General features: G+C 36.2%; 5 protein-coding genes and 1 long non-coding RNA gene across 8 annotated transcripts; 4 read left to right on the top strand and 2 right to left on the bottom strand.

The window, feature by feature from the left end:
- The first annotated feature begins 16,597 nt into the window (after nt 1-16,597).
- LOC121408593 (large neutral amino acids transporter small subunit 4-like) lies at nt 16,598-36,933 on the top strand. The gene is made up of 10 exons (XM_041600111.1): nt 16,598-16,887; nt 21,271-21,707; nt 23,074-23,197; nt 25,709-25,801; nt 26,522-26,966; nt 27,792-28,076; nt 28,622-28,738; nt 29,943-30,132; nt 35,200-35,323; nt 36,527-36,933. The coding sequence occupies exons 2-10, from the start codon at nt 21,319-21,321 to the stop codon at nt 36,698-36,700; spliced, it is 1,941 nt and encodes a 646-aa protein (XP_041456045.1). The 5' UTR covers nt 16,598-16,887; nt 21,271-21,318; the 3' UTR covers nt 36,701-36,933.
- On the top strand, nt 30,345-33,034 carry LOC121408592. Its single transcript, XM_041600110.1, has 2 exons — nt 30,345-31,347; nt 31,495-33,034. Exons 1-2 carry the CDS (start codon nt 30,679-30,681, stop codon nt 32,839-32,841), a joined length of 2,016 nt encoding a protein of 671 aa, XP_041456044.1. The 5' UTR covers nt 30,345-30,678; the 3' UTR covers nt 32,842-33,034.
- A 2,024-nt stretch (nt 36,934-38,957) lies between the features above and the next one.
- LOC121406908 (G-protein coupled receptor 84-like) lies at nt 38,958-40,361 on the bottom strand. The gene has a single exon (XM_041597781.1). The coding sequence runs from the start codon at nt 40,359-40,361 to the stop codon at nt 38,958-38,960; it is 1,404 nt and encodes a 467-aa protein (XP_041453715.1).
- Nucleotides 40,362-45,426: 5,065 nt separating this feature from the next.
- Nucleotides 45,427-67,320, top strand: LOC121408591 (protein C12orf4 homolog). The gene is made up of 13 exons (XM_041600109.1): nt 45,427-45,626; nt 48,649-48,797; nt 52,313-52,494; nt 54,279-54,378; nt 57,541-57,662; nt 58,176-58,273; nt 59,213-59,297; nt 59,911-60,032; nt 60,408-60,539; nt 61,310-61,393; nt 62,036-62,238; nt 63,565-63,690; nt 65,758-67,320. Exons 1-13 carry the CDS (start codon nt 45,470-45,472, stop codon nt 65,863-65,865), a joined length of 1,668 nt encoding a protein of 555 aa, XP_041456043.1. The 5' UTR covers nt 45,427-45,469; the 3' UTR covers nt 65,866-67,320.
- Nucleotides 67,321-74,186: 6,866 nt separating this feature from the next.
- Nucleotides 74,187-96,886, bottom strand: LOC121408590 (double C2-like domain-containing protein beta). Of its 3 annotated transcripts, XM_041600106.1 has the most exons (14): nt 96,762-96,886; nt 96,299-96,385; nt 95,681-95,816; nt 94,132-94,212; nt 93,276-93,494; nt 92,099-92,116; nt 89,686-90,084; nt 87,645-87,799; nt 86,596-86,705; nt 76,989-77,115; nt 76,296-76,450; nt 75,793-75,874; nt 75,036-75,132; nt 74,187-74,473 (listed from the first exon to the last, which is right to left on the bottom strand). In XM_041600106.1, exons 1-14 carry the CDS (start codon nt 96,864-96,866, stop codon nt 74,346-74,348), a joined length of 1,899 nt encoding a protein of 632 aa, XP_041456040.1. In that variant the 5' UTR covers nt 96,867-96,886; the 3' UTR covers nt 74,187-74,345. The 3 variants fall into 3 exon arrangements, with proteins under 3 accessions (XP_041456040.1, XP_041456042.1, XP_041456041.1); XM_041600108.1 differs by lacking the exon at nt 89,686-90,084; XM_041600107.1 differs by lacking the exon at nt 92,099-92,116.
- Nucleotides 96,887-105,623: 8,737 nt separating this feature from the next.
- On the top strand, nt 105,624-110,324 carry LOC121408589. Its single transcript, XR_005969061.1, has 4 exons — nt 105,624-105,914; nt 107,289-107,466; nt 108,114-108,270; nt 109,991-110,324. It is a non-coding gene; the product is annotated as an uncharacterized LOC121408589 (long non-coding RNA).
- Nucleotides 110,325-137,589: the final 27,265 nt, after the last annotated feature.

Raw genomic sequence — 137,589 nt, 5'->3', positions numbered from 1 at the left:
GCCCATTTTGGCCATTGTCTGAAGCGGATGAAAACGGATAAAACCACCCCTAAACTTTGCTTGTCCGCTGTATCCGTTATGAATCATTTTGTGTCCGTCAGCCAGTGGGACTTGGCCTTAAGCTTCATTTCTTATCAATACTCTCATCTAAATAACTTATGGGAAATCAATTAATTTGAGTACTTAATATGCCGAAATAAAGAAAGGAAGCACGAGGATAACATGTACATGTTACAGCTATCAAAAGAGCGGATATAATGATTGACTACCTATGGGGAAGAGATAGAAAGTATCTCGTATCTATCCCGTCTAGCTGCAAGAAATCGTACCCGAGTTGTAAAATGACAAACGCACTATCAAATACTATTCTGTTTCATCGAAAAGATAAAAAACAAAAGATAATTAAACCATTCTAATCATGCAGGTTCTCTGTCTGTGGTGTCTGCTCAAGTTGAATGCTACGATTGCAATTATGATTATAATGATGGCGAGACAGAGAGTGATCCAAACGACTGCAAAACGCCGTCATCCTCAACGATGAACGCGACATGTGGAGCGACTATGAAATGCTACGTAAGTCACCAAATCAATTCTCTCATCATCCTGATAAGAAATGACATAATTTTCAAAATAAATAATTTTAGGCTTAAACTGAAATGTACTCAAATAAGATCACGAGCTGCTTACAGGGGCGTTATCGGGATACTTTTGTTTTTTCTTGGATAGGGGGGGTGTCGAGCTACGGGTGACATCATATTTTTCGGTTGAATTACCATCGAATATCCAGACCCAGATCTGTAATTTCGATTCTATTCTTTTATCCTTTATTTCCCTTTTCCTTATCCCTTTTCTGATTTTTTTCTGCTCTCTTTTCACTCCTTGAAAACTGATGGGGGTGATTGCCTTTCCGCCATGCCCCCTCCTCCTCCACGTAGCGCAGGTCCTATACCACTTGTAACCTGTATTATCGAGTGAGACTGAAATTCCAAGTTTTTCTGTTCCAGAGACCCTCAAATTTGTGGTTCCTCGTTTCAGTGCGCGCCAAGCATTTCTGATGCGGTCAGTTCCAGAGCATTGCTATTTTAGCAATCGTTGATCCTAGAGCTGTTTTGGATACCCCTATTTTAATACCAAGATTTAGTTCCAGAGCCCCATATTTTCGACATTGGTGTGGCACATAGGTATCGTGTTATAATTCGAGTAGCCCCCCCCCCCCCTCAGGATAGAAGTGTTTCCAGAAGTCTGAACTAGCACATCTCAATGGCACAGGGAGTACGCTCATCACATGCCACGAAAATTTGTATTTTGTTTAATTTGTAATTTTTATTTTTACTTTAAAGGCAAATGACAAGGCCATTGCTATATTATTTCAAGGCCCGTCTCGAGGATCATAACATTACAAATTATTCTCCATAAAATGCAGTTATTGAATATAGCTATTTTCTATTGACCCCTATTGACCTTCTAAAATCAAACATTGGGCGTAAAACATGATTCAATCAATAATACAAATACGCGCACCCAGGGCATCGGCGGATCCAGGGGGTGGCGCAGGGGGCGCCCCCTGGCGCCGCTCAAAAATAAAAAAGAAAAGTAAAGTAAAAGAAAGAAAAGGCGCCGCTTGAAAAAATAAAAATAAAGGAAAGAAAAGAAAAAGGCGCTGCTTAAAAAAAATATACACTGATATAACATTAGTAATACATGTAGTTAAAGAAAAGACTATCCCCTGCAAAGCACAATCATATCATCTTCCTTATCTTTTCTTTTAACTACCCTTTTCCCAACAAATTCGCCGCTAGCAGTGCGCTGCCTGCATCTCACTGGCGCCAATCAAGAATAATCAGCACCACCTTAATCCAAATCGGCGCCGGACAAGAATAATCAGCGCTATTTTGTTATAAATCGGCGAATCTTAAAAACAATCGGACTGCCAGAGTCATATATATATAAATATATACATATATATATATATATATATATATATATATATATATATATATATATATATATATAGTTTTAAAAAATGTATCTCAATTAATATACAAAAAATAATGGCCTCATCGCAATAAAAGGGTAAGTACACGAGATTTTGAAATCACACATAACATACATAATTTGTGTTTTCGTTTTGCTTATTTTTTTCTTTAGTAAGTTTTTCAATCTCTCTCTCTCTATATGTTTTAGAAAGATTATATGTTTAAATTGATGTATATTTTCTGTTATAATGAGATATGTTTAAGTGGACCTCAGGGAATTGTTGTACACATCAAGGGGGAAGGGGGAGGCAAATTCCTGATCAGCTGTTGTGAAAACACATTTTTACCTTAACATTTCATGAAAACTATTAAAAATGTGCAAATGTGAGATGTGCACCAAATACTTTATAGCTCGGTCCGTTTACTCTATCCTTTTTTTCAAAAATATCTTCGAGTCTTGCCCCCCCCCCCGGAAATATTATCCTACATTTTGAAAAGAGTATTTGACAGGGTCAGACTTTACCCCTTTTTAAACATTTTCTTTTATGGCGCCGGTGAAGTGCAATAATATGTGCGCCGCTCGGCAATGCGCCCCCCCCCCTTTCGCCAAAAGCTGGATCCGCCTAGTATGCAGGGCTAAGTCAGTAGCAAAAAAGTTACAATCATTCATTATGATTAGGTCTCTAAACTAGTATGTTACACTTTCCCCTAAAATCGTTTGTATCTCTCTCTAAACAGGTGCAAAGTGTGATAAATCCAAGTTCAGGTTTGTTTGGCGGAGGTCGTATCAGATACTCTCGTGGATGCATGGAAGATGACGCTTGCCAAGCAAACGACTGTCGGAAAACCCCTAGAGATTGCATTAGTTGCTGCGATGGTGACTTTTGCAACACTGCCTCTTTAAATACCCACCTTGTAGATAATATGCTAACCCGACCTTGTTACCGTTGCCAATATTCGGACATACGAGGGACCCGGAGTGATGCTCGTTGCGGACCAAGTGACTTTGATGCATCTGCCTCGGACTCGCAAGTGTACAGTGTTGACTGTCCTGGTCTATGCTACGTGAGTATAGGAAGTTGCTTTTTAAAATGATATTTTTAAAGATCTAATTGAAGAGGAAAACACACAAAAGAGATATTAGATTACACAATGGAGTCCGTGTTGGTATCAGCTCAGAGGATGCACAATATGCAGTCGTTTCCTCCGATATATAGCTTGACGTTCTAACAGTTTTTGTTGTAGAATGCACACCTCATAGTATCAGTTGATACAGCTGATCAGTAACACGGATTCGTGATTGTGACGTCAGTGTGTGTAACATAAATGTTGACGGATATGCCAAATACACTACTTGCTAGCCAACAAATTACCTTCCAGATACTTTCCCAAGGCACCTAGCTCTTCTTTATCATGTTGCCGATATGATGGTCATGGAATACCAAACTGCCAATAGTTACAGCTTGCAAGTCGTGACCAATCACCACTTGCGATCAAGGAACATTACCAACGTGTCAACACGGGGGGGGGGGGGCTTTTAATGGGGAGTACATGACAATAACGTCTGTTGATTTCGTAATTAAGAGACTTTTTGTTCCTCTGGAAAGTCTTTGTTTTGCATTGAATATGCACTTAAAAGTGTCGTTTCAGCATAGTAAGAAAACAGTGCTCTAAATGTCGAGTTATATACTTATCAACTGCTGTTGAACATATAAACATATCACTTCGTGTAAAACTGTTCGAAGCATTCTCACCAATGATTTCTAGCAGACGACGCTCAGTCATAGCAACGACAATGTAGAAGTGTAGTCGCGTAATACTGAGGGTCAAATGAAGAAAAGTTCTTTTTTTGTTTCAAAAGAAAGAGTGGGTTCTCCTGAAAAGATTGATACCTTGTATTCGATACATAATCTGACTAAATGTGTTAAAAGAAAAGAAAACGTCTAATATATAGACGCCCCTAATAGACGCCCCTCATTCTAATGTGAAAATATAGTGTTCAATTCACATATTTTGTTCGCTTCCTATGGTATTGCGGCTACAAGTTCTACTTGTTTGACTTCCATCAATGGCTAAAATATATATTGTGTGGCGTTATAGTACTTCTTGTCAAGATGTTTAATTTTGTTCGAAGTGATTTATTACCTTTGAATTCGCATAAGATTAAACAAAGTAAATAAAAGAAAATTGATAACAAACAAAGAGTGTATCATTTCTTGCGATCATATCGCCTCTCATCCTCATTATAACTCACAAGTTGCAGGGGGAGGCGCTATAGATATATACCCCCACCAACCCCGTCCTGCTTACATGCCTACTAGGAGGATGGGATATGTACCCCGACTCAGCCCCCCTCCCCCCGTAGCTTTCAACGAAGTAAATAGTATTCAAATGCGCAAAGAATAGACATCTGACTCAGACAAGTTAATGTATTTTTTATTATTTTGTTCATCTTTCTTTTTCGGTGCTCTAAACATGGAAAAGGAATCGTTGATGACATTCCTTGTGGAAAAAAATATCCCGATTTCGAGAGTTGTTTGTGTTCATCTTGTCTAATGAATATGTATTGCTGTTGTTTTCTTTCTTTTCCTTTATTCATTTCAAAGATTGCAAGAGCCAAATACGAGCATGCGGTTGAAATAATTCGAGGTTGCCAGTACCATGGGAGATATTGTACCCATGACAGACAAGCAGTCGACGGCGTACCTGGGAATGAATTCATTGATTATCATACCCAACGTCAATACGAGTTCTCATGTTGTGTTGACGACAATTGTAATACTGCTACTGCCCTCTCCGTTGGATTAATGACACTCCTTTTCTCAGCTACCCTCGGCTTGTTTGTCATCTAAATCAAGTCGCCGTCGTCGGATGAATAAGCAAGTCCTTGGAGGGTGGGGTATCCGGGGGGGGGGGTCTCGTACAATGAGATATTCATCAGCGTAGATTAGTAAACTTGATTTCGAGAGGATGTCACTTTTTGTTAATTCCTCTTACATTTTCATAGCTTGCAAATAATGTTCGACTCAATATAATTCACCCGTACATTAACTTTGTGTGTCTCAGTGCCTCTTACGATTTTGGAAAAAAATCGCTTTTTTCCTATTTTCAGAAAATGTGAATTAAAAGTATCTTTTAATTTGAGGTTCAAATTATTTTGTATGATTATAAGCCTTTGTTTGGGACCAAAGGCCAAATTGGTTTCAAATCATAGCTAATCGAACGATTGCAACGATGTTATTATACGACTTAGATATTCAATTTGCTCTTATTATAATAATGATGGCAGCATAGTCAAATATTTGAACACAAGTGTTCGTTCGATGATTTAAAATAATACACAGTAAGATGTTCTATATCTCTATATATTTGCATCAAATAAGACTACGTTTTACTCTTGAATCGAGTTGCTGACCAGTCGTAAAATGTGAGGTGGCATTACGTTTGTCGGACAACTTCCCTGTTAAATTGACTTGAAATCGATAATTTTTATTTACCGACGTAACGGCGTACTGTATAAGGGCCGCATGACAGAGGACACCTCTCAAATCTTTATCGTAAATTGAAGAACTGGGGTAAATGAGATTTAAAAAGAAAAAGGTGAATACACCTTAAAAGAGTATTCTACGAAAAGGGGCAATTCAAATTATGAATCAAAATCTTGGAAAACAATATCTTTGTGATCCGGCTTATTTTAGAATCCACTTGTAAATTGACTAGTGGGAAAAGTGCTAATAGGGAATTTAATCACGAACGATCGAGTTGCTGACAAAATAAATTAGTGTTTTACAATTATTCAAATTTTGATTTCACAGCCCGAGTAGGCTTGCATAGACCTTCAAATTTTTCTCCTGTATGATGACCGAAAATCCTTGCTGGAAAATAATGTGTCACCCAGTGTTTCCCACGATGTGTTCACAGTGAAGAAAACAATGTGAACTCACCTTCATACTAATTCACCGTGTGAACACACTGCTAAGACTTACACTGTATGATGTGTGCACATGCAATGTGGTTCACATCTTCACATCTTTAAAGGACAAGTCCACCCCAACAAAAAGTTGATTTAAATAAAAAGAGAAAAGATCCAACAAGCATAACAACGAAAATTTCATAGAAATCGGATGTAAAATAAGAAAGTCATGACGTTTCATAGTCATTCACTCACTGTTTCTTTTGTATTTTATTATGTGAAATATGAAATATTCTAATTTTCTCCTCATTGTCAAGTGATACAACGATTAATGCCTCCCTGAACATGTGAAATTAGCATTGTTTAATACTATATGACTCAGTCAAGTTGGTCCTTATTGCCAAATCAGTTTGTATAATTCAAACAATAAAAACAAAGGAAATAGTGAGTGATGGACATCATCGACTGACTCACCAAGTTGTGCATATCTCTGTTTTGTGAAAAATAGGCGAAACTTTAAAATGTCATAAGTTTCTTATTTTACATCCGATTTTGATGAAGTTTTCAGCATTATGCTTGTCTGACTTTTCTCTATTGATTAAAATCAACATTTTGCTGAGGTGGACTTGACCTTTAAACAGTGTAATTCCAGCACGGATGACTTTTCTGAAGTAAAATGCAAATTCTAAATATATGAAAATATCAAATCGAACTTGATAAGAAATTACGTAAAATGTCTGTTCTTGTGAATTTTTTGGAATTTATTTCAACTTTCTTGGCTAACATATCGGTCGAACTTGGATATGATTCTTAAACAATACATCTAATCGTATAGAATTGACAGGTCTCTTAAGTTTCATGTTTTGTATAGATTTTAGTTGACATGCATGGCTCAGTCTGGTGATATTCTTATGTGTGTGTATTTAAAAAGGCATCAAATAGACATCTGTGTTGTAATCTATACTCTTGATATATATATATATATATATCCATTTTGATAGAAAATATTGAAATGTATTCTTAACTTCGATATGAACTACAGTGACCATTTTGATCTTCATAAAAAAATGACAATACAAACGACCAAAATAGTGGGCTGTACTCCACATATCGTCTCTTAGCAAAACAGTTATGTAATGGAAAACATAGTGAAGTCGAGGAGTTGACGTAATCGATAAAAATGTTCAAGGTACACTGTAAAAACTGTGGTGTTAAAAACTGACACCAATTGGTATTAATAGAGGACCACACCCTGAGGTGTTAAAATTACACCCTAAAGATTGAACATAACACCAAAGAGTGTAAATGTAACAACCAAAGGTGTTGTAATAACACCTATATGTGTAAAACTAACACCATCAATTTAACACCGGTGTAAAATAACTGGTGTGGTCCTCTATGTACATCGGTTAACACCACAATTTTTGCTGTGTATCAGAACACGCTCAAACATTTCAAAAATCACATTATAATAAAATGTGATTTAACGTGACTGATAAAATATTTATGATTGGACGTTCATATCCAAAAACAATACTTGTCTCGATACTTGCACATTTTGCATAAAAATAATTCAGCCTTCTTTTGTCTATGTTGTTATCGCGACCCTAAATTATAATTATGTTAAGGACGATGTAAATCGGCCAAAACATCAGTGTTTCATTTACGAAAGATTTGCAGTGTTACAACGTGTGCTTAGTATATAAATTCTTTCTTTCTTTACTGGTACGATTAAAAACAAGGAAGAGAAAAAAAAGCTAAAAGAGGGAAGAATAAAAATAAAAAAAGAAAAGAGAAGAGTGTGAAAAGTAGAAATATTAAATTCCCTGTGTATACCAACTACAATACACTCTAGGAATAAAGAAGGTTTACCCAATATTGGGTAAAATACTTTTTATTTGGGTAAAATCTTACGTAATGTCGAGTTGAAATAGCCGAATATGAGGTGAAAAAAATATTGGATAAAATTTTACTCAGAGTGTATAGCTCTGTTATTCAAGCGAGTTTCTACTTCCCGATTATTCAATCGATGAAAAAAATTACGGTAATTTTAGTTTGTCTTGCCCCGATGAAAAATATCCCGGCGCCGCCTTTAACCAAGACGCATACAGTGTACATGTGCTTGAATAATTAAAAGATGGTATTTACTATATAACTTCATTCATGTAAATTAAAAAATTCTGGCATATGTAAATATAAATGATTTTAGGAAGGAATATTTTTGTTTACCATTTATCATGCATTTTGAAATTTGTCTGAGTAGAATCAAAGTTTTCGACAAAATAGATCTGACTTTTGTTCGGTCACATACATCCTCCGGGTCATTTTTATCCTGAACAGGGCCCTGAGCTTTTTTTTAACTCGTTGAAACTGTCCAATTTCCGGTTAATCTGAGATTCCGGTCAACCTGACCGGGTTTTTTTTCCAGGATACCGTAGACAAAAATGACGAAATCCAAGATATTTTTTTGAAAACTAAAAGTCAATGATTTCAAAGTTATTTTTTTCAGATTTAAATAGAATGTTTTAGATTGTTTTATGCTTGTTCAGTGTTTGATTCACATAATGTAAATGACGTTTACATTAAAATCATGTAATAATCTTTGCGTGATTGTACTATCTTTTCGTCGTACGCACCACGAACCGTCCTCTGCGCACTTCGATGCGAAAGTTAATTTGCAGAAAACGCATATTTAAAGAAAAGCTTTTTTAAAACCAGCAATAAGTGCACCTACAAGGAGAGCAAATTGTTTACCGGTGTCTTCGTTCGATAGTTCAGGTTCCAAAGTTTCATCCCGTATCTTTATATTTTCTTAAAGTGAATTATTTACGCCACAGTGGGCATCGTAAGAGAGAGGACGGTTCGTGGTGAAATCGCGAGGCGCGATAGCGCTCTGTATCTACTCGAACCGTCCTCGATCTCTCTTACGATGCCCACTGTGGCGTAAATAATTAACTTCAAGAAAATATAAAGATACGGGATGAAACTTTGGAACCTGAACTATCGAAAGAAGACACCGGTAAACAATTTGCTCTCCTTGTGGGTGCACTTATTGCTTGTTTTAAAAAAAGCTTTTCTTTAAATGCGTTTTCTGCAAAATTAACTTTCGCATCGAAGTGCACAGAGAGGACGGTTCGTGGTTACAATTTATTGTTTTTATTTCTTTTTACATCAATTGTGTTCATCAAATGCTATGTCCTGGTGAAATATAGGTTTAAGGCTGTTTGTCTACCTATAGTATTTTACTAATTGTACACAGAGCCTGATAAAAAGGCAAATGATTTTTTTCCTTCTTATAATGTGCATTTTGTGTGACTATTTCTATTGATGTAATGCGTCAGTATGACTTATAATGTGTTAATGAAATTAAATAATTCAGACACATTTTGACCCATTAGTATTTGAATGTATCATTCATTTGTGATAAAATGGCGTTAGGGAAAGGGAGGTTATTTTGAAAGTAACCGTGGTTCTTCTTCTGTTTGACGGCGATGTACCATTGAAAACGATGTGACATCATTAACAAAATGAAGTGCTATAATTTACAACTTACTATTCGGCACTCCGAAGTGCAGTAATACAAGCACCCTTGGTGCAAAATTAACACTTCATGTCTTCAGTGATAATTTTCACATAATTAAAAGAAATGATAATAAAATAATGAAAAAATAATGTATCAGAAAGAAAAAAGGGGTAGAGAGAGAGAGAAGGGATCGAAAAAAGACAGTTTGTTCAATTGTAAAAAAAAGGAATAAAATACATTACTCCTTTTCGGGCCATCTTGCCCCCGCCTCTATCCTATGAATCCGCGACCCTGCCAATGTTCATTTTTTTTCGATTGTATGTAAGGATGCTGCCAAAAAGACTGTATTGAGGGAAAGATCTATACAAGAGTTAGAGAGAATGGAGCTGAGGAAGTGAGACGGAGAGAGATAGAAATGAAGAGAAAGTGAAAAAGAGAGGGAGAGAGAAAGACGAGGGAGGGATAGGGAGAACGAGAGCGAAATAAAGAAAGAGAAAAAATGGGAAAAAGGTTGGGAAAGACATGATGAGGAGAAGAGGAAATGGTAGAGAGAGAGAGGCAGAGAGATGGGGGGGGGGTAAGTAACGGGAATCATAATTATCAATACGTCACAGTTAATGATTTCATATTCTTCGAAGTTGATAGTTTTTCATTCATCCATTTGTTATTTTCTGAAACAAAAACACCTTCGAATTCTGTGATTTTTTTATGGATGTTTTATTATAATTCTCTCAAATCAAAATACACAATCACATTCTATAAGCAATTTGTACAAACTATTTAAAACATAATTTTAAATTATATAATGAATCCATTAAAATATAATTATACAAATTGTACATCAAACTTCAAAAATACTAGAAATTAATACTAATGCGTTTCAGCAATTACAAAATGAAATATTAACAAAATATATGACATGATAAGAGAGAAAAAATGATTGAGCTGTCAATCGATTAAAAAACAAATGAGCGTTTCCTCCTTGATTCCAATGTTTGCCAGTTGAGTTTTAGTAATCTGTCATGATATGACATTTCTTGCCTTCTTTGTTTAAGTATTATGCGGGTGGCTCGTCTCTGAACATTTTCGACCTTTTGGGATAGATATTTCGTATGCAAGTGCCAAGCTGGTTGACCGTACTCAAGAATAGGAAGAAAAATTGTTTTGAACAATGACAATGTGGAAGATGCTGTCAAGGACTTAGAGACTGACAATACAAACCCGAGCATACGATTTGCTTTCTTAACAATGTGTTCAACGTGGGTATTCCATTGTAACTTATTATTAAGCATTATTCCTAGATACTTGTACTGCTGAACTGATTCTAGAACAATATTGTCATTAGTATAGTAAGGTCCTCCAGGGTTCTTTGCCCATGTTATCCGTAGAACTTTAGATTTGGATGAATTAATGCGCATTCTATTGTTCATACACCATGAATGAATATTATCGATATCGTTTTGCAACTGACAACTATCAGAGGGTGTAAATATTGGTCTATATAATAACGTATCGTCAGCAAAAAGTGCACATGGTGATATGGTTTGGGAGAGAAGGTCATTCATAAACAAGTTAAAGAGACACGGCCCTAAAACACTGCCTTGCGGTACACCAGAAGTTATGGGCAACCAGCAAGAGGTCGAACCCCTATAAATTACTCTTTGTTCCCTACCATGAAGGAAGGAAAAAATCCAATTCCAGACACTGCCAGTAATGAAGAATTGTGAAGAGAGCTTTTTCATCAACACGTCATGTGGCATTATATCGAAAGCTTTTGCGAAGTCGAAAAAGATAACGTCAAGTTTTGGTGTGGGAGAGGTATCAAGAACATTCAACCATTTGTTTGTAATATTCATTAACTGAGTCACACAAGAGCGGCCTTTCACAAAACCATGTTGGTTAGGGTTAAGTAGACAATAGTCATTGATATGTGTTTGAATACGATTTGTTATGATACGTTCCAGTACTTTACATACAACCGAAGTAAGGGCAATAGGTCTGTAGTTTTGTACCAGAGCCTCATCCCCGGATTTGAACACAGGGGATATATTGGCACGTTTCCAAGACATTATAGGCAATCTACCATGAGAGAGCGAGAGGTGAAATATCTTACATAATACAGGTGTAATAGTAGTAGAACCCAATTTCAACATCATTGGAGTGATTTTGTCTGGACCTGGAGATTTTTCCTTCTTCAAACCCTTTACCACATTAAGCACATCTATTTCTTTGATTTCAATAGTATGTAAGTATGTAGCAAGTGGATTTTCCTCTAATTGGGGGGTTTCTATTGGTGCATCAGAATAGGGTGTGAAAACAGAATTGAAATATCGACCAAACAACTCCGCGATCTTATCAGACTCATACAATATTATGTTATTATCATTGATTGTTAGAGGATCTTGACTCTTTTTCTGGGCCCTAACGAATGAGAAAAATCTCTTCCTATTATCAGATTCATCAGAAAATAAGCGATTTATATAGGAATGGTATAATCTACTGGTAATTTTAATGCGATTCCGTAGTTGTCTATACAGTTCCCAATGAGTGTCTAAGCCTGATTTCTTTGCTTTTTTGAAAGCTTTACTTTTTTCAGAGGCCAACTTCCGAACTTCGACCGTAATCCATGGGCTACGTTGTTTGGCACGACCCACTTTCCTTGGAATGCAATCACGTGATATAGCATCAAACAAATCATGAAACCCTTCCCATGTCTTATCTATATCGGTTTCGTCGAAAAACAATTCCCAAGGGGCGTAAGTAATTAGATTATTGTAATGTTCAACATCAGTTTTATCATACCGTAGGAATTCCCTAATAATATTTTTAGGAGATCGAAGCTTCTTAAACTTTATTTCGAAGGAAACTGCGTCATGATCACTTGAAACTGGGTTAGACATGGTTTGAACATTATCAATATAATAGGGAGAAGTTGTGAAAAGTAAATCGATGATAGTTCCTCTAGAAGGGTCTTGGGACGAACGACGAGTGATATCTTCCACTAGCTGGGTAAGATCCATCGATGACATGATGGAGTCTAGCTGATGAACTATGGGGAGCTCCTGATCGGCCCAGTTGGTGTTAAAGTCTCCAGTAAGAATGATCCCTTGATAGTTAGCAGAGATAGACTGAATGTCGTCGACTGCTTGTTGTAGGTGATCCCAGAACTCAACAGTTGCTGATGGCGGGCGATACAGTACGCAGATAAGCCATTTGATGTTGGGTTTACAGGCAAAATCGACACACACCATCTCAATATTGGCGTTTTCCAATTGCGGGAGGCGTTTTGGTATCAAGTTAGGTTTGACAGCGAGCAGTACACCTCCACCCCTGGTTCCTGATCGGTCTCGACGGAGCGTTACGTGATCGGGAAAATGGACATCAACCGTTGTGTCCATATCTGAGAACCAGGTTTCGGTTATTCCTATAATATCTGGGGATGACGTCTCATAAAATGAATTGAATTCATTCATCTTATTCCTTAAACTTCGAGCGTTAAATATAACAGAGGAGATTTGGGTAATTGGACGATTTGTTGATGTACCCTGTTGTGAGTCAGATTGGGTGGGTTATTGGAGTGGGAACGAGGACCTGGGTTTTTCTCGACATCGCCATGGCAAAGTATGCATATGTTGAACGTTGAACATGAATTATATGTACTGTAATACGATACCGGACATTTCAGATATTTTATTTTCCGAATGTTCGTTTGTTCAGAGTTTTTTACATCATAATCGGAATCATAGGTGGTATTAGTAAGAAGCAACACAGACCCGGTAAGTAGCAACAGGGTCACTATGGAGACCAACCCGAACTGTCCGTGACAATACATCGTGAATATTTATGACTGTTACGTAATCAACATGCGATTTGTCAGTGCGGTTCACATCCACATATCGTTTCACAACATGAAGCTCTAGCTATGTGTGAATGTATGTAATACAAGTCCGTTGAGAAATGACGATAGTGCGTAATGATGTACAAAATTTAAAAGGTAATATACACGAAAAGTTCAACACAAACTCACATAATTCTGCTCCGAGGTGTATCCGTAAATCCAAAGTATGCTATGTTCCAAAAATTGTGCAGGAAAGACTTACGAATCACTAATAAACAAGACCAAATGGTACAGGAAAATGAGGTGCGACCCACTCCAATCCCCCCCCCCCCCAAAAAAAAAAAAAAAAACGTTGACCTCCATTATTTACTAATTCCAGAAACATGTTACATCTGACATTAATGTGGGCCTAGTGAACATTGACCATGTGCATGCATACACATACAGAATGGAAGGAAACAAATCTCTTTTTTTTTAATTGGAAAAACATGTAAGTCTTTTCCCTCTTATCTGAGATGTTCCATTTGTTTTCTTTTATGACCCCCGAAGAGAATCTACAAATTCACATGTAAATTCACGTGTATTGCGATAAATGTCTTCTTGTCATATACCTATAAAATGCATTGTATTTGGTGATGTGTAATCTTCTATTGGGACTTTTATATTGCTTTAACACAACTATTTGCATCTCTAATAAAAAAATAAAAACGGATGCTTGGCAATCTTCATAACATGAATCAGAATAAAGAAAAAGCTGAAATATTTCTTTCACGTTCTACAAGGTGTCGATCCTTGAGCTGAACCGGATACTTTCGCCTCGAGGTACATATATCAATAAACATTATTTTACTAACTGACAGACATTTATTTTGATAAATATCAATTTATATCAAGCTCAGCGGTGGAGGAATGCCCTCATGGGCACGAATGTCTCCCCTGTGATAAGAACGAGATCCCGCCTTAAACAATAAAGCAGCATTTTCTGATCGACACTTCAGAAGAAAAAGGAAATATAGAAAAAAAAAATTATGAGAGAGGAGGGGGAGATAAAGAGAAAGATGAGGGAGCATGATAGAGGTATGTCGTCAGTAATCAACCAGGAGCCCGTTGCAGAAAGAGTTGCGCTTAAACGCAAGTCAAAAAATCAAACGCAAGTCAAAAAATCAAGTCCAAAATGCGCGCTGTTGATTGGCTGAAAATTAAGTTGAGCATGATTTTTAGAGTTGCGTTTGATGGCAACTCTTTTCTGCAACGGGCCACAGGATCACAAAACACAACAAAACGAGACAATATTTTTTTTTCTTCAAATACTTGTCAGTGATAACCGTGTCCTCGTAAAACAAGAAGGTAAACTCAATCACAAAAGGATATGACATCCCAATGACATCTTCGACTAACTGATTGTAAACGGCTCAACTTTGCATTCTTTCATGATTAGTCCTTAGGTCGATGTTCAAGTTTAACTGCGCCGCTGGTTCTTGCAATACTTTGAACACGTTTCGTCAGACTAGGCCCATACTTACAAATATAGCGAGCAACATGTGAATATTTTCATTGATATCCGTAAACCTAAAGCCCCTTTTACACCTTCACGGAAGCAACACGGATCATCCCGGATTGTCAATCCGGGGTCATCCGTGTACAGTCCGGGACTACCGCGTACACTCCGGCTACTCATCCGGCGCCATCCTTGATGTACCGGCATGTCCGGGAGAAAAATTGAACATGTTCAATTTTTCATCCCGGAGTACACGGACTGATAATCATCCGTGTTCATCCTTGTAGCCTCCTTGTACATCCGTGTAGCTACCGAATGCATCCGGGAGGCTCTTTGTAAGAACCGGGTGATCCTTGTTGATACCGGCTTTATCCGGGGTCAAATGTTTGTATTGTTTGCGTACATGAACAATAGTCCATATTCATAACCAAGCACGAGCATGCTCCAGATGCTGCAAAAAGGGACGAAACTTCATTCTAGCAAGATGCCGGCGACAAGAAGTGGTAAGGTCCGTGTAAAGACCCAGTAACATCCGTGATCATCCGGGTATTCCGTGTTGGCTCCGGGAGCATATCAAACAGGATCCCTATTGCTACCCTGCCTATCCTTGTAGACTCCTTGTAGACTTGCATCCGTGAAGGTGTAAAAGGGGCTTTAAGGGTGTCTTTTTTGGCCACGATTCTCGCTGATGCTGTCCAGTCAAATATTCAGTGGCAGAACCCCCCCCCCCCCTTCAGGCATGCCAGGGCTACAAGGTTCAGGCAACAACCTTTCCGGATAGGTCAATGCCATTGAAGAATGGACAGCATCTGCCAGAATTTTCCTGATAAAAGTAACCTATATACGAGGTCAGGATTGAAAAGCAGGCCACTAGAATACACTAAACGCTGATTTTTGTGCAGACGTCCCCTGAGATGTCCAGGTTTTTTGTGCAGATGTGCCAGATGAGCAAATTACGTACCCCATTCACGTTTTAGGTAATTAAGGGGATGTTGTTCTCGGATTTGTTCTCATTTTAGGCGTTTTTGCACTCTATTCGCGGTCTAGCTGCGCATTCCGCGCCAAAACCAGGAGGAAAACACCCCCTATTCCGCGTTTTAATGTGGTATACTGTTGCATGTCTATCAAAGCAATGAAGAGTAAAGAGCAAACATTGGAACTGGGAAATGGATATTGTGGGTACTTTTCATCAGTATTTATACACCTTTCTAGTTTTGACTTTTTAGACATCATTATGAGGACGCAGTCTTCGAGATCCAATGATCAAAGGCGGCGATCTTAGGGAGCCGGCTGGGGGTACAGTGCCCACAACAATTTTTGAAGCACTGAAAAGTGCCCTCTTTATGCAACTAAAGTGCCCCTCTCGAACGTGTTCTGTGCCCCTTTTTGCCTGAGAAGGACCAGACTTATGTGTAAGAAAGTGCACCCTTGCCTTTTTTAAGTTCCCTTTTTCGAATCAGTGCCCCAATTACTTAAGAAAAGTGCCCATCACGAACGTGTTCTGTGCCCCTTTCATACATAAGAAGGACCCGTTTGATGCCGTTAGCAAGAGCCCCTTTGCATTCATAGGTACCCTTTCCCGTACCCTTACTTCGCTCCGCCGCCCCTGCCAATGATCCACTAAAACTAAACATATTTAGCATGTTTAGTGTCTTTGCGTGCAGGGGGATTAGGGATCTTCCGAGAGAAATACCCACTACCACCCCTCCCCCACATTCCTATATCCACCCTCTCACAAGCAGTTCTTTATGTTTGTCGTGTTACGTGATAATTTGCACAAAATGTGGACTTTAGTCGTTTATTAAATAGCCTAGCAATCAAGTTTAGTTTGTATAACCAAGATCTTTGTAACATGCCTGAATCATAACCTGACCTATAAATGCACAGAGAAGAGGATAACACAATGTCTGAACTACATGTAAGATTAATTCGTCTCACCGGTAATAAAGATTGCGCTTTCCCTCATGTGAGAGGAAAAAGGTATTGAAGAGTAAAATTCAACTCTTTTACGAAGATTATGATTGGATACTTGAACATTGGCGAGTTGTGAGAAAAAAACCTACTTCATCTGGTTGAATGACGAGTATAATCGGCGATTATACGAGACCGAGGATCTGAAGGAGGTTTTACGACACACGGGTAACATACATAAACTTAATGTATTTTCGTCTTATGAAAAAAAATGTGTTAATTTTCCATGTATGCTCTTAACATTAGTCAGTCGACTGGATTGTTAAAAAGATACACTGTTAGAAAAATTATCCTTAAAATAAAAGAAGTTCCTGCAGCATGAGTCTCGAGAACATCTGTAATCTTACATAAATTGGTATTTGGTGTATGGAATCTTACAAATTTCCTTGAATAAAACACCCTTTTCTCCCTTTTGAACAGACCTGTTCTGTTAAATTGCAGAAAAATTCTTGTTATTCTAATTTACAGAATGATTCTGTTATTGCTTTCTGCAAAATCTTTTCTTTTTTTCTGTAAAATCACGGTTTTTTTTTAACAGTGTAGACTAATATCGCATAGTTGATACTATAGTGAAATCTGCATGCTGTTCCTCTGATAAAGAGATTAAAAAAATAATAATTAATCATATATTAAACACGAATAACTAATGAGATTACACAAATCAACCGAGTCATACAATCATACAATATTCAACCTTGTTCTGTATATTTTTAAAAGAAATTATCACAATTTACATTTTCCTTAATGTCTATATCAATCCCTAAAGGATTGGGCTCACTAAATAAGATAGTTGTATTAATGATATTGTTCTGCCTCTTCCTGATAATTACCAAATATGAATTTCGGTTTCTGTATCTGTTTTGGACTCAAATATACAGCAATAATCATATCGGTAGAATTCGTTAAAAAAAATGGTTCCATATTTTGATGCATTTACCCTACAGTGCGTATAAAAAAAAGTTTACACTTAGAAAAAATCCTGTAAAATTATATATTTGTAATATCCTGAAGATTTTTCCACATTTTAGCATTGGTACAGATCCAATTATGCATATGACGATATAGCTGTCGAAAAATATTTCCGCTTGAGTGAGCACCACTTACTTTTGAAAAGTTCGTGAAAAATCATTTGCGCAGAACTTTGAAATAGTTATGCGAATAAAAGTAGACCTTAATCTTGAAGAACACGTGGGATTTAGCTAACAAAATTGATTTGAAGATATCTTTTACCCTTTTTAATTTGCTTCCTTGCCCAAAACATTTCGAAGAGTGCATTGCGCCCCACCCCACTCCCCTACACACCGAGGCCATCTCGACGATATTTGCTTCACACTGAGCTGTCATTTACATGAAATTGCTTAGGCTTGATTTTCATTTTGTTAATCATTGTCATGCTTGGAAAAACTGTGGAGAAACAAGTATTAAAGGAAAAAATGAAGTGTAAACACACTTTAAATGATAAGAACTTAGTGAAACAATGCTGGAGATGTCTGATATAAACCTTTATTCAGATTTAGTTATGTCCTCGCAAAAAGGGTAAAGGTTGTGCTTACTAAGTGTTGAAATTTCAATTTGGGTGGCAAAATTGTTACAAAATGCTTGAATGTATCCATTTTATTTATATTGACTGAAAGTGCAAGGGAAATGTATGACAAAGGTTTGGCAAAAACAAGCATTTCTACGCAAACAGATTTCTGCGAGTTTTACAAAAATGGACGGTGCTCACTCAAGTGTAACATCCTGTCAAACCTTTTACTTTTATTGGAAAAAATTACCCACATCTTGTACATTTTTTTAATTTCTAGGGCTTTTTCAAAGTGTAAACTGTTTTAATACACACTGTATATTCTCTCTTTAAAGATCTGTACTACATTACAAGGAGAATATACTATCAGATAATACTATCAGATAATTCAGGAACTATGTGAATCTTATTGAGGTTTATAACTTATTATATCTTTCCAATACTTGTTACCCACGAGTCAAAACCTACACCATTGCGACACTGTAAAGAGAGTAAATATATCCGACATTAGGTCTGATATAGTATTCAAAATTTTCCAAAACTAATACCTTGGTCACATTTGCTCTACGGCGGCCGTACGGCGAGTCGAAAACAGCCATTTTAACATTTTTTTGTACAACTAAATGATAGGTGGTTTGAATCGAAAGTAATACTCGCCGTACGGCCGCCGTAGATCAAATGTTGACCAAGTTATAAGCAACAGCTTCACTCACTTAACTTCCCTTGGCTATTATCATGGGCTATAAGTACGTGTCATTAGTATTCAGACAATGTCCCCGGTGACTCTCTGAATTTTCAACGAAGGTAACTTGACAATCTATCAGTCTTTGAGAGAAGTATTGCGCTTTTCCTTAGAAATAGAAATTCGGACAATCATTGATATACCATGTACTTGAAAATAGTTTTCATCTATCAGGTTCCATCCATTTTTTTGCTGGAGCGAACAAGAGTGACAAATCTTCTTCATTGTTTTACCTGATCAGGGTATCAGCACTCATCGCCCCACTTTTGCCGTTTTTTTTATTTGATATAGCTTCCCTAACATGATTTTCAAATATTAATAGTTTTCTTCATCCCCTCTACCTTCGGTTTTATTGTATAGACTTCCTTGCACGTTTCCCCAATCTCGCATAAGCACCGTTTGTGAATGTTTATGGACAGTGCAAGTACACAACGTTTCCTCAGTGGAAGTGATAATACAACTGAATACATCCTTATCACAGACTTCCGAAATGTTATCTTAATTGGTTTCGTACTAATTTAATTCCAAGCTCTACCCCGTGTTGATACTTTGCCACACATCAAAAACTGTGGTGTTAACCGGTGTACATAGAGGACCGCATCAGTTATTTTACACCGGTGTTAAATTGGTGGTGTAAGTTTTACACCTATGGTTGTTACATTTACACTCTTTGGTCTTATGTTCAACCTCTAGGGTGTTACTGTAACACCTCAGGGTGTGGTCCTCTATTAACACCAATTGGTGTCAGTTTTAACACCACAGAACAGTGCAGTAGCGTACTTTAGCATCCACTTCGTACACGCTTTCTGCAACGTTTATAATCTATTGAAAATGCCCGTCAAATCAAACGGACAGATTAGAGGTCATTGTCGAAAGTTTGTGGACCAGGTCCGCACATCGCCTTAGTAATTGTCAGATAAAACAGTACTTGTCGGATAAAATGTCTGACAAGTCCTTTCATGAAACCCTCTCCAGGACGACACTACTGGTTTGATTCACCGATTTTCGACAAAGGTTGTTTTGTTTATGAAGGATTCTTGACATAAGATTCCCTGCGTTATAGAAAGCGTCTGCCAATCATATTCGGTGTCAAGGCAAATGAGGGCCTGACCTGGCTGCGAATATGTATGTTGCCCAAGATCGGGAAACAGATTCTCGGTGTCGCTCCCTATCTTTATGTCCGTTTAACTCCATGGCTCTTTTTGCTTGTCGAAAATTGTCAGGTCAAAATCACGTCTCTTTAAAATGTAACCGAACAATATAAAAAAAAAAATATGATTAATACAAAGACCAGCACATGATAGAAATACATGTATGACTTGTGACTGCGTGTCGTGTGGTCGATGAGCTCTTACTGCACAACCAATAAGGAAACCGTGAGGGGGGAGAGTTAACATAAAACAAACAAAAATCACTGCAAATACTTTTCGAAGAAAGGGTTTGGCAAATTATTTCAGAATTATATGCCTCCGTGCATATTCATGGAGAGTAAGACAGCGTATATAGCTCAGTCGATTAGAGCGTCTGTTTCGGATAAGATCGTAGATCTCAACGTGAGGGGTTCGAGTCGCGCTCACGCCGAAACAGTGCAGGTGTGAATGCAGTTCGAAAACTCTCCGTCCATTGGAAAGGACGCAAATATTGGTCCCGAGTATAAGATAAGATCACAACCTATGTACGTTAAAACCAATGCACTATTCGTAAAAGAGTAGGGTGTTCAAGTCAATCTAGACGTTCAATTGTCATAATAATCGATATAATGATTGTGGGCATTAACGGAAAGTCAAAACAGATTTTTTAAAACCCACACATTTCTGCTGCTTGAATGCTGATACCAAGATTAATTTCAATGCCCCGACTTACGTTCCTTTTGTTCATTTCGTTAAATTTGTTCATTTTGTTGCATATTTATTTTCAGGTTCCGCATCGATCCTCTACACCGTGCACACATTACAAACCACTTAATTCTATTATAATCATGACTATGTCATATGTTTATTACTATTGATTTCAATGATTGATTGTCGTACCAAAGGGCAAAACATGCTCAATGAATGCAAAATTCACTCTAGTAAGTGTACCAAACGATTTACATAGATTCTCAATTCAAATATGAATCGTTTGACACCACAAAAGGGCGCAAATTGAATACACATAACCCATGTTTGCCAAATTATTCAGCGACATCAGTAAATAATAGGGCTGGGAGAACTGAGAAATTCTTAGATTCATTTCGAAGTACAAAATTTTTATTTCTAAATTTTCCGTAATTTGTATATTGCAGTCAAGCCTATCCATCCTTGTCGTCGAGTAACCAGTGTGAACAACGACGATGGCGTTCATTACGACGAAGACGGTGGTGCTATCTTTCGCCGTCCTCGAGAATTTCTTTCACTCCGCGATCATCTTCGGATGGCCGTCACTCGTCTACGTGCTCAAAGACCTCGGTTATTATAGCAACCTATGCCCACCTTCAGAAAACAATACAACGACCACCATGTCGGGGTCGCCATCGATGTCACCCATCACAATTATTTCGACATCGATGACGACTGAGCGTCGTGATGATTCGGTGGATGAAGGCGTGGTCGAATGCGATGCACAGGATGCTAGGCTGTTACTAATCTACACCATATCATCAAGTATACTACCTTGCAGTATGCTGTTTTCGGGCATTCTATTCGAGAAAGGAGGGACACTCATCATCCGCCTCATATTTAGGTTGGTATATGGGCCTAGTCATCATTTTTACATGACTATATATTTTTTTATCATTATTAAAGTTTGATGCCACATAAATATGCATCATCAATATTTCGCCCATAGGGATTCTCAGGATGATGATATGATACAGAGCTATATATTAGATAGCCAAGGCAGATATAGCCATGCGCGATTGGTCCATAGCGCGTCACGTGATATGATTGAAATCAACGTATTTTCCCAGCCGGTCCACATTCGATGTATACAGTGCGTCCCAGAAAAAACGAAACCGAGATTTAGCGATCATTTATCATTACTTAATCATAAACAAAATAGACAAATGACCTACCAATTTAAAGCTTAGAATCTCCTCTTTCATCTGATATCACTTACATTATTTCTCATTCACGCATGAGTGAGCAAATACAATTTGAAGAAAGGATATCAAAAACTCATTTGGCGGGGGTATCTGGGTTTCAAAAAGAAAACCACATTTTTTAAAAGTTCAATATCTCCTCTTTAATTTGATACCTAAATTACAGAAAATGGTCAAGAAATAACAAAGTTCTGGTCATTTGAAATGAGGCTTGATTTTCAATAATTTCATAAAATGAAGAGGTTCTCCAGGCTGGCTTTCAAACTCACTCATCACTCCGTTTTGTTGACGATCAGCCATGCATTAAATCTTTTGTTCACCATGCGAAAGCTTCTGTGGGAAACCGGTGAAAACACGTTTATCTCATGAAATTATGGAAATACAAGCCTTATTTCAAATGACCAGAACTTTTTTATTTCTTGACCATTTTCTGTAATTGAGGTACCAAATTAAAGAGCAGATATTGAACTTTTCATAAATGTGGTTTTCTTTTTGAAACCCAGATACCCCTCGCCAAATGAGTTTTTGGTATCCTTTCTTCAAATTGTTTTTGCTCACTCATGCGTGAATAAAAAATAAGCTAAGTAATATCAGATGAAAGAGGAGATTCTAAGCTTTAAATTGGTAGGTCATTTGTCTATTTTATTTATGATTAAGTAATGATAAATGATCGCTAAATCTCGGTTTCGTTTATTCTGGGACGCACTGTATATTGACCGACCGGCATTTTCCCTCGTGATCATATTTTCCCTCGGGAAAATATAAATCCAGAGGTCCAAAGAATGTTTATATCCCACACCCTATCAGTCAATATCTGTATAATATCCCAATCTCATTTTTTTGTGGTCATGTCGTCATGGTCTTCATCTCCTCACGGGTTCCTAAAACAAAAACATTGGTTCACTGAATTGCCAAGGGTATTTCAGTCATACTGTTTAGATTCTACACTATCATTTAACATTGCTTAAATAATTATCCTTTTTGTTACTATTTTGACGTCTGTTGTAGTGTATCGCTCTTCGTAGCATACCTGTGTGTAGCGGCCAGCTCCCCGTCTGTTCCTGATCTTCTGTTCCCAGGAACCATCATCATGGCAGTGACTGGAATCTTTATAACCATCTCTACGTTTGAGGTATGCTACAATGGATGGTATTCTGTTTAATAAGCCTGTATACAGTTGTAAACTGCGCACGAGCAGAAAAGGTCATTTTAGATAAACCATGAAGGTGGCTTTCAAATTCACTGACATAGGCATTTGTGATTTGATGATTATTCATGTATTCCTTTCAAAATATTCATTTTATCACATCCAAGCTGAAGAGTAATAAGTATAGCCTTCATAATCACTAGTATTTGACAGTAGCCTAAACAATAGTCAAATTTGCCAAAGGCAGACAATAATACAGATTTCCAAACATTATCCCTGATGAACTATTCTAGTCACCTGGTCTATACAATGCCTTTTGTTCTTAGAATTTGAATACTCTACCGGTAAAGCTTACGCAACATCTACATTTGAAAATGATAGTGCTCATCCTAATGAAAAATCACAAAGGTCATTTGAGAAAAGTTGATCGTGAGCTAACCATGAACTGGCTTAATAACCTACTTTTAAGCCTGGTCTAAACTAGAATTATTTAACCAGACTTCTATGGAATGCCTGGCTTCACAATCGTCCATATTAATGACAATTATTAATCAATTAAAATTCACAATATTTTTGTATTTGTCTATTCTACCTTTTTCACAAGTCAATTATTATTTTTGTTTGCAGTAGGATAAGAATAATGTTTACTTGGTGAATGAGTTGACAACTGGCTCTCCATGAAAGTGTAGTCTAACCCGGATTTAATTAAATAAAACCATTAGGTTTACGGTTTGTATCCATTTGGTCTACACAATAAAAACGCTGTTTAAAAAAATTATACAACGCTGTTTACTATATGAACCTTACATTAATTGTTTAAACAGTTTAAACAAGTGTTTAAATCTTATACAACAAAGTTTAATTTTCAATATCTAATCTTCAATAAATTAGACATGATTGTTTAAACTGTTAAACAACTAGTGTAAGGTTCATATAGTAAACAGCGTTGTATAAAATCTTAAACAGCGTTTTACTGTGTACAAGCAGAATGGTCTAATCGACTGACAGCATCACCCCATGGTCTATAATCAATTAATTTTGATCTAAATTATTTTCTATTTTGGTTCAACCGTCACTTGGTCTGATGCTTGATTTGACTGTTATTTAGTCTAAACTTATTTCGTCCGCCTGTCATTTCTCACTTTTTTTTACAAATGTAAATTTCGGTTCATAAGCAGATCATCTATACTCCAAATTCATTTCATTTCCTTTATCATGTTTATTGGCTTTTTGCGACATTTTTCATAACAAAAATGTCAAGGATTTCAAATAAATCCAGATCGGTCGTGAATAGTGACCATCCAAATATTAGATTAAGATAGTAGTAGTAGTAGTAGTAGAAGTAGTAGTAGTAGTAGTAGTAGTAGTATAGTAGTAGTAGTAGTAGTAGTAGAAGTAGTAGTAGTAGTAGTAGTAGTAGTAGTAGTAGTAGTAGTAGTAGCAGTAGTAGTAGTAGTAGTAGTAGTAGTAGTAGTAGTAGTAGTAGTAGTAGTAGTAGCAGTAGTAGTAGTAGTAGTAGTAGTAGTAGTAGTAGTAGTAGTAGTAGTAGTAGTAGTAGTAGTAGTAGTAGTAGTAGTAGTAGTAGTAGTAGTATCACACTGTTAAAAAACCTGTGTTTACATTTGAAAAAAGAAGATTTTGCAGAAAGTAATAACAGAATCATTATGTAGGTTCATAAAACAGGATTTTTCAGCAATTTAACATAACAGGTCTTTTTCAAAAGGGTTAAAGGGTATTTTATTTAAGGAAATTTGTAAGATTCCGTACACCAAATACCAATTTCCTGTAAGATTAAGCAATCTGGTAAAATTACAGGTGTTCTCGATACTCTGCTGCAGAAACTTCTTTTATTTTAATGATACATTTTCTAACAGTTTAGTAGTAGTAGTAGTAGTAGTAGTAGTAGTAGTAGTAGTAGTAGTAGTAGTAACAAAAAATGTTGTTTTTTTATAGTTTGATGAAGATGATGATGATGTTAATGATGATGATATGATGATGATGATGATGATGATATGATGATGATGATGATGATGATGTTGATGATGATGATGATGACATGATGATGATGATGTTGATGATGATGATGATGATGATGTTAATGATGATGATGATATGATGATATGATGATGATGATGATGATGATGATGATGATGATGTGATGATGATGATGATGATGATGATGTTGATGATGATGATGATGATGATGATGATGACATGATGATGATGATGACGATGATGAACGAAGACATGGTCGAATCTTAATAATCTACACAAGATGTGAAGTTTTCAAATTTCAGAACAATTCTTATCTAAGTTTGATTAAATCATATATAGTCGTTTGATTCTTATCATTTTATTCGCATAAGTTTGTTCTCGGATAATTTCTAAAGATCGTCAAATTTGTTGCATATTGATTTCAAAGGAGAAATATCTTTGTTTCATGAAATTGCCATAGAACCATTTTCATCAGTATTTACTGGTATTTCTTCCTCTTAGATATCGAATCTATTTACCAAATACAAGTCGACAGTGATTGGTCTCATCGTCGGGTCATGTGATTCTAGCGCATGCGTGTTACTCTTTATCAAGGTAAATGTGTGATTTTTAGATCATTTTCACTGATGAAACAATCATATAGCAATTTTACTATTTTCTTTAAAGGTCTTTTTAGGATATTGATCTTTCCGATTTGGGCAATTCACTATAGTCGCCTGCAAGCAAATTAATGTGCACACTAATCGCCCTTCGTTACCTCGAACTGTCACGTAGTATTTAGACCTGCGTGTATGACTCCTTCAGGAAATGTGGGTCTTATCATTACCAACTCCTTGCCCCAAAGATCTGTTATTAGTGCTTCACCCATCGTTGACAAACTGGCAATGGTAATTTCACTTATCAAATTAATTTTCCCGAAAAGATAACTTCAAATTCCTGCAATTCAAGAAAAAAAATCCCGAAGTATTCAGAAGAGCTACAATAATATACATTAGTCAATATTTTGTATAATATACAGTAAATGCAACGAAACGTTTTAGAACAATATCAATAATTATGTTAATATATGCTTAAAATATGTCCTGCCTCTGCCGTAATGAACTAGGACTTAGACTAGTTTTACTTCCTATGTTACGTTTGTAAATTACTATGTACATGTTTTACCTTATGTGTCCTCTGACCCTTTATTGAAAATTTAAATAAAGTGATAAAAATCAAAACAATCCTTATACCCATTTAGAAAACAAGTTTAACAAACCCCAAATACTTGATATCACAAATTCCAGTTGTTGGTTTCGTTTATTTCTTGTGTAGGTGTTATACGATGCCGGTGTATCGCTGAGGGCGTCCTTCATCGCTTTAGCTATCTCAACCCTCTTCTTCACGATTAACACTCTCCTCCTCCCCCGCGACCACATCCCTTGGCCACTCCCTGAGGACTACCAACTTGGAAGCGGATGCTGCTACAAGAACAAGGACAGAAACCCAGAGTTGCCCTTCCAAAACTCAGATCATCACAAAGATGAGTTGAAGTCGGCAACAGAGCTGACGGAAAACAATAATAAACACGTGACTGTTGACGGTGATGAAATGTCACCGGAATGTTATTCTAATTTAAATGAGAACAATATCTATTCTTCAGATGATCAACACGAAAGGAAAGAAGGCGGGAAAGCAAGTTTAGCGAAGGAAAGTGATGTTTATGAGAAGCACGATGGCATGGTTATATGGCATGATAATGCAGGATATGAACATGAAGGTAGAACATACTTTCACAATGATTATGATCAGTTCGATTATTGTATTCAAATTCGTCAACTTTTTCAAAGAAAGTTTTATGGAAAGCCATTAAGATTTAAACGGTAATTGTGATGAGTCGAGAGGATGAAATTATGTAGCAATCATGAATATTAGACCGGAGAGATAATAATGAAAGTATGGAATTCAAAAAAGTTGTCCTAAGACGAGTATTTGTATAATTAAACTTGAAGTTAATTAAAACAGAAATGATGATGAAGGTTTGACTAAAACCAATAACAATAAGAAAGTTTTTATTATGAGAGTTTTAATGACGTCATACAATAACATGGTCAGCAGACGATGATGACTGGAAGCATTTATCTTGATAATTATAGGAGTGTTTATGAGTCTGATGAAATTGTAAGTGAATGTTAAATTATTCATATCACCTGGCATCGATGGCGCCATGCAGGTAAATTTGATAGGAGGGTAGGACTGCTTTCAACAATTACTAATTGAGGTATAATGTTTAACATGGCCCAACACCCGTCTTATTTTGTTTCTCCATTCTCCCTTTTCTTCCTACTTTGTTATGTTTTTGCTACTCAAACCCTCTCGTTTTCACTAGTGTACTTCAAAAAATTTTAGGAATGGCCGCCCCCCCCCCCCCCCCCGTGGCCGTTGATGTCGAGAGCTGCTTGTCTTTGTTATATTTCAAACCTTCAATAATATGCTCCTCTGGCCAGTGTTGTCCTCTTCCTAGTGTTGATTATGTAGAATCACAATATTCGCAAAATAACCATTAATCTACTCCTTTGTCCTTGTTTCGTATATAAAACTTAAGATGGGTACGTCACCCAAATTCCCGAAACAGATAACAAAGTCTCTGTTCAGGGCCTCAGCAATGGGACCAGCGTCGACCTTTCCAAGGCGGCTCGGCGAGCGACCAGGGACAAGCTAACCGAAGACCAGCGACTCGAAGATTACCCAACTACCTGGTCGATCCTGAAGTCGCCCATGTTTCTCCTGATGACGTTCTGGACGATCGTGGTCCAGGGCGAGATCTTCTTCGTCATCGGGATCATGAACCCGTGGTTGACATTCCTCGCTGATGGCGATACTGAAACAGGTTTGTGTCACTCAAAAGGCCTGTATTTGTCATAGTTTTCTTGTAGCCCTTTCCAACGAATGCAGATGCGTGATACAGCGTACTGGAAGCGATGACATCACAAGCATTGTTTTCTATTATGTTTTCATTTTGCGTTGCATTTAGTCAACATGAACATATTGGTGTCAAATTTGGTAAGGAGAGATGTTCATTGATTAATGCTTAAATGCACACAAAAGAATAGCCTATTTTAAGCATAACAAAAATATAACCAATAAGCAATTTAGATTCACAGAGCACAGAAACTATTCACTAAAGTATATAATTTAATGCGCTATACATGTATATGATTCCCAGAAGTCTTTATACTATAGAATTAAAATCCATTTTAAAGTTATCGAGATCGTCAAGAAGATATCACGTTAGAAGAGAGTTTGTTTATTCTTCCTGTATGCATAAGATTGAAGGTAATTTCTTGACGATACCCTTTTTAACCATCAAGAATTTAGAATATGTACTGTACATATATAATCATAACATTATTTGCTCTTCTCATTTCACCCTAGTAAGTTTTTATACAAACATCTTAGCTATAACCACCATAGGAAGTCTGATTGGATCGCCTATTATGGGATACGTCTTTGACAGACGAAAGGAACTTTCTGAAAAATCACCGAAGAAAGGTAAAAATAATGTTTAAATAATATATTGCAATAATTTCGTTTAAACTGGAGGCTAAATGATTATCAATACTAGTTGAGATCCTGGAAGTGTAGTTACTCCAATAAACATTTTACACCTTTAGTTTTGGGTTTTTTTTTGTAACTATATGCCTATAGAGCCAACTGTAAGTCCAGAGTATATACCCAAAGTATACAAAATCATATGGAATGATTTGAATGTTTATTCTGCAGAAGTACCACCCCATCGCTACCTAGAGCTTTAATCATATTAATGTATTTCACTGGTCACAGCCATTTTGGTACCCCTTTTCGGCTAGAACATGGACATCGATCCACCCCTCCCCCCCCCCCACACACACGCCTTCATTCACTGAAAATTTAGTACTGCCATTGCTATAGTGAACCTTGGAATAGGTTTATAAAAGAAGCCGATGTAACACTTTAAGAGAATTACTCGGTTTGGTACACTTTTGCAACATGTGAGCAATAAGCCTCTATGTATTAAATGAAATTCTAAATCCTAGAATACCAATATTCAAAGAGATTACCATGAAAAAGAAACTTTAGATTCGACACCAATTTATATTCCAAATAACTGATACCAATGTCTTAAGTAGCATAAAAAACAAGTCAAGATATCTGCCACTGTAATGATCATTTATCTCGACAAAAACTGCAATACCATGAAAACAAATTTTAACAAGTCAAATTACTTATGCATTTGATACTTGGGTTTTTACCTGATATTTTAAAGCTTTAAATAATTCACGCAATATACCTAATCAGCAAAATATGCGTTGAATGTGTAGACCTGATATTTCGAAAACATCAAAATCAGTAGTCTTTTAAGGTGGAAAAGGCTATATCAGACTAGTTGATATAACATAAAGACTAAAATAAACATGGCTTTTCTTTATAATAAGACGAACATATATATATCTTAATGATTGATACTGTCAATGAAATACTCCTGAATGAACATGTTATCTTCAAAGTATTTAACGGTCTTACATTACTTCATTTTTATAACTTTTTGTCGATCCATGCTATGAATTTAAAAAATAAACTTATGTCAAGATTAAATTCACAGTAGCCCGCTTGACAGTTTTATATTTCAAACAATTTGCATTTTTCATTTCACTACTAAACAGAAGAATATTCTTAAATCACGTTAGACATTATTTTGTATGCCTTCTTGATACAGATGATACCAAGGGACCTTACGCTGATCTGCGAGATAGCTGGTTACCGGTGGCATTATCTTCCGTAACAGCTATAGCCATGTCTGGTTTAATGATGGTGCCAATCCTCCCTGTACAATTTGGTACTTTCCTCTTACTCACAGCGGTCAGGGCTATGTTTTACTCTGCCTCTGCTGCTATCGTGCCTATAACGTAAGTTTCATGGCTATTTGAAATTTAAATGAAGATTTAATTATGTGAATTTTATTGGATTGTTCTTCCAAAATTCAACCATAAAGGAGTCATTTTCTTCTGTAATCATACCACTTTCTAGTCATTAATTTTTCGTGAAGATTTTTTTTCTTCAGCTCATTCTTTTCAGTACCCAGGGAATGTTAAATAATAGAGAAAACACGCTGCGCCATTATGTTTATAATTATGGTTTGTTGTTGTAAATGTTGTTAATCGATTATGACTGTTATCGATATTCCTGTTCGATTAGCGATCGGCCTCTTGGCCGCTAGCGTTTTATTAAACACACATCTCGTTCCTTTACTCGCCTGGTATTACCTGTTTTTATTAAACTTTGTCGTGGTGGCAGCTCGTGGTTCGGACTGAGGGCCTGATATAGTTTTCTTACCACCCAGGCTACAGGTAATCAAGCCTATATTCTGAGGGCCAGGCGTTCCGTTGTACTTACGGTGACTGGTTTAGGTCGGGTTTTGTCTCTCTTTGCATATTGATGACTGTGTTGTAATAATGCCTGTGGCCAAGGGCACCGCTTCGCAAGAGGGCGATGCGGTTAGTTTTGCCGGGGAGCCGCTCCCGTGCTCCCGTTCATCAGTTTCTGACTCGAGAGTGCAGTCAGCCTCTAGTGTTGTTAAAACTGGTAAGAAATCACCTCCTTACTTCTATGCTAATCTTGATCATGATGATGAAAGGAAAATAAGAGTAGAATTGAAGAGTGGGAGTGAAATTAACATGATTGGTGAGAACATAATTGATGAATTAGGATTGGAGATTGCTATTGGTGAACAAGCAATGTATGATGTGTACGAGATGGATAGAGTTAATATCAAGTATGATGTTGTGGGTTATTCATACTTTAGTCTGGTCAGTAGTGGTGTCAAAATGGAATATCTTGGAATAGTTGTTGGTGAAGATGTTGGTATTGTGGCTGGGTCACCATTCATGGAGGACAATGATATCATGGTAAGACCTTCAAGGCATCAGATTATTTTCAGTAACAATGCAATCTTTGAATACGATGAAAATGAACAATGTTCTGTGGTGCATGAATCTAGACTGGTACCCGTTACTAGGGTTACCGAGCAAAACCTTCCTGTTGAGAGTTTGGATGCATTGTATGATGAGCCCTGCTCATCTGGTAGAAAGCCCATCCTTAGTGATTCTCCTGAGTCTGAAGAGGTTAAACCTTCTCATATCCATTCTGGTTCCGTTGGCAATTCGCGTTGCCATGGCAATACTCATCTCACTTCAGGGAATAGTGTTGAGAGTAGTGCTATTAGTTTTAGGGCTACTCATACAGGTTCGTGTGACGATTTGTCTGAAGAGGTTAAACCTTCTCATATCCATTCTGGTTCCGCTGGCAATTCGCGTTGCCATGGCGATAATCATCTCACTTCAGGGAATAGTGTTGAGAGTAGTTCTATTAGTTTTAGGGCTACTCATACAGGTTCGTGTGACGATTTGTCGGGGCAAAATAACATCTGCCCCACTCTCGGTAACAATGATGAAAGTGATCCCCTCACATCTGATCCTTGCACAACTTCATGCAACAATACAGCGCTTGAAAACGTAAACATCTCAGTCTCGGTTAACAATTTGCGCATGACGGATTCACATGAGTCAAATGTAACACGCTCGATCATTCCACGTAACGACTCGCACGTTCTGTGTACCGAAATGTGCTCGCCCGTCCCGCGTGACGAAATGCGTTTGCTAGTTTCATGTGATAATCTACAGATCGATGTCGGCAGTGTAAACGCTACCACACAGCAGCAACTATCTCACACAGTGACACACACAACCTCAGGCATCAATCAATCACAGGCTACCACTTCACTTACCACTAGTCACACAGAGCCCAATAGCTACCCTGGGCTGGAGCACCAACACACTCTAACTCAGTCCCACTTACATGCCATCAACATAGCAGATAGTCACACATCTGCCCATCATCAACTAGCTACCTTCAATGTTTGTGACAATGACATAAACACTCACCAACCACCATCAGATATAGATGCCAATACCAACTACCAAGATGTCCCACCTCTCACAGATGTAGATGCTCATACCAACTACCTAGATGTCCCACCTTTCACAGATGTAGATGCTTATACCAACTACCTAGATGTCCCACCTCCCACAGATGTAGTCGCCCTTCGCTACCAACCACCAGCAGATGTAGATGCCCCCACCAATTACTTAGATTTTTCATTTTGCTCAGATGTTGATGCTTCACCGGACCCCCAGCCGCCTGTCGATGGCAGCGTCCCATCCAACAAGTTCCCATCTACTATAGATGTCCCTATCCCTTTGTTGACGAGAGCCCCTGATACCCATGACCCTTTCTGTCCATATGTAGTATCCCCCATATCCCATGCTACTCTCGGTAGGTCCAATCTTAGTTATCATGTGATAGTTTCCTACAGTACCATTGCTAATGACGTACTTGCCTTCCAGCCTCTGGGCCCCCGTGGTGCAGCAACGTATCCAACTACCCTTGGACCCAACTTCCCATCATGGAGCGATGCCTTTTGGATCTGGTCTGGCTCTTTCAGTACAGCTGACAACCATCCTCCAGAGTCGTGTACCCTGAACTCTAGCCCCCATTCGTGGCCTCATTCTCCCCTAATGCATGCCTTGCTGTCCCATCTATCTTTTAAACCCCCCTAATGCCTCCTCATCCAGTGGACTCTGTTTACAGTGTATAATCGCATTTTCTTGTACTTGTTTTATTTTCCCCTTGTTGATTTTATTACGCATTACAGGATTTTAATTACAGTGCTGGAGATTTCATGATTTATTGATATTTGTATTACATGTATTATAGAGTGCCATTTATGAAGGTTTATGACAGTTATTTATGTATTGGTGATACATACTTGGTTGGTTGATTATAATGCTTTGTTTTGATACACAGTTACACACAGTTGTTTGTTTTTTTGATGTGTGTGGTTGGTTTTGAAAGTGTACCTGCCCCCTTTTCTTGGGTGTGAATGGATGTGGTTGTTTGAATGTGCTGTGATTGAGAAGTTCAATGTGCCCCCACTTGGTTTGCAGGTTTTGGTTATCATTTCATTTTTATTACTTTTGGGGGGGTCTTTTCACTATCGTACGAATTTTTTAGCTGTTTATTTCCTTTTTACCTGTTACACAGATCAGGGAGATGCAGGAATTAATGCTTTACACTACTGGAGACACGTTTGTACTACATTTTGAGATGACATCTTAACTTTGTTTGATTGATAATTTTTGCCTTTTTTATATTATGTGTTTCTTCTATTGATGATAATTAAGGTTAACAATTTTACTGATATAGTATGTCCTTTTCATGTGTATATTCATTTTCATGTCGTTATACTTTTATATTTTGTTACAACGCCTATGTCTTGTGTATCTGATCAAAGAGTAACACATTATCTTGGATTTGGCGTCAAGACCGATATCATATTGCATGACTACATAGTTTTGTTTTAGTCGTAAAGTGTGTTGTCATTTATTTAAGGAGCTAGCCTTGACTTGGATTGTGATCACTCTTGCATTTCTTTGCCGTCGTATTGATGGTATTTTGACAGAGTCTACGAATGCCTTCATTTTATTTGTTTTTATGATTTATCATTTACAGTTTTTTTTTTGAAGGAGAAAGAAACAATGCCGATATAAGTGTATGTATTAGAATAACAGGACTTTATCATGAAGTTGTTTAATTGTAGATTATGTCAAAAAGGGTGAGACTTTTTACATAATTTACTGTGCTTATTTCACGTTTATATTTAATGATGTATTTAGCAGATATGCGTTTGTTCAGTTACATGTAATTGATTGATGAAGATATTGATAGTTGATATGTGCTTTTGCATGAATACCATGTTTATTGCACCAATACCATAACAACCATATGTAACCGATAACAGTGTATTGAAATGTATTAAGTATAGAAGGGTTAGTTACTGTTAATACTATTGTAATTGTGATTATGATCTAACAGCTTTTGCAAAGGAAAAGAAGAGGAAATACACATGAAATTGATGCATAGAGAGTGTACTGGTAATATAATTTGGTTTTGTTTAGTGGGTCTATTGTAATACATGTTTATGGATTTAATCCTTAATGTTGGTGATGAATTATATGTGTCAAGCATGTACTTCTACATTGTTTTATAATCAGTTTATTGAATTGATTTTATGCATATATGTTGTTAAATGTACAAGACCTGTTAGACATGTTAGAAAGGTTAGACTGTTTATTTAAGTGGCTTTAACCAAGAAAAGATTTGAGAAAGATTGCTGTATTCAACCATTAGTGTTTTGGGATTGTATATAGGAAAACATATATCGTGTCAGTTTTGATGTTTGTTTCTAAAGTACGTTTTAAATGGTCTTTCTACTAGTATTGTGATTTCATGGGGAAAAGAAACAAAAGGAAATTAGCCACGCCATTATGTTTATAATTATGGTTTGTTGTTGTAAATGTTGTTAATCGATTATGACTGTTATCGATATTCCTGTTCGATTAGCGATCGGCCTCTTGGCCGCTAGCGTTTTATTAAACACACATCTCGTTCCTTTACTCGCCTGGTATTACCTGTTTTTATTAAACTTTGTCGTTGGAATAACTTAGATCGTGTCAGAGAGCTCATTTTAATACCCTGACAATCCCATTTTATCACATGCCCTGATAATACTAGAGAAGTTATATATATTATATTAGATTTTCTGAAGCATCTTTCACCCAAACCTGTGTTTAATTATATGTTTGTACACTAGTATATTTTATTTGACAGTGAATTCTATCTCTGAAAATGAACAACCTTCCATTTCTTTTCATAATGAAATTCTGTCAGGGATCACTTTGAATAAACCGTTATTTCATTGTTTTGTTTGTAATCCGATATATTTGTATTATATTTCTTTTTCAAAGTGGGTAATAAATTAAATTGGATTTCTTTTGTTTAGTTAGTCAGAATCTATGAAATAATATTGCAATATCTATGATTGTTATTAAAACTGCTGTTTTTCGTTGTTTCTTCAGTTTTCCAATGCAATTTTATCCGACCGTGTTTGGGACTGCAAATTTCATCGCTGGTTTGATGTCTCTCACCCAGTATCCACTCTTCATCGTCATCCAGGAATCGCTGAACGGGGATCCTAGATGGGTAAGATGGTACTTTGGTCATTGACAGGGAACTTCGTACTGACATAAGTTTGATTTTATGCAAGAGAAAATAGTTAAACCCATCAATAATAACATTTTGAACATCCATTGAAATAAAGTGGTGTTTTTATTGATTTCATTCATTTAAAATATATTCAACCGAGGGACAGGAGGAAGCTGTTTTGTCTTTATTTCATTATCAATGGGGCCATAGTTATGTGCATAAAACACTATGTGCAGTATAACATAATATACGAATTATGCATGCTATTTCCTTTTTATAATTTAAATTCTAATATGCGCTATAAACACTAAATGAAGTATTCATATACAACAAGCATGACAAGTAAGAAAGATGCAGATTATCACAAAGTCAGCCATGAAAGTACCTTTTGTTCGATGAAGGGGCATTTCATATGCTGTACAAAAGTCAATGTTTAATGAAATGAATCTATATTTAAAATACAAACAACTGCAACCTCTCTTCTGTAAAATTATCAAGAGATCTTACAAATTGCAACCAACATTATTTCAAGCTATATCACAGACCACTTTTCTCAAACAACATGCACAATCCGCATTTGATGAAATTAATAGTTTCATTTTCATTTACATGCCTTTAGACAAAACTATATATAAACACTATGATTTAATTGTAAAAGATTTTGCAAATAAATCGATAATTCATTAAACGAATTATTTATTGGATCAATCCAATTACTTACAACCGCAATTATTTACAATTTACTTCTTAGATATGTATGTCAATTCTGTGCATATATCATAATTAATACCAGCTCTGTGATTTTTCAGGAGGGTTTTATTGTTTTTCGCCCCCATTATATTCTTTCAAACTTTAAAATGTTTCATTATCACACAAGACGCTCACTTCATTCGTGTAGTGACAGTTTTTAACATGGAACAACAAATGTTGCGGGAACATTCACGTATGACTTGCATAATAAAAGTACCACATATCACTGATGACCTGTTTTTTAATTGACTTTGAAGAAAATTATAACAAAACATAAAATCTGAAAAGAAAAGAAACACATTCTTACTGTCTATGCAGATTCCATATTGACACCTAAAAAAATATACAGAATTTCTTTAGAAAATTAATATTACAATCGCGAACTTTGCACCTTTACGTATATGATTCATTTTTATATACATTTTAATCATCTCTGAATTTTCAAAACAGGTAGTCTTTGGGATGATGCTTGCCAACGTCGTGGCTTTGATATATCCTCTTTACATCTATATCTACGGTAAAAACCACGAGAAGCAATACTTTGAGACAAGACGAGAAATTCCAAATTCAAACGGCTTTGGTGCTTGTCACAAAAAAGAAGAAGAATTTGATGACATGCCTTAATTCCACTGCTGTCAGGGATCTAATTCAGAAGTGGAAAATGTAGCATTTAAAGATGAAAGATTAAATTTCGGACAAACAAACTTTAAATACTAAGTTAAAACCTCTTTGTAAGTTTGAAAGCAAAGCCAATCCCCAATCGATATAGCAATATTATGATCGGATATACATGATTTGGTGCGTGTCTGTAAAAACTTGAAATCAATGACAATGTTGATTACATTATTATTTTATTGGTTATCAAATTAAGACTTGATAATCAAGACAAGATTAACGTAAAATCATGTTAGTGTGACAATATGTTTACATATATTTTTGCCATTGATTGATTCATCACGAGTGACAAAGTGACACTATAGTTTAAGAATGGGCGGCGCCATCTATTCCCTGCATGACATTTTTTGAGAAATTAAAAAAATGAAAGTTTGCAATCAAACTTAAAACAAAGATAAATCATCGCACTCGTGTTTAAAAAGTAAATATGGAACCATTCAGTGCCAATTTGTACTTAAATTACTTTTGTTCCTTTAAAACATTTCTCACTTATTGTTAGTTGTTACTTGTCGCAGCATTAATACTCCATGGTTGCAGTAATCCCGAAATGCAGCTCAGAAGCTAGACCGGGATGTAAGTAATGTGGTGTGTAATTGGAGGTTGCGTAGTTTAGGGTAATTGGTTGATCCAACCTATGTTAAACCATGCAAGGAAAATGAGCATGTAACGGTGCAAATAAACACATGCATAAATTCATTTACTTACATCATTGCAGATAGATAGATAGTGCAACCTTTCTGAGTATATTCGTTGACGAAAATCACATGTCCTGGCAATCAACATTGTTTGATAAATATTTCCAAATTCAATTCTATTTAATATTATCTCGTCTATTGTTTTGGAGAGGCTGAGTAAATTGAGTTTGTTTGTATTTAGTTAGATATATCTAACTATATTTAGTTCCATAAAGCAAGTTAGCGTTAAAATACCAAGATGTTGTTCTTTATGTACAAATTTTGTGCATTATCAAATCATAAAAAATAACAATTTATATATATTTATTAACTGCATGGATGCCTAATAAAATTTTAGAATATGCAATACGATGTAGGCTCGTAAGAAAATCATGTTGCACTCTGTTTCAGACATTAATATGGTTGTAAAATAATGATGATGATAATAGTGATGATAATGACCATGGTGATGATGACAACGTTGATGGTACAGTTGTTGTGGCTGTGGTGGTTGTGTGGTGAAAGTGTTCTGGTGGGTGGTGGTCGATGATGATGATGATGAAAAAGATGAATCAAAGAAACCAGAAGAAGAATGGTGACTGATATTTTCCAGTTCTGATATTTTGATTTCGTCTTTAGTCGGCTGGTGGAGCAGTGATAATTCAAACCATTCAAAGTTGAAAAAGAAGGAAAGAAAAGACGGTTAAAACGGGAATCGGGGAGAGAATACAGAGTATGCGGAGTGGAAAGGGACAGAGAGGGGGGAGGGGAGGGAAAGAAAGTGATTGAAATAAAATGTTGAGTGGTAAGTATTTTTACATATTCATCTTTTTTTCCTTTCTAATCATAAATATTTTTTTCTAAATAATTTTAAGAATATTAACCGATTACACATCTTTGGTGAAAACTGAACAAAAAAAAACTTTGAAGTGGCCCCGCGTGCTCAATGACCATTAACTGACATTGCAAGAGAAAGCACGCTTAGATGCTAAGTGTAATCTAGCAGGCTGCATGATAGCATTGTTTAACGTAACATTTTCTACGTACAAATATCAATTATATAGAATGAAAAAATATTAATTTTAAAGAAAGATGAGGGAAAACAATGGAAATCCAGTTGAGAATGCACGCCATGATAAATTGCGTGTGGGTCCTAAGTCGGAGAAACCATGTTCATAAGATGTAAACGTAGGTTTTCCATCACTGTTTCGTCCTGCTCATAGAATCAATTGCATTTTGTCTGAAGATAGTGTCACCATTTGTGATAGGTACATGGTGTCACGAATAACAATAAGATGGAGTGCGGTAGCTTCCGCTTTTCCACAGAAATGTTAAAGTGGGCTTGCATTTTAATCCGACTTACACCAGTCATGATGCGCCAGCTCCATTCTTACTGTTTTGAAATGTTTCATTTTCAATTAATAATTTTTTTTTAAATGTACGCAAAAGGCAATTCTAATATCCAAAAACTTGGCATGGATAAAATTATAGCGCCCATCTTTACAAAACTTAAAAAAAAACATCGAATCTCGCTATCCATCATGACTACGGCAAAACCGAACAAAATCTACATGATCAGGAATGCTATGAAACCTGCAACGTACTATAGATATCATCACCTTCCTAAATATCGGCATGGTTCCTGCATAGATAAAAGGGTTGATGCAGCTATTGACCATAAAGAGGAGATGTCCCCATGGAACCACAGGATCACTGGTAGGTACGATCAAGCAGATCCCGAACGGTAGGAAACAAATAAAGAAACAAATCACCAACGAGGACAGACGTTTTGTGACGTTGATGTGGTGGCGCGAAATCTTCGGTGAACTTCTCGAATCAACAGCAGAAGCAGGGGTTTTTGTAGGATTGGATGCTGAAATTTCTCGATTAATCTCGCTTAATTCGTTCCCTGGTGCTCGATTCTCAACCTGGGATGTCACCATCGACCATTCTCTGTTACCAAGTAGGTCTCCACTAAGCCTGATGGGAAGTTGCAATTCCATTTGTCTTTTGGCAACATTTCTTTCTGCTAGCTCGTGGTCCACTGAAATGTCCTGGTTAGTTGCTTCTCCTACATTGCTGATAGGCATAGTCCGAAGTGTAGAGCGAGTGGTATCTCCAGCTGTGACCGAGTTCACTGAAGTTGATCTTGGTCCAGACAGGTCTACGCTCTTCTGGTGACCCTGAGAGTCTGTCCAACTGCTGTCCACACCCATACAGGAAGTCCTAACGTCTCTCGAGTCGTCAGTCAACATTCTCCCCAATGCTTTATTATGGCGCGAAACGAATTGGTAGACAAGTATGTAGATAATTACGATAGCAACAGCTGCTGGGATGATACAGCCTACCAAACCTATAATGCTGTAAAAAATGGAGTTTGACAAGGTGGTGTCCTGAAGGCATGTCTTGTAGTTTTCTGAATATCCCCATTTCGCGAGCCCTGCCATTGATGGAATTATGACAAGCAACAATGGGTACATCCAAGAAACTATCGCCATGCCAATGAGGTTACGACTGGAATAGATACGGTAAAATGTATGTCTAGGCTTTGTGAGGAGAGTCCACCTGTTGTGAGCGATGAGGACAAGGCTTATGATGCTAGCTCCAAGACAGGTCAACGTCACGACTCCAGTCATTGCGCAGATCCATTCTGCGAACGGCCATCCGTCTTTGCTCACCATCGCTACAACATTGAACGGGAGGAATAGGCAGGTTAGGAGGTCAGCCATGCCGAGATTGACAATTAGCCAATTAGTGGATGACCTCAGCTTTCGACAGAGCAGGACAGCGAGTATGACGTGGATGTTCCCTACGATGCCGACGACTGTAATGAGACAAAGAATGAATGCGATGACGACCCGCTGCGGGTAACTTTCGAACATGAAATCATTGTTACCACTTGTCGTATTAGTGGCTCCCGACTTGAGTTCATCCATGATTTCAAGCTTGAAGCTTCTGACTTCTTATACAAGTCATGTACGTGACAATTAAGGTTTCAGCGAGTCTCCGGCGACTGGTATACCTTCTTGTAAAATCGCCAAGCTTATCATAGGTTAAAATAACAATTTAGATACGTTTTCCTTTAAAGCTTCTAATTTCATAATTTTTTTGAAACAGTATGCACTAGTCGACAAGATTGATGGATGTCAGCAGGTAGCAATGATTCTATTTTCTTCAATGATCTTCCGTGTGTAAAATCATCGGTTTTTAAGGCCGATGGCGCATTATTTTGTAGCACCCCGTGAGCAGGCTGTTTGTCTGTCTGATCACCATGGATGGAATTAATTATGACTAAGAGTACCGAGACAAGAGGCTGGCTAAAATTCCTCGAATATACTTATTAGTATTAATGTACAATTCTTTATGCAAATGAATCGGGCCCAGGCCATTTTCAATGTTGCGAAGAGTCCAGTCTAGAGGCAGACCTCAACTGAGGGCCTCAACCCCCTTATCCTAAATGGCGTGAATGAAGAAAGCTGAATTGTTGATGCTTTCTAAATTAATCTATTACGATCAGAAGATTGATATAGACAGAAAGCGAGACTGATGAGCAAAGTCAAATTCTTGTCACGATTGAAATGTTTGTATGAGTAGATTATTAACTTCTTGTTTGAAGTAATTGTGATACTTGATGTATATTAATTGGTAATCAAAACGGCAATTTGATAATGTGGATAAGACTTGAATTGACAATTATGGTGAAAATTTATATCTCAAGTCCTTTCTTGTACGATAATACAATTCAATCGTTACTGCTGCTAGATATGTAGATTCTGTCAGTAATCGTTGGAATGATTTATCCTTTAATTCATTTCCTTGTTGGCTATACTGAAGGCTATCAATACGACGAATGAGAGGTAATTAGTTAAACATGCTGGTAAAAAAATATAAATATAATCCTTTAAGTACAATAACATAATCCGTACTAGCTCATGCCCATGTGGATTCTGTCAGTAAGAATTAACGTCATCATCTTCATCATAATCGTCATCCGTCATCATCAGCATCGTCGTCGCCGTAATCATTATTGTCATCAAAATTAGTCATCCCTATAAACGCCACTATCAGTTTCATTATCATCACCATTATCACCATTAATTATAATCATAATTTTCTTTTCTTTATCACCCTCAGCATCATTACAGTCAACATTTTAGCAATCACTTCGCATGCGCTTTCTATAACGCTGATGATATTTTGTCAAAAGCCCTTCATACACTGCAAAAACTCTGGTGTTGATTTAACACCAGCCCGGAATCTATATAGGCCTATATCCACACCAGAGAAGTGTTAAATAACACCAGTTTCGTCTTGGCCTCAGACCAGATAGCATCGGGTTGATTCCAAACTGGTGTTGTTTCAATACTTCTCTGGTGTGGACATATATAATACATTCTGGGCTGGTGTTAAATCAACACCGGAGTTTTTGCAGTGTAATAACATGAATAAAGCAGCCAAAATCGGTGAATCAAAACTGCAGTGTCGTAATAACTTCTGCACAATTCAAACGGCATATTTGCAATTTTCCGTCCTGTCTGAAACGATGTGCTGTCCCGGTCCACCAACTTTCAACATTGACCTCTGATCTGCCCGTTGTGATTCCACGGGCATTTTCAATAGGTAATCAACGTTCCAAAAAGTGTCTGCGGAGTGGATTCTAAAATACGCTAGAACTATCTTTATTGATTTGATTTGATGTTATTTCTGCATTCAAGATAAATATGCAACATAACATCTAGGTGATACATTTAAGTTTTTTTCAAAACGATAAAGCAATAGTCATAATAAAGCAATGAAAAATAAATATCAACAAAAAGCAATATTTAATTAAAAGAAAATAACAGTTTAAACGAATGCAGGAGACCGCCATCGTGAGCTGTCAATCTTGAAAATGATGGCGGCCTCATAAAATGGTTCATAGATTTCTTTCTTCATTGATCAAGTGGGTGCAATGATTTATCGTGATGATCGTCGTCATTCAATCTTATAGGGATGGCACACAAAATTGATATAGAAGCCTGAAAATATATAGCATGAAAATAAGTTGACTGGGACAGATTTAATTCTTAGGACTCATAAGTGGCATTATCATTATACCACCACCATTGGGTGCACAATATGTATCATAATATGTAAATTGTTATTATTACCTGTCGACCAATAGGAACTTTTCGCAAGTGTAATGGGGGTAGGATAATAACACTATAAACATGATAAATGCATTGAAAATACCCGTCAAAGAAGATTGAAACAGCTGGGTGGTCTTTGGTGAACAAGAACAGCAGTTTGGTCGTGAGTTGAGCTGACGAATAATTGCAAATATGCCGTTTGTTCAGAGTCACGGACGAAACTGCACAGCAAAAACTGTGATGCTAACCGGTGTACATAGGAGACCACACCAGTTATTTTACACCGGTGTTAAATTGGTGGTGTTAGTTTTACACCTATAGATGTTATTACAACACCTTTGGTTGATACATTTACATTTTTGGTGCTATGTTCAATCTCTAGGGTGTTATTTTAACACCTCAGGGTGTGGTCCTCTATCAACACCAATTGGTGTCAGTTTTAACACCACAGTTTTTACAGTGTGCTGCTATGTCTCTGATTAAATAACTCTCGAACAACAACATTTTTTTATGAAGGGCACTTGACAATAGATCACAACCATGCAGTCGCGTATCCATGGGGCCGAGGCATTGCCAATAACGCCCCTCTACACACACACACACAAAGAAAATGGACAGGGATAGACAGGGGAAAAGAGAAAGAAATAGGATGAAAAGAAAGTAATGAAGAAGGGTAGAAAAAAAGATAAAGGGAAAGAGAGAGAGAACAAAGGGGAGAATGGAAAGTGAGAGAAGAAAAACAGAAATAAAAGAATGAAGAGGGGGGAGCAATTGGAAAGAGAATAAGGGGGAATAAAAGAAATTGGAAAAAATGAAGAGACATGTGTCTGATCATGAGCATAGGTCAATGTAAACGAAAGAGCTATATCTGAGCTCTCTGCCGGGGTAAGGGGCAAGAGTCTTTCCATTCATCACCCCACCCCCCCACACACAAACACAAGTCATGCACAAAATGGAAAGAAAGAAGGAAATGGTTTGAAGGGGAAAGGAAAAGGAAAGGGAGAGATGAAAATGTGGTTCAAGAGAAAATCAAGAGAAGATTGAAATAAACAGGCCGCCGTGCAAAAACGGCCCTGCATCCAGGCTATCGAAAATAGTGAAGGAGTTCGGGGCCGAAACAGCCTCGTCGTCACGATGCTAGCTTATATGCGCTCAACACAGGGTATAATGAAAAGTATAATAAAACAAAGGAAATGGACAAGGAAAATGAAAGAAAGGGAAAAAAAAGGCGCAAAGGAAAAGGGAAAAATTAATTTATTTTATCAACAAGATCGCAAACTTAGCAGACAAATGAGTCTTCAAAATTTCACGTCTTTCATGTCAGTATTTCTATTTCGGCTTGTTTCGGCTCCGCATATTATACGCACCCTAGCTGGTCGTGATTATACAATTTCCTAAAATGTGCAATTTTTTAGGGTCTAATAAAGACTAAACTTTTACCTCGGGCTGCTCGCTCGCATTCTGATTATCATGGGTGTCGATCGATCGGTTGTCCTGGTTGGGAAGGGGAATGATCGACACAATTATTGATTTCTGTGAGGGATATTTTCGTTCACTTAATTGGTTAAAATTGGTTTGACTTTTTAAAAATCTGAGCTAGAACACTCTTGACACCTGTGTCTGTGATATGTTACAAAAATGAATCCCAGAAAAATTGCGTTCGAAAATAATTATTTAGTGCTTCAAAAATTGAAATATAAAGTGACCGGAAACACCATCCTAATTTCATCCCATACTCTTTGGTACTATTTAGGCATCTATAAGACGCCTATTTACAAAATCGGGGTTTGCCTTGTATTTTTAGCTTTTCATTCTCAATAATGGTTGTTTTCAGGGTATATTAGTTCCAATACATGCACTTGTACACATGTTTAATCTTGGTTTGAAAATTTTTTAAACCTCGGCCGCTCACAAAGTTAAACAATATACCTTTAAGGGGGAGGGGAGGTCGGTGGCTTTACGAGTCAAACTTGTAGGGGGTCCGGCAGGCGCGGATCCAGAGATGAAAACTTTACATTTTTAATCAAGCGATAGGTTTTACATTATATTTTGAATATTTTCCACTTATTTTACATCATGAACCTCAATAAAAGAAACTTACAGAAGTGAAGTGATATAGGACATATTCAAAAGCCTTTTGATTATCACTTCATTTCTGTTAGGGGCACACGAATAGCTCTTTGCTGGCGGGGAGGCCGGGTATTCAAAACCATGTCATAATATATCCAATTATCCATGGGCGGAAATCCCGAGGGGGCACTGGGGACGCGTCCACCCCCGCCCCCATCCAAAATAGTAGCGAGACACCATATCAAATATCCTCCCTGCTATTTTGGGTCTTTTATGATGGAAAGAAATAAAGCATTCAAAATCAAAATAAAACATGTATTTTGGACGAGATGACCTTACATTGTTGGTGATAACTTTTTTTATTTATTATTTATATTTTTTATTGCTTGTCCCCAAAAAATCCAAATGGTCCCTACTATTTTTAGTATTTTATGATGGAAAGAAATACAGCATTCAAAATCGAAATAAAACATGCATTTTGGACGAGATGATGACCTCACATTTGAGCCATTTGAGGTGATAACCTTTTTTGACAACCAGCTAGCCCCGGCCTATACTTTTGGGAGAGATTTCCGCCCTTGAAGTTGATATAAACATGAACAAGATTCTATTTCATCATGGATTTTGTTCTTCTTCATCCATCTGTTTGTAACAATTCCGAAAGAATGTTTTCATTCAATATAGCAATAGACATACGAAAAACAATTATGAGAAAAACAATATCAATGGTCATGATCATGGTCAGCGCTGCTAGGCTAGCGCTATTCGCGTAGCTAGCTAGCTCTAGGTCTCTCGACGACGACACGCCCACAATTTTGATTGATCCAGAGCGAGCGCGAGGAAGAATGGACTCTGTGCAGAAAGAATTTACGTTTTCCTTCAAAACAAAGGAATATTTGACAAAATTAGCTGTACCAATTACTATACCTTTAAAAATTTCAGCTGAAGAATTCGTTGGACGGTTGACGTGTGCACACAATCTCCCATGTTTCGTGGAAAAGGGTAAGCTTCATAAATAAACCTGTCTCGGTCATATCTTGTTCAAACTTCAGTCCCATTCACTTGTTTTTGCGTTTTCTGTCAATCTGATCGTGGTAGACGTAGGCCTTGTTTACAACCGATCGGATAATGTCGCAGCGACGCATAATCATGATAATGTGCGTTGACTGACATGCGTTGGATGATTTTTGCATAATGTCACAGAGACAGAGCTACCAACTCAAGCATTATGGACTCTTGTTCATCCCCTCAAATCTGTCTCATGCAACTATCACAGCCTATCCCCATATACATTGTACACAAAGTCACAATGTCTGTGATATCACTCAGATTCACAGAAAACCTCACGCATAGCACCACTCACACATTGTACGAGGTTAGTATGTACTAACCTCGTACAATAGACCGTGTTTGACCCTGGATTTCGAAGTAGTCGGCAAACATCGCTTCATTGCTGAAGTAATATTCGAAGGGTGTCTGGAGAAAAAAATTATTTTTCTTATTTCAAGAAAATATCACATTTTCTTTGTGAATTTGAAGAGAAATGACCTTCAGACTTACAGAAATGTAACATTTTTGAAAAAAATCCAATTATTGGCTGCAAAAAAGAAGAATGAAATTAGGTCAATTTTCAGCATTTTTCTGCCATAGACTGTGTAGTTAAGAAATGGACACACACAAATCCAAATTTTTAGCTTCCGAGAGCTGTTATAAATTTAGTATTAATGCCAAAAACTTGTCCATAAAGAGTCAAATAGGATTTTTTATGCTCTTTCTGATGGTATGATTTTTATAAAGATTTGGAAACCAGATCACAATGAAAAATTGCGACAAAGTGAAAAAATTATGCAAAACAGAAATTTCATTTTCCCATAGAAAACGCATGGGGAAATGGCAATCTCAACACGCACAAAAATAAGGGTTTGCAATTTATCTCTAAATCCTCATTTAGAATGGTCATATAAACTTGTCCTTACTGTCAAAAGAAGCCCCTGAATTTTCTCTTTCCATACATGCCAAACACAAGTTAATAATCAATTCAGATCACATTTTTCTAGTAGCCTGAACATCCCGAAAAATATGTGCCATATTTTCCCCTAAATCAGCCTGTTTTATGCTGACACTTTTCAGTGTGGCTTCAGACACCCTAACATTTGCCGAAGCTCCTTCTCGCTACGCACCGGGGCTCTTGCCGGTAAGTAGCAAGAGTTTGTTGAATATAAAAATAATAATAAAATAATAATCCGATAAAAAAAGCACATTTTGCTTACCTCGGCCTCGAAAGTGACTTCGCTTGTCTCTTCCACGGAAATACAAGGAAGCCCGTTGGTGGCGCTAATAATTTCACAACCTTGATTCAGCTCCTCGGTAATTTTATAACTGTATCTAAATTCTTTGAATGCGCAATCCTCATGATTAATTTACTAATTATGGGCACCAATTAATGAAATGCCTTCAAAAAACATAATTAATGATTATTATTGGTGATGATAACACTCATTTGCATTAATTTAAAAAGATGACTGATAAAAAAAAATGAAAATAATATACGTGCCTGGAAAGAAACCAGCAGTACAAGCTTTGACGAACGTCAATAATACGTATACGGTATACCAAAGTCTATACAATGAAAAGATTGGACACTTTACGGACTTTGCGTAATGCCTTGCGTCGATATGCGTGTAAAATAGTGTAGGTGCCTATTCTTTCCCTTGTCGTGTCTTTGATATGAATATAAATCGCGCGCCCTCTTCAGGAGAAAATTGATATCAACGCTGACTGATTTCTATCTGCGTAAAATCTTCACTAAAGATCAAGAAAATATACATATTTTTAGAAAGAAACTTCAAGGAGAAGTCACGGAAGGATCTAAATGATTCGGTAAGTGTCATAGCAGGATGTGGAATATTTATTTATACATAATATTTTATGTGGGCAAAAGCCCACTGTATTTTCGAAGTGTAGTGGTGTGTCGCGTGCGTATGACTGATAATCCTTCGCTCGCGAGACGATATGAACCCATGGGTGGCATAGTACTAGGTCTTTGAACTTGACATCTCTGCAGTCAATGCATATTGTTGTAGGTTAAATTACTACTAATGCATAATGTAGCGAGTCTTATCTCATAAACATGATCATTCATGATGATAAATGTCACCTGGCGGTATTTTATTCAGGAATCGAGTTGCAGATAACTCTGTTTTCACTCAGACTCTCACTAAATAATTCATTCAAGCTCTGTCATCTGAAAGTTTTTGAAAGTGTGTTTGGTGGGACAGGCGCGAATGCAGGGGGGCAGTATTGAATTATGATGAAGAGTGGTCACTTTTTTAAGAATTTAATATTTTATCGTTGTTCACGACATTTCAAGTGGCCCTTTCTGTGAATTCCGTCCGTTTTCCGTGATCACGGAAAATCACTGTCGCTAATTGTTCTTTTAAGGGCAATATATTTTGTTCCCTGAAAGAAGAGTGAGCCAATATTTTTATTATCATCCAAAGCAAAAATCATGAATATGGTGATATTTCTTTCAAAGATATGGTTCTACTGTGTCATGTTTATACCAAGTGCCAGGCTCTGTACTTTACCATTACAACGTCCTTGTTATTATAAGATCACATTCCTAGGGACGCATATCCAGCACATGGATCCAGTGTTGTCATTATTATGATGTATATTGTTGCTGTGTGGATCATTATGAAGCGTATCTCTTTCTACTCATCCTCAAATGCCCGGATGTGAGACCAGGGAAACTACCGGTATATTTTGCATCGACTCTGCATGCAAAGTCAATACGCGCATACAAACAATATACCTATCTCTTCTTAATATTCAGATATCTAGAGCAATATGGTTCTGCAAATTACCAGCTCAGATGTCTGATTTGGGTGATAATGCTGATTATCGGATCAAATATTGAAAATTATGTTACCGATGTTTGTTCCTTGGTTTTAAAAATTGATCTTTAACTCCTGGCATTAACTATTCCCTAAAGACAAGTTGGCAACTATCTTTTAAATTTCAGAATTAACACAAGAACTGGACAAATTCATTGCCAAGGAAACGGAAGCATTCCACGATGCTAATGGTGGGGAAGCTATCAAAGTATTGCAGTCCAGTGGTGACGAGGAGATAGGAAATATTGCAGATAGATGGGCAAGAGCATTTACACAGGTAAATTTCTTTATGGAAATCTTTTTGTTAAAGCCCCAGTCACATATAGAGCCCGGACCACCCCGGATCTGATCCGGGGTGGTCCGGGGAGAGATCCGTGTTGGCTCCTTGGGCATCCTTGGAGGTCCGGGGTGGTCCGTGTTGGTCCTTGAACGTCTGGGAGGCCAACACGGCAGTTTTTGACTGTCAAAAACATCCGGCGTCATCCGTGGACTGCCGGGTTGGCAAAGCCATCCGGGATGGTCCGTGTGGCTGCCGTGTAGGTCCGTGTGGCTGCCTGGAGTATCCTTGGCAGTCCGTGTTCTTTTTTTCCATCAAATCATTCCAACGCTATTTACTTTATGAACTTTTCAGTAGTTGTTAAACAGTTGACACAAACATGCTTAATTTTAAGCCTGAGTCATATCGATTTTTTTGAAAACCGGTGTTCGACAGCTCTAATTCGATCGAACATCGATGCATCGAATATTGAAGGCGGGGAAATTTTGTCTTTTGTTTTTGCGTCGATGCGATGCGCTTTGCATATGCACTACGCACTGACGGTATGCGCTAGCGCTGGCGTTGGCCGGGTGAGCGTTGCACAAGCAGATGACAGAGCAAAGTTCGTTTGTATTTTCCATGATCACAAAAAAGGCCGGGGACCAAAGCAGAATTCTTCCCAAAATATCTTCAACAATGATATTTGCAGATGACAACATATAAGTTTAAAATGAAACGATAATAAAGACATGAATCACGCAGAGTCGATCCGAATGATTTTCGGTCAACTAGCATTCGCAGTCCATTCACTAGCCCCGTCCGCAGCTCCGTACACTCACTCTCCCGAAACGACAGGCGTGCTTGACGTCAGCGCCAGCAAACAATTGCAATCAACGGAGAGCGCTGTAACTTGCTTGAGATTGTGTAGTTGGATCCAAAATGAGCTCCAAATAAATTTATGGGAATAAATACGTAATTTTCTCTGGATGGTCATTTGAATTGCTATTCAATGCTGATATAACGATTGTGAGGAAAGATTGTGGAATATGAGTTATGACGATGTTCGATAATTAATCCTGATAATGACAATCCAGTTTTTTAGACGCAATTGAGCATGCGATCAAAATGAATACGAATGTGTCGAATCGAGCCCTAAATTCATCTAAATTATTACGATTTAACAAGATTTTATGGTCATACTAAGAATATTGACGATGTCAGCAAAGTATGTTATGTTCATATGGAAGAAATAATACTGGGATTATTTCTATTGTTCCATCTCTGGACGTCTCCTCCAAGCTCCGAGAAAATAAGCACAATGCGCATGCGTGTTTGATGACGTATGACATATTTTCCCATTCATGAAATCAGAGCCCAAAGTTGGGCACAAACTAGCTTCAAATTGATGGGAAAAAATATCAAACGCAATTTTCTCTGTTTTGTCATGTAAAATGATATTATATGGTGATATTACGAACTTGAACAGAGTTTTTGCATGTAGACAATGTTCGAGAATCAATCCTGACGTGATGATTATTTTTTTTAGACAAGTGCACTAGCTCGACTCAAGAAGTCAAGTCGATCGTCATGAGATGTCCGCCATTGAAAATTGAAACGAAATACAAACGTTTCACATCAAGCTCTAAATTCATATTAATGATTATCATATGCAAATTATTGTTAAATATTACGATTAAATAATGTTCTATGGTCATGATTTTAATATTGTTCATGAAAGCAAGATTTATTTTACGTTGATCGCGTCAATTTCCGGCCATTTTCTGGTTTGATTAAAGAACAGTACTGCGCATGCACGATCGATGGCCACTTCCATTCATGAATTCATCGTGCATAAATTATCTCGGCACGAGCAGACGAGTAAGACTCGAACTATGATCGAAATAAACTTCAAATTAATGGTGAATAGCATCATAATTACTCATTCGGTTTCATTTTGGGGGCAATAGAAATCAAGTAAGTAGTAGTAAAGTTGGACATTACTGATATTTTGATGATTGATTGTGTAAACCAAACGAATCGGCCGGCCGACGTATTTTTTTTTTTTTTCGATGCACCGATTTTGCAAAATCTGCACCGGTGTTCGATGACATCGATCGAACACCGATTTTAAAATCGATTCGACTCAGGCTTACTTAATTTATTTAAATGGATGATTAAATGATTCAGGATATTTTCTTACGCTTTGGAGATTGGCCCCAACCTAATATTTGTAAACTTAGTGCATGTATGAATATTTTTTTCTCTTTTTTTTTCTAATATTTACTCCCAACTTTGTTATTTCACATTTCATTTTTTTTTTTCATTTTATATGTATATGTTATGTACCTGTTACATCGAAATTGTACATTAAGTTTTATACTACTGCCCTGCATCGACAGTTATGCGTCATGACCTGTGCCTATCTTAATTGTTATTATGTTTTCTATAGACTTTGTAAATTTCTTTCCTTTATTGTGATTTCAATGAAGTGATATCAAATCAAATCGAAATTACATTTGTCGTTCAAGATTTAACAACTACTGTTAAAACAGTAAACTGTGTTGTATAAAAAACAGCGTTTTTACTGGTTAAAGAAGTTTTGATATCTTTTTTAAACACAACATAATGTTGCGACAAGGATGAGAAAAACATGAACAAGTAGATAAATAAATAAATAATTAAATAAATATCAGCTCATTGTTATGAACAGATTTTCATTTGCGGTGCTGGTCAATATAGCTGCCGTGTTGGTCCTTGAGCTGACGTGTTGGTCCGTGTAGCTGACGTGTTGGTCCGTGTAGCTGACGTGTTGCTGACGTGTTGGTCCGTGTAGCTGACGTGTTGGTCCGTGTAGCTGACGTGTTAGTCCGTGTTGGTCCTTGTAGCTGACGTGTTGGTCCGTGTTGCTGACGTGTTGGTCCGTGTAGCTGACGTGTAGGTCCGTGTTGCTGACGTGTCGGTCCGTGTTGACGACATGCTCTGCCGGCATGGTCCGTGTAGATCCGTGTGAAGCTGCCGTGTTGATGCCGTGTTTACAGTCATCCGGGGCAAAACTATCCCGGACCTCCCCGGATCATGCCGGTATTGCCGTGTTGATCCGTGAGGATCCGTGTTTATATGTGACTGGGGCTTTAGGAATTTTATATGCAAAGTTTGCTCTAAGCTCAATGTAGTGACTTGGCAAGACAAAGCATCCAACACCAAACATAAGTATGAAGGAGAGATTCCATAAACCTCCCTGCAATAGAAACCATAATATTTAAAGCTCCAAATACAATGCACTAACATGAAGTTCAGTGTATTGTGTATTACACAACTGTTTCTTATGTTTGTATTCTACAAGGAATGTGTAAGCCAAACACTAAACCCATTATTATGCTGAAGCCGTGTTTGGAGACGAAGAGAGGTTCCATATGCAATAATATCCTCTCCCTGCATAAGAAAAGTTCTATCTTCATATTACACCGAAGTTCATGTCTATGAACATCAGTGCATTGTGTATTAAAGAGGTGTTTCTTGTGCTTGTATTCTACCAGGAATGCGTAAGCCATGCACCAAACACCAAACCCAAGGATGAAGCGGTGTTTGGAGAGATGTTCCATACCCTGATACACTCTCCTGCTTTAGAGACAATCTTCAAGTTAGAACACACCTATTCCATGGCTGTTGAAGATATTGTGAAACAAAGGGATACTGCACTACGTAAACTACAAGACAAGTAAGTTCACTTCCTGCTGTTTCTGATTTTCTCTCTTTAGCTCTCTGTGTGATATTTTTTTAGTTTATTTAAAGGACAAGTTCACCCCAGCAAAAAGCTGACTTGAATAAAAAGAGAAAAATCCAACAAACAAAACACTGAAAGTTTCATCAAAATCGGATGTAAAATAAGAAAGTTATGACATTTCCAATTTTCGCTTAATTTCACAAAATAGTTATATGCACATCCTGGTCGGTATGCAAATGAGGAGACTGATGACGTCATCCACCCACTGTTTCTTTTGTATTTTATTATGCGAAATATGAAATTTTCTAATTTTCTCCCCATTGTCAAGTGAAACAAAGATAATTCCTCCCTGAACATGTGGAATTAGCATTGTTTGATATTATATGGTTCAGTCAAGTTGATCCTTACTGTCAAATCTGCAAAAAAATGAAATATTGTTTAATTAAAACAATAAAAATCAAAAGAAATAGTGAGTGAGGGAAATCATCGACTGTCTCATTTTCATGTCACTGAGTTGTGCATATCACTGTTTTGTGAAAAATAAACGAAACTTTAAAATGTGATAACTTTCTTATTTTACATCCGGTTTTGATGAAATTTTCAGTGTTATTCTAGATTGATTTTTTTTCTTTTATTCAAATCAACTTTTTGCTGGGGCGGACTTGACCTTTAACAAATAAATTTGCAGTATTCAGTTAACAAAAAGAAGCTACCAAACATGCAGGATTTCACAGCAGCCTTACAAATTTCCCATCGATTTGTCAATAAATGGTATCATGAATACTGAAATAGCAGTGTGACTGAAATTAGCTCAGATTTTGTTAAGGTGCACTTGACAGAGAAAGTGATACGATAGAAGAATTATATATTTTAAAAGTCATATGCCATGGAAGAAACAAGTAGATTGAATCTGTGATGGATGCGATGTTTTTTTCTGTCCATGATGTGACTATGCAGTTTAGAGGGTGTTAGTGGCAGGCCCAATGGAGCATGTTCAAGATGAGGCACTAGATGCAAGTAATTGTGCACATTGTCATAAATATCACAAACTTAAACTTGCTCATTATTATTATTTTTCAATGGGCCAGCATAGAGAAAAATCTATGAAAAAATCATGAAAACCTATTAGATTAGTTTATGAGTGATGTCAAGAGAAGACTAAAGAGCAAAGAATGAAACTACTTGAAGTAGGAGAGAACATGTGATCATGATCACATGGTGGCATACTATAATTTCATCCCATCATTCATTGTGATTGAAAAAAAGAAAGGAATAGTTTCATTATAGAACTGCATCCTGAATTCCTGATTGCCTTATACTCTATAATATATGTGTAATATGGTAATGATTACTATTATTTGTTTTGCATCACCTGTGCCTGGGAGGTGAAACGCAAACTGAATCACTGTGACCTGCAGGTCTTTCCTCCCGATATAACTGATGAGGAATTGCAGGTGGACCACTACACCGGGGTTTCCCCCTACTCTTATACGAATAGTGCTGTGGGTTCTTAACATGCAAAATGGTGACTCTCCTCTACATGGGGGCTCCATTTAACATCCTGTCTGAGAGACAGAGTGTCTTCCACTGTAACATAGCTTGCATCTATGCAACAGGGGAGAGACGTTTACACACAATGCAAGCTTCAGTCATCTGCCCATGGTTGATATGTAAATAAATCACAAGAAGAGTGAAAAAATGGTGCTTGAACTAGAGAGATGATGAATATATATTCCTATTTTTCCCAGTAATGTTGAAAGTAATTTTATCCATTACAGGCAAGCGAATGAGATGGAAAGAGCTGTTAAGAATCTTGATATAACCCATGATGATCTACATGTCAACCGTCTTGCTGCTATTCACTTTGAAAACACTCAGGTAAATTTGCAATGTGTAATGACTTTCTAGTTTCCTTTCAAAGTTTATGTTTTTTTATATTGACTGTGAAGCAATAATTATATAATACTGATTAGCTATGAGCCTTGAGGGAGATTCCATATATATTTCCCAAAGTAGTCTCGTATTGCCTTGAGTGTTAACAAGGGCATTGTGGGTCTACTAAGGGAAATATTATACAGATATTGCCTACTTAGAGTTTGAATATAACATTAATTTTCCTCTCCCCAACGGAGTTATATTTTTCCCAAGGGATTATATTTTGCCCGAAGACACAGCTGAATGAAAATATTCTCCTGGGGGGAAATATACCTTCAGAGGGGAGTTGAAATCTTATTTATCAAAAAGATAGACCAGGCAATATCTGCTATATTATATAGTCTGTGTGGATTTGCCATCAGAGATTGCATTCATCATTCTCGCTCTCTTTAATCAGAAATTCTTGCTGCAGCTCTGATCCATCTACGTCATGATAAAATAATTTTGTAAAATACCTCAAACATGTTCTTCATGCAGTCGACGCATTAACACTAGCGCGCACATCAAATAAACTACCTGGTTACGTAATTTGAAGGCTGAGAGTGACGTCACCTTAGTGAATATAGTGCCGCAATTGACAATGCAAAGCCGTCATATTCACTGAGGTGACGTAAAAATCTAGAATATAACAAATGCGATCATCGCAGTTATGGCCACGTGATGGCGTATTGACCTATCACTGATTTGAATCTACATGACCTGTAATATAATGTGGTATCTCCTGAAAATTAAGCCAGACAGTAGTATTATTATTACCTATTGCATGTAGCTGTATGATATGTAATTGAAACTATTATTTGCAGCAATTTATGTTCGTTTGCCTTTTGGTTCCTCTGATTTCAGGTTTTTATTTTTTAACTTGATGATGTAATTCTGGCTAAAGTAATTGTGACATAAAGTGTGTACAGTGCTCTTGCATGGTGCCCTTGCACATACACTTAATGCATTCACAAGACTTGGGTTTGGGGAATAGAAATAGGGATATAGACTTGTTGCGGTACATTATTTTTTGTATCCTTTGTGTCAATATGGCTCAAGGATCAATCCAGGCACAGTGCAGTTTACCACATTAGGTTGAATGTGGAAAATGTACAAGATAGATCAGTGTCTTTAATAAGGACATGAGTTTTGCCATGAGATTCATGCCCCAAATCTTACCAATTATGATATACACTCAGCAAGAAAAAGTTTGTGGACACTTATAAAAGTTTAAATATTCCATATAGATATTTGATTAAAGGCAAATTATTGTATGTCAACATGGCCAGACAATATTCCTCTTCCAGTGTGACATGACATTTCATGACAAAAGTCATGCATGGGTGGTTAAATGCTTTAAACAATTGCAATGTCAGTAAAAGAAAATTGCAAGAAATGGCTAATGATCATGGCCATCCTGTAGGCATACATTCAACAATTTCAGCAGGTGGTTATCATTTGAATTGAATGCTTAGGGATGCATCATGGGATGCATAATGAAATGGATCATTTAGACACTCAATTTCAAGATGAAGCTTTCCAATCAAGAGCGTGCAAGAGCAATAGGAATGTTGCAGTCTGGGCAGACAAGTGGCTCGATATTTCAAATTTCACCAACAACAATTTCAAATTTGAACCAGCAGGTATTTGGCTACTGATGAAGCTAGAGACCGCCCTAGGAGTGGTCAACCTAGGGCCACCACCCCTGCAGAAGATAGGAGGATAAGGATTATTTTCTTTTGCTTATGCCAAGATACTGAAATTTGACACTTTTTTCATTGACTAACTTTGACTTAAAATTCCAGTGGAATAGTGATGCATCCAAGGTGGATAACTCTCTTTCCACTTTTAGAGTGGTATTTGACTTTAAGTTTGCTTTTATCGTTTAATGGATATTTATGCCACACAAACTTTTACAACTGAAAGAATGACTGATTGTTTTTCTTGCAATTTTCTTTTACTGACATTGCTATTGTTTAATGCCTGTAACCAGCCATGCACTGACTGATCCATTTCTTTTACTGACATTGCTATTTTTTAAAGCATTTAACCACCCATGCATGACTATTCACATGAAAATGTCATGTCATACTGGAAGAGGAATATTGTCTGGTCATGTTGACATACAATAATTTGCCCTTTGTCCAAGAACTTTTTTTGCCGAGTGTAGTTTAAGGCCTCATTTACAAGACAAGGGTATCTCTATATAATCTAATGGGTATGTAACAGGCTCACTTGCATTTACTCCTAATGTGATACATGTACAGTAATTGGATTTTAAAATTCAGGGGGTGTTTCACAAAGATTTAAGTATGACTTAAAGTCACACTTAAATGCCGTTGCGTGCACGATATGAAACGCACAATCGTATTGATCAATACGCAGTAGCGATTCCTCTTGGCAAGATCTGAGCAATGAGGTCATGCCTTTTATACCGCATGCACCCAAGCATTTAAGGGCAATACTAAGTCACACTTAACTCTTCGTGAATCACCCCCCAGGTCTCGTGCATGTTTCACTTTCTATTTATTGATTATCAGTATTTAGAATGTTTTCTTTAAAGGTAAATGCTAGTTTTGGTAACAATATCAAAATGAGTTCGTTCAGAATCCAATGAAATGACCACCAAAGTGTCTGTTTGTATAAATAAAATGCATGTGCCAAAGGATTCTGGAAGAAATTGTGTAATTGCTGAGGAATCAGCAAATAAGCACAGGATTCGGGTAGAGCGTCGGGACCGACGCTCTAAGCAATAATTATACATTGTCCCACGTGTGCTTATCTGTGTTGGGGATCTTCGGTGTGAACATTTTTCAGCGTAGATTTCAAGATTCACAAAGTTCAGTTTATGTAACTGTACCAGATCTAGATCCTCGATGATATACTGACAATTAAGCCTTGTTTTACAGACTTTGTCATGAAATCAGTGTTTACTGCAACTACTGGAATTTCTCTTTAAGCTTCTTACACTGATTATGATCTATTAGGCTGATGTGACTTACGGAGAGTTGCACAATGGGGCAGTCAGTTCAGGGGTACAATAAAGTGTATTATCTTTCAATCATCAATTTGTCTATAAGTGATAATAATTTGGTTGTCTTATTTTCTTTGGTTGACGCATTGCAGAGAGAGGAGGCGAAATGGGGCAATGAGTTGCGCAATCTTCAGGATTCTCAGCGGGAGGAGTTTCATGAATGGATCAAGAACCTACATGAAGATATGGGGAATGGTATAGAAGGCCCTGTTAGGTAAGTGATTGAACCCTTTGAAGACCGAGTCTGCATATATGTGGGCTTAGGTCTATGGAAAGCCATAAGAATCTTGAGATTTGCGACAGTTTTTTTACACAGTTATTTTGCAATTTAGTATTGTTCTATTCTCGCCCAAAACAGCTACTCCTTTTCCTGCCAATTATCGTAAGTTTGTCTTAGAAACAGCGTCGTAAATCTAAAGCTGCCTGATATGGATAAGCAGACACTATAAAAGAAATTGGAAATAAATTTCTACACGAAGAGTATCAGAAGTTTCAATATCAGCTTTATGTTATTAGGAACATTGTTCTGTGATACTGTTTGAGCAATTTGGCAACATGTATTTTGTGGCCGAAGGAACTAGGTGGCAATTCTGGTGTTGGAATATAATCCAATATAATCCAAAGATTGTAGCTAAATTTTGACAAGCGATCGTTGCTATGGCAATACTGATATTTTTTCATTAAATTTTAATGGGCTGTGTTTTGTTGTTTGGTGTTTTTTCAACAGTCGCAGGATCAGAGCGTTGTCAGAGTCTATGCCTGTTGAACCTGAAGAAATCATTCCTGATCAACCAAAAATGGAGGAAAGTTTTACTATTCATCTAGGTAAAGGAAAATTGTCATAATTTATTGTGATTTTGTGGAAATCCTCTTTTCCAAAAATTAATAAAAATGTCATATTTCATTTGACAAAATAAAAAGAAATAGTGAGTCTGTGACATCAGCATCTCCCTCATTTGCATACTGACGAGGATGTGCATGACAATGATACTGTTTTATGAAATAAGTAAAAGTGCCGCAACTTTCTTATGATCCAATTTTGATAGAAAAAAGTTAGTTCTATACTTGTCTAATTTTGCTATAATTGTTCATATCAACTTGTTAAACCATTTTTGTGTTTGAGGCCACTTTAAAAGACATTACATATAGCAAGCATTTCTGTCATAGAGCTAATTCAGGCTGGAAACAATGATTTTAACAGATAAAAATATATGAGGCAAACAAAACAGTTCAAATTTTATCAGAAATGGGCAATGAATTATGGCATGTTTGGTTATAGCATTTTGGAGATTCAAATTATTTTGGTGAAATATATCTTTGCATGTTTTCATGAATATTCAGTGAGCAAACTGATGATGCCCCCCCCCCCCCCCCCACTTGTTCTTTTGTATTTTATTACATAAGATTATTTTGATACAATTTTTTTCTCCCAAGAACTAAAAATTGGATTGACAAATGATATTCTTTGCTGTAACTTATTTTATTATAAGGAAGACAAGTGATTCATACATGCCCTAAAAATGAAATTGTAATTTCATGTACGTACATAAGAAAAAAGGAAAGTAGGAATAAGACGTCATCAGCCCACCTAATGAATATTAATGACGACGTGCATATAACAGTTTTCACAAAATATTGCTAAATTTAAAAATTCAATAACTGGTTATTGGATTTCAGATCTTGATTAAATTTTCAGTGTTTTGCTCAGTGAAATTTACTCTTTAGATATACTCATTTTTTGCTATTTATTTTTTACTCTCTCAGGTGCTCAGATGAAGACAATGCATAACCTAAGGCTAATGAGTATAAATGTCTTAGATCTGTGCAGGCATAAACCCAATAGAGAAGGGTAAGATGCAAACAAATTATTTAGTTAAATCTGAGCCCATAATGAGTGCCATTGCATATAGAAATCTAAGTAGAACCAGAAGAGGGTCTATCGAGCTGATTTTAACAAAGTCCCTGAATGCACGGACAACGAATCTAGTGATTTGTAAGTGCACAGGAAATCATCCCTCCCCCTTCCCCCCCCCCCCCCTCCTTGCCACTGCCATATTCAGATCTTAATATTTAACAAATTTCTAGGAATGACTCACCATTTTTTATTGAACTGGTAACTCTTTAATAATGTTTTACTTATTCTGTCATGCACACATTTGTAGAAATAATGCTCCATTGCTATCAATACTTTCTTTTTTAATTTGTATGGATAATTTACTTGACAGCATGTGAAACATTTACATTCTCTGAATATGAAATTTCATGTAAAGCACTTTCAACAAAGGTATGATTTAGGCCCATACTGAATTTTGTTGGCATACCGGTACTTTACGGAGTGAAATAATTTATTTATGCCCTCACATCCTTATCAGCTTTTGTTATTTCAAGATAGATCATATTTTATGCTATGCTTAATAACAAAAACTGAAAATGATAAAACAGTCATTGTTTTGTTTTCTCAGGGGAATCTTAATACCTCAACCACAACGACTGCAGACTGCTCTTTCATTGTATTCAACCAATCTCTCTGGTGTGGTGCTTATGGTAGATGATAGGATCAGCTCTTATACTGGCATTAAAAGAGGTGAGATACTAGTAGATAGATAGATATGTTAAAATATATAAGTGATAGATAGAAAGATGTAGAAAGTTAAACAACTCAACTGATCAATATACAGTTTATAGATCAACAAAGAGGTTTATTAATTGATAGATTAATAAGTAAAACGAGAGACATGTAGATATGTAGAGAAAGGGATTGATGTACAATATAAATGAACTGATAATCAATCAATAAATCAGAACCAAAACTTTTTTGAATGTTTGGAAAGATAGACATCTATGTGCATTATTTCACTCTCGGAAGTGTTGGAATAACATAGAGGTAAATATTACTTTCAAATCAGCATTGATACAAAAATTGTACTATGCAATTTTTTCATTTTCTTTTGTGGTCTAGATTTTGCGACAGTGTGTCAGCAATCAACAGACTTTCACTTCCCAGACCTAGAGACACAGTTGAGGGTGATTCATCAGGGCGCCCTCAGGGTCAACGCGAGAAGAAAGGAACAGAAGAGATTGAGTGGAGGAGGTAAATGATATCCCATGCTCCCTCCACCCTGTATTTTTCTGTGATGCAATTTATGCATATTGGAATGACAATGGCCGGATAAGAATTTCGGGTCATAATTTCAAAGTCAAAGGTCACAGAGGTTGTTATAAAAGTACCCCATTCATGCTTTATTGAATTGAAAAAAACATTTTGGGGATCAACTTCAAACTTGATACACAAATGCATACTGTAGTAGAGATGGTCTGGTTTCATTTTAATTCAAACATAAATGTGTTACTTGAATGCTGGGTTATTTCAACGCATAGATATTGCTGATCAATTGTCATTATCTTGTAACTAGATTTTCCCAGTCGTGTTGTACACATAGTTTAGATATAAATTGTCGTGTTGTCCACATAGTTTAGATATAAATTGTTGTGTTGTACACATTGTTTAGATATAAATTGTTGTGTGTTGTGTTGTACACATAGTTAAAATATAAATTGTCGTGTTGTATACATAGTTTAGATATAAATTGTCGTGTTGTACACATAGTTTAGATATAATTTGTCGTGTTGTACACATAGTTTAGATATAAAATGTCGTGTTGTACACATAGTTTAGATATAAATTGTTGTGTTGTACACATAGTTTAGATATAAATTGTTGCGTTGTACACATAGTTTAGATATAAATTGTCGCGTTGTACACATAGTTTAGATATAAAAAGTGCATGCAACCCTGACTCTGTATGTACAAATCTCAGAGAAGATTTTTTTTTTTATTGTGTTTTAATATTGTGTATACAGACAGTAGTTCAAGCAGTGGATCTGAAGGAAGCAGGCCAACGTCATTACATGAAGATGGTGAACTCACAACAAACCTTAAAACAGGTGAGAAATCAACCCTGCATGCCCAATACCCAAGATTACTTTATTTCCCATAACTGTCCATATGCCATTTTCACCTCGTTCGGCTGTTTCATAAAACTTTTTTGTAATTCATGTTCAACTTTACATCAACCTAGAACATATTCTGGGGTACTTGACAGGTTTCTTACTCATTTTGGTTTCTATTAATCAAAGTTGAAATAGGATAGTTGTAGAGTGAACAAACTTCTTGCTGTTAATTAAACTCCGAATGTAAAGATTGTCATATGGCAAATGTAAAAGAGGGAATTTATTCACTCTTTGTTTAAAATGCAAGGAAAATTTATGGTATTTCATGTAGCATGAGAACAGGTCACTAGGGTTATTGTGATCGATGTTAACAAGTTATATATTATTTTAAAGCTTAGGATCTGCTTTTTCAAGACCAATGGAAACTTCAGAATTAATTTATGGCGATTTGTTGTTAGTTTTAGGGGTTGATAGTCACATATATAGAAGAGTATTAAAAACGTTTGTTCTAAATGGTGGTGTCTCTTAATTCCTTTGTTAGGACATTGAATTTGTAATGCTGTTCTTGGTTTTATCTATTTGTTATGAGAATCACGGAACATTGTATTGAAGAGACTATTCTCTCTCGCCATTCAGGTGACTTCTACGTAACAAGACATTCCAATCTGGCCGAGTGTCATATCATCTTTCATCTGGTATCTGACGACAGCTTACGATCCAGCGACATCAACTCGAGACATCGGTGTATCCTAGCGCTGAGGAATATCTTGAAGTATGCTGTCCAGTTTGATATCCTCTCTATCACCCTTCCATTATTCCTCATGTATGAGATGTATGAGGTGAGTTGAGTCAGATCTTTGTTTCATAGAACTACAAATCATGACGTAGCCAATATAAAGTTAAAAGTGAATCAAAACCTGGGGCCATTTCATAAAGCTGTGTGTAAGTTAAGAGTGACTTTAAGAGCGACTGGTGATCCTTTCTTTTGTACTAAACCATCACCAGTGAATATTTTTTGTGTTTACCATTTACCACAAAAAGAATCCCAGTCATTGTTAAAGTGGCTCTTACCTTACAAACAGCTTTGTGAAACTCCCATCAGCACTTGCAACTTCCTGTCCTTAAAACATCACAAGTTAGTTTGGTTTCCCAGGAATTGAATTTCGCATAAAAAAAGATGTTTGTATTACAGGAACCTTTCCTTGTCCATAAAGACCATATTTTCCTGTCGCCCTTTGCATGGTATTTATATTCAGGTTTCACTGTGCGTTAAACAGGATGGCTCAGTTAGTAGAGCTGTCTGTAAAACCAAACGGATTATCATGAAATTGATAAGAAATATTTAATCTATCCTAGAACGCATAGTAAAATATCTGTCCCTTAGATTTAGATATAGATACAGGAACTGAACATTTGAGTTCAATGGCATTGTATTTTACATATCATCTAAATACCTTTTGAAAGAATTTTAACCACTTTCAATTGTTTAAGATATCTATTTTCTTTAATCCAATCAAGAGTGGTTACTCTGCTGAACAGGCACGCATCATTTTTAATTCACTCAATTCAAACCAAACATCATGAAGGTTTAGTGGTCAACGATAGGCTTATTTATAGGATTGATAGCAATGATTATTTTGTATGATCATTCTAAAAATCAACCCCACGGTCAATCACTTAGCTTAAAGCCCGTCTCACACTGTGCGATCCAATACAACATTTTTTTTAATCACATTTTGCATTAAATATTAAAGTCCCAAAAAGAAAAAACTTTATTTGAAGTTTGGCATAATCTTAGGAATATTGAAATCATAATTTTGCTTTGCGGCAAGCCCTGTTGTCTGAGTAAAGTCCAAATCAGCATCATGTTGCAGCCGATGATGACGTCATTACGATTTGGAATTGAATTTGCTTTTATTCCTATATTGAGGCTCAAACCACATTGAATTTTTATTTTTTTAATTAGTCCTACAACTATTCTGACCTCGGATAGCTAAGTTTTTATTGGTTGGAATGTTCATGTCAAATGTTGCTGTCTTTGAAAATCAGATCGCAACGAATCGTATAGTGTGAGCCGGTCCTTTTGTTACAGGCCCAGATATCTATCATACTCGTGTCTTCTTGTGCTTTTCAATTATCTCTGATATATTTAATCCCGGCTGCAGGAAATGACAATACCATGGTGTATCAAGCGAGCTGAGTTAGTCTTGAAATGTGTGAAAGGTTTTATGATGGAGATGGCCACCTGGGGAGGCAATGAGTCAAGAACCATTCAGTTTGTTGTACCTAAGGTAAGTCATAGGCCCGTATTCTAAAGTCGGGTTTAACATAAACTCAGGTTTAAAGTTGTGGTTTAAGCATGGACAGCCAATTGTTACATAATCACTAACAGTAGAGATATCATACTTTGGCTCATTCGGCTCTCAAATCATTCATAATTGTGTAGGAAGAATAAATAGATGATTGTCTTCACCATCGATGAATTAGGAAAGAGCACACTAAATATAAGAAACATACAACTTAATAAAAATTTTGATACTTTTGGCTTCCCATACTTAAACCACAACTTTAAAAAACCTGAGTATAAGTTAAACCATAGGGTTTATATTTCTCTTTGTCTTCAAGCAGTTGGTCTGCATTTCAAATAGGCTACATGGTCTAACCATTTGGTCTAAGTATCAATTGGGTCTAACTGCCCGTGGTCCACTCTTCACTACACTCGACCCAATACCAACTTAGTCTATTGTCCAATTTGTGTCATTTTAACTTTGTCTATCATTTTTTACTTTGTCAAATTACAAATTTGGCCCATAACAGTTTTTCTAACCATGTAGACTAAGTGATGTTAGACTGGGTAGGTGTAAGAAGCAAAATAGATAAAGCCTTGAAATTAGACATTTACAGTAAATGGGCTCAGTGGTAATAAGAGCAAGTAGAAAGTAGACGTACTGGTTTTAATAATAACAATAATGGTGGCTACTTATATAGCGCACAGGTCCATCTTTCGATGCTCATGGCGCTTTAAAAAGGCAGTGCTGTTATCATTACCCCGGCTAAGCTAGGCAACCGATTAAGGCGCACACAGCTTTTTTTTTAGGAACTACTTCCTGCCGGTACCCATTTACATCACCTGGTTCGAGTGCAGCACACAGAGGTTGAATGTCTTGCTGAAGGAAATTACGCCATGGCTGGGATTTGAACCCACGACCCTCTGTTTCAGGGTCCAGAGACAAATCCTCTGGGCCACAAAGCTCCTTTAAGCAAACTAGGATTAGACCATGTGAGATGGAATGGAAACAGATACAGAATGAATATAGACCTATCAGCAGTTTACCAATCATAGGACATGATGCTCATCTTTTGCAAGCAAGCCAGGAGGGGCCAGGTAATATTTTGAATAATTGTCTTAGGGGTTTCGTGGTCGAGTGGTTCTGACTCTCGCCTTCCAAACAGAGGGTCATGAGTTCAAATCCTAGCCATGGTGTGTTTTCCTTCAGCAAGAATTTATCCACACTGTGCTGCACTCAACCCAGGTGAGGTAAATGGGTACCGGCAAGAAGTAATTCCTCAAAAAGCTGTGCGCACCAGAATCAGTAGACTAGCTTAGCCGGGGTAATGTAGGAGCGCCTTGAGCACCTGGCAAGGTGGATACATGCACTATACAAATCCTGTATTGTTTTAACGGCTGTCAGTAATAGGGGAATCTTAAAGTAATCATTTCACTTTGTTCTGATTTAAAAAATTCTCATTTTGGTTCTTGAAAATGGGCTAAACATTAGGTTTATAGTGTAAAAATACCATCCCAAAAGTTTCAAAGTATTATATCTACAGGATCAATTTGAAAACCTTGGAGATGTAAACCAAAGTTTGAAAATAATTGGGAGTTGGTTTCAATGACTATGTGTATAGAGCGAATCTGTGCAACACAACACATTAACTCTAGAACACAGCATGGCCTACATACAGTGTGTACAAGGTATACACTGAATGTACAGTGCAGCTAATAATAGCGTGTGTATAGGAGATACACATAGCAGAAGGCAGTCAACATAGCCAACAGACTTTTTGAATTGGAGAAAACTGGTCATAAGCTGGAACCCATCTACTAGACGGTTCTAAATATCAAGCTAATAAATTGCTACTTGTATTTAAATTAAAGTTTTTCATCCTATATTGTGGTCTGTTTCAGGGTTTTTGAGGACAAATACAGGCACTCATACACATGTTTCGTCTCAGTTTGAGAATTTTTTAAATTAGCTGCTCACAAAGTTAAACGATCCCTTTAAGGGCAACAAGGCTGTTGTGGTTGGTGTCTGAATGAGTTAGAAGTGTGTCTCTTCACATTTTAATTTATGCAGGGTATATCGGATGATCTGTTCTCTCAGCTGAGTTCAATGCTTCCTCAGATCTTCAGAATGTCAAGGACAGTAGACCTTACTCATACTACCACAGCAAAGAGAAAGTGATTCAAGAGCAGTCCTTCAACTCTGTCATCAAAACTTCTTCCCCTGTTTGTAAATGTATCTAGATCGTACTTCTATCACAACAGCCAAGAGAAAGTGATTTAAACGCTTATATTGAACTCTTTCATTGAAACTTATGTATGAAATGCAGCAACCAAGAGAAAGTAATTCAGGGTTCCCAGCCCATCAGGGAAAATTATTTTACTTTTGTCCAGTCAAGGAAAATCGGAAATTTGATCAGCAAAAAAGTCGAAAGCATGGTAGTCAGTCCGACTCTTATATTTCGTTGTATATCAAGCTCTTTCAGTATAAGGTGAGGAAAAGATGGCTTTATGGGGAGAAGGGAGGCCATTACATGCCTGTGTAATAGTACTTACTTAGTTTTACATTGTTTTATACTGAAAATACATGTGATTCACTGCATTAACTTAAAAGCATGCAAAACTGGGGATGGGTTTAAATAATTACCAGGGAATGTTTAAACTTCATCAGGGAATTTTGTTTTCTCGAAAAGCTGGGAACCCTGTAATTCGATCCTTCAAATTTTCCTTTGAGTATAATGTAGGCAAACATAGTCAAGAGAGTGATTCAAATTTTAGCTTGAACGTGTTTACTGAATCTTCCCTGTATGCCAGTATACTTGTATCTAGATCTCAAATATACCCCTACAGCCAAGAGAAAGTAATTTGAATGCTTGGTTCCAACTCTGCTTGAAAATTCCCCTTGAGTATGTCAATATATCTATCACAACCAAAAGAAAATGATAAAAGGAAAACCATTGTGACATGCATGCTTGGTCAGGCATAGTTAAAAGCATTTTCAGTTTAATAAAGTCTTTGGGGATGTTGCCAAAAACTCAATCTTAAGTCTGTTTTTCCCACTGAATTATCATTACTCTTGTAATTATCAATTTCAAATTTTCAAGTGATTGATGGTCTGAATCTTGCATTCAGAATTACCTATCATAAAATTTGCAATGCATTGCAAACCTTCATTTCACAAGGGCTCGGGTAATAAAGTGAGGAAAATGACATGACAGACTAGAAGATGCATTAAATTCTTTGTAATTCTTGCCAAATTCAAAAACAAGAAGCCTTCTTGTACTTATGTATGTCGTATTTTGTTCTTTATGTACTCTTTATATTATTTTAAAGCAGCCTCAGATTCATGTTACAGATTTTTTCGGTATTAAGATTTAAAAGCCATCCATTAATTAATCAATGAATGGTTCATTAAAATCAAGGAAATTAATATGTTAATAGTAATATTAGAAAAAGAAAATGATCGTGATTTCTTTTTTCAACTAGAGCTTTAGTATTTATTAAAAAGACAATACTTGAGGGCAATTAAAACTTGTATCTTTGAGGTTAAAGTGTGTGAATTCATGTACAAGCACTTGCTACACTGTAGATAAAGAGAATATATGATTGCAGATGTAAATAAATGTAGAATATAAAGTATCCATGGTAAAAGGTTTGCATATAGATTGTTTATTTACACTGAAGTCTCTGGATGATTGCCAATTGCCAAAAATAAGTCTTTATAATGACACCATCCACACCTTTATCGTTTGGTAGTTCATCCACTTTCCTTCTAAAGATATGAAAAGGTGTTTTGCAGCATTTTTACGCGCTACAGGGGCTCAAACCAAGACTATGTGCAAACTTGGTTGCAGTCACAGTGCTCACATGGTTTCTTGGGCAACTAATTAAGGTCCCATAAAATCCAGCATTGACATATTAATGCTCTCCCATGGAACTGAACAGATCCAGTAGTAATAAATCCCTCATTGTGCCCATATGAAAAAATTGTTCAGATATGCACCGTTGATTTTATATGAATATTTTTCCAACCATAACATTTTAGGTATGGGTCTAAAGGGGATTCCTGAAATTGCCGGATCCTATTAGTTGTGTGCGTCCAGAAAGTGTCATGGCTTGGCATGGGGTTCATTTGCTCACTGAGGGCATCTGATTGGGTTCAACAGGTGGACACTTCCTAAACTTTGAAATGTGAGGCATTTTAGTTGGCATCAAAACTGCTACTATTAACATGAACACAACATTATTTGTGAAACATCAAAACTTTGTGGGAGGGGGGTTGTCATAGTGGCTTGAGTGTGCCATATTGCAAGGGTTAAAATGCACTGTGCTAATTGAGAACCCATGGTCTACTCATACAATAAAATGAATCACCAAACAAGCTTTTGAAACAATTATAGACATTAAAAGCCATTTGAACTCTTTTATCCGAAAACTGCTGGTATTCAGATCTTCATCCCCTATATTTTTCATGCCTGTGCTTAGTTTAACCAAACACACATGTAACATGAAAAACTTGCGCTGCAGTATTCCATGACATTTTCCTGTGAAGTCTTGCAAATATTTAAGACAAATTGGTATCACACAAGTATGCAGTTTTGAAGATACACAATGTTTTGTGAGAGCATTTCAGGCCCTAAATTGCTCAAAATTGTGATTTCCAGTCCAAGTCCAATGCAAATTTTGTTTCTAGTCAATGTCATAAATCATTATGTCTACCTTAACTGAAACACATCAACAATTGAATGTTGTCTATGATCAGAATAGATTCACCCAAAAATTTCCAAAAATATTAGATATACATTTATCAAGAAAGCTATCTGAAATTCAAATGTGTCAATCATTTTTTTTGGTACAATTTTTATATTTACTCTTTCCCCTCCCCTCTTTCTCTCTTTATTTTCTTCCTCTCTTGCCTCTTGTGCATTTGCATTCCTCACAACCTACATGTAATAGTTATCAATATTTTCTAAAATTAACCATGATTTTGTTTTAATGTATTCTGAACTCCTAAAAAAAAGTTTGGAAATCTGAGTTTAGCCATTAATTTCTCCCAACTATTTTCTTCCTAAACTCTTCAAAAAAAGTTTGGAAATCTGAGTTTAGCCAATAATTTCTCCCAACTCCCAACTTTTGAATTTTGACCTTGCCCCACATTTCAAGGTACTGCACCTCCCATGTGAACCATAATCATATCATGTGGGTATCATTTTAAAAAGAATTAAATGATCTATTCATTGTTATCAATCACACATTAGCATTCACTATAGCCGAGGGGGGATTATCAATCAACGTCAGATTTCCAAACTTTTTTTGAGAAGTTTATTATCTCTAGTCTTCACAACTTAAAACACTCGCCAAAAAAAATCATTCAAACACTGGGGGAAAAATAGATCTTAGTCCAGAAGTTTTTTTTTATTATAAATATTGGAGCACAAAATTGCCAACAATAGCACAGCTATAGATGTTTCCATAATTTCTAACTATAAATTCTACCATATAGAGTTATGTTATACATATATCATAAACAAGTTTTCTTTTTTTAATAGAATATAATGTCGTGCACCAAAGATACATTATGTAATATGACAACATTTAGAAGGATGTCTAGTGTTTGTACAGCATTTCAAGGCACATAAAAATGATTATGAACATCCACATTTAATATACCATATTACTATATGATACATGTACATAACTAATGCACGATAGGTACTATACACACTGATACTTTCAAAACTAGTAGAACTTTTTGGAATATATTTAGTAATTTTCAAGAAATAGAACAATCTGTCTTCAACAAGTACGATATCATCTACATGTGTTATTACAGGCCAGGACATTTACAGAAATACATGGTAGCATACATGTGCAAGTAGCAATATACATTTGACTACTTATCCGTGGAATGTAATCAGTATACATGTCCAATTGTTTGTTATTAGAACATGAAAAATAACTTTATACATATTTGGCAAGTCATATGAATTAATATCATCCTACACATATGTGAAGTGCTGGGTGATTTTTTGAATAAATATCCATGGAAATGTGGAGAATGTAGAGTATAAAAGGAAAAAAAACAAGTCTATGATACCTTAGACAGCATGAAGTCTAAGCATTAATGTTCATCTGCATTAAATGTATCATGATAAGATCAATTTATCTACAGCTGAGAATTGAAACTACATACAGCATTTACCTCCATAACAATCTAGTTTCTACTCCTATCAACATCCTACTGCAACTTTCAATAAATCATTCTATCCATTAGAGTTTTTCTGGAAATGGAATGCCTATGTGCACAGAGAAATCCTGCAAAAGCCTGACCGGAAGGACAGCCTTCACGCCTTTTTTCCGCCAACAACAACACAGAACAAAAACAAGACGTTATCTGGATGAATCACTTCTGTTTTCAGCCATGATTAATTATTGGAATAATTGAATAATGAATAATTCAATTTCCATATTAAAGGTTGGTACACAGACCACACAGATCCAAAGGAAACGGGTTACGCCACACTTTGGCGAAGTGATAGTGTATGTATGTCTGTACTTACAATCACTCTGAACTGCCACAATGTCAGATCACACTAGGCCATAATGCTTGCAATCTGATTCCTGTTGCTGCAGTGATGTCTAAAAGCATGACTAAATCTACATTTTACCACTCTCCACCCAGGTGTTGGCATGAATATTCATTCTGAGACAACTTGCCGATTGTTTCATGCACTATGGAAAAATTCAATATTTACATGTGTATGTATATTTTTACATTGTGATCTGTGTTTAAGAATAATATGCTTTGGCAATTTATGTAATCTATGACCTCATACTTATGAATCTAAGATATATATTTACAATATGTACATTTCATTAAAAGGTCAAATCAACCATATTTATAACTATTAACAAAGCCATTCATTTTCTACAGCAAAATTACATCTACAGCTGTAATTGCACATTTCGTTAAGACCCCTATGTTTCCCCTCGACAACAAAACTATGACATTCTACATATACTTGTACTATCTATAACTCTCCGTGTTTTGGTTACAAACTTTAAAATCAATAAAAATTCATAAAATGCCTCCTGGGTTTCCAACAGCTTTATATGCATACTGGTTGACCTTTTACATTCACATTATTATATATTCCAGGGTAAAGGTTTTAGCACTGTATAACTTATTGTTTTAGCTTGAAATGTTACTTATACTGCTACTTAATGAAATTAATGTTATTAATAAGTTATGGGTCTTGACCTTTCTTAGTTTTGTGAATCTGATTTTGTATTCATGACAGCTTATTATTGATAAAGTACACATAATATGAAATAAATAAAATTATCCACATAAAAAAGATATTTCACTATTAAATGAAAAATGAAAGTCTACAGATAGTAAATTCCCTTCAATTCCCAATTTCACAAGAAATTTATCTCAATAAGCCAGTTCATAGTTCCTTTCTGCGCATGATCAAAAGATTCTAGGCATGATCAGAAGCAGGTCATTTGTACTAAAGTGACATGGTGCTTTAAAATCTAATGAGATAAGCATCAACTTTGATGTCTTGATTATTCATAAATTCTTTTGAATTGTCATTTTCATTTACATCCACAAAAAACAACAATGCTTCCACGAACGACTGGTATTTCACAGTTTGCAAAGTACATTGTGCAACACGCTAAGAAATGCATTTAAAGTAGGAATGCAACAAATGCATTCATTAAGTGTTCATTTGAGTGCTATTCTAGTCACCTGGTCTATTCAATTTCTTCATCATGCTATGTAAGGCAAGCTTACGTAATATCTTGCTTTGAAATCTTGAAATCATGAAATCATGATGAAAGAAATGAAAGGTCATTTGACCAAAATTGTCCATGAAGTAACTACGAACTGGTCTATAGCATCAGTGCCATTAACTCAAGAAGATTATTTTTGCTTCTACTTTTATTTCTATTCTACATTCAAACCTATAGGGTTGTCATTAGGAATTTCAGTTGTGGAAATTTCATTATCAAAGACATTGACATGTTCAGGCGATAAAAAAAATTGAAGCCTCAAACATTTATAGTAGAATTTTCTAATCTAATAATCATCAAATGCACACTCCATTCTCATCTCTTCCCCTTTTTTTCATGCAGTGTGAACACCCTTTCTAAGCCATGTGATCTTCAAATCGATACATTCCATTGTTGACTATGATTAAAGTAACAAGATAAGCTCCCTGCAAATCTAAAGTTGTTGCACCTATTAGCAGAAGAAACCTCAAAAGGTTGACAAGGCTTCTCCCACAGATTAAAAGCAAAACAATCACTCTGCTGCTTTTGTCCCTATTTCAGTAAAAGAAATATGTATGGAAATCAAAGTAATAAAAAATAAATATGACCCAAATTGATTGCAAATGCAATTGTAAGCATTGCCTAACAAAACCAATTATTCTATTTCATTGCATCTGATAAGGTACCATTTCTATTAGTAAGAAATATGCATTTTTGTTGTCTATCCTCACATTCCTCAGGCAAACACAGGATTCCTACTTGAAGACACGTCAGCTGTGATTTTTTTTTATTAAGGTGTCATATGCCATATGTACCAGAAGTACAGTATGGTAAAAAAAAATATGACAAGTAATTGAAAACTTATAGTTGAAAACCCCTTCAATCTATCCAACATCAATTCACTGAAAAATAACCTGTCCAAAGAAATCCCTTCCATAAACATTGCCTTTTCACATCTTTATAAAGACATTCAGAAATATTTCTTCACAAAGTTCTTCTAAATACTGATAAATGAATCCACTACTTGACTTTATATTAGAACTCAATTGCAATAAATGAACATCAAAACAAGTCATGGAAATTGAATTTTTAAGATTGAATTTTAAAAAGCCAACACTTCACTATGAGGTAAAAGAATACTGCAATACAAAACCTGAATCATTTTTTAAGTAAAATACTACATGTATTAAGATCCAATTTGTTAAAATATTTGGAATATAAACATAACTTTCACAATCTTAAAAAAAATCTAATATGAAAGAATGGCAAGCAATAAATTTTTGAAAATCAAAAAGTAGAATCAGTTAAAAATGCAAAGTGAATGAGGATGCTGCAAATGATCTATTTCAGGAAAACCGGGGCGGTATTCTGAACATTGTCTTTTCTCCATATTTTATCTTATCTCAGAGATATGACAAAATCGGTATTCTGGTGGATGTCATAACTTTTGTCACAAAAATTGTCATAAATTTTGTCTCTTCTCTTTAGCGCGCAGCAAAAATACGCGGCTTTAAATGCGCGTAATCCTTTTATACAAGCAAAAGATATGACAAAAGTTATGACAGGGGGTAGCAGTCATAAATTTTGTCATATCTTTTAGTACCAAATATCCCGATACCCTGTCGACTGAATGTCAAGCAAATAATTATATTATTTAGATTAGATTATGGTATTAGTTTCACTCATCTTCCATGACAATTTTCACAATTATTTCTTCATGCTACAATTACTTAGGCCCTACATATTTATTCCTCCTTTTTTCTCTGTTTTTCTTACTTTTCTACCTCTCCTCTAAAATTCTTCACAGCTCCCTGTCTCTCTTTGTAATTAAGCGCATCAATATACGCGTAGTTGCGCGATGCCAGCAACTGGTTTGGGGATACGCCCTACCTGCCACGGGGCTTTCCTATTGGCTAGAAGGGCTCCAACTGGGAACTAACGATGATTTTGATTGGTTTGCTTCCGAATAGATGGGTGGGAACTTTGAGAGATATGACAGGGAAAAGACAATGTTCAGAATACCGATTTGTGACAATCATAGCGGTGTCACATCTCGGAGAGAAATGACAAAATTTATGACAAAAGTTATGACAAAGTTACAGAATACCACCCCAGCATACTGGACATGTGTTTTGAATCATGCCGCTTTCAATTTCTGACTCTTGCACAAGCGTTGATACTTTGCACTTTCAGGAGACTAAAGTTCAAAAGTTTATCAATTCCGTTTCTATTTTGCAACCTACAATGCAGTCTCCCATTGGTGCCTGGGGCACATGCCACATTAGATATGCCTGCATGTGTTGCCATCAACAGCCTTTTTGCACCCACCTAGCAACTTACTTCTATCACTCATACCTTACTAATAACTTAAAAAACTTTAAAAAATAGAAAGAGACTTTAAGAAATCAATCAAAATGTAGAATTACTCTTGTCAAATGAACTTATGAATGGAAGTGATCCTATAATCCAATCCAGTTGGCAAGATTAATTCTGATTAAATTTAATTGTCTATATTCCTGTGTGAATGGAGATTTATATAAGTTTAGACTCAAATAAAATAATCTTGATAAGTACCAAATATATCCACAGAGAAAAAAATATATTGCATAAAGTCTACCAAAGACTTTACCAAGAAAAAAAACAAAATGCATGCTTTGAAAAAAATCTTTGGGAACAGATTTTTATCTGAATAATGAGAATGTACATTTGTTTGGAAATGTTCACTTTTGTGTGCATGATTCATCTACACATCAGCAACTCATGACTATCATTTCACCTGTACTATACTACATCAACATCTACTGTAGATCGCTGTTTTATCTCAAAATACATCTACATACTTCATTACAAACATACATTTATCTACTAAATAATTCAGATATCTTATTCCTCTCCGAAGATCTCATCAGAAAGAGTGTGCCATCTCTCGTATTTCTTGTCGATTCCTTTAAGAGTCTCAAACCAATGCCGTAGACGCTCACCCTTACTGTTGATTCCAAGCTGTACGCCACCTGCAAGGAGGGGGGGGGGGTAAAAGAACCCTCACTTCTTTATCAATTTTCTTTAGCATTCACATTATTCCCATTTCAGTTTCACATTTTAAAGTCGATGTTAAGTCATTACAAAAATGAATTTATTAACTTGAAGGTTTGGGACAAAATATTTTATCAAATACCTTTTATGGTCAAAAGTCAGTTCAATGAAATCATGCAACACCAAGCTTCACCAATTGATATATTCATAATAAATGAAGAGAAAAGTATATAAGAAAAATACTGTCATCGTAAGTAACATTACAGGGTTTGTGTTTCAGTACTATTCAGATCTTTATTTATAATAATGGTAAAATATGTCCTTTCATCATTTTCTGACCGTTCTGTGATAACATTTTAGATGTGTAAAATAAAATAAGATTTTACTCTTTGTGCAGATGAGTGGTTCAATTAATGCATTTCTGTGTAGAATTTGAAACCTGTCAGCATATTTTCTGTATTTTATTTTCAAGGACAATAAGAGAACTACATAGAACTAGTCATGCAACATATATGGTAAAAGATATTTTGGTCAACTTACCTATGTAATCATTAGCCTTGGCAATGTCTTTATCCCACACAGTGATCTCTAGTGTCTTCTTAGCTAACTCATTGTGCTTCACTTCATAGTAAAATTCCTTCCAAATCAGAAACAAAGAGAGAATAAATGCAATCAATGGAAAATATTCACATGTCAATTTGATTAACAATAAGTGAATGCCATGGATATTCCTTAATGAACACGTATATCTCCATCTGACACAAGAAACATTATCTTCACCAATGATATATTAAAAATATCAAGTTTAGGCATTTTTTTTTCCTATATGGCTATGTGTATGGCATTTGTTTTCTTTAAGCAAACTTTAAATTTGCTTTAAATTTGCTATTTCATGGGGAAACGACGGGAAGGAGGAAAAAGTTAACCATGTAATAAAAAAATTTGAAAAGTTCAAAATTATAAAAAAAAAATTAAATGCATGACTAGATTTAAAAAAGCAATGAAATAAATGATAATTGGTTCTTTATATTTTGCTTTTAAAATATCATCTTGATTATAGATACTGACGTAATTTCTCAGACATGTAACACACACTTTAACAACTCCTCACGTGGTTGATTGAAATGATGGCGCTCAATGATCGATGCGATTGATTGTAAAAACTAAGACCTACAATCAATCATTCTGCATTACTAATCCTAGAAGCAACAGATCCTGTTCATATTTGGAAGGGGTGAAAAGCTTCCATGCATTTCTATGTTTTTGTTTTGTTTGGTTGGTTGGGGTCAATTTTTACCTCATTGAATTCAGGATTGAGTGTCCTCTTCTTGACTGCTGTCTTGTGTTTTGTTCTTTTTCCTGCATCTGGTTTTAGGTATCTGTGGCATGCAAAAATACAAGAAATGTGCGTAGTAATCAAATATACTAAGTCAGTCGATGGTATTTGGAAAATTTTTTGTGTTCCCGAACAAATTTGTAAAAAAAAATCTCTAAAAGTCAGCGAATTCATAGTCATTACTATTAAAGAACCAAGAATTTTTGTTGGCTGGAAAAAAAATACACACTTGCAAAATTACTAAAGGTAGGAACTAAAAAGTTATACTAAATAATGAGATGTCATAAAACACATAATACTCAAAATAGATAACTTTAGTATAACACAATTAAATTTTTTTTATTATGAACATGAACATATATAAGGAATACATGTAACTTTTCAAGGTCAATCACAATTAAACATTACAGTTATTCAGAAATCAACTTTTTTTCTATTTGATTTAAACATAAAGTAAAACTCACACTTTGACATAAGGATCTGAGTAACCATTTGAGTCCATGGCTGCTAGCCCCGCCCCTCTGATAATGCTGACTACAAGAGTCTGTCTAGTGCTGACGTATTTCAGACCAACCATCAGCTTACCACGCTCTCCAGCTAATTCATCATCCTTCTCCAACTATATTTTAATAAAATGGAGATCATTATCATATTCGTCATCATTACCATCACAATAACCTTCATCATCAACAACATCATCATCATCATCATCACCATCATCATGATCGCCATCATCATCATCATCACCATCATAATCATCACCCCCCCACCATTGCTATTATCATCATCAACATCATCATCATCACCACCATCATCATCACATCACCTTCATCTTCTTCTTCACCATCATCATCATCATCACCATCATCATCATCGCCATCATCATCACCTTCATCTTCTTCATCAACATCGTCGTTATCGTCATCATCATCATCATCATCATGCATCATAATTAGCAATACATTTTTATCATCATCAGTTTAGCGTCTTGATCATCATGATCACAGTCAGTATTATCTTAAATTACAAGTTTCAAGTGCGGAATATTTTAAGGAAATTTAATATTTTCATTTGGTGATGAAAACACAAACTTTTTACACTATACATGTAATACATGCATTGAGATTTTCAGTGTTGTCAAGGAAACGTTTACTTACTGGAAGAGGTTTTTCAAGATAAACGCTGAGTGACTTGGTTTGGTATGGTGTGAGCTTTCTAAGTGGTAGCCTGTATTCTCCGATAAAATCATTGTGGCCAAATCTATCTTCGTCCAATACTGATAACCTGGCAATGATAAATACATATTTCCTTTAAATAACCTTCATTTCAATCAAACTTTTATATCAATAACTCTTAATTAGAATGAATATATTTCTATAGTTAGTATATTATCATATCATTATTTCACTTTGAATGGTCAGGGGGTGTTTCACAAAGATTTAAGTATGACCTATGGTTGCACTTAAATGTCTAGTTGCATGAGGTATCAAAGGCATGGCCGCACCGGTCGGATCATGCCAAGAGGACACGCACTTCTGCATATTGATCAATAAGATTGCGTGTTGCATATTGTAACGATCCCGCAACAAGGATCGTGACGTAAACAATCAGCCCTGCGCATGACTATTGTTTACTCATTATTCATAGCTGTCGCGAGAACTCATTCAGCCGTGAGTATTATGTCTTTCGGTTATTATTAGAAATTACTTGAGATTTCATATTCCAAATCAGAAAATGATTAATGTATTAGCTAGTTTGTAAATGAGGCCTGAGTTTTTAATGAAGAAATGTTAGGAGATAAGTTGATTTGCAGTTTTTATGATCGAATTGGTGTAGATATAGATTGAATAATTCATCGCTGGCTGTGTTTATGAACGTACATAATTTGCATAAGAGCACAGCCGGCGTATTTGCATAAGTGCGGATGAGCGTTTGGAATGCACAGTACGTCCGATCGCAGCGCTGGTCGATTTTGATAGATTTTTGACTAATTCATATCTTTTTGAGTATTGATATGAACGGTTCTGTATATATTTCAGTGCAAAAAGATATATCCTTTTGGAAACGTATCGACTTATTGAATGTTTTGAAGTAATAAACGAGAAATTGTGAATAAACTGGCTTCGATAAAGCACAGTTCGAGTTCTCTGTACATTATACGCTGCGCGTAGACGTGTGTGTGCTATCCAAACCCGCTCGGCGCACCGTTTTCACCTACGTCCGCAATTTGTCCATATAAATAAGATACGTTTAGTCGCCGGGGCTGGCACAAACAACGGAAATCTGACTGCGGAAGGCTTGCCACGGGGAAGACTTGGAAAACTTGGAAAGGTAAACAGACGCAGGAAACAAGCCTATAGCCAAGGCATATAGACGCTGGAAACCTCGATATGAATTGAATTAAGTCCCTATATTGACCCGTATGTTTGAATATGAGAATTCCCCAATAGAGGTCCAGATTAATAAAAGTATAGATCTTGCTATGATATAAATTTTCTTAATAATTATTTTGGGCGAGCGACCTGAAGTAAATAGTCTAGGAATCAATCTCTTCGTATATATCGACGCCGGAATTAACAGACGTGGAAACGATCGAATGTCGAGACTGGGAAGCTGGAAATAGATGTTTTTCTCTTAAGCTAGACGCCGGTTATAGATTTGGAAAATTCTTATACTTGGATGCCCAAAATAAAAGTTTAATAATTAGCCCTTATTTCTCTGATAACAAAAATATCTTAGAGCTTATCTAAATATTAGACATTGTTTACCTGTAACAGTGGCGAGTAAAGTACATGTATATATATATATATTTGTGCAATTTGAATAATAAAGTGCACCATTTTTCTTTTTGCCATTGAAACTAAAATCTGAGTCACAAACCCCTGTGTCTTAATTTCTTTGCTGTGTACCCCCATAGTCATATATTTTGACGAAACGACCCTTAATTGCAAATAAACTATAGCGAGCCGCTCAAGCATTTTCTTCCACTCTTATTATAATTATCTTGGAAACTGCATGCTCGGAAAATATTGAGATAGACAAAAAATGGAAATAGAGAAAAGCTCAGGTGATCCACCACAGACTGAACACCATCCTGACGTAGAGGTCGGAATGGAAGAAATAAGCGAGAGCGGCGGCCGCTACAAAATTGGTGTCAGAAGTGGGATAAACATGGCGGGGGTACCGCACAGAGAGAGGGAAATAGATGAGCTAAGTTGTTCCTCTGAAGAAATAATGTCTAATGCAATAAGCTCAAAGATAGATAATAGAACAGAGAAGACACAGAGTCGCATTATGAAGCAATTATCAAACTTAATGGCCCAAATGATGAATCTGAGTAAGAAGACAAAAAGAAGGAGAAGACGTGCAGGTCCAGACTCTACCACAGAGGAAATGTCAGACTCCTTGGACGATAGTGAAGTGGAATTCGTTTTTAAACCAACTAGACGACCGGAAAACGTCCAAGAACTAGATACTAAACACGAGGAAGGAAAATCAGATGTCGGGAAAATGCCGGAACTGGAAGAAGCTAACAAACCACAGGCAAATAATAAATCTAGCTTCAACGAGAAGAAAGCTCAGGAAAATAACACCCGTCCACTAATCATGCCGGACAAGTATGATGGGAGTACGGACTGGGAAGATTACAGCTCTCATTTCGAATCTTGTTGTGGAATTAACAACTGGAATGATGAAGAATCAGCTAAGTACCTTGCCGCAAGCTTAAGAGGACCAGCCCTGAGACTTTTAGGAGAACAGAGGGGGAAAAAGTGGAACTTTGAAGAAATAAAGGATGTATTATCATTCAGGTTCTCTTCTGCAAAGCAAGCAGAAAGCTATTTGATGGAACTCAGGAATCGTAAGAGACGTCATGGAGAATCACTCCAAGAATTAGGTCGTCACATTAGAGAACTAACTGCTAAAGCATACCCAAACTTCGACAGTCAGGGAATTGATAGGTTGGCTAGAATTCATTTTACGGATGCTATTCGCAGTAGTGAGATTCGCATGGGGATATTTCATGCTAAGGCAACTAGCCTAGATGAAATGATTCGAGCAGCAATTACAAGTGAAACATTTCTACAGACGGAAGCTGAGCGAAATGGGTGGAAGAAGCCTGCCTATAATAGAGGGATTGTCTCTGATATTGATCTGGAAAAGATAATCAAAGATGAAGTTGCCAAAGCCATAGGACAAGCTATGGAAAACCGACCCGAGAATGAGAGAGTAGTGGAAGATGTCAGGAAAGTTAGAACCAAACAGATACCAAACCAACCAACGCGTGATGAGAAGATACTGAGATGCTTCTATTGTGATCAACCTGGCCACTTTGCGAGGGAATGTCGCAAGAAACAACGGGATGTACAAAGACAAAACTTAAACCAAGTTGACACGCCTTGGCCAAAACAAACCAGAGCTAATCGTCATTACCAGTCAAACGACCAGTGGTCGTCCCAACGGGTCATGGGTCGGCCAGAAGCCCAGAATTAGACAAGACCCAAAGAAATCAGAAGACAAGTTTCGTACCAAGTATAAATCATAACGTTGATGGTCTCTATGTTCCAATACATATTCAGGATAAAGAATACAAGTTTTTAATTGATACTGGTGCGTCAGACTCTTACATTTCAAGACGAGTCTATGAACAATTAGATGAAAGGCAAAGGCCTCCACTGCAAAATCGAGATGTAGTTGCATTTTTAGCAGATGGTTCGCCATTAGCCATATTTGGAGCAATAACTCATGAGATGACGATAGGCCCTAACAAAGGACTAATAACTGTACTGGTAGCAGATGTTAGTAGCGATGGAATACTCGGTTTGGATAACCTCACTAAGATGGGAGCCAGTATTGATCTTAATAATTTCCAACTAACTACCAAATGGGGAAAAGTCGACTGCAGTAATGAAACTGGCAAGAAGTTATTCTGTCGTATAGTTGCGTCAGAAACCACTACTATCCCAGCGGGTAACGAAGCTGTGATCCTTGGAACAACTAAAGAAAGAATCAAACCAAACACATTGGGCTTAATAGAGGCTGGAAACGCCCAACACCAACTTATGAAGAAAGGTATCATTACTGCAAGGGCATTAATCACAATGGGCGAGGATTTGGTGCCTGTTAGAGTATTTAACCCTTCTTCATCAAACAAAGTCATAATGAAGAATACACCTATCGCTACCATGACAGAAATAGATAGGAATGAGATCCAAGAAGTTCCCAAGTACACCACTGTTAGTGATGGAATGGTACAAGACCACTTAAGAGACCTACTAAACAGAAGTAAAGAAGGAGTGCCAATTGAGTATCATCACGAAATAGAAAAGTTATTGACAGAATTTCAAGATATCTTTTCCAAGGGAGATGACGACATTGGAAGAACAAATCTGGTTCAACACAAGATTGATACTGGAACTCAGAGACCTATCAGACAACGCCCACGCAAACACCCATTTGGACAAAGAGAAGAAATCAAGAAGCAAGTAGATGATCTACTTGCAAAGGAACTTATCGAACCAACTGACAGTCCTTGGGCTTCAAACATTGTGCTCGTCAAGAAGAAGGATGGATCCCAGCGATTCTGCGTAGATTATCGACAGCTGAATGCTGCCACAATCAAAGACGCATATCCCTTACCTAGGATAGACGAAACTTTGGACGCTCTGTCAGGAGCAAAGTGGTTCTCAACCCTGGACTTGGCAAGTGGGTATTGGCAAGTAGCCTTAGATAAAGATGCAAAGGCAAAGTCCGCTTTCCTGGCTGATGGAGGACTCTACTCATGGAATGTGATGCCTTTTGGTCTTTGTAATGCCCCAGCAACATTCGAGAGGTTAATGGACAAAGTTCTAACGGGACTCCACTGGCAGACGTTACTTGTATATTTGGATGACTTGATCATATTTGGAAAGTCCGTAGAAGAAGAACTATGCCGACTACGAGAAGTATTTCACCGACTACGACAAGCCAACTTGAAGTTAAAACCGAAGAAATGCCATCTGTTCAAACGGAAAGTCGACTACCTAGGACATGTAGTCTCAGATGAAGGTGTTTCAACACAAGACGAGAAGATTGATGCTGTGCGATCATGGCCTACACCTCGGAATGTGAAAGAAGTTCGAAGTTTCTTAGGACTTGCATCCTATTATAGACGATTTGTTGAGGGTTTTGCAACCATTGCTAAACCGCTTCATCAATTGACAGAGAAGGGTCGTGCCGGACAGTTCATATGGAGTTCTGTCTGCCAGGCCGCTTTTGATGAACTCAAGCAAAGACTGATCTCAGCACCAATCTTAGCATATCCAAGTACCGAAGGAGAGTTCATACTGGATACTGACGCAAGCAAGGAGGGAATAGGCGGGGTGCTGTCACAAGTACAAGACGGGAAGGAGAGAGTGATCGCTTATGGGAGCAAAGTTCTTAGCAAGGCGGAACGCAATTATTGTGTCACCCGTAGAGAACTTTTGGCGGTTGTTACATACTTGAAGCATTTCAAGCAATATCTGTATGGTAGACATGTCAAAGTAAGGACAGATCACGGAGCATTAAGATGGCTAACCAACTTTAAGCAACCAGAGGGACAGTTAGCCAGATGGCTAGAGGTTATAGCCGCTTATGACACTGAAATAATTCATAGAGCTGGAAGAAGTCATGGCAATGCTGATGCGCTTTCAAGGCGTCCGTGCAGACAGTGTGGAAGAGAGAATGATTGCGGAATTGAGCATTCAGACACTAACTGCAGACGCACTTGTGTTATTCAGATGACCGACGTAACAGGTAATAACAGAGCTGAGATGAGGAAGGCTCAGCTTGAAGATACAGGTATTAAGCCGGTGATAGAAGCATTGGAACAAGTCAGGAAACCTACCAAGGAAGAGATGTCTTCTTTGCCTTTCAGAGCGAAGGTATTACTTGGGCACTGGGGACAGCTTGAGATGGTAGATGGGGTACTTTATCGGAACTGGGAGTCGGAAGATGGAAAAACTTCTAGACGGAGACTTGTGTTGCCAAAGCAAAGAGTACAAGAAGTACTGGAAGAGATTCACGGTGGCAGGCTAGGTGGACATTTAGGGTCCATGAAAACTTTGAGGAGTGCCCAGATTCGCTATTACTGGGTGGGCATGAAGGCAGATGTGAGGTCTTTCATTCGACAATGTTTGATGTGTGGGAAAAGGAAGTCTCATGGAAGAAAGAAAAGAGCACCGCTACAACAGAGACGATCTGGTGGTCCATTGGAGAGGATTGCACTTGATATAATGGGACCCTTACCAACTACCGAAAATGAGAACAAGTACATATTAGTTGTGGCAGACTATTACACAAAGTTTGTGGAAGCATACGCCATCCGCAATGAACAAGCACATACTGTGGCAAATAAGCTAGTTGAGGAATTCATCTGTCGTTATGGGGTGCCAAAGGAAATACATTCAGATCAAGGTCGCAATTTTGAGTCTAAGTTATTCAAGGAAGTCTGCCAAATTCTTGGTATAAAGAAGACGAGAACCACCGCTTATAACCCGAAGTCTGATGGGATGGTGGAAAGATTCAATAGGACCTTGCTAGGGATGCTCGGAACGATGATAGATCCTGACAAGCATCAGAAAGATTGGGACAGATATGTTCCCTTTGCGACAGCCGCTTATAGAAGTGCGGTACATGAAACCACTCAAGAGACGCCAAATATGATGATGTTTGGGCGAGAGGTTACTCACCCAATGGACTTGTATGTTGATCAACACAAGGAAAATGAACTTGAAACTGACTACGCAGCCAATCTTCGAGACAGAATGGAGGAAATGTATTCTTCTGTGATGAAGGACGGGGACGCCAACTTGAGAAGACAGAAAAGGAACTATGATGCAACTATGTTTGGTGAAACCTTCAACGTTGGGCAATATGTTTGGCTACGGAACGATGTAAGGAAGAAGGGAGTGAGCCCTAAACTCGCAAACAAATGGGAAGGTCCATATCGTGTGATGAGGAAGATGTCGGAGGTCACGTTTCGCATCCAGAAGAATCCTAGATGTCGTGCAAAGGTGGTCCACTTCGACAGGCTAAAGGGGTATGAAGGAACCGAACTATGTAACTGGAACCAGGTCACCGACCAGACCAATGATGAGGAAACCACAGACCAGAGTACAGAACGAGACGAGGGAAATGACGAAGAACCAACTGGAAGTGAGGAAGGATCTGGTCGCTATCCAAGACGAAGTCGCCGCCCTCCTAATTATTTTTATTGATTGTGTAATATATATGTATTTTCGCATTTTATATTATCATATATTTCTCTTCCATCTTTCATCTATTCCTACTGTCCTTTCTCATTCTCCTACTTCCACTACTTTCCCAATCTCTTCATCTTTACTCTATTCTTCCTTTTCTGTATGAAAAATGAATTTGCAAATATGTTCACTTTTGTAACGCCACTGAGTAGAGTAATTAATAAACTTATATTAGGAATTGGATACCAATGATTTCTTCCAAGTTCTAAAATTAATGCAGAAAAATTCACCACTGGAATGAGTGGAGTGAAATTGGTTTTATTTGGCAGAGTCAGACGCTGCTTCTTGAACTATAAGTATATGTGCTGAAAATTTAAAGTAATGTTTGATTGATCGGATGATGATGGTGATTGTATGGTGATGCCTATTTTAGTACAAAAGATTGAGAGAAGAGGTGAGCTATCAGAGTATTAAGAGTTAAGAAGCAATTGCTGACAATCTTCCAAATACCAACTTTTCTTTTGTTTGAATCTTTGTGACTATTCCTGTTAATGAATAAATTTGGCTGATGTAATGCTTAATATTTTACTTGGAAAAAGGACTTGGTTATCCATGTAGGTTTTGAAAATGCGAGGACGCATTTCGTAGAGAGGAGGGCTGTGTAACGATCCCGCAACAAGGATCGTGACGTAAACAATCAGCCCTGCGCATGACTATTGTTTACTCATTATTCATAGCTGTCGCGAGAACTCATTCAGCCGTGAGTATTATGTCTTTCGGTTATTATTAGAAATTACTTGAGATTTCATATTCCAAATCAGAAAATGATTAATGTATTAGCTAGTTTGTAAATGAGGCCTGAGTTTTTAATGAAGAAATGTTAGGAGATAAGTTGATTTGCAGTTTTTATGATCGAATTGGTGTAGATATAGATTGAATAATTCATCGCTGGCTGTGTTTATGAACGTACATAATTTGCATAAGAGCACAGCCGGCGTATTTGCATAAGTGCGGATGAGCGTTTGGAATGCACAGTACGTCCGATCGCAGCGCTGGTCGATTTTGATAGATTTTTGACTAATTCATATCTTTTTGAGTATTGATATGAACGGTTCTGTATATATTTCAGTGCAAAAAGATATATCCTTTTGGAAACGTATCGACTTATTGAATGTTTTGAAGTAATAAACGAGAAATTGTGAATAAACTGGCTTCGATAAAGCACAGTTCGAGTTCTCTGTACATTATACGCTGCGCGTAGACGTGCTATCCAAACCCGCTCGGCGCACCGTTTTCACCTACGTCCGCAATTTGTCCATATAAATAAGATACGTTTAGTCGCCGGGGCTGGCACAAACAACGGAAATCTGACTGCGGAAGGCTTGCCACGGGGAAGACTTGGAAAACTTGGAAAGGTAAACAGACGCAGGAAACAAGCCTATAGCCAAGGCATATAGACGCTGGAAACCTCGATATGAATTGAATTAAGTCCCTATATTGACCCGTATGTTTGAATATGAGAATTCCCCAATAGAGGTCCAGATTAATAAAAGTATAGATCTTGCTATGATATAAATTTTCTTAATAATTATTTTGGGCGAGCGACCTGAAGTAAATAGTCTAGGAATCAATCTCTTCGTATATATCGACGCCGGAATTAACAGACGTGGAAACGATCGAATGTCGAGACTGGGAAGCTGGAAATAGATGTTTTTCTCTTAAGCTAGACGCCGGTTATAGATTTGGAAAATTCTTATACTTGGATGCCCAAAATAAAAGTTTAATAATTAGCCCTTATTTCTCTGATAACAAAAATATCTTAGAGCTTATCTAAATATTAGACATTGTTTACCTGTAACAGTGGCGAGTAAAGTACATGTATATATATATATTTGTGCAATTTGAATAATAAAGTGCACCATTTTTCTTTTTGCCATTGAAACTAAAATCTGAGTCACAAACCCCTGTGTCTTAATTTCTTTGCTGTGTACCCCCATAGTCATATATTTTGACGAAACGACCCTTAATTGCAAATAAACTATAGCGAGCCGCTCAAGCATTTTCTTCCACTCTTATTATAATTATCTTGGAAACTGCATGCTCGGAAAATATTGAGATAGACAAAAAATGGAAATAGAGAAAAGCTCAGGTGATCCACCACAGACTGAACACCATCCTGACGTAGAGGTCGGAATGGAAGAAATAAGCGAGAGCGGCGGCCGCTACAATATCATGTATGCGCCAGCATTAAAGTGCATCTACAAGTCATGCTTAAATCTTTTTGACCCCCCCCCCCCCCCCCGATCATTTACTTCCTATAAGCTCTTCAATATTCATCTCTTTAACCTACTACAATACAGCCTTCATGATCATAAAATGAATAATATATCCCACATTTGATTCAAAATAATATCCAATCTGCTCCCAAAACAACATGTCCCAGACATAAAATGTAATAATTTTCATATACCATATACTGTAAAATAGTAATATGTGATACAAATATTTGTATTACATGATTAGATCTATTGGAAACTATAATTACCTAAGGATTTTTCTTGAGAGGTCATCCTCGGTGACCCCGTAGTAGGTCAGTGTCTCGTTGAAGTCTGGATTCAGGGTTTTGGCAACAGTCTTCGTACGTAGCTTTGTAGACTAGAGAAGGGCAGAAGATATAGGGAATAACTAGCATGGAATATATTATTCCATGTTGGATGGTTGTTCCTACTTATCATATTAAAGATGTGGTAATAATAATTAATGCATGTCAGAATAGATCATCTCTAGAAAGAACACACAGTACACTATATAAATGCCTATTATTATTATCATTATTATTGTTGTTATCATTATCATTATTATCATTATTATTAGTATCATTATTATTATTATTATTATCATTATTATCATTATTATTATTATTATTAGTAGTAGTAGTAGTAGTAATAGTAGTAGTAGTAGTAGTAGTAGTAGTAGTAGTGATAGTAATAGTAGTAGTAGTAGTAGTAGTAGTAGTAGTAGTAGTAGTAGTAGTAGTAGTAGTAGTAGTAGTAGTATTAGTAGTAGTAGTAGTGGTGGTAGTAGTAGTAGTAGTAGTAGTAGTAGTAGTAGTAGTAGTAGTAGTAGTAGTAGTAGTAGTAGTAGTAGTAGTAGTAGTAGTAGTAGTAGTAGTAGTAGTAGTAGTAGTAGTAGTAGTAGTAGTAGTATCAGTATTGTTATTGTTAAATCAAACAAATCTGCATTCTGAATGCAGACTGGTGATATAGTTCTCAGAACTTGTCGAAACATAACTTTATCAAAAGCCTGCAAACAAAGCTTTCTTCAAAAATAAATGATGGTGCTTTATGTTATTAGTCTGAATGTTTTCATTTTACAATAAGTTGATACATTTAGAAATGCTAGAAATTCTTGGATTCTGGAAGAACGTAGGACTATTAGTATGAAATAACAGTAGGATGGGTGCATATCACACCAGTGATTGTGTTAATTACATACATGTTAATGAAGTCAGTGTGATTGCAACAAAGCAATTTCATCGTACTGCATTTTACTTTCCCTTGCACTTTCCTAGACCGATTTCTTCCCATTTATTACCTTGGTTGCCCCAGGCAACAAATGTAACTTGACGTAGGGATCTGATAGGCCATTAGAATCCATGGCTTTGAGACCACGAGCCTTGGTGACGGTGCAATGGAGTGCATTGTTAATTCCATCATAAAGAACAGAGAACTCAAGGGTCCCGAGTGAACCTGGGGTTAGACAGGAAAATGAGGATGTAGAGAGCAAGAGAGAGAGTAATAGAGACAGACAGAGATGCAGATGAGGCAAAGAGCAGCAAATATAAAGGAGTGTAGAAACAGAGGGGAATAGATAAGGAAAGAGAGTTAGATGGAGACAAGGGAGAGAGTCAGACAGATGGACAAAGACAATGAAACAGTCGGAAAGACACAAAGAGAAAGGTGAGAAATAAGTAGGCATACAGAAAGATAGGGAGAGAGGAGGAGAAAGGCAGACAGACAAAGCAAATAAATACAGACATACATGTATATTACATAAAGGAAGAGACAATGGACATGAAAGGAAAAAAAAAGAGGGAGAGAAAGACAAGAATGAGTCAGACAAAGAGAATGAGAGTTACAGAAAGACACCGACAGGAAGAGACAGGTAGAGATGTATAGGGATGAAGAGAGATTGAAGGGGAAAGAGAGAAACAGAAATGGAGATCCAGATAAACAGATGTGCGATAAAGAAAGGAAGTGATAAGTATTAATGATGAAATTAGTGATTAGTTGATACATCAGAACTATGCCTTCTCCCAAAAAGCACAAAAATATTATGCCTCTAATACCCCTTTCATAAACCCAATTATGCGGCTAATAGCAGCATAATTTGGTCATAAAATCGGAGGAGGACCAGAGTTATCCACATTATTTTTATGCTGCTATTATCCACATAATAGCAGCATCGAGACCAGATTTTGACCTATTGAACGCATTTTGAAAGTAATGCGGATAATTGCCATGGTGCAGTCACGAGGTCACCCTTTTCCAACACAACCGCATCGGAGGGGGTGTGTGCGGTTGCCATGACGATTATCCGCCTTTTTCAGGACGGGCGCTCGTAAAAATAGTGCGGATTATTTTCGGAGTTTGTGAATGCAATTTTTATTGAATTATCCGCATTACTCTTAGGCGGCTAATTGGAGGATGGGTTTATGAAAGGGGTATAAGACTTCCTTTTACAATGCATGTATACATTTATATTTTCATTTATCTTGAAACAACAGAGATATCACAAATATAGCAGATAGTTTTGCCAAATTCAGAAAGGCTTAACTAATTCCACTATGGTTTGCATTCATTTTAGTTACAGTTTTGTCTGAAAATCCATAATTCAAAGCAAGTAGAATAAGAACCACATTCTCCGCAGGATGATCCCAAAACCAAGCAAAGCTATTTAATGTACAGTATGCACAAAACTTCAGGAAATGCTTCATAATGATTGCAAATTTGCTGGGTATACATGCTTTGATGGATTTTACTAGGATAAGGATTTTGTTTTTAAATAAGAAATGAACGCATTAATGTTAGTATGATTGGTTGAGAGTGCATATGTAATGACAGGGTAAACTTGATGAAGTAATAGGTGTTATAATTTTTGAGGTTAGATGTATCACCCAGCCAACACAAGCATTGGTGTCCTCTTGTACCCAATCATGTCTTAACCAAAGCCTTAAAAATCATACTACATGGAAATCTATCAGACTATAAAAAAAATCTCCATGAAGTGTGTGCACTTTCATTGCATAAGGGGCAGTTTAAAAGATCGGTTTAAAGGAAAATAATCATACAAATCCTCAAATTGGCAACATGATGGAAATATAACAAATCTCTGTCTTTTCATGCAAATTGACAAACTTCTAACTTGGAAATACATGTATATTCCACCTTACTTTTTAATACATTTAACTCCATGTAGATAAACCTTTTGTATAAAAATGCAGAAAAAATCTTCTTTCTGTTCTAATAAATTTGATGAGTAAAATCTTAACAAATAAGGCTTCATATTAACCTCAAAATCTACATAATTTTTCAATAAAAATTTGTCATTTTCTGGAAGGGAATCCAATACATACTTCCTTCATCAGGCGAGCTATCCATAGCATCCCCGACATACTCCTGAGGGTCGTAACCGTTCCCCTCGCTGCCGCTACCACCACCACCACCACCGCTCATCATAATGCCACCAGCCACCTGCAAGCCCCCCTTACCACCGTTACCATACCCTCCACCGCCAGAGCCCCCATAGTGACCGGCATACTGTCCCCCTGCACCTCCACCGCCGGTATAACCATTGTCCCCATCACCGGCTGCCACCCCTCCATACTGGCTAAAGGCGCGGTCCATGTCATCGTCGGCGTCACCGAGGGAGTGCCTTGGGTTGCTGTCGTACCTGGAGCCTCGGGAGGTGGAGGTCTGGTAGGGGGTGGAGGAGCCTCCACCGGTGGAGCGGGTGGAGCTGGTACGAGAAAGCTCTGAAGGATACCCAATGGACCATGAAAGAAATGAAAGAGAAAAGAGATGGAATGGAATGAGATGAAAACCGTGTTAATGGGGTTGGTACATGTAATTAGTGATTCTCGATAGAAATGACATGATGATAGATGATGCAATATCCATGTACAACAACATATCAAAGAATTGCAATGAATAAACATTAAACAGTAAGACAAAATTTGAATCACAATTATTGTATTACCTAAATGAACCTAAATGAATTTAAATGGTTCAGTACATACACCTATTATGTATTATATTGTGTGATGATATTGGTAGGCATTGTATTAAATTAAATCTACTTTTAAACATCTAAAACATCATGAAAAGCATTACAAAATTAAATCTATTTTTATCAAATATGTGGTAAAATGAATACATGTACATGTATATACGTCTACCTATGTTTACCTTGCAACACTTTGGGCTTACCACACAAAGATGTCTGTGTAAAACCGAAATACTGGCAAAATTTTCCTTCCAAAATTTTTCATTAAATCAAACTATTATTTTTATTAGTGTGTTTAATCCTTACAAGATGGACTGTCATATTAATATTTGGGTTAGGTAATAAAATGATAAAATATTCATGAATAGATGAGAAAACATTTGCATGTTTTCTACGTTTGACAGCAATACACACTTCTAATTATATATCTAGGGTTCCAATTTTGAATTCAAAATATCAATGCATATATAATTCAATCTTAAGTAGCAAACTCCTTGTATGTTGAAAAATAAAATGGCATGTATTCCTTTTAAAGTAACGTATAAGCTATTCAAGCTCTGACCAACAAGTTAATATCTAACATAGATCAATTGAGTATTCAAATTGGATGACAATTGTAAATAAGGAGGTAACTAGTGAATTTACTCTTAAAAGTGTAACAGATTATCTTTGTAACATTCTTCAAAAGACTATTTCTTTGTCATTCAATCAAATCAGCCATATGCAGCAGTTGAGGGTTTTCCATTGTTCATAAGCCCTTGACCAACTTGACCAACAGTTGTCAAGTATAAACACAATTCTCTTTAATTAATTGAAATAAAAAAGTAAATTTTTAAAAAATTGCATTAAAATTAGAAATAAAAAAAAGATTATGAATCAGTAGGTGAAAGGAAACTCAGTTATTTCTTGGTATATTATTCTTCATTATTTGATATTTTCCTTCCTTTGGAAGAATCTCTGAGTTCCTATAAAACAGAGGTACTCTCAAACACAAGAACAAATGAAAGAGTTAAAGAAAGGACAAAATTTGAAGGACCCTCTTTACACAGACAAATCAAAATATGTAAAGTGAAATATACAGAAATGCACAGAAAAAACAATTGAGGTCTGTTTCCATGGTCATAAATTTGGTTGTAGTTGAAAACAATGCTGTGCACAACCCATAACCGATGCTTTTCAGTGGCAATGCATAAAACATTGTTGTACGTGGTGGTATGATTTGGTCATCAATAAATGGCCACAAAGCACATGGCACAGGCGTGGGAATGCTGTTTAAATGCTCTTTCAGACGTAGCATGACAAAGCTTAGCAATATTTTTGTTTGACGTGTCAAAATTGTTGAAAAGGGGATCATGAAATCATGACATCATAGCATCACAATGAATTTATCATGTCATGAATTCGTCCATACAACTTTAAAAAATCTTTCCAGTCTTGAAGCGTATAATGGGCATTTTATAAATGCGCGAGGGGCCATTGGTCTCTCCACAAGTGTCTGAAAATTATGAAAAATGTTACTCAGCCTTGTCTTACCACATCTGAATGGGCCTTTACTGTGCAAGCTGATATTAGTTGGCATAAACATGGCGTAATGGCAGGAAATAGTTAAGTTTGGTGCTAGAAAATTACATAATGGCAATGGTACATGGTACAGCTGCGGTGAGAATATAAAAGTGTATCAGCCGAACTGGTGACAAAATAGGGTGAAAAAGAACAGAAATACATCAAAGTGCACCAGTGAAAATAAACTGGTCTAAACTTACTGTCCTTTCCAAGAGTAGCTGTTGATAAGAAAAATTGTATTTATATATTTGATGACCATGAAACTTGAAAAGACAAACTAGCATATGACTTTGAAAATATTTCTAATTTAACATTTAAATAAACCCATGACAAATTCATCATACATGTGTTGGGTAATGTTAGGGAACGATTTTGATACATAAATTGTGATGATCATTACTCTTTATTGTTCATTACTATTTTTAGTACAATTATCCCTCTCATTACTGTGAGATACTTGTTGATATTATAATTACTATTAATCATTATTTTCATTAGATTTGCGTAATATTCTCAAAATTATTATTACCACTTGAATTAATCATTTATCATTTCAAGCAAAGCACTGTTATTATTTGCCTATAGAATATTGGCTTTATCAGTTGTATATAATTTCATTAACCATTACTATTTTGTCCAGTATAAATATCATTATCATGTTCAGATTCTTTAAGTTTTTTTAGATGATGTTTTTATAAGTTATCATTAATTATCAATAAGTGAGTACAACAATATGCAAGAAATATGCATTACATTATGTTGACACATATGACGTAAGGTTAGTATGAATTTGCTGATCCAACCTTTCATTGATTTTCAATACATGTATGTAATAACTTCTACGATACAAAATGGACAATTTACACATAATCAGGGTTCCCACAGAAATTTGAAAACAGAATTCCTTGACTTTTCCATGACTAAATTGCTGCTTTCCATGACTTCCCGTGACGTCCCGGGAGTAATGTAGAATTTGGGTGTCACGAAACTGGGATAAATGGAAATCATGAACACCAATTATAATAGCGGAGTTTAATCACATAGTATGAGAGTTGTGAGACAAGACAAACAGGCATTCTGCCATAGCCAAGAGGTAAATGCAATTCCATGAATTTTCCAAGACTTCACAAACTTTTCAATTTTCCTGAATTTTCCTTGACTTTCCATGACCGCAAATTTTTCCAGGATTTTCCATGACTGTTGGAACCCTGATAATGTAGACATAATTGAAGTATATCATGAATAACATTATTATGCTATCTTCAATTTTTTATTTAGTTTTTATGTATATGAATCTGTAAATGTTCTATTATACTATTTTTTGTCATATTTGACATATTAACATGATAATAATGTTATACTACAAGATTTACTAACCTCCAGGAGTACTTCTCTCACTGTCTGAATCATCATGTCCGCCGTCACCCACGCTGCTATCATTTGCACTTCCATACCATCCCCCACTGCCGATACTCGTCCTGCTACCAGCCATGTGATTGGATGAATAGATGGTACCAGGGTAATCACTCTTCGATCCCCCTCCTAGAAGGTTTGCGCTGCTCAGTCCGCTACTGGATATGCTTGTGTCGTCTTGATCTAAAAACAGGATTGAGATGCATATAATATGATCAAAATCAAAGGTAGTTATGTGTACATGTATATTCCACTCCCATATCATAACATTTTACTGCAGCCAATATAACACATTTTTAATTCATCAGTTATGATTTTCATTTGAACAGTACAATACATCTGTAAATAGATTTATAAACTAGCAGAACAAATACAAAGTATATGAGAAACCTTTCTTAATGAGAAAACATTGCAAATGTATAGGACACTGTGTCAATGAAATTGATAATGATCATTAATGCTGAAATGAAAACTCAAAATAGACTTTATCTGGCTTTCATGATGATTGCTTGAATATTGGGGGAAAAGGGAAGAACTTGGATAGATAATAACCATATATATCCTCACAATACACATGTAAGAAAATGTAATAAAAATGTTATTATAAGATGAAATATTCAAAATCATTTCATCCCATAATTACATTTTTATTGGCCTCCTATAGAGTCAAAGTAATGTCCATGTAATCAAATACACTTGTTTTCAAATATTCTCTCCTGCATCACAAAAACTACATACATGTACATCATTATCATGAGGAAAAAAGAGAGGAACACCAGGCATTCTCTTCAGGTCCTGAGAGATTAATTGGATAACTAACCTCCATCTCGTTTGGTTCTCCTCTTACGGCCTAGACTGACGTCATCATCAGAACTAGAAGCGTCTGAGCTCTCGCTGTCAGCTGAAAAAAGCCAAACAAACAAGCCATTTATAGAGCGTATCGGACATGTGATACAGACTACAGAAATACTCATCACCCACTAGGAAATCACATGAAGTTTCACCACCCAACCATCCCCCTTCTCAAAAAAAGGGAGAGGACAAGCTTATTCCCTTTTAGTCAGCACCTGTATTTGAAGTACATCACAACGTTATATGCTGAAATTGTCACATTAGCTTTAATTATGCTAATTTTAATTTCACAATATAGCTGAATAAGTATGGGTTCTTCTCCCTATGGCTTTTATTTAAAGGGATGCTCTGAGCCAATGCTATTTACATCTATATAAAATAGAGTAAAATTCACAGAGCAAAATGCTAAAATTTTCATTAAAATCAGACAACAAATAAATAAAGTTAATGAATTTCAAAGCTTTATAGCAATATTTTTTCTTGATATGTTATTGCATGAAATCATACTCGTTTCATTTTGTCATACATGTGTAAATGATGTGTCTCCATTATGATGAAATGCATTGCAGCAATAAATAATTAATGCACTTAATTACTTGTCAATCAAACTGTTTATTAGCTCTTGGTAGAAAATTTTAGACTAAACTTAATTTCATATGATAAAATACCAAAGAACAAGAGGGGATATGACATCATCAGCCCACTGAGTGAACATTCATGAAGACATGCCTAGAACTGTTTCAACAGAATAATGCATATCTTTTAATAAAATTCAATAACTTAGTTATTTGTTATCCAATTTTGATCATATTTTCAACATTTTGCTCCATGTGAATTTTATTCTATCTATTGAAATATAAATGTCTTCAGCCTGGAGCATCCCTTTGAAATAAGGTATTTCAAAAAATGAATAAAAGTAAATAAATTTATTGGCTACAAGTGTGTAGTACAGTACAGTTTGAAAGAGGTTCCTCAAATAAAACATGGATGTTACTTATATATATATTTCAACATTCCATTTGGACCTTTGCTGACACAAATTGCAATAATAACATTTTGCTTGCATAATGATTCCTCAGTTTTAACGACAACCTATACCACCTTGCAAAACTCAAACACCTTCGCTCCCAACTGGCCCAACCTTTATCTGTGATGGCCTTATTTCTTTTAAAGGCAAATTTGATTTGAATGTCTCTCCTTAACTGGCTCATATCCCCCTCAGACTGACCCCTACATACTCCACCTTGCCTTCTCTTGATGGGGGTTGCTTTATATTTTCTAAAGCAAGCATTCCTTTACCACCCTCACAATCTGACCTACACACATCAAAAGAATCCCCGCTTCTCATAATGGACATGGTCTCATTTCGTCTAGAGCACACTTCCCCCTAACATAGTCATCTAACCTCACGTTCCCATGATGGAGAGGTCTCATTCTTCTTGATCACACATCCCATATTCCATTCCTTGCTCCCCCCTCCCTCCCCTCTCAAGCTGACCCACACACACTCAACTAACCTCGCCTTCTCCTGATGGGCGTGGCTTCGTTTCTTCTAAAGCTACCAGGGTATCTATGATGCATGTCAGATTTCTTCTCAGGGACTGTGTACTTTGGTAGAGCTTTGAAGAACCAAGCTCCCGATCGCTTCCATAACTAGAAAAGGGATGATGAAGAGAATCGTCAAAATAAGGTTTGATAAAACGTGGTGCATCAAATCCCCTATACAGATTCCCCCCATGTTCCTAAAATGACAGAATAATAATTGTGGCATGCCAGCAGCCTCCGCCCAATCTGACAGATATTAGCACTTTACAAATTAACAGGTTGACTTTACTCTTCTAGCACATCACAAGACAAAGACATCTGACAAAAATCAAGTTACATAAACCATTGTGTCATTTATATTCTTTTCTCAGAACCAACCTTTTCTTCATAGGGCAATAAAAAGCAGAACTATACCAATGTACAGATAAGTTCAAACAATTATTCCGGAAAACACTTCATGAACACAAAATCAGCCAATGTCACCAACTAAAAAATTGTTATAAGCTAATGAAATCATCGCATCTGACTCAGAACAAATTTGTAAGTGACAATGCTCCAGTATATGTACTTTTGACAAATTGATTTCTTACCTCTCTTGTCTCGCTACAAATTTTGCAAAGCATGATGGGTTGTTTAATGCTGTTGGTTGTGTCTACACCACATTTGGAACATACAGCCTAAAAACAACAAATGATTGAGAAACACCATACAAAAAATAATTTGAATACAAAGTCTGTAAGAAAAAAATAACAGAGAGTAAATGTTGAATAAAAATGAATAGATGATATTTTATATCATGACTTATTCTTTCAAAGATTTGAAACCAATAGCTTAATTTACCAGGTCAGATTCTGTAGGTGATATGTAACCTCAAGGTATTCATTTAATGTCAAAGGTCATTTTCATGGCATTTTCATGGAAATCTTGCTGTACATACAGTATACAGTTACATTTATTCGACTTTACTATACCCTGTATAACATACACCAATAAAATTTCATAAATTCATTGCTAACTTCACCAGACTTAAGAGAGGTCAAAGGTTAAGGTTACCTTGTAACAATCGTAGCAGGTCATAGGTGAAGCTCCTAAGAGACCAAACTCATCCCCACAGAGGATACATTGAGTCGTCCCATTACCAAGGGAGTTTTTCTTCATATTGTCTAGCTTATCCACCAGTCGCCTGCAAAAATAAGAAAACAAAAAACAGAATTCAGAATCAATTTGAAAAGACAATGATTGAGAGCCTTGATCTGGATGTTGATTTGAAAATATATTACCAATCTCAAAAACACATAAAACAAGTTTAAAATGACGACATAAATCTATCAAAGGATTTTGCTGTAATCTGATTAGATAATAAAAATCAATCTCAAATCAAAATATGCAATTCTGAAGTAAAAAAAAATGGATTCTGCAGTTATGACTAAGTCTAGAAAACTAGTAGGAATTATCCATTGGTTTTATTTTTTTTAATAATAAACAGTTCTATATTACTGCTGTGTAAATTTATAAGGCCACATGGAAACTTTCATTTGGTAATATTTCATTCTGTTTTATATTACAGGAAATAAATAATCAAAGTAAAGCTACTTGCACATCATCATAATAATTCCATAACATTCAATACAGACAAATGCAATTGCACATGCACACATACACACCACACCCATACACACCCTCCCACTTGAGTAAGTACCCCCATGAAGGCAAAATAACACATCATTCTCACAGGAGAGTATTTTTCACATGGTGACAAATTCAATCATATTGCAGACCAGTTCAATAGTAAATTGACTAGACACTTTCATTCTGAAATCAAATTAATTTCAGAATAAGAAAAATTTCATATCTTACTCTCATACAGCAAAAATGAATGAATTAGCTTTCTGTCTTAGAGAGGAAGTTAGTTTCCATACACTGATAGTTCCATAATGAATTAAATTTCATTTGGAAAGAGACAAATTTAAATCTCACTGATATACTGTTAAGAGACTGAATGGATTATTTTTTTATGGGGAATTACTTTCTATAAAAGAGGATTCAGAAATTGTACTAACATTGGTTTAAAAGTGAGTTATAGTATTCTTTTTTTTTCAATTTTGTGATGTCACATGTGAGTGGCTCCCATATCATAATATGTTATAAAATTCAATTCCTTGCCATTTTTTTAAAAATCATGTGACTGGACAGATTTTCTTTTGTGTGTAAGTATTTATGAAATATTGTGCCCATTTTATCCATGAAATGAACTGAATTGAATTGATTAAACATTGTTTATAGCATTCATATGTTTTTTCCATAATGATTTCATTGTTGTTGTTTTTTTTTTACTTCTGTTCATTCTAAATTATCTTTTGTATTCATTTTTATCCAATGGTTTTCTATGGAGACTACTAATAACATTTCAGGAGCTCCCTTTAACTCTAACAATATTTTTCACTATAACAGTCATGTGAGAACATATTTGTGTTCTCACCAGCAAAGTTTTTAGGATGATGAATTGGATTTAGTCTTTTACCACTCGGTCAATCAAGAGTTTCAATTATTCACCAGTGAAAGCTTTTTCATATGCAGGGACATGAGGGTGACCAAGACAACTAATGCACTTCATTTTAATTCATACCATTCAAATGTAAATTTGTATGTTCATGAGTGAAGGGCACACCATTAAATCAAGGACAGCACAGACGAAAACATCGTCTGCATGAGGGCTTTTTTCCAATGTCAGTACATTCAACATTTCTACGAAAACATCGTCTGCATGAGGGCTTTTTTCCAATGTCAGTACATACAACATTTCTAAAGGAACCAAAAGCAATTTACAAGGGGCTCTCCTCCAATTTATGAGGAACATTTTGGGGGGGGGGGTGGTCCCTAGTCTCATATATTTGGCTGCCTATAAAAATAACTTAAAACATTCAATCAGTATTCAAGTTTAATTCTCTACATGTTTCCATCATATATTTCAAGAGGAAAATTATTATTTATCGTATTTTAAAATTTCATCATTAATGGCCTCTCAAAGCCTTGAACAAGATAATCCTTTGTACATCAAAATTAAACATGAAAGTGGAAATAAGAAGTCAAGGAAACAGAGGTACAAAAAGGTATGGCATTTAAAGGTTGAAGGAATGAATAATACAACAATATCCCGACACAGACATCAGCCTAGGTATCAAGGAAGTCATTCCCGTCATGTGCACCGCTCACACTGCCAATCCTCGAGGGGTGCCGGGAGGAATGTCATCAATTATGATAAATTTGATAAATTAGATCTTGCCACCGAGGTGAAAACGTGTCCCCTAGGTGTACCGGTTATACTACCTCAGTGAGGGAGGGCCTAAAGAGAGAGAGGAGGCACTAGTTTGTGTACAAGGGTAATGAGCATTTATGATCTAGGTCTATGAACATTGTATAGGAGTTTCATCTGTCAGGGTATGATGATACTGCACATTGATTGTAAACTAACATGCTTGAATGGAGTATCCGTCTAGGAAGACAGAAAGAGTGTGAGAAGATAAAGAGAAAGATATTACAAATTATACAAACAGCAGGAAGAGAGAGAGACAAAAGATGCATTAACCCATTGAAGGCTCAGTCCACGTATATGCATTCTGGGGTCTATGGGAAACATGTGTTACCGGTATATCAAAATCATTCTGTCTCCAAAATAGTAATAGAGAGAAAGAACATTTGTAGCAAAATTATGAAGAAAAAAAAGTTAAAATGTAATAAACAAATAAATGAAATATAAAAATATAAAACATATCTTTATTTGTTATATGACATCAATAATGATGCAACGCATCTATATTTGATAAAAATTAGACAAATACATGTAGTTCAGAAACATAAATATTAAATGACATTGAAAAGACTTTTTTTCAGTATTTGCAACTAATCAAGATCATTCCCATCATTTTATTTTTTAAATTCTGTCCAATTTATTTGGCTGCATAGGAGATTGTCAATCGAAATTGTTCACAAAATTTCAGCCCTATTACAGGGATACCATTCATTACGCAATATCAATCAGATAAGAAATTAGATTGTGAATAACTAAACAGCTGAACCTAATGCTTTCTTCAAGACAAAAGTTTATTTTACTCAGCCATTCAATCGAGAAGCAAACACCGAATTTACATTAGAACCTATCGTAATTAATTTTCCATAAGGGTTGGCAACTCTGCCATTGCTGCACAATCCTACTAGAAGCTTGGAAAGAGGCTAGACCATTCCCTTCTAGATATTATTGAATTATGGTAGAATGCAACTGGAACTTCATTGAATTAGGTCACATATTGTTGGTATAAATGTAGAACAATTTGAATCAGGTGTGTAGACCGATACAGCATTATGCACTTTGATGTCCCTTGCATGGCTAATGTTAATTTGGTCTAATGCCAATTCTTCCAATTAGCAACTTGTTTACCAGAGCTACCAAGTCTCACGCATTGTGCGTGAGACTCACGCATCCAGGGTCCGTCTCACGAACCCACACATGGCACCCATTTTTCTCACGCATCGGAACCCGACAGAAAAAAAGAGAGAAAAAAGTAGCATTATTCGCTAGATTATACGCACTGGCCGACCGCCTTTGCACGCCGTCGCGTCTTCCCCGGCACGTAAGACGAATCGAGAGTGCAGTCAGCGCACAGCTAGTACGTGATACGATGCATCGCATGGTTTTGTAGTATGGATCGATATCATGATGAAGCCTATATCTCGTGCGCGCCTTTTCAAGACGTACAAGTGTAAGTACTGACTGCATACGCGCAGAGACGCCGAGTCTTGAAAGTCTCACGCATAACATTTTTTGGAACTTGGCATCTTTAGGTTTTATCATTTGGTCTACCATCAGTTCATCCACTATCCACATGGTCTCATTGCCATTCCACCCACTCAACATTTTGTCTATTACCGGTAACCAGTTGGTTGCATAGCTATTTTATAGTCTATACATGTATACCATTTAGTCTAATTGGATGAAGTACTTATTTGGGCAAAATGACTGAAAATATAACCTATCAAATGACAATCTTATTTGAAAATGATGAAGGGGCTAAAATATAGTGTTTTGAATGCAGACACTAAAATATCGTGACAATAAAAACATGATCTACAGTAGATATGAAAATGTTATTCTCTGAAATGTTTTGACATAAAGTCCTCCTGACATAACATTTGATGAGCCTATGATTTAAATCTATAATAAGGCTATATGCACTAATGCAGGTATTAAAAGCAAAATGTTTTGAGAAAATATAAATATTCCCTTGATCTACAGAAGATATAGAGATGTTATAAATAAAGGCCCTTACCACAGACCTGATGAAAATCTGCAAAGATTTTAGAATTTGAAATGAGCTTAGCTAAACATTTTGACAATCAAAATTATTCTTTAACACAATCTACAGTAGATATGAAAATGTTATTGTTGGCAAACAGCCAAAGTACACTGTAGTTCAATCTCACATAGCACATGAATTACCGGTAGTATACTAATTTGTGCATCAAATGGCCATTAGCAAAAATGACAGATATGAACAATAAAATTATGGCATAATCTACAGCAGATAGAAAAGTTAAGGTAAAATACTTGTTTAAGGCCCTCCTGACATAATATGGAAAAGAGCCTCAAATGTGAAAAAGCTCTTTGAAATTAAATAAATCATCCAACATGACTTGTATCCATGAATTATGTCCTTCTCACATAGCATTTGATCATAATCTAAGAAAATCAGCTGCGATTTCTGCTTTCTTATACCGGTACCGGTAAATGACTTAAATTGTATGCACTATCATAGATCTGAATGGGTCTTTTCATGAAAAGCTTGCATAAGGTCCTCTCACATAGCACATGGTTGAAATAGCTCAGTATGCACCTTTTTTCCTTCATGCTTAAAATGCCACAGAATTGCAGCTTTATAGGTGTAAGTGTGTGTGTGTAATGTGGAGCGAACATTGACATTGGAACGCTAGGTATTGCTCTCTACATGTATGCCAGGTTTAGTAATTGGAGCTCTATGGGATAAATTCATACCTGTATTGTGACACCAGCTGGTGACTTTGCAAATGCTTGAAGTAAAATAAAAGCCATGTGAATGTTTCACAGGTGAAGTAAAAACTGTATAAATTATGCATCAACGGATATCAGTGTGTGCATTTAAGTTCTTATACAAGGGAAAGAATAGAATACAAATCCACAGGTATTGTAGTGGATAAAATATATCTGTACTGAGCAAGTCACAAATAAATGCACACCTCCAAGATCATCAGAAATAGGAAGTGCTTGTCATGAATACAGAACTACTAAATTATGTCTTGAGAGTGCATCATCTCCAAAATGATTTGATACCATTTTTACCTGGTATCTGTTAATACTTGGATAATCAGGGGGTATTCTTTGCAGTGATGTAAAATTTCATTTGCACCAAAGTAAGGCATGAATGCAATGAATGAATCCATACAATATGAAGCCATAATACTACAAGGTTAGCTGCTGCAGTAAATATGGTAAAATTGATAGCAGACGAGATTTTCTGAAGGTTAGCATCTTACATGTAATTAGTTTAACAACTAATGAACACCTTTAAGTATGACCCAATTCTTTGACACTTCATTTGGTGATCAAATGTGTTGTATTATCACTGAAGAAGACTGAAATGTGCAGTTGAATATTTGGAGGTAAATAATTTTTTACAGAATTTCAATTTTGCAATTGGATCAAAAGTTTAAAATGCTTGGACCTTTTAATCGGGGGGGGGGGGTATTCACAAAGTAAGGCATGCAGGGATGTGCCGCTAAAATATGGGTCACTTTTTTTGAAGAAATCCCTAAACATTGGGTATGATTTTATGCTGGAAAATCCCTTACATGGCTCCAATTTTTAGATACTGGCATTAACCATGAGTATATATTCTCCTCCAATTTTGGGTGATAACTTTTTTTTTCTTGTCAAATTTTAATAAATCCTTAATAATGGGTACATTTTTAGCCAAAATGACCTGTACATATGGGTATGGGTTTTAACTTTCAGCCGCACACCCCCGTTCAAACAAAATGTAAGTACCCCCCCCCCCCCCTCGGCTTTTAGTCTCTATTCCAATAAATGAAAATGTATTTTGCAGTGACATTTATTGTAACTCATCTAGGATCATGACTTCATGGACATCTGGATTCATTCAGAATAAAACGAAGTAAATAGTCTAAATCAGAATACAGAATTCCAAAAAGTAATATTGAACAGAACCTGGTAGTTTTGTATTACTGTGGGGGTGACACTCTATGTATTTTTAGACTTTATTTACAGAAAATGGCTCATTTCCTTCAAGTGGAACTGACCTCGTTTTGGAAACAACACTTCTAGCTTCAGGGAAAAAATCTATTTCGATGCAAATGCTTGAATTTTAACAGGATTTTTTCCAGCCACAAAACAATCTTGTTTAATACAACCTGTGGTCTCAAAATAAGTGTCATCATACATTTCTGTATGAGATAACAGGCTAAAGAGTGCAATTATGGAATTTTTGTATGTCATTATAGTTTTATATGAAAACATGCATCTATTACTGCCTAATACAAAACATTCTCTCTTGCAGTTATCTAAATGTTATGTTTAGCCAAAATAAATGATTCTCTATTTGTTTGATAAGGGCTTGATTCTCAAGCAGGGGAGAATGACTGTATGACGTAGGTATACACATGTCCATGTCTGTGCATCCACATGCGTCATAATTGAAGGACAGTTTCAAGATGGTGCGTATGTAGGGTCATACAAATGCATACTCTGAGCTGCAGGTCATGTGGACTCTAAGCAGGATGAAACATTGTGAACTCTCCTCTATATTGATTGAGAATTTTGATGCTCTGAAATGGTGGGCATACATGTAATATCCCAAACTTGGAGATGCTCCATGAAGAGGGTGACGCCATGTCAGATGGTCTTCTTTCTTTCTCTCTCTCTCTTTCTTTCTCTATTTTAGCCTTTGTCTCTCTCATATCTAGACACATAAACCTCAATTCATTAATATAAGGACATTATTGACTGTACACGATTAAGGCCTAATTTATTTTTATATTATATTGAATATGAATGCGGCTCTCAATGGTATCCATAGGACCTCTTGAAACATACCTATTCATAATAATTACAGGAAAGGGTCAGTTTGTTCACCCATAATTCAATAATTCTGTTTCATTTTCTTGTCCCGTTGATTATTACACTGTCACCACTAATACCAGTGGTACTGTACTATAAACTCTGAAAAACGAAGAGCTAATTTAGCTCTTAAAGAGCGTGTAGAGTGACTGCACTTCAAAGTGTTGATGCGTCTAGTTCAAATTTAATGAAAAAAAATCAGCACTTTGAAGTTTAGTTTGGTTTATTTATAGTGTAAGCTGCAAAATCAAGAACAAAAACGATTTTTGTATTTCATGAAATTTTATGAAATTTTCTAGACTTTTTATGCTTCTTTCACATTTCTTTATTAAATAGTAGATTTCCCTTCTTATTTTGGTACACATGTACTGCACACTTTGATATCTCAATGAAAATGAAGGTGTTATAAAGAAGTCAATGAACCACAGACAATCGTATGTTTCATATAGGAGTTTAAACTTGAATTGCCATATATATAAGAAAAGTCTACTGTTTTTCTATATTTTAGCCACAAAAAAAAACCTATTGACATCAGAAAAGGGTATTTATATCACAGGCAAAGGAAAGGTTAAATCTATGCATGGAGGTAGAAAGGTTAAATCTATGTAAAGACGTGCAAAACCTATTATTAATGGTGGTTATAATCCATAAGGGGATCTAAACATGTTTTTATCCCCAATTCAGCCGAGTATTCTTTAATACCCCGACTGGCCGTCTCCATATCCAGATGATTTCCCTCGAGACACGATGAGGGAGACGGTAACCATGGAAACCGATAATGCAAGCTATCACCTCCTCATAAAAGTCGATGTTGGCCAGAATTAAGAGGGTAAACACGCTTAGACAATATCCGTATTGATCCAGGAATAGACCAACCAAACAGCGATAAGTCAGCAGACGTTCTGAAGCTGACACAAATATCACCAGGTAAAATTTCAAAATTAAAATAAGCTTCAAAATTGATTGCTGCTACATGAATTAAATTTTTGACAAATAACCGTAAAGAGCAGAAATAAAATTGTAAAATAAATCCAGAATTAAACTTTGGAAAAGTATTTATAATTATACCAAGGTGCTTCTAAAGCTCTTAAACAGTGGCATAAGTTTAGATTTATATTCATTTTTTTTAAAGATCTGAAAATAAGAACGAGATATCTTTAAATGTTTGATGTATTGTATATGGAAAATGAATCTGAATTTGCCTGCAGAAGTGGGACAAATAAATGAGCAAAAATATATCAGAGACATCAGAAGAAATTAATTTCCTTCAAACTTTATATTCTTAAAAATTTGTAAGGATTGAAAGCAATTTTATTTTAAATGTTCAGGTGAAAACAAAGAGAATCATCTTCCCACTCACACACACAAAATGAGGATGCAAATTAAGTTCATTTGTTTTTCTGTTTCTAAAGGCCTTAAGGGTGAATATTTTCCTATAGATGGTTGTCACTACAATTTATCTCAAGGGGATTTTCAATAAAATACTAACTAAAATGTTCATTCACTTTAAGGAAATATAAAGCATCCTTGGAACGGGGGCTGTATCGAGCATTTAATTGATTGCACGTCTCACAAAGAATTGAAAAACATCCCCAGGCTCAAGGCAATTATCCCATTATGAAAATGCATATATGTATGGCTGCATTCACATGCTTGTACTTTTCATCAAAGTCCATCCTACACAGTAAAAACGCTGTACAAAATATCGCTGTATAAGAGGTGCTGTATAATTTTTTGAACAGCAAATGTTTAAGCTTTGATAAATATCGGTATAAAACACGGCGAATTGACCTGTTTAAGGTCCGTAGACAGAAGGCTTGAACAGGGGGTTGTACAAGATACCGGCACATGTAAAGCGCATGCGTACGCGTGCGCAGTGCTATGCTAGTGGTCGGAAGATGGCGTTGAGTATGTTCGACTCGGAGACTGCTGCAGTGCACTGGAAAAATCGTGTTTAATCTCCGTTTTAGAAAATGAAAGATTTGGGGTGACAAACCTGCTTCAGGAGTGGGACTTCCCACATTTAGTTCCAATCTTTAGAGGTAAATTCAGTGCTTGATTTCGAGTGAATGTTCATGAATAATCTCAAAAGTCAATGCATTGTTACCGTTGTTGCAGTGCTTTTATTGTGTGTGCATGTACGTGTGTAACTCTATATGATGGTCGCCAAGTTAAAGTCGCCATTTTGAGATTGAAAAAAAAATGGTCCCCCAGTCTGCGCACCCATTCACTTTTGCACGTGATTTGGAGATTTTGATGAGAAAGGCTGCATTTTGAGGCTGTCATAAGAAATACCCAAATTTCATTATTTTTCCACCTTTGTGAGTCGGATTTTGCAATAAATATCTGTCTATGCATTAGATGTGTAAAGTTTGCATTACGTATCTTATAGATTCTACTAGAATTGCGCAGATACGCATGTGCGCAGACTATGGTACCTTGAGCGAAGTTCGTGCAGGATCCACTCCACTTAATTACCACTAGGGCCTACACCATGCTCCACTTACACGAACTTCGAGACCATGAACTCGATCTGGGGACCGTTTCATCAACATTTTTGTCTGACAAGTTGTCAGATCTGACATCTTTCCGTGATTCTGATTGGCTGAGAGGCACTGTTTCTATAGTAACTGTCGGATAAAATGGGACTTGTCAGATAAAACGTCCGACAAGTCCTTTCATGAAACGCTCCCCTGATATTCTGAGTGACAAAAGGTGGGATTTTATGGGGGTGAAATATGAAATTCATGCAACATCACGATCTTTACACAAAGTTTCACTTCTTTCCATGCTTCTATTAGTATTAGTCTCAAAATTGGTGATTTGAATTATAGCCTACATGAACTGTGATGAAGATCCTCACACATAAATAATTCACTGCCGATGATCGCATGCGGATGCGATATGCGCGAGGTACCGGGTCCGGTACAAGCTCGGACCGGGCCGTCCTCAAGCACATAGCCTACGTGTAATGTAGGCCTGGCTAGATCTATTTCTAGTCAATTTTATTCAATTTTGTACGTCTACATATGTGTATGTTAAACCCCATTAAAATCTAGGTCTATACTATAGGTCCAAACCTAGATCTAAATCCTGGCCTAGCTTGGCCAATAGTCCCTTATTATTGGCCAGCCTAGCGAGGACAGGCCTACATGCAAAGAGCAACAGATCTAAATGTTACATTGTAATTGCAGATGTATGTACAGTTTGTGAATGATCAGAAACTAATTTTGAATCTGAGATACAGGAATTACATTTAGGTTGACTTCATGTAAATTCCCCACTGTGCATAGGGGAATTTTTTATTGAGAATTTCTACAATTTATCCACTTATTCCATCCGTTCTCTATAGAATAGTCAGATAACTTGTGTAATAATTAATGTTACTATTGATCTTTGATTCATGTTTATCACAGTTAAATGTTGCAGAAGATGAGCACGAAGAAGACACCTACTGGATGCAATATTACTCATCACCTGACAACATTGTTGTTAATGTGACGAACCTCGGTACCGAGATATGAGTTGACTAGAGGAAACCCGCGACCAAGCACAGCAGAAATTCTTGACAAATATCTACAGCTTTTGGGAATGGTAAAATAACTTGATTACTTAGTGCAGTGGATTCGCATTATGAAAAAAAAAAAATTAATTTAATTGTTCGAAGTTGAACGAAGCATTTTTGGTTATGAATTTCCAAAATTATTCTCTTTCTTGCTTGAGAATATAGTGCAAGATCATAGGATCACTTACTCTGCCTCAGTGTTAAAAATTCAGTTGCATCTTAGTTGTCATAATTCTATGATTAGTGGAAAAGTTGTTCTGAAATCCGATTGGAAAGATTAAGTTATGTCTTCTTCCCATGAATGTCAATCTCTGGCGAGGGGGGGGGGATATTGATTTCCCCACCTAACTCCCCCCCCTCATTTTGCAAATACTAAGTATTTTTCTCCAGTGGTTAATTACTCCAATAGTGATCAATATTTTAAAAAAATGTGATAAATGGTTAGAAATAGAAAGGTCAATGTCAAAGCTCACTAGACTTTACTTGATTTGTGCAGTGTGTGCATGTGACCTAGGGTTTTTGTTACAAACATTGATAAGTTTTATTTTTTTATTAAATGAGCAATATTTAGCATGACTTTAATTACAATGTACCGGTAATGTATGAAAACATGGTATTGCTGGTAATTGTATTATGTGTTATACAGCTTATATATAAATACTTATTTCATTTTCAGATTGATCAAGACTTTGATTTAACAATTGATGCAGCTCCTGGTGCCCTTTTCACAATGTGGCCAAAGTTGTCCAGGCAGACTTTGAAATTTGCGGAGAAGATTAATCTAGGGTATAGAAAGATCCTAGGGGCTGGAGTGGACCAGAAAATGACGCAGAGTAAGTTTCAGTCTTATAGTTATACTCAATTCAAACTTACAGTAGCAGTGCGAAGACTTTTACAAAGCTGCATCAATTAGCATTTAAACTGCAAAAGAGGATATTTCCTCTCCAGGTGTGTAAGAATAACAATGCTTACAATTTAAAGTGAAATCAGTGTTCTTATGTACACCGAATCCTGTCCAACATAATTAGTATAGTTAATGGACCTCATCGATACAAGCAAGTGATGTTCTACAGTAACATACACCAATTCAGAGTAATAATTTCTAAAGAGGAAGTAACACAGACCCTTTTTTTACTATCGTGTTGCACAAGCCATTAAAGAGAGATAATTGACTCTCAACATAATACCAGCTGAACACTGCGCACAGCATTATCAGCATTATTCACCATTATTGCATTATTGTGTAGGGGGGGGGGCACTCAGTATATAATGCATAGTGGGTATGTGCAGCGGAGGGGACCCCCATTTTTACACTAAAATTTCCATTCCAAGACATAGCATTTTTAGCCTATTAAGAAAAAGAACGAAGAAAGCCACTTCAAGGCATATTATTTTCTTCTCGTGAAAAAGGAATCCGCTCCAAAGCTTCGCATATTTTCTGTTATGCCGTTCCGATCGATCTGCTACAATGAGTCGTAATTTTGAAAAAGCAGCCGCTGCAATGAACGCTGTCTGACCATTGCCTCTGTGCTAGCGCACCCGCCGCCCATGCTGCCGGTCTAGCTGCATGCACGTATGCCCGTTCCATAGGGATGCATGAAGGCACTCACATGCAGGCGACTCGTTCCAAGGACCCCGATTTCACAAACATTTGTAGTTCTGAAGCCCGTTCCGAGGACCCTCCTTTTTACAATTAGCCCACTCCAAGGCCCCCGTTTTTTGTCTCGCCCGCGGCACACCCCCACCAATTTTTGGGTCGAGTGCCCCCCCCCCCGGATTGTGTAGCAGTAATGCATTGCAGGAATTTCAAATGGGAACACTGACAAAACTTGAATAACTTTGTACTCAAGGCTTTTAATCAAACTTGGAGAGAAGCATGGTTATATGCAAATTTATTTCAATTTTACCAAACATGAGGGTCACCTCATGGGTCAGGCTGATGATGAGCATGGGTCAAAGTTAAGCCTATTAGGGCAAGTTTTGTATTACAGCTCATAACGTTTGATCCATGTACAGTGTATGCCCATTTTTTTACCAAACTTGGATGGTAGATGTCCCGGGGAGTGGGTTGAAGGTCACCTCCAGGTCAAATGTTACAGCAGGGGTTGAAGAACTTTTGGAGCTCATTGTTAGGATTTTGGTTTGTTTGTTTGTTTGTTTAAATTTCTATCATCACTCATAAATTGTTACCAATCTAAGAGAGATGATGTTCTTCAGAGATTTGAAGGTCACCTCCAGTTCCAAGGTCACAGGCAGGGGTCAACAAGCCTTTTGAATATAAAATGATTTTGTTGTATATTAATGGGTGATACACATTTTGGCTGAAATCACCATGGTGAATCCCTTTATTATCTTCAATCCTTATCTCAATTATATACTTGTACCCATTCCACTTGTAAGATTGAATCTCACTTGCAGGCAAACACATTTAGTTTGAAAATGCTGATATCTCCTTACCTTCATCTTTCCTATTTTCTTTGCTCCCATTCTTATTTTGTTTTCCCTTCCTTCACCGGTCACTTCTTTGCTCAAACCGTATTTTCATTTATACAGGTCAACAATGAAGAAAATTTGGCTTTCAGTACTTCCTGGGATTTTGATCGGCAGAACGAAAGGGGAATGAGGCAAATTAAATGTGCCGTACTTCAAAGTCTTGAATCTTTCATCAATCTCCAATTAGTAAGTATTGATTATCATCTTACTTTTTCAAAGTTTTTATTTATTTATTTATTTTTTGGCCAATTTAGGTTAAAGCTCTGATTTTCCTGAACAATATTAGAACGTTACTGTTGGCAATCTTTGAGAGCACTTAGGTTTGACTGTAGCGCATGCTCACTTGACCAAGGCAAGTGAAAATATCAAAGTGCTTAAGTTGCTTACCCAAAAAGGTAAAAAAAAAAAATTTAATGTGGGCAAGTAAAATTTTGACCCCAACATTGAAATCTGTTCAGGGCAGCTATCTGACTGTATTTGTTCTATCTAATAATCCTGATACTAAATTAAGTATCTCAATTCTGTAGCGCAAATCATAACAACGGAATAAGTTCACACAATGACTTAGTCAATACCTATTCTGCATGTATGTCATGGTTGTTGGATGTCTATGCAAAACTGCACATCTTGCGAAGACTTGAAATCTCCTTAAATGCAGTTCTCTAAACTCAGAAAAATACCTCCTATGGTTTTACCTCAATAATGTAATGAGATCAACGCTGATTCATGTTATTTATTTTGTGGGGGGGAAGCAATAGAAGTCCTTCTTAAAGGGATGGTCCGGGCTGAAAATATTTATAGAGTAGAATTCACTGAGCAAATTGCCAAAAATTTCATCAAATTGGATAACAAAGTTATTGAATTTTAAAGTTTAGCAATATTTTGTGAAAATAGTCGTCATGAATATTCATTAAGTGGGCTAATGACGTCACATCTCCACTTGTTCTTTTGTATTTTATTGTATGAAAATAGGTTTATTCAATTTTTTTCCTCCAAGAACTAGAAAAATTGGATTGACATTTCATTTAGTGCATTAGATATTGATTGCTGCAACTTATTTCATTATAAAGGAGACATACATCATATTATTCACACAAGTATGAAATAATGAAAAAATATGGTTTTATGTAATAACATAAGAAAACGGAAAGTGGAGATGTGACATCATCAGCCCACCTAATGAATATTCATGACGACTGTTTTCACAAAATATTGCTAAACTTCAATAACTTTATTATTTGTTATCCGATTTTGATGAAATTTTCGGCATTTTGTTCAGTGAATTCTACTCTATATGTATTTAAGACATGAATATTTTCAGCTTTTGACCATCCCTTTGAAGATATTGGCTAACAATACCACAATTAAAAAATCTGAGCCGCATGATTTCCCATGCTGAAAATCGTAAGTTGACCAGATTCACTTGCCCATTTCATTATACATGATGGCCCAAAAAGAATAGAACAATTTAGATCTTTAATTTCAGTGATATAGCCAAAGTGTCATTGTATTGGATATTTTTTTTTTTTTGGTAGAATGATGTAATTGTCATGTTTTGTGAACCCTTGTCATTATGATTTTCGAAATATCATGTATTTCCCACTCCTGTATTACCAACCCTGCTCTTAGTATGTAAGGTATAATACAGATTATCCAACTAGATGTCTGTGTGATTGGTCTTCTACCCCCTTCGATTCTTTGTTTTGCACTTTATTTAGGAAGGAGCGTGAAGAAAAAGAAGATGAACAGGAATTGACAATGGCGCGTTTCATACATGGGAGTGATTGCACAGTGGCACCCTTGGACCTAATTTCACCCTGACATCAAGTTGGTTTTAAGGAGAACCATTAGAGAAATTAATAATTTAAAGTTTGCCGAATATCAAAGAATAACAGAGTTATGAGGCTTCAAAGTTTTAAATTTGTGACATGACATGCGAGCAGATCCCAATATGTCAATCATGTAATATAAATTCCATAAATTGCCATTTTTTAATGGTTTTCATGATAATTAAATGGGTTTTTATCAGAAGCTTGTATGAAATAATGTTTCTGATAACATTGAATCCACAGGTAAAATCATTTTCCAATTTCCCTAGAAAAGGCACTTGTATAGAATTGTTGATATCACATAAAATATGGGGAGCTGCTCGCATGTGAAGTCACAAATTTAAAACTTCATAACTCTTATTCTTGGTGGATTTTCACCAACTAACATGCAATGTCAGGATGAACCTTGCCTTTAAACCTTATATTGGCAGCCTTTCATTGACATTTACATACAGTATTTTAGGTTTTGTGAGCAAGTATATGAAAAAGGTGCTAATTAACACCTACTTCCCCTTCTTAACCCTAAACAGGCCGGGGGGGGGGGGGGGTTTAAAACAACCTTCCCCCAACATTTTCTGCGATCATTCCTCCGCGGGAGATTTGTTGACCCTGCCACTCTCAGAGTTTATACTAAGTCTCGCGCATCTTTTGAGACCAAATTTACGATGCCCAGGTACGTTGTCCCGAAATTATGCAACATTTCGTAAGTTCATGTCTGACCAAAAATTGTTCCAAAACGTGATTTCGTCCACAAAGTCAATGCAAATTGAGTTTTCTCATCTTATTCATAAAGCTATGATTTTTACTTTAAACAGCAGAAGTCAATTGATTTTAGCATAATTATATGCTTCAAACAGGCTGTGCTATAATATAAATCTGGTGAAAAAAAGGTTGAAAAACAAAGAAATTCCTAAAACAATAAAATACATAAGAAATTGATTTCCAAACTGAAGTTTTTTTCAATTGCGATTGTTAAGAATGCTACAAAGAATATTTTTACCAAAAATTAGCATTCTGGGAGCTTTATGGTATGAAGTGAATTAGAGCAAAAAATATGATTTACCCATAAATTAATTCATATAAAATAATATCATTATTTGGAAAATTTTACCATACAGCCTTGTAGATTACATCGCACACTACCAGCGTGCAAATTGCTCGCGTGATCGGCAGGGGGGGGGCACTTCCATTCACGAGTGGATACCATGCGCGACCATGGGGTCTCGAAAAGCACCCTAAACACGTAATTTCCATATTCGGAACATGCACCCCTTAACAAGTATTGGCGTGTGAAACCCTACCCTTAACAACTATTGGAAACAAAACGATACTCTTGGCAAATATTCCCTGAAATGAACCCCTAAACAAGTACAGGAATGTTTTATTGTTACGGGTCCTTCGGTTGTCTGCTTTACCTTAGTTGGTTTGGTACGACCCCATCTTCTACTCTACGTGCAAATCAGACTCTAAACACGAAGTGTTAAGGCAAAAAGGACATCCTTTATGAAACATTTTTATTTTGTTTTATCGTCCCCGCAAATTTGACCCTAAACACGTGATTTTCCTAGCGAAATAGATACCCTTTTTTCATTATATTTGTGTTATTTACACCATTATCACGTTACGTACGCAACGTGCCATGTCGTTAAAAAGACATCCTTTTTACCTGTTTTTTAGGTCGCGCATGGTATCCACTCGTCAATGTAAGTGGCTCCCGGGGCACCCCCCCCCCCCACAGAGCAGCCAAAAAAGCCTGGTCTAGTTGGGGTTAAGAGGAGTGCTCGTTTGTTATTCTATTGATCACATGTAAATATTTTTAGGTCAAATGGCATTTTTTATGACGGTTGGCTAATTTAAAGAGTTGTTTGAATAATTTCACCTTTTGGTGCAGAAGAACAGTTCTTGTTATCTTTGTTGTAAGAACTTTAAGTCCAGTACACATCATCTTTCCAGATTTCATGCAAATACAAGAAAGAATTTTCTAAGGCATGTCTGAAACATTTAGATGACAATCTTTATTCCAACTTGTTGTGCCAGGATAAATTTGACTCATTTCGATACTTTCTCAATGCTAATTATGAATGTTCCATCGTTGAATTTATTTAAAGGTCAAGTCCACCTCAGAAAAATGTTGATTTGAATCAATAAAGAAAAATCAGACAAGCACAATGCTGAAAATTTCATCAAAATCAGATGTAAAATAGGAAAATTATGACACTTCAAAGTTTCGCTTATTTTCAACAAAATAGTTATATGAACGAGCCAGTAAAATCCAAATGAGAGAGTCGATGATGTCACTCACTATTTCTTTTGTTTTTATTGTTTGAATTATACAATATGTCAATTTTTACGAATTTGGCAATTAGGACCTCCTTGCCTGAAGCACAAAATGTTAAAATAATGGAATTCCACGTGTTCAGGGAGGAATGAAACTTCATTTCACATGACAATGATGAGAAAATGAAATATTTCATATAATAAAATACAAAAGAAATAGTGAGTGATGTCATCAACTCTCATTTGGATGCAACTAGCTCGTTCATATAACTATTTTGTTGAAACTTTAAAATGCCATAACTTTCTTATTTTACATCAGATTTTGTTGAAATTTTCAGTGTTATGCTTTTTGAATTTTTCTCTTTTTATTCAAATCAAGTTTTTGTTGGGGTGGACTTGTCCTTTAAATATTCAGCAACTGAACATTTGCTCAATGCATTAAAACCGAAGGATCTTTTGTACCATAATTGGATACCACCCTCTAATTTTTCATCCATTGCACACTTATTTCACTTTGGCCTGCAGTAATGCTGAGCTTGGGTCTGTAATAGGACATATATTTCATATTTGCTTTGCTCACATAGTATTCAGTGGCTACACCCTAAATAGACTGGGCTATTTCGACGCCTAAGAAGACGGGGAGGGGGGGCTAATTCAGCCCCCCTACGATCTCCGCCGTGGATGGCGCGATCGAGACGAAAATTGGCACACGTGTTACCCATGGTATTATCACAAAACTAACATCAAATTCTGCAAAAAATTGCATGTCTCATTAATTATGCTAATTTATGCATAAAATCATAGATTGCTCTAATTAATAAAATAATGCCCCTGAATTGCTAATTTTTGTTTCACATACTCTAGATAGGCATCTGATCAAATTTATTTAAAAAAATTTCAACATAACATTTATTTTCTTATGTGTTCTATTGTTTTCTAAATTTCTTTTGTTTTTCTTTGTTTATCTACTTTTTTTCAATGGAAATTGTCGGAGACTTTTGACCATAAAAAAGATAAAATTAATAGGTTTTAAGCAGTAAAAGGAAAAATATTGATACATTTATGAATTTTGGCTAAAAACACTATTTGCATTGGATTTGTACACAAATTCACGGCGTACCCGAGGGTCACAATTTTGGTTTCAAGAGTTGCGCCAGACTTGAAAGTAAAAAGTTAGTGAGCGACATGGTCAAAAAATTTTGAGGGGAGCTGAATCGGTCCCCCCCCCTCGACATTTTTTCGTAATAAAGCTGCCGTGTAAAGTTTTTTGACCGCGTCGCTCACCGACTCTTTACATTCAAGTCTCGCGCAACTTTTGAGACCAAATTTCCGACCCCCGGATACGCGGTTCCGAAATAACGCATTTCGTAAGTGCTTGCAGACCCAAAATTTAACAAAAATGTGAATTTGTGTACAAATCCAATGCAAATAGAGTTTTTAGGCAAATGTATCATTATTTTTCCTTTTACTGATTGAAATTTATTAATTCCATCTTATTTATGGTCCAAATAAGTCCCCGACAATTTCCATTGAAAAACAATAAAAAAATTGAGAAATACATAAGAAATTTAGAAAACAATAAAATACATTAAAAAAATTAAATGTGATTTTGAATTTTTTTTTTTTTGTACATTTGATCAGATTCATATAAAGTGTCTGTGTACCCCAAATTTGCATTTTAGGGGCATTATTTAGTTAGTTAAAGCAAAATTTTGATTCTACGCATAAATTAGCATAATTAATGAGCTTGTTCGCAGAAAATGATCTTGTAGTTTTGTAAATTATGCGACAGGTAACACTCGTAGCAAGTTTTGTTGCGATCGAGATCATAAGAGGGGCTGTATCAGACTATCAGCCCCCCCCCCCAGTCTTTGGCATCGAAATAGGTTGAAATAGATGTAATATTTATGAGTCTTGTTATTTGCAATGTTTCATGAAATTGTAATGACATTTTTGTCTAAAGTTATCATGCCAATATTCAATGTAATTTTCATTAATTTATGTATCAAATAGCTATTTGAAATATGAAAAAATGTGAATTCTTCACTGTTGCAAGTTAGTTATCAGAGTACTTCTTAGATATAATGCCTGGATTGAGATTTTCTGCATACTTAAGATCACTACAAGGATCCCCATCTTTTTAGGATAATGTTAATCTTTCGCATTTGTGAAAGCACACAGGTGTCTGATTTTCTTGTAAAAAAAGCGGGGGGGGGGGGGAATAAAATAAATTACTGTTACTGAAACAAGTAATAAGAAAATTTCTGCTTTTTAAAAATATATATTGATAACAAGAGGGCAGCAAATACGTCAATGATAAGTTATGGACATTTCTTCATATTTTGTACACATTTCAAAATTTTCTACCTTTCCCTGTGCAGGATTGAATCTACTCGTCCGTGTTCCGATATAGTATGTCAGAGTCTTCCACAGTGTTACATAGTGTTTTTAAGTGATACCTTGTAAAAAAAAGTTTGGGAGTATTGCCTCCTATGTATGTAATATGTAAAACATGCATACTTTACTGTGCAGGTGTGAAATGCAAGAATAAATATCTTGAATGAAACTGAAAGCATAAAAGTTTCTCCTTTGCCTTCTTCTTTGCCTCCTTCTTCTTTTATACAACCATTTTTGAACAGTTTTTTTATACAACCATAGTTTACATGTATACAGTTGCACAAAATTTAATCAGTATTGCATAAAAATCTTTTTACAACCCGCTGTATAAAACCAAGTTTTAAACATAATTTGTATAAAAAATTTATACAACCTGCTGTTTAAATTTTGAACAACCGAGGGTTGTATAATTTTCAAACAACAGTTGTAAGGTTCATATAGTAAACAGCGGTTGTATAAAATTTTATACAGGTTGTATAATTTTGTTTTTTCTGTGTAACAGATTATAGAGAATTGTGAAAGTGAAAGACAGATCTTAACTCTGTATCTAATGATTAGGTATGAAGTATAGCCAACTGAGCATAGAAATAAGAATTTGAAAAAAGGGAGATCACTTTCCAGTTTACCTGTAAATTCAAAACAACGATCTAACACTAACAATACAAGTAGGCTTTTCTTGCAACCAGCAATGAACAAATAATAATTTCATATCAAGCAGTTTTAAACTTTATAAATAATTGCATTTCACATTAAACTAAAAGGGAAAATCATATCTTTCTCACAACTGAAGAAAATAAATTTCAAATTTTGAAGTGAATGGATCTTTGCTGTCCCTTTAGTAAAAGACAACATTATATCCCAAGCAACATTATGTATTCGAATTCATAAAGAATTGTGTGAACATTGCTTCAATCTAATGCAAAGGGATGGTGCATACCGCATGTAAACAACTTAATTCGGGGGGGGGGGGGCTTTTTTTATATCTAATAATGAGGGCACTTGCCAGATGATTGTCAAACCGTGAAAACTCTTTAATCTTGAAGTCAAGTCCTAAGCAATGTTTCTGAAGAATGGAAATTATATGGATAGTGACCAGTCAAAGACTGGCTTCGGATTTACATGTACATCTTACATACAATTTTGTTTTATGTTTTAATATTTGAATATCTAGGATTAAATCCTAATGCCTAATTTACCTTATTCATTTCCAACACTGATAAAGTTATCAAAGAAGTCTGACTAATTCCATTCTATAAGGTGTTTTATTGTTGTGGTTTTTTTTTAGTCCAAATAGGATGCCATGAGCCTCAATACCACACATCTGTGAGATATAAACAAAATAAAAGGTTAACATCCAGTTCTGATCTAAAAATCATTAGAGATTTTCACTTTCAAGAATCACATTCAAAATGGATAATATCAAATAGAAAATCAAATAAAAAATACATAAATTGTTCTAAACTAAAAAAAAAAACAGTAAAATTCATTGACTGGATGTGAGACCGGTATTCCACCGTACTCACCCCTATAGCAGACTGTCATGAAGATCAAGTAACAGACAGATCTAACAAGATTAAAACTGCTTTGAGTTTAATATAAAATAAAACATGTGAAACAGAGAAGTGCAAATCAAAAATATATGTTGGTCTATTTCCCAAAATACTGTTACAAAGCATAATGGGGCAAGCCACCTTCAGTATTTTCTTTTGGTTTCTATTTTCTTCTTTGGGCAATGGAAGTGGATTGTTTCCACCTAAAGTGGCATAGAAATGGGGGCGCTTGCCCATTCCCCCCCCCAGAAAAAAAAAGAGAGAGAGAGAGAAGGGTGAAATATGATAACATTTTCTGAATAGCATGTCAAAATCTATCACAAATTTGGATTTTTGTAATAAAAATGCTGTTTTTTTTGTTTGCTCACTACACTCACTTGAAAAGTTTCATAGATTTTTCCCGATACACCATATCAAGCCCCCTAAATTTTTTGGGTCATTTTGTTTATAAGGAAAATGTCAACTCTCCCTTTGATTTGTGTCTCCTAATCCTGTCATTTCGAAGTATTGATGAAGCCATCTCTGATTGCATTGAGCGTTAAAAGCTCCTGGACATCGGTCAAGGAAATTGGAAATAATTGTAACCCAATGAACACCACAAACTGTAGGGCATACTAAAACTTAATGGCATACTCTACAAGAGAGATTACAGCCCTATGTAAAGTATGATATGTACATGTATATGCAATATAGTGTCAATCAGAAGATTTTTTTTAGAAATAATTTTCAAAATTACAGTGAAGAAAGACATAATTCATAACATAATAATAATGATATAGGATTTGTATAGCGCAAGTATTCACCTTGCTACGTGCTCAAGGCGCTCATATATTTCCCCGGCTAAGCTAGTCTACCGATTCTGTTGCGCACAGCTTTTTGAGGAATTACTTTCTGCCAGTACCCATTTACCTCAAATGGGTCGAGTGCAGCACAGTGTGGATAAATTTCTTGCTGAAGGAAAACACGCCATGGCTAGGATTTGAACCCATGACCCTCTGTTTGAAAGGCCAGAGTCAGAACCACTAGACCATGACATGCAAGAGAGATTGAAGCTCTCATAAAATGAAAATGTTGTGTAAATCAGCATCTTTAGAGACATCTTTTCTTTGGAAAACATCTTCTGAGAGGAGGACAACACCTTCAGTGTAAAATAATACACCATACAGTTAAAACATAAAATACTGTTAAAATAACAAAAACTGTTATTATAATGTAGGACAGTGGTGTCAAATGCTTGGTGTGGTCTTTTGTCAACACTACTGGTGTAGTTTTATTAACACTTTTTTTCAGTGATAAGTGTTAATCCACTGGCAATATGAATGTGAATGGTTTCTACATGTACATGTAAAATAGAGAATTCAGTCATCGATGGAATCAAGACTCTTCATGAACCTACATTCACTCAATATTCTTTCTCTTACAGTGTTGCTGGAACATTCTAGACAAATAGATCCTTGGGAGGGCAAAGTATTGTATGTTAACAGGGTTTTACCCCCTCCCCCCCAAAAAAAATAAATAAATAAATAACTAAATAAATAAATATAATCAATGAATAAGAAAATGAAAAAATAGTTAATTAATCTAAAAAATAATAAAAGACAAAAATAAATAAATAAATAAACAAATGCCCAGAAAGTTCTGGTGCCCATGCATGTATCTTGCCTATCTGCATATAAAGAGCAGGGGCCTGTTTCACTAAACAGTACTTAGTGTAACGGGACTTAGTGTCGCTGCGACGCGTCATACACTAAGACGGGTCTTACTGACGTCCTGTTGGTGCGTCAGTTCCACTAAACAGTTCTTTACTAAGTCCTGTGTGCGACGCGTCTTCAACAATAAAACGTCTGGATTTTGAGTCTACGAAGCCTAATTTCGTGTCCTTCGACCTTGTGTGAAGATAAAAAGTAGTAATTTCCCGCAAGTTTTCGTCTGCATCGTCTGCGACTAAAAAGTGAAAGGAGGAGGAATTTTGTCACTTTAACATAATTTTGACTACTGTAGGAGGATAATGGGGAAGGTATAGTATTAACCTTTTTCTTAAGACAACATATAGAAGTAAAATATTGAAAGTGAAATGTATGCAGTGGAAGTTGTATTTGATACCTCGACGAAAACAAAAGATTAACCAAAATTTTACCTTTTTGTTTTTTCTCAAGGGAGGAGGGGGGTGTTGAGTACAAAAAATAGTGCTCATTACCCCCCCCCCCCCCCTCTCTCTCTACTATAAACATATTTGGTAGTGTACAGACAGGCAATGACATGATGTTGGGCAATTCATAAAAATAAATTAATAACAATATGCATTTGCCTCAAAAAATTTAGGAAACGCCTAGAAAAAGAAGCAAGGACTTCCAAAGGGTCGAAGTCGAAGCGCTCCTGCAGTTTGTGGCCACTAGGAAACATGACATTACACTAAGAACAGTTCCTACGTCTCGTCCTATAACCGGACTTATGGATGCTTAAGACGCATCTTAGCGCTTAGTGATACAGGCCACAGGAAGTAGTGATTAATAAATCCCTAAAAATAAAGACCTACTTTCTAAGCTAAAAAGGAGGATGCTAGCAAAGTGACTACCAGCATCATAATCAACGTCCAAAGGGTTAAAAATTCATGCTGTCTCACAGAGGGAAGGGTATTATCTGATACATCAAGAATCCATTAAGAGCTCTCTCCCTGAAAGCACTTAAAACAGATTTAAATCACCTGATAATTTGATGGTACACACCCAGCCAGCTTTATTGAATCATATTCTTTGTATTAAGTGAAGCTCACACCCTTTCAATTCCTTTTAGACAAGCCAGATGGGTTCAGTCATGAAATAGATTTCAGTCATGATGGAGATGACACTTGTTTACCCCAAAGACCCAACAATAAGATACAGCATTCAAAAAATTATCCACAAAAGAGCATGGTGGCATATCAAATCATGGGACAATTCATTTGATTGACAAACATGGCACATTAAAATCAGGAAAAAAATGAAATGGGTATAGTTTCCCTTTTTTTTTAATCAAAGTTTGACCTCCCTAACTCTACACCTTTTTTCCACAACTAGAAGAGAATACACATCCCCTTCCAACGCTCAACTCACCAAGGCATGCTGCTTTATTGGTTCATTTCATTGAAGACTGGGGCACCTTTTTTATCACCTAAGCAGGTGGAATCAGGCCGTTTAATCTAGACATGGGATCGATTCCACTCAGACCCAGGGTCATGCTACAATGATGGGAGGAAATGGCTTGCTTGCTCCTCTGCTGGTGAAATTTGAAATAACCAGATTGGTATTTTGGTATTTGACACTTCGGAACTCCTATAATAATACATGCGTTTCCTGTATTGCAGGTGAAAGCTGGACCAAAGTATTCTACATTCATTCTGAGTAAAGGGCATAGGATGTGACCTGGAAGCCAGCGCTGCATGCTCAAGTAACAAATTAATTCTGAGCTTCATGGTTCAAGCCATACCCTAGGTCAAGTCTTTCTGATGGTGATGGTCAGACCCAAGAACTAAATAATAATGACTGATTGAAAAACTATAACATTGTCTAATCCCCCAAAATTCACGCATACACAAAGGCCTCAAATCACCTATCAGGAGCGGACGGGGATTAATAAAAAAATTTCTGCAGCTTAATAATCAATTCTAGATCAGTAATCAAACTTTTCAAAATGAGCATAAACATAACCTTTCATCAATGTATAATAGAAAATTTAACTTGTGCAGCACTCTAAAAACCCATTCACTTCACTTCTCCATATATTAAGATAAAGATAAACCAAAAACAAAATGACACAAGATGTGAAAACTTTCCTTTACGCAAAACAAGGTTTAATATAGGATTAAACTTTGCAATAAAGAAATGTTATTGTTGACGTACAGAGTGTTTTTTGCATACTCTATAATCCTTCTGATATTTTGCTACCAAAAGGCTACGTCAATTGTGATATTTTCACCAAGACTCTGGATTTGCAGAAAATAATATAGTGATCAATAAGCCCCCTCATTTAGTTTGCAGCCTTTTCTGTACGTTGTGATCAAGTTTTTGTTATCCATCAGTACTTCTTATTGTGTAATACATCATATGACATTTGGCTTCCTTTTCCATCTTTCTAAAAGCCACCCCCCCCCCCCTTTTCTCTCTCTCTCTCGCTTCTGTTTCTCTTCGTACCTCCCTTGCTTCTATTTCTCTGTGTGTATCCATCGGTTTCTGTCTCTTTCCCCTTCTATCTATTCAACTATATCTATCAGTCAAGAATCGATCAACCTCTAAAAATCCCCTCCCTTTATGTTTTATTTCTTTTTTTTATCTTCCCTCATTCCTCCAAAACTCAGCTATCCTTAACATTTGGAACAAGAAAAAAGAAAATGAAAAGTTTATATAAAAGGAGTAAACTCATTAAGAGAATCAATGTGTACCAATGCGATCTTTGGATTGGTAATGATGATACGCTTGCTCAATGCAAACACAGTGATCAATATGTCTGATGGAACATTATATCTGGAAAACAACCAGCTACAGTTTGTTTTCCGACTAGCGTGATCCCAAAATCAATCCAACTGAAAGCAATAATGCCCTTCAGTGTCTCTTTGACATGATGGTATGCACTTTTACTTGTAGTCAATGCAGGGGCTGCAAAGTTGAGGACTTACATGTACTTTTATATGAAAAAGTGAGAGCTATGTCTCACAAAAATTAAAGTAAGAATTTTTTTCAAATTTCGAGTTGCATGTGGTATAAATAATATCATCACATTAAAGTCATTCACCATGCAAGGATACCCATAACTGCATACTATTCAATGAGTTGCATGTAGAACAGTCATACATGTATAAATTTGACTTAAGTTTAACTCACACTTAAATCTTTATGAATATCTCCCAGAAATAATATAGGCAACTGAATGGGTTAATCCAAAAGAATATCTCAAAATTAGTTAACATTTAATTCAGAAGTTGATTTTACATTAATATTTAATATTCAGACATATTATTGGCACTGAGTATATATGATATGAATTGGATTATTAGAATCATACTTTGATAAAATCTCAATAAAAACTTCAGAAACACATTTTTGCACTCTACATTTCAATTCATGCCCAACTCTATGAAACATGCCTTGGGACCATTCAATGATGCAGTTTGTATATTGTGCCTAATTTTATGCATTCCGCATAATTCAATACACAAAGAATGACCTGTTATTTGGTATAATGAGATGTACCAAACATATTCCAATTTTAATATGACCAGGAGTCCATTTAAAAACGTGTTCATTTCTATGAAATTCTACCTGATGAAAACTTTCCATCCAATCTAAAGTACCATACATGTAACTATGACACATCTACATTAGATATTAACACATTTCCTTTCAATATTTCAACAATTGATGAGAAAATGAGATGAAGCAATATGAAAAAGGGAGGAAAATATATTTCCATTTGCCACAAATTAATCTCTGTATTTAATGCAGTGGTAATTCATAGGAGCTCTTTTGCAATTTATAGGGGCCTTAAAGCCCCTCTAAAGTGACCTTATATACATGTATATATGCATTTAAAATTGAATTTTTTTAAATAAAATTTTTGCCCTGAAATGGGGGGCCTGTGATAAAGAATGTAATTATTAAAAATATATGTGTAAATAAATATCTCACACACAATACATGTTACACCCTTTCATTCAGATTCAGATTTAGACAAACATTTTACTATAAAGCAGTGTATTAAAATGGATAACCAGTGGCCCAATCAACGTACTGTTAAAAGCCTGAAGAAATAACAGCATGCCGTGATATCATGAAGGTGTTTCTAGTAAACTTGAAACCTAAATCCTTCACTATAGGCCTACCGATACACCCTTTTGATGGCCTCCACTTCCTAATCCAATTTGTTTAATGCCAGTGCATTAATTCTGGATTTGACGTTTACGTGAGCAGGGTTGGGTGAATAGAGTGTTGAATGTAGTACGGTCGCATCCTCAATCATGGAGTACAGACCCTACCACAGGGAATTGGAGATGGGTTTGATTTTTTGTTTTCAGCATTCAATGGCTGCTGTCATCTATACATTGTCCAAAATATGGTTCTGCTCTTTGAATCTTAAAGTTGCTGCAATTTTAGTTTTACACATTTAATTTTTGTTTTAATTGGCTACATTTCAGAAGAAAAAACAACAACATTCTTTTCAGTTGCAAAGTTTGATTGCAACTCAAGCAACTCTTGAGACAGTCAAACAGTCTTTCAATCCAGGAGGGTGTTTCATAAAGCTGTTCATAAAGCTACGCACAACTGGAACTTGTTCCTAAGTCATAAATCAATTACACAGGGCTATCATCACAGAGCACAAGAAAGGATAACCAATCGTGCGTAAAGTCATTTGTATTTTATGAACAGCTTTATGAAACACCCAGCTGGTGTACTAATCGTTTGGATGAGCTGAATCACTTATTAATTAAACCCCTCTTTAAAACAATATTCCTATTTCATAGAAAATGTGGAGCGTTGTGGCCCAGTGGATTAGTCTTCGGACTTTGAAACAGAGGGTCGTGGGTTCGAATCCCAGCCATGGCGTAATTTCCTTCAGCAAGAAATTTATCCACATTGTGCTGCACTCGACCCAGGTGACGTGAATGGGTACCCGGTAGGATTTTTCCTTGAACGCTTTAGCGCCTATTAATATGGCGGCTCAGCTACAGCCGGGGTAATAATATGATACCAATTATCAAAGCGCAGTAGAGTATATGCACATAGTAGCTGCGCTATATAAATGGACCTGTTATTATTGTTATTATTATCATTATTATTAAAATATACTGGAAAAATCAATCTTTTGCTGGAAGTAGATAAACCACATCATTGTCAAAGATTAAATCATCAAACATAAACAATCAATAATGGAAACTGGCCTGGATTATCAGAATCCACAAATTAAAGACAAATTTATTTAAACTAGCATATATGTATCTTTTCTGAAGAAAATTGAATTAATCCCAATGGCCTGACAATTAACAAACTGATATTTACTTTTAAAAAATGTGATGCCTGAAATATTAGTATTTCTTAAAGAGTTTAAAAGTACAATCTATCCCTTTTTTCCATTATTAAAGAGAAATATAATACTTAGATTTATACATAGATATTTAATACATAACAATTATAAAGCATATTTGAATTCTTGTAATAAAGGGTAAACTTGTATACCGGTATCTTAAGCTTTTCCAAGATAATTAAATCTAAAGCCATCACGATACAGACTGCAATCACTCATCACGACCAAGTTCCCAAATTACGGAACTGCTCAACCCGACCGGACTGGTCAACTCATTGCCTGCCATATTTAATTAGTTGTGTCAGTATGTGGAAATTACAGGAATGTACTTTTCTTGTCATGGGAACATGCACTTCTCTTAATCTTGACATTTTTCATTTAACATTCTTATTATCATTCTAATCCAACAGTGAAGGCAGCAGTACATGTCCATGTAGACAAATAGTATTGACAGTCATACAATTCATATATTCAGAAACGACATTTATGTGAATTAATTTCATATTCTACAAATCTTCTAGAGTGTATTATCAATTATTCATGAACTACATAGTAAGCATAAATTATCAACTGCCCACCTACATGTATATAGGAAGGCCTAAAGTGCAGATTATGTGTATTTCAAGCAAATAATGTGATATTTTCAGAGTTAGTAAGGTAATGCAGAAATCAAAAGATAAAAGGAATTTACCATCAGAAAGATTTGTGTCCGACATCACACCTAATTGGGCCATTCGCAATATAAAATTTTGAGTTCAATATTTTGATCAAAATACCGGTAGTATTCCTTTGCGTTCTTGAAAGACCTAGCTTTATTCTTAATGTTTAACATTTGCACCACAAGGCCAACCCAATATCAAACAACACAAGAAAATTATGTAATTTGTCCTGCTCCAAAAGGTAAAATATTGATGATCAGGTTATGAAGTGGTTTAATTTTTTGCACTTTTTCAGGTGCGCAAGACATTAAGTAAACTTATACCTTGCCACTGAATCGCTTCTTTTTATAAAAAAAAATACTTGAGCTGAGGGGGCATTCTTGCAATGAGGGAAAGGCAAGAGAAAGGCGAGAGGAGTTTCCTGATTTGTTCTGTTGTTCTGCTTCTAAAAGTGGAATATTGATTGTCGGGTGAGGTGGTTTAATTTGATGCACTATTCTAAGGTGCCATCAGAGACAGCAAGGGAAATAGATGATTAAAGGGCAACCTAGCGCTTGTGAAGTGTTTTTTATTCAAACACAAAAATAAGCAGAGTGTAAACTATTGAAAAACTTTGAACTTGTCCCCTCACTATTGAACCAAGCAAATTGTAACAAAATGAAATATATGACGGGAGCTCGACAACCATTGGTATTATTACATGCATAACCCATCTATCATGTAAACACCATAATTGTGCTTTATTTTGAACTCTGAGGTGTTATTTGGAGATCCAAAGCTATTATTTTTTTGAAAAAATAACTGGTTGTATTCTTATCACATTTTTTTCACAGATTTTCATTAAGTATGAATTTATCATGTTCTAGCTGTTCTGGCTTTTAACAGGCAATATTGCATATCTTCAAGAGTTCCTGGTTAAGATTGAAAACATGTCCTTACCTGTCAGACTTTCACCCTTTCCAGAATCTAACTTTTACTCCCCCCCCCCAATATAACCAATGATATCAGAGAACACCAGTAAAGGAAAGAATTTGAATTCACATGGCACTGCAAAAGGGCAGGTACGTGAAAGATGAAGATGAGCAAACATACGTGATGATATTGTAAAATGTCTCACATTGGTGGAAACTAGATAGGGGCATGAGGGCAGAATCTCACAAGCCCCTGGATCACAGTCAGTGGCAGCACTAAAGGGCATGGAGGCAACCCCCCCCCATCCATCAGCTGCCTCATCCCTTACTTGAATATTCATGGTGTCACCGCTGACGTCTTGCCCTGGTGATGCCAGCAAAATAGACCTCTCCTATCATAAGAGGAATAGGATATATCCGAGTTCGGTTTCATGGTGAATGTTATTAAATTGCAAAGACAAATGAGGCAATAATACACAATATAAGAAATTTTGTTGCGAGCAAATCAAATCGTATGATTTCAGCAAAGCGAAGTTTGGACCTTATCGATTACATCTTCTGCATATAAATTTATGGTCAATCAATCATTACCTTGAGTTCAGCTTTGTAGCATATTTTTCTGAGTCCTAAATCTATATTCCAGGTACATTAGTATCAGATTCCAAATACATACAAGTGGAATGCCTCTGGCCGTCTCACCTGCATCACGCGGTTCAATATAGCAGCAGTGCTGACTTTGAATACTACTCTAACTCGCACAAGATGTTCAGTGATACATGGTTACTCTTATGTCCACTTTTTATGAACTAGACCAATAAACTTACAGAGATATGATGGTTATTCAACAAAAAACACCAACATGGCCAAAGTTCATTGACCTTACATGACCTTTGACCTTGATCATGTGACCTGAAACTCGCACAGGATGTTCAGTGATACTTGATTACTCTTATGTACAAGTTTCATGAATCAGATCCATAAACTTTCAAAGTTTTGATGGTAATTCAACTGATACACCCACTTCGGCCAAAGTTCATTGACCTTTGACCTTGGTCATGTGACCTGAAACGCGCACAGGATGTTCAGTGATATTTGATTACTCATATGTCCAAGTTTAATGAACTAGACTAATAAACTTTCAAAGTTATGATGGTAATTCAACAGATACCCCCGATTTGGCCAAAGTTCATTGACCCTAAATGACCTTTGACCTTAATCATGAGACCTGAAACTTGCACAAAATATTCAGTGATGCTTGATTACTATTATGTCCAAGTTTCATGAATCAGATCCATAAACTTTCAAAGTTATGATGGGAATTCAACAGATATCCCCAATTCGGCCAAAGTTCATTGACCCTAAATGACCTTTGACCTTGGTCATGTGACGTGAAACTCATGCAGGATGTTCAGTGATACTTGATTAACCTTATGTCCAAGTTTCATGAACTAGGTCCATATATTTTCTAAGTTATGATGACATTTCAAAAACTTAACCTCAGGTTAAGATTTCAATGTTGATTCCTCCAACATGGTCTAAGTTCATTGACCCTAAATGACCTTTGACCTTGGTCATGTGACATGAAACTTTAATAGGATGTTCAGTAATACTTGATTAATCTTATGGCCAAGTTTCATGAACTAGGTCCATATACTTTCTAAGTTATGATGTCATTTCAAAAACTTAACCTCAGGTTAAGATTTGATGTTGACGCCGCCGCCGCCGTCGCCGCCGCCGTCGGAAAAGCGGCGCCTATAGTCTCACTCTGCTTCGCAGGTGAGACAAAAGTTGATATTGATCATTTATTGTGATACTCTAGGGTTTCACAGAATTGTATTTTTCATTATTAGGCCTACATGTAAGTGGAAAAATTAAATCCCCGTTGTCTGCTTGTGCCATCACATTGGGTTATGGCATCCTGTCGGGCAATCAGATAAACTGACCAGGAGCCCGTTGCAGAAAGAGTTGCAATCAATCGCAACTCTAAAAATCATGCGCAATTTGATTTTCGACCAATCAACAACGCGCATTCGGGACTTGCGCATGATTTTTAGAGTTGCGATTGATTGCAACTCTTTCTGCAACAGGTCCCATTTGAGATAAGTCTCACCTAAATTCCTGAAAGGTTGCATCCAATTTGCCAACGCTTTGTAAAAAAATATCAGTCAAATATGCAAATGCTCCAGTTCAATTTACCCTATGTTTTTTTGTAATTAACTAAGAAAATATAAAAATGGTAGGGGTTGCTTAAGCCCGATCTTTCAGAAATTATTCAGGCTCTTTTGGGGAATTGTAAGATTACACAATTGCCCGACCGTACGTGATGACACGAATATGAAGGCACAAGCCATATTTTCTATCAAATATATCTTTTAATCTCTCATTATTCAAAGACTTGCTTAACCAAGTACATTTCTCCTCTGACAAAATCATACTAGATCAATGATCATTACTTCTGCCTTTCTGGACTCACAATCGTTGTGCAAGTATTTTAATATTGAAAAAGTTGAGAAAGCCCTGACATTTAGATGAATGCATGTCTAAGGTTGATCAATACAAATGGAAGGAGACTTTTTCAAGTATACAGGAACAAACGGCATATTTAATCAATGCACCTGTATACCAATATTCTTGGAGCAAATAATTGTCACAAGTCGTTGCATTGATGCCCTTAACACCACAAATTTGTGTATTGCATGTGCACAAAAAATTTCTTAGTAGCATGCCAAAGTGCATTGCATAAGGCCAGGGTGTTTCTGCACCCAGGTATTGCTAAAAAAAGGTTTTGCTAAAGGCATTCTTGGAACAACATGAAGAAGTGTAAGTTTACTAGGCACATAATAATAATACCGGCATGCTTGTATAGCGCATATCACTGCCAGATGTGTCCCTATGCACTCAACTGGATATTATTACCCTGACTTTAGCCCCACAGCCGTGATTAGTGATCAGTTAAACTTTGGATGTATATTCATATCCTAAATATTTCTTTTTAAATCGCAATTGAAAAATAAATTCACATCTTTAAGACTTCAATCGTAATTCAAATCTCGACTGGTTACTAACTGCAACCTGCACAGATTTATTACAAATCTCTGAAACTTAGACTGAACATTAAGCATATCAGATTAAAAATTAATTTAAATGGATTATAGAAAGTAAGTTTTCAAATTTATATTTATTTAAGATTGATTTCAAGATTAAAATCTGCAATGTATGTATACTCATATTGTTGGTAAGATAAATTCATATTTTCATTAGATTACTTTCGAATCACATAAATTAATTTGTGAACATTCATGAGTTGCACTTTCCACTTTCAGTGCATACTGATGGATTTTCCTAAACAGATGTACAGATGCAACCTGTAAAATGAGCTGCATGCATGCCCGACCTAGATATGGTTGCACATGGTAATACAAATCAAACGAATCCTTCCCAGAATCTTTCCCCCACGTGACCAGCCAACCGATCGAAGGAAAACATACAGGGAACCTAATAACAACAACGATAGTAGACAAAATGTCCCTCACGAACATTTAATTCCCCTTAGAGTCCACCCCCATGACTGATTCGATAAGGAAGCGAAAGTGCAAAGAACCTTTTGTAAGGTAATAGGGCTGGTGCAGAGATTGGGAAATTATATGTACATGAAGGAATCATCCAAGCTTATTGTCATCAGAGTCCATATACAGGGATAAGACACGCTTCAGTCAAACGCACTGTATGTATACTGCAAAACAGTGGTGTTACATCTACATCAGTACATCACCTGTAATTACAAAGGAGAGCATCATGCATTCTAGACTATTGATAAATTTATGGTGAAGTTCAACCGGGGGTGTACCAAGATATTTTGATAGGGCTTATGGCATGACGTTATTGTTTTATAAAGAAATCAATCCAACTGAAATACGATGCTTTGACACCAGTGACATGCATTACCTTTTCTAAATATCTGTTGGTCACATCAGAATTGAATTTGAATTTTGAATAGTAAATTTACAATGCTAAAAATAACATCTGCACTTCCACCAACCACTGAATTACTTATTCCCATAGGTTCTTGCAGGGAAAAGATGACAATAAATAATTAATTTGGAATAGTTTGTCGCAGTCATGGAAAATTTTGATCAAAGAATTTGAAAATATATCACAATAATTGTGAAACAATAGAAGCTGTGTGCTTCAAAATGTTTATTTGGAAACATATATATGTTTAACAAATATTTTCATACTATGAACGGCAAATTACCTCAATAATCCATCTTTAATTAAGCCCTGCCTATCCAGTTGAATTAGATCGATGCATTTCAGCGTAAAGAGTAAATCATCATAACTGATCAGGCAGAAGACCGTGGAAAGAGACATGACCTTTTCTTGAAATTTCCCAGGGAATAGTCCCGAGCAATATTGCTCGCAGCTTTTAATTAATCTTCATCAATCATGGGCATATTTTTCTCCTACTATGTCAATGATTTAAGCATGATCAATCCTGTCATTACAGATCTTTAGGACAATTTTTACTCTCAAAGAGGCACACTCCCAAGGACGTTCCAAAGAAACAAATTAGTAATTTGACTTTTTTTAATTGAAGTGCCTCAAACTCATCTCACTCTACTCTTATCTTATAATCACCTACTTTTTTGTGATATGTCTATTCCTAAAAAAAAATATTCTTATAAATAGCTTTTAACAGGTAGTATCAAAATCAATTAGTTTGAATGAATTAAGATTCCCGGTAGAATGAAGTGCTGTAGAAAATGTGAAACTAACCTCAGGGTAATTTCTACTCTAATGTAATGTATGACAAGAGGATATAATACACAACTCCAATTTGTGCACTTGATATCTGGGTCAATATCGTCCATGCCTCTTCCTTTTTTCTCTCTCTCTCTTAAAATCATTTCCAATGTTTATTTCAAAAACATTTCCTATCATCTGCTAGCAGGATGACATTCAGAGTCTAAAAGCAGTATTATGTGGCAATATTGAGAGCATTTTGGCATCACCTTTCTACTCTTATACCTAATGGGACAGAATAGGACACTCTCTCTCTCTGGATGCAGAAAGGTCAAACTCCTTGTAAAATTATATGGTACGATGCCCTTGTGATTTCAAATAGGTGGCCTTTACTGTCAGGCTTGAGAATATTGGAAATGAACTCTAAATGTAACTAGATATAGTGCAGCGTTGTGGCCCAGTGGATAAGTCTTCTGACTTTGAAACAGAGGGTCATGGGTTCGAATCCCAGCCATGGCTTAATTTCCTTCAGCAAGAAATTTATCCACATTGTGCTGCACTCGACCCAGGTGAGGTGAATGGGTACCCGGCAGGATTAATTTCTTGAATGCATGAGCGCTGAAAGGCAGCTCGAGCTAAAGCCGGGGTAATAATAATAATAAAAACACGCCTCGGCATGGAATATTTCTAGATAGATGGCGCTATATAAATGCCTATTATTATTATTAGATATGCCCTCATTAGATAAACACATTCTAGCTGAGAAACAGTAGGACGTTTATCTTGATATTGTCGATCATGGTAACATCAATATCTATCTTGATATGCCTTCACTAGATGAATAAATTCTAGCTGAGAAACAGGTTTTTTATCTTGATAGTATCGATCATGGTAACATCAATATCTATGCCTTCATTAGATGAACACATTCTAGTTGAGAATCAGAAGGATGTTTATATTAATATGGTTGGATGTCAATCATGGTAACACCCATATTCATAGTTCATGAAAACACAAACAGTGATTTTAATTCCCTATCTGTCTTCAAAGAGAAGGTGATCCAGCATTTGGGCTTTTAATTATCTGGTAAACTCTATATAATGTAGCTTGGAATATACATGTATGTACTAGATATGAACCTATAGATGCTAGCACATAAACAAACTGTGATTTTATGCTCTGTGTAGCTTAATGTGATATAAATACCGAGTTTATAGAAACAGTTCTTCAATAAACATATCAAATTATCCTGCTCTATAACATAAGTCTGTAGATGCTGCCATACCAGTACTCCTGTATATTCACAAACTGATTTTATAATTCATTTTCAGTTTTTTTTTTTACTTATTCCACTCCTTAATAATCTAAATGTATTGTAAAAATTTCAATATCCTCTGTTCGTTGTACTTTGTTTTTCCAATTTTCGTTAGCATTGAAATTCTGAAAGACAAATGTGACAACAAAAATAATAGATCAGGTTGAAATAATTATAATACAGATTTAAATACGTTGAACATCAAGTTTTATGAAAAAATGTGAACACCCTCCATCTCTTTGATCTCCAATCTACCTCTCCTCTCATCTCACTTCTCTCTCCCTTTCTCAATTACGTTATCTCATTTTCTTTCTTTATCTGTCTCTTTATCTATCTTCCTGTCTCTCTTACCTCTCTCTTCCCCTCTCTTCACTTTCTGCCAAAACCAGTATGTCTCAACTTTCATCTTCATTACTGCAACATGACATGATATACAATCTTATAAACACTCAAGAGAGAGGATCCCGTTCCAGGACCCTATGTTTAAACATACGCTCGCTCATACCAAAATGTCACATCCGTTCTGAAGATTGTCTGAAAATGAAATATAAATTAAATGGGTTGGGAACCATTATTGAAACCATGCAGGGGCTGTCGGCAATTGGAAGGGTACCAGACATTGAAGCAGACATAATATTGTCGGCTACCCTTTCCTAATAGCCATCTGAGTTTTACGGGTATAGCAGTCAAGTAAAAATAATAATTCTATAAAATTTCATGTCATAAAGTACAAACTAGACATCAAATCATATTATAGTAATTAAATATTTATATTAATAAGGCCTAATCACCAAGGGATTCATTCCAAAACATTCAAAATATTTTTAATAGGATAATTCAAATGAATCAGGTGGGACAACTTGGCCCGTGGTCCAAGTTGTCCCGACCCAATTCAAATCCATGCACACTTCCAACAAATTATTAACTATTTTACAATATGAATAACTGACTATTTTACATCGGCTTCATTATATCTTTAATCAACAGGAGTTGAAAGAAAGTTGAGCTTTTGCACGAACATTCTGCAAGCAGTTGCAGTACACAATATTCAAATCAAAGCCCCCAGATCTCAAAAATTATGATCACTATATAGAGTGAATTTTGTGCCTGCACTCTGAGGAAATACTACTTTGAGACTGTAGACCTACATGTATGAAAATTTGGGAGTATAAAGTGAGCGAGCCAAGTTAGCCGACAAAGAAATGGTTGTCATAGATTTGGAATAAAAAAAAGTTTAAACCCAACTAGATATTCACAGACGTTAGATGAAATGTTTGTATTGACAATAGAATAATTCATCAAAAGCCATATGGTAATCTATACAGCTCAACACCATTCCCTCCCTCCCACTCCTCACTACATGTCAGTGAAAATAGAGAAACCATTTAGGATCCCACAGATTAATGAGATTGAAACCATAATGAAATATATCATGGACTCTGAATTTGATAATTTCTTGTAGGTAAAAGTACTTGTAAGGCTTCTCTAATAACTTGCTAAAATTAATTGCAGTTCTCCCATTTCAACACATCTCTGAGCTTGCGTCTGATAGATTCATCATGTGACCTAATTACTCTATCCAAAACTCAACGAAATGAGGTTCTAGTGATGGAGCATATCAAGGAGAAGTAGATGGAGGGCATAATCTAATGTATTTGGCAGCAATCGACAAACAGGCAATTACAAGTATAGATGATTAATCTTAATTTAAACATTTCTAGATTCATTGTATTTATAAGGTCTTGACACTAGTATTTTTTCCATATGATTATACATGTAGCTGGCTAGAACACAGGCCTGCTAGATTACATCAGAGTTGCACTTGTCACATTGTATAAAACATTCACCTGAGGCGTGATTATTTGAGAACTTTTGTCATATCTGTGTGGGGGGGTCGCTATTAAGTGCTATACAAAATTTGAAAATGAAGGTCATCAAGAACAAAATGAAAAGAGAATTAGAAAAAATTTCTCTGATTTAGAAGGGTGGTGTATATAAATATTATAAAGTAGTTTATGCATGCATTCTGCAGGCATTTAATGTAGCTTAAACAATTCTTGCCATTCTTAGGTATTCGTCATTATTCTTTGTACAAATCTAAAAAAACATATTGGTGCTTTATATCGTATGTAGCTGTACAGTAAAATAAATCATAATAATTTTTATTTCATGATCATTTCTAAAAACATGAATGGCATTGGTTCAAATTCACATGCAATTAATAAATTTTTATTAAAAGACAAAAGTACTTGGAGGGGGGAATGCAAAACCTTTCCTGAGAAAAGATGAGACGAATTAGATCCAGACAACCCAAAGGTTGAGAAAATACACTTCAGTAAAGACAAACGATGCACACCTTGCAAGAACCAAAATAATACCCTCGGCAATGTACTTCCTGGTACAGACCTGACCTTAATCTAAAAAACATAGGCAAACAACATAAAAGTGCAGAAAGATTAGGTTGCATGGACCACTGTTTACAGTGACTTTTAAGTTTATTTTAACTGTAATTTGATGACAATATAATGAATGCAGTAATAAAGGTACATGTAGGTTTGAAGGTCAAGCTCACTCTGTAATCAGACTTTTCTGATTAAGAAAGAGCTTTTACCAAAATTTACACGGACTGGAATATATATTTCCGAGTGGATAACTAGTACTCCAGACAGGTATTGCCCATACAGTTAACTAAACAGTGCCTGTAAAAATATCACCCAATTCTTATAAACAAAACTATATGAAATGAAGGATATATATAACTGGGCGTTGTGGCGTGCACCTGTAATCCAAGCTGTGGGGAAGTTACAAATTGATGCAGAGGTTCAAGCCCCGGTCACGTCTTTCGGATGGTGACGTTAAAGGTCGGTCCCAGACGTAAATTATCATATCTGATTGATACACGTCTGACAAAATCTCAAATACACACACACACATATATCTAATGGAGATATGAAGTCATTAGACCTGAAAAAAATTTTGGTCCCTTTTATAGACCCACTTTTATCTTTCGAGGCCTGCTTTATACTATGCTTCTCAAGATGTCCCTAGACCTAGACCCTAGTGACATTTCAGTGAAAGTCCCTTTCACATTGGCAAATGTTCTCTAATTTGCCTTCTTTGCTATTTCTGTATTAGATTATATATTGCAAAAGAGCTACATGCCTGTGGCTTTAGTTTGAGCAGTTTTCCCTGTATAAATAAATGCCATAGGGATCTACAACAATGCTGACTGAATTTTAAATACAAGTGGTCAGCAAACCGTCATATAGTATCTCTTTTCATGTGCAAAGTCAATGCATTGCCGATACGATGGTTTGCTCACCACATATTTGAATATTACATGTAAAGTGCGCGCAGCTTTCAATTTGCACATTTTATCAAAATTTACGGACGGCATCAAGTTCAAAATCCCCTCACATCTCAAAAACTAAAATGAAATGCTACCTAGGAATCTGTGTATAGGAATTAGAAATTTTCTTTCATTTGAAATCTAAAAAATCTCAGAATTGATATTTTAACCAAAATTGACTGAGGCAGAAAAAAGCTGCTGAAAACTGCTTATCTAATAAAAGAGAGCCAATGGAGTAAATTAGAGAGTCAAAAAGAGGCCTTAGCTTTCAATCCTAGCAGAATCTTCGTCGGAGGCAAAATGACTGATACGACGATTCAGATGAATGCCGTCAAAGGCACTTAACCATGGTTACTGCTAATATCAAGCCATATCAGAACATGTGGAATGTTTTTATTGTTTTATACAAGTGTAGGCATGGAGTAGGCAAAGTTGTCAATGGACTCTGGCACTGGTAAACTGCATTGGTGCTTCAACACATAATATGCATTGAATCAGGTTTTTTTTTTAAGGAAATATTATCTATATTAACACAAATAAAAAAAGGATTCAAAACATGCATTATACAAACAATAATAGTGCTGCCATTTATTACTGATCCTAAATCAATATCAAACGTGCATATATTGATGAAAAATAAGTGACATTTCCATTGGAACTTAGGAAGAGAGAAGAAATAAATTTACAAGCCATCCAGAAAGGCGCCTCAAAGAGTCTTGTTTAGACTTGAAATCAAGAATGTGTTGATATTATACGATAGCAGAATGTTGGTTCCTCTTGAGGCCTCCGTAAAGTAAACGTGTCCCCTCTTCAAAAAACCGTCTGTGCCATCTGAGCCAGAGGCAACGCTCTTAACATCTGAGTGACAGCTTTAAAAGTTAAAAACCATTAGGGGCAGAATGTCCTTAGCAGATTAAAGGGAGCTTGAAAATTGTAAATTCCCCAATACAAACGCATGGGTTCATCAATTCCATTCAAAGCTAAATAATATTATAGTGTGCAATATCATCAGAAAAGTATAGTATAAGCCCACATATTCAGTATAATCATTTTCATTATATGACTATGTCTTTACCAAGGTGAAATGATACAGACATGGGATCTGTTTTTTAAATCTTGTTACAATAACAACTTTGCAATAACAATTAAAAGCCACTGAAATCCTTTAATCTGACTGGCTGATAGAAAATTTATTATAGAAATTGTGCATTTGTTATTATACCAAATCTTTCTGAAATGGGACACAGTAAATATTCTGACAGTCATCCCTGCATCCATGATTATTACAACTTTTTTTACAAGTTACATCAACCCAAATTAAAGATCAATATAGCATTTAAAATACATACTATAATTTCTAAATACCTCTACAGGTAGATATTCTATGGTTAGCAACTAGACACGTTATCGATTTAATATGAACCCTAAAAATTTATTTTTTAATCACAAAAGATCTCAATTCATGTCCCTCCACAGCTTCCAATCAAATTCAGTCCTTCAAGCATATATGCCTGGTCACTGTTGTTAAACCTCAACTCTGGTCTAGATTTATGTCAGATCCATGAAATTGAGTGTA

This window comes from Lytechinus variegatus, chromosome 2, assembly GCF_018143015.1.
Source record: "Lytechinus variegatus isolate NC3 chromosome 2, Lvar_3.0, whole genome shotgun sequence".
In the NCBI taxonomy this organism is placed as follows: Eukaryota; Metazoa; Echinodermata; class Echinoidea; order Temnopleuroida; family Toxopneustidae; genus Lytechinus; species Lytechinus variegatus.
Note: the sequence above shows the minus strand (reverse complement) of the source record. Positions and strands in the feature narration are given on the sequence as shown.

Excerpts from the sequence above, each read along its gene's own strand:
- LOC121408590 (XM_041600106.1), bottom strand. The coding sequence starts at position 96,866 with ATGAAGAAAAACTCCCTTGGTAATGGGACGACTCAATGTATCCTCTGT. Across the intron at positions 76,451-76,988 it reads ATCTTGAAAAACCTCTTCCA|TTGGAGAAGGATGATGAATT; the intron begins GTAAGTAAACGT and ends ATTAAAATATAG. Across the intron at positions 75,875-76,295 it reads TCAGATCCTTATGTCAAAGT|ATACCTAAAACCAGATGCAG; the intron begins GTGAGTTTTACT and ends TGCATGCCACAG.
- LOC121406908 (XM_041597781.1), bottom strand. The coding sequence starts at position 40,361 with ATGGATGAACTCAAGTCGGGAGCCACTAATACGACAAGTGGTAACAAT.
- LOC121408592 (XM_041600110.1), top strand. The coding sequence starts at position 30,679 with ATGCCTGTGGCCAAGGGCACCGCTTCGCAAGAGGGCGATGCGGTTAGT. Across the intron at positions 31,348-31,494 it reads ATTCTCCTGAGTCTGAAGAG|GTTAAACCTTCTCATATCCA; the intron begins GTTAAACCTTCT and ends TTGTCTGAAGAG.
- LOC121408593 (XM_041600111.1), top strand. The coding sequence starts at position 21,319 with ATGGCGTTCATTACGACGAAGACGGTGGTGCTATCTTTCGCCGTCCTC. Across the intron at positions 28,077-28,621 it reads TGATGGCGATACTGAAACAG|TAAGTTTTTATACAAACATC; the intron begins GTTTGTGTCACT and ends ATTTCACCCTAG. Across the intron at positions 35,324-36,526 it reads TGAACGGGGATCCTAGATGG|GTAGTCTTTGGGATGATGCT; the intron begins GTAAGATGGTAC and ends TTTTCAAAACAG.
- LOC121408591 (XM_041600109.1), top strand. The coding sequence starts at position 45,470 with ATGGACTCTGTGCAGAAAGAATTTACGTTTTCCTTCAAAACAAAGGAA. Across the intron at positions 58,274-59,212 it reads AAGTTTTACTATTCATCTAG|GTGCTCAGATGAAGACAATG; the intron begins GTAAAGGAAAAT and ends TTACTCTCTCAG. Across the intron at positions 62,239-63,564 it reads TCATGTATGAGATGTATGAG|GAAATGACAATACCATGGTG; the intron begins GTGAGTTGAGTC and ends TCCCGGCTGCAG.